The sequence below is a fragment of the Ahaetulla prasina genome, chromosome 10, assembly GCF_028640845.1.
Source record: "Ahaetulla prasina isolate Xishuangbanna chromosome 10, ASM2864084v1, whole genome shotgun sequence".
Classification (NCBI taxonomy): Eukaryota; Metazoa; Chordata; class Lepidosauria; order Squamata; family Colubridae; genus Ahaetulla; species Ahaetulla prasina.
The window spans coordinates 2,690,764-2,833,149 of record NC_080548.1 but is presented as its reverse complement, the minus strand read 5'-3'; the positions used below and the strand labels follow the sequence as shown (position 1 = coordinate 2,833,149).

The 142,386-nt window shown below is 46.8% G+C and overlaps 4 protein-coding genes across 5 annotated transcripts; 1 reads left to right on the top strand and 3 right to left on the bottom strand.

Moving 5' to 3' along the window:
- Nucleotides 1–38,763: 38,763 nt before the first annotated feature.
- Nucleotides 38,764–54,364, bottom strand: LOC131204750 (microtubule-actin cross-linking factor 1-like). The gene is made up of 3 exons (XM_058196292.1): nucleotides 54,038–54,364; nucleotides 49,351–49,632; nucleotides 38,764–39,944 (listed from the first exon to the last, which is right to left on the bottom strand). The coding sequence occupies exons 2-3, from the start codon at nucleotides 49,568–49,570 to the stop codon at nucleotides 39,868–39,870; spliced, it is 297 nt and encodes a 98-aa protein (XP_058052275.1). The 5' UTR covers nucleotides 49,571–49,632; nucleotides 54,038–54,364; the 3' UTR covers nucleotides 38,764–39,867.
- A 21,281-nt stretch (nucleotides 54,365–75,645) lies between these two features.
- Nucleotides 75,646–82,284, bottom strand: NDUFS5 (NADH:ubiquinone oxidoreductase subunit S5). Its single transcript, XM_058196302.1, has 3 exons — nucleotides 82,131–82,284; nucleotides 79,836–80,053; nucleotides 75,646–75,899 (listed from the first exon to the last, which is right to left on the bottom strand). The coding sequence occupies exons 1-3, from the start codon at nucleotides 82,276–82,278 to the stop codon at nucleotides 75,813–75,815; spliced, it is 453 nt and encodes a 150-aa protein (XP_058052285.1). The 5' UTR covers nucleotides 82,279–82,284; the 3' UTR covers nucleotides 75,646–75,812.
- Nucleotides 82,285–87,800: 5,516 nt separating this feature from the next.
- Nucleotides 87,801–109,684, bottom strand: AZIN2 (antizyme inhibitor 2). Its single transcript, XM_058195670.1, has 11 exons — nucleotides 109,581–109,684; nucleotides 109,358–109,474; nucleotides 105,875–106,047; nucleotides 105,262–105,435; nucleotides 103,069–103,241; nucleotides 94,983–95,117; nucleotides 94,335–94,500; nucleotides 92,647–92,809; nucleotides 91,347–91,459; nucleotides 89,116–89,330; nucleotides 87,801–87,945 (listed from the first exon to the last, which is right to left on the bottom strand). The coding sequence occupies exons 3-11, from the start codon at nucleotides 105,971–105,973 to the stop codon at nucleotides 87,801–87,803; spliced, it is 1,383 nt and encodes a 460-aa protein (XP_058051653.1). The 5' UTR covers nucleotides 105,974–106,047; nucleotides 109,358–109,474; nucleotides 109,581–109,684.
- A 14,131-nt stretch (nucleotides 109,685–123,815) lies between these two features.
- AK2 (adenylate kinase 2) lies at nucleotides 123,816–138,048 on the top strand. Of its 2 annotated transcripts, XM_058195771.1 has the most exons (7): nucleotides 123,816–123,973; nucleotides 128,021–128,146; nucleotides 129,734–129,844; nucleotides 130,103–130,197; nucleotides 130,699–130,771; nucleotides 134,104–134,299; nucleotides 137,119–138,048. In XM_058195771.1, exons 1-7 carry the CDS (start codon nucleotides 123,869–123,871, stop codon nucleotides 137,124–137,126), a joined length of 714 nt encoding a protein of 237 aa, XP_058051754.1. In that variant the 5' UTR covers nucleotides 123,816–123,868; the 3' UTR covers nucleotides 137,127–138,048. The 2 variants fall into 2 exon arrangements, with proteins under 2 accessions (XP_058051754.1, XP_058051753.1); XM_058195770.1 differs by lacking the exon at nucleotides 137,119–138,048 and having other exon boundaries at nucleotides 134,104–134,457.
- Nucleotides 138,049–142,386: the final 4,338 nt, after the last annotated feature.

The window sequence follows — 142,386 nt, the reverse complement described above, 5'->3', positions numbered from 1 at the left end:
TAGTCCCGGCTTAGGCACAAAAACCAGCCGGGTGACCTTGGGCCTGTCCCTCAGCCCCAGGAAGGAGGAAGCAAGGACAAACCCCTTTCAGAAATGTTGCCAAGAAAACTGCAGGAACTGGTCCAGGTAGTCACCAGGACTCAATAAGGACTCAAAAATTACAAAAAGACAGACAGACAGATGTATTCTCGTGTAGCTCTGAGTGAAGTATAAATATGAGGAACCATGGCCAGCAGGGTACAAATCATAATGTGAAATTATAAACGACAATAAATTCTGTCTGCACTATTAAAAGTCTACTATCATTTAGAAGTCCTATAAAAATAAAACACAGATCATACACGACCAAAAGTTGAAGGTAGTAGATATTCATGTACCAAACTGTAGTCTGTAATGTGGTAAGCCAGCCAACAACATGGGTGACTCTATAAATTCAGTAATAGATAAAAGTTGAAGCAAACTGCTTATAGGAAGCTAAAGCCTAGACGAGAGTCACCAGAGAAGACCGGGGTGGTTGGAAACCTCAAAGTAAATTAAGAAGACAAAGGAGCTAGGTATTATAGTATCACTGATGGCATCAGCCTCGTTTTACAAGGATTAGGTAGTTATGGATGCCGTTTCAGCAAAGCAGTGTTCATCAGGTCACAAAGTACCAGAAGTGATTAAACAATAACCGGACTAGAGGAATAAGATGGACATAATAAAAGTTCTTGGCAATGCTACAGATGATTCTGTGTGCCACGTTCAGATTGTGTATGGCTCTTGGAACAGTATTCTAGCAATTTCCATGACTCCACAAGGGATCTGGGTGCACACCTTTTGGAAGGAAACAATGCCTCAGTTAAGTCTTGAGCAGAGCCAGGCCTGTGGCTCCTACAGATTTCAATATGGGAGCAGCAGCACCAGCAGCTCTTCACACTCCTGTTTCATGACAACTCACAAATTTCACTTATTTTTTTGAAGGCCCTTCAAGTTGACAAAGTGGGAGGACAACACGAGAGGATAGGCACCGAGCCTGAGCGGGCACACTCAAGGTTGAACTCTCACCCTTGCCAGTAAGAGAATCACCCTGCCTATAACCCAGAAACTGCTTGCCAATCAGCAAACTAGGATTTGTGTGGTAATTTACTGTTAGATTTTTGGAGAGGAGAGGAGAGGAAAAAGGGGAAAGGGAGAGGGAAAGGGAAAGGAGGGAGAAGGGGAGAAATGTAATATAATGAAATAATTTCTGATTTTCTTTTACAAGAGTTATAGAAATTAAATTAAACTCTTACTCTATGGCGAAATATAATTTTTTTCTATCATCTACTATTTCTTCTAATCATCAAACCCATATCAAAGTTCCACTATTTTTCTTTTCCAACTTTTTATCAATCCCAAAAGAAACTCCTCTGACTTCAGTTGTATATTAATTTTTTAAATCTTCTGAATTAATGTATGTATTTTGATCCAATTCTTTTTAGCTTTTTTTACATGTTCACCAAACGTGATTTAAAAAGTCCCCTCTTGTTCATATTTCTAGCATAAATTTGAAGTACCTTTATATGTTTTAGGCAATTTTTCCTGTGAGAAATATCAACAATACGTCATTTTATAAAATCCTCTTTAAGATTGTAACAGAATATAATTCAGTCGGTTCATCCATATATTCTCCATTTGTTCCATATATTCTCCATCTGTTACAACCAAAGTTTTTAGCCCATTCTGCTGAAAATTTCAATAAGCATTTTAACTTTAGCAACAACTTTAGCAACAACTTTAGCAACAACCTTGATGAAGGTATCTTTTCTTTTATGTACACTGAGAGCAGATGCACCAAGACAAATTCCTTGTGTGTCCAATCACACTTGGCCAATAAAAAAAAAAATTCTAACGTCATTCATTATTTGCTCACAAAATGGTTTGAAATTCAGTCTTAGTGATCAGAATCAAAAATCTTTTTCTCTACTTCAAATCTTCTTAGCAATTGTACACAGGGAAACCAAAGGCACAAACTGCCTTGATTTCGGAACTCTAAATGTCACCATAAATTAGTCACCTGGGCTTAGTTGTCCCTTCCCTTCTCTAACTTGCTTCTTGAGCCACCAAGACATTTGCAGACACCGCCTGGGTTCACTTCTGTTCCACCCAAAGTAAGACCTAGAGCTCTGATATAACAAAGCTACACGTTGAGGTTCCCTTGATTCAGTTTCCCAAAATTGCTCAAGGGCCAAAATGCAGCCCTTCAACTGCCAGAACTGCTGGTTCTGCATGTCTGCCCCGCGTCAGAGACCTGGATGACCCATTCTTTGTGCTACTAGCTATTGGGGGGGGGAAGAACCCCAGGCACCTCAGAAACATCATAAAGCTTAGACTCTACCCAAACATAACCCTACTACTAGAGCCCCCACAGCAAAGTGGGGGGGAAGCAGAGGGTTTTTGGGTTTTTGTCATTTGGCTCCTCTCTAACTATTACATTATCCCATTCTAAGCAAGATGGTGCCTCAAAGAAAAAGCCTTCCTAAAATATTAATCAAAAGGGCATTTAATACCTCTCTAAACTGAGCTGATTATTGGAGGAAGGGTGTTCTGAAACTCCTACTAATGTAATTTTATCTTCTTAATTTCTAGAAGTACACAAAAGGAAAGCAGGTGAGAACCAGCAGAAAGGAACAGAGAACAGACTTGGGTTTATTCTCCCAAGGTCAAGAGCTCAGTGGTGGTGCTTGACAAGCAACGCTCTCTTTCACGGTCATCAGAAAACTCTCCAAGAATTTTGAGTAAAGAGTAGCAGAAAAAGGCAGGGCTGCAGAGGGTTCAGTAAACAGAGTGTTTGAATGGCCACATATTCCATGACCACCAAGAAGACGACAATTCCACACAAAAGATCCCAACCTTCTCTGGAGAAGAGCTAGGCCTGGAGCTCTTTCTGCAAAGGGACTATACTTTCTGCAAAGGGACTATACTGATTTGATGGATCATTTCAGGATGGTCCCGCACAGGATGGAACTAGTTATCATGGATGACTTTGAAAATTTAGACTGCATCTACTGGGGTTCCAGAGAAATGCTATCCACCCTCCCGCCAAATCTGCCTTCTATTATAAGAGTGTTTTGTGCTGAAACTCTTTTCTCAACAGTTGTTTTGTAGGGTAAAAAGGCTCTCATTATGCCAGGCAGGTTCACCACCCCAAACATGTTGGGTATCTTTGACCTAATCATAAGTCTCAGAGAAGCATTTGCACAATCCGTTAACTAGAACTGTAACAAAAACGGGAGTTGCTTTTGCAAAACTTGCTCAGTATGAAGAAGCCAAGCATTGCTGAAACAAGGTTCAGAATAAACAAACAAATATAATGGGTTTATTAATAGACCAGGGAGTGGTGGAAATATTAACATGCAAATGAAAAAAGACATGGCTCATAATAGGTGGTAAATATGCTTATATTTGGAGGGACCTCAACTATTGGGTCTGGAATCTTCCAAAATCAGGGAACGAAAGAAATCCCCCCAAGATAAACAGTATTTACCATCCAAGAAAAGCAATGAATCTGACAACTGCAGATATCTATGAACAGTTTTTCAAGCATGCGTGTAACTTTTATAATGGAATTAGAAAGAAAAGAAGAGAGAGGGAAATTCCAGATTATTTGGCTCCTGCCACATTACTAGAACTCCAGCAAGTAACGGGCAGGGGCCAACAAGCTCTGTTTCACCAAGATGCCACCTGCACCCCCACCCCCCCAGAAATTCAAACTATTCACTGGGGCAAGGATATGGGAAAGAATCTGCACGAGATCAAGATTTATGGATCAGTTTTCCCCAGATTTTTTCTTCTATAAGACACCAATGCAGCCACTTTTCTATTACTCAAATTGGTGTGAGGGTCTTGTATATATTACAAAGAAGAAAGAAATGTACGGAGAAAAGCTATCTATGGTGGTTGTTAAGAGTAGACACTAACTTGATGGCATGTAATCAGTTGTGGCAGAGTGAAAATTGATGGGGGAGAATGGCTCAAAAAACTCAAAAGGAGGATACAGGGAAATGCCTCAGAGCAAGTGATGGATGGAGGGAGTATCAAGGCCAATTTTGGATCATGCCCAAGGTGGCCCAAAAACTTCCTTTGCCCAGGAACGACAATTTTATGCCATCTGCCCTTAAAAGTTTCTAAAGCTAGGAATGAATCAAATGCCATATAGGGCTCCTAGAATTCCATCTATAAAAACAGCACCAATTCAAATGTTTAAAAGCTACATTCTGGTTCTCCAACATATTGATGCCTTGGATCAGGACTGTTTCCTGGAGGTTTGTCACCATATCGGAGATTGGAACTGTGCCACTCTGGGAAGTTGGGAGTTTGGAGTTTGGAGTTTGGGGGTGGGGGTTTGGGGGGGGATGGTGCAGGATTCAGGATAATTTTGATTGCCTCAAAGGCAATCGGGAAGGCTAGAGATGACGCCAGCCTGTGGCCCTGGCCATCAGAGGACCATAGCTGGACCTCCTCTGGAGTAGCCATTATATAATGGTCTATGCCTGCTTCAAACATCTTTCTTCCTGCCTTGACTCAAGGCCCTTGTCTGGGAAGGAAAACGTCCAGCCCAGAATGGATCTGACCACCTGAAGCCACTGGACAGGTTCTGCTCCTTTTATAGGACTTTATTTTCTTTCTAAACCAAACTGAGGAAGAGCCACAAAGAATTAGTGAAATTATATGTTTGTAATTGCATGATTATAAACAATCACCTCAATTATTAGCATGACAGTGGCTAAATTCTGCTCTGGTGTTGTCTTTGTCCAAAGTCAATGATTAAATATGCTTTAGTGTCCTTTTGTAATCTTGACTATTTGCCAATGCTACTCTATTAGTGGTCAATATTATTTTAAATCATGTTAGGCTGGACTTTGATTTCTTTTAGCCCTTTAGCTAGGATGACCAATAAATGCTGCATCCATAGATTAGCTCTTTAAAAGGCCTCCTACCTTCGAAGATCTCCCCAGTTCCCTGCTCTCATAAAGAAAAGTTTCCTTTCCCACATCCATCACCAACCCCTGCTAGCCTTCATTACAAAATCTGCTCATTGAAAAATGATCTGGGCATCCCCACCAAATCATTTGGCTCTGGGATTCACGAACTAAATTGCTGTGGGCTAGAAGAAGATATTGTAGCTGGAGTGGAAGACAGAAAGAAAACTGTACTGTGAGCAACTTCAGTCCCTGTCTTCCTTTGTAATTTAGTGGCAGACTCCAAAGGTTTCTCAACAGGATGCAAGCTCTGTGCTGTGGGAAAACAGGAAACAGAAACTGGAAGAACACATTTCATTTGCAGAAAGTGTAAATAAATAATGTCCCTAAAGTGTCACAGCTCAGCAGCCTGAAACAGGCCTGTCCAGATCTCCAGCAAATAAACAGAAGCTGCGTGGAAGGGAGGAGAAGTTTGGCTCAGCTGAGCACAGTTCTGGACTTGGGTGACAATGGAGCAGTCAATTCTCCAGCAGATGTGCCGAATCCCTCAAGGGTACTCTTGCCCCCATCGCTGGGAAGAGTCCTTAGGGTGGCTTGCATCATTTACCGAATTATCTGGTTGGTAAACTCTCCAAACTGTGCAGAGCAAAACTAGCAAGAAACACCGTCAGGTGACACATCCATAGGCCTCCAGCACTGTTTAAATCACTTCCAGTGAGGACAAGATGAAATAGAGTTGGAGAAAGTCAATATTCTTTGTCCAGCAAACCTACATCTCACGAAAACCAACCAGGTGCCTGTCAGAAGCTCAAAACTAAGTAGGAGGGCAAAAGGCCTTTCCTTCTGTGCCCCAAACACTTGCCTGGGTCCTCTGGATTGGCCCATTTTCATAAATAAAATCTCCAGTTACAGGTCCACCTAATTTTTGTTCCAAACACTCTTCAGCAGACAGCAATTTTTTTCTCACTGCCTACTTCAGCGGGACCGAATAAACACATCCTTGAGGGCTGTGGTCCAGAGGCAAAGAAGAAGCAATGGGCCAACTGACTGGACATACCTCTCTAATGTGTACATGCATGTTTGTGTCAGAGAGAGAGAAATGGAGCTCTCAGCCAGAACTTTTCTTGAAAGGAACACTTACAGGAGGCAGATACTTTTCACACCAACTGCATTGTTATCTCTGGCAACCAGGATTGCAAGTCTCTAACCACAAAGCCTAGAGCTCACCTGTTCATCTTACGAGATGGATTGGGTGCACATTTTAACAGTTCCATGGAAAAAAATAGATCTTGCCCAAGTGCACCACTGCTACAGTATTGATTAAAGCAGCCACATCTGTCTTCAAGTTTCCTCTCAAGCTTGAAAAGAGATGCAGCTGTTTTAAAAGGTTTTTTAACCATTCAGCTTTTTAAAACAACTGCATCTTCTTTCAGGTTTATCTATAAACCTAAAAATCTGCAGCTACTTTCATCAAAAGCAGAGAAGTGCTCATTTTCAGAATCCAAGAAACTTCTTCCAAATCATTTAAGAAGCATGCACAACCACATAACTTGGGATGAAAAGGGAAAACAGTTTCCATCAGTCTAAGAAAATAGTTTTCTGCATCCAGCTGCCCAGAAAGTAGTTATGGAGAGAAGAATCTTGCATTGTGTTTAGTTTTGGAAGCCCTGGTCCCATTTCACACTCCATTAGACACCAAACAGGCAATGCAGGATTTATTTATTTATTATTTATTTATTTATTATTCATATTTATATACCGCCCTATCTCCCAAAGGACTCAGGGCGGTTTACAGGCATTTAAAAACAGATAAATACAGTCTAAAAACAATTAAAAAACTTATTCTAAAAGCCTAATAATTAAAAATATAAGAATAAAACCCAATTTAAAACCCGTAAATTAAAATCTAGCTCAGTCCTGCGCAATTAAATACGTATGTTTTAAGCTCGCGGCGGAAGGTCCGAAGGTCCGGAAGCTGACAAAGTCCTGGGGGCAGTTCGTTCCAGAGGGTGGGAGCCCCCACAGAGAAGGCCCTTCCCCTGGGCGTCGCCAGACGACATTGCCTCGCTGACGGCACCCTGAGGAGTCCCTCTCTATGAGAGCGCACGGGTCAGTGAGAGGTATTCGGTAGCAGTAGGCAGTCCCGTAGATAACCCGGCCCTATGCCATGGAGCGCTTTAAAGGTGGTCACCAAAACCTTGAAGCGCACCCGGAAGGCCACAGGTAGCCAGTGCAGTCTGCGCAGGATAGGTGTTATGCGGGAGCCACGAGGGCTCCCTCTATCACCAGCGCAGCCGCATTCTGGACTAACTGTAGCCTCGGATGCCCTTCAAGGGAGCCCCATGTAGAGAGCATTGCAGTAATCCAGGCGAGGCGTCACGAGTGCGTGGTGACCGTGCATAGGGCATCCCGGTCCAGAAAGGCGCAACTGGCGCACCAGGCGAACCTGGTAGAACGCTCTCCTGGAGGCGGCCGTCAAATGATCTTCTAGAGACAGCCGTTCATCCAGGAGGGCGCCTAAGTTGCGCACCCCTCCATCGGGGCCAATGACTCGCCACCGATGGTCAGCCGCGGTTAGCTGACTGTACCGGGATGCCGGCATCCACAGCCACTCTGTCTTGGAGGATTGAGCTTGAGCCTGTTTCTCCCCATCCAGACCCGTCGGCCTCCAGACACCGGGACAGCACTTGATAACCGTTGGGGTGGTCCGGCGTGAAAAGTACAGCTGGGTGTCATCCGCATACAGCTGGTACCTCACGCGAAACCACTGATGATCTCACCCAGCGGCTTCATGTAGATGTTGAACAGAAGGCGAGAGGATCGACCCTGCGGCACCCACAAGTGAGGCGCCTCGGGCCCGACCTCTGCCCCCCTGTCAACACCGACTGCGACCGGTCGGAGAGATAGGAGGAGAACCACCGATAGACGGTGCCTCCCACTCCCAATCCCTCCAGCCGGCGCAGCAGGATACCATGGTCGATGGTATCGAAAGCCGCTGAGAGGTCTAATAGGACCAGGGCAGAGGAACAACCCCTATCCCTGGCCCTCCAGAGATCATCCACCAACGCGACCAAAGCCGTCTCCGTGCTGTAACCGGGCCGAAACCGGACTGGAGCAGGCCTAGATAGACGGTTCCCTCCAGGTGTAGGGGAAACTGATATGCCACCATACTCTCTACAACCTTCGCCGCGAAGCGAAGGTTGGAGACTGGACGATAATTACCTAAAACAGCCGGGTCCAGGGAAGGCTTCTTAAGGAGGGGCCTCACCACCGCCTCTTTCAAGGCGGCCGGAAAGACACCCTCCACCAAAGAAGCGATCGTAATCGCCTGGAGCCAGCCTCGTGTCACCTCCTGGGTCCAGTAAACACGTGGTGGCATTCAACCTACCCAACAACCTGTCCATGTCCTCGGGAGCCACAGGGTCAAACTCATCCCAGACAATGTCACCAAGACCACCCTCGGGCGCCTCACCTGAGTCACCGCAATTTTGGTCCAACCCGTCCCGAAGCTGAACGATTTTATCGTATAGATAACCGTTAAACTCCTCAGCATGTCCCTGCAGCGGGTCATCCCGCTCCCCCTGGTGAAGGAGGGAACGAGTCACCCGAAACAGGGCGGCTGGGCGGTTATCTGCCGACGCAATGAGGGAGGAGGCGTAGCAACGCCTCACTTCCCTCAATGCCACTAGGTAAGTCCTAGTATAGGACTTCACTAGTGTCCGATCAGCCTCTGAACGGCTAGACCTCCAGGAGCTCTCTAGGCGTCTTCTCCGGCACTTCATCCCCCTCAGCTCCTCGGAGAACCAAGGAGCCAGTTGGGACCTGCGCCGGGTCAGAGGCCGCAAAGGCACGACACGATCTAAGGCCCCCGCCGCGGCCAGTTCCCAGGCCGCAACAAGTTCCTCAGACGTGCCGTGAGCCAGACCCTCAGGAAATGGCCCAAGCTCCATCCGGAACCTCTCTGGGTCCATCAGGCGCCTGGGACGGAACCAACGCATCGGCTCCGTCTCCCTGCGGTGTTGGATGGCGGTCAGAAAGTCCAGGCGAAGGAGAGAGTGATCTGACCATGACAAAGGTTCGATGACTATTTCCTTTAAGTCCAGATCTCTCGACCACTGACCAGAGACAAAAATCAGATCGAGTGTACCATCCCCAGTGTGGGTAGGGCCATCAACTACTTGAGTCAGGTCCAAGGCCGTCATGGAAGCCGTGAACTCCCGAGCTGCTGTCGATGACGAGCCGGAAGATGGCAGTTAAAGTCCCCCATGACTAGAAGTCTGGGGGTCTCAACTGCCACCCCAGCAAGCACCTCCAGGAGCTCAGGCAGGGCAGCTGTCACGTAGCAAGGAGCCAGGTACGCGACCAGCAAGCCCATCTGACATCTATGGCCCCACTTCACAAGGAGGATTCACACCGCAATCTGAGGTACAGTGGTCTCCCTCGGCTCCAGACTCTCTCTAATCACAACCCCCACCCCCCCACCCCTAGCCTGGGCTCTCGGCTGATGGAATGCACGGAAACCTGGTGGGCACATCTGTACCAGGGGCACGCCCCCTTCTGCGCCCAACCAGGTCTCCGTAATGCCTATAAAGTCCGGCACCCCTGAATAAGATCGTGAATTAGGGGGCCTTATTGGCCACGGACCGTGCATTACACAACATCAGCCAAGGCCCAGGCTCTGAGGGTCTTGACTATCCGGGAACGGAGAAGTCTGGGGCTCGGGCGCGATCGCCTGCAAGCATCGGCGCGCCCCTTAACACGATCCGAGCCCCGCTTCCGCCAAATCTGCCCCTCCCCATACCGTGCAAATAGCACCACCTCCACCAGTGGAACCTGAACTCCCCATAACCTCGGACCTATTAACTCACCGCCACGAGCATGCGCAGGAACTGATACCCCACCCGGCGGGTTTCCCCCAACACCCGCCCTACCCCTCCCACCCCTTAAAAATGCCCTATCTAAAAAACCCCAAAGGCTCTTCCTCTTCGCATGCCACCTCTGTGGATCCCAAGATCCGTCATTGAGGCCGGCCCTTGGTAATAAAACGGGCCATTCCTGCGAGGCGGGGGCACCTCGCAGGCGCAAGAGTTCCTGTACCGAATAGCATAGGCGAATCGTGAAAATAATACTTCGCTAGGGGATAACAGTCGCCGGGAGATGATCATTGTCCGGGATGGCAGGGTATTAGTCCATAGTTCTTCGCATGGATACCCATCGTCCGATGGTGGCTGATAATGTTGATAGATAGGCTAAAGATGGAAAGATGGAGAAAATAGCCCAGTCCTAAAATCCATGGGGGAAAAACGAGGTGGGTGGGTAGGTCTTCTACCACCCTCGGCAATGTCTACAGCTGTTCTTGGGTACGTCCTCCGGCAGATCTCAAATCGGTCTCCAAGTCTCTTCCACCATAGTTCCAAAGAACAGTCCTGGCCAAAGATCCCAAAAGGCCATATAAGTGCAGATGACAGTGCACAAATAATAGTGGAAGAAACGGGCCCCCAAAGGCCGGGACACCTCCAATAATCACCACGCCAATTCCCTCCGTTAAGATGGTTCAAAGATAAAGATCCTCCAGGCAAGCCCCAGGCGAGCCCCACATTCAAAGTTAATCCAAAGGCCTGGCCACTCCTCAGATCCAGGGCCTTTCCCAGAAACCGGGCCAGGCACCTCTGAGGAAGGCCGGTAAGATGTGATAGGCCGTAGATCCCAAATACGGCAGAAGTGGGGTAAAACGTCCTCAGAGCACCTCCATGCAGGGAAGGCAGTGGAAAAGCCGGTAAGCTCTCAACCCCCTTCGTCCCGAGAAAACCAGGCTGGGTTTTCTTCCCCCATCTCTCCTCTGTCTCTCACAAACACACATGCACAAACACACACACAGAGAAACACACAGACACACATACATAAAGAGAGAGAGAGATGTTCTAGAACATTGTGAAAAGGGTCTAGCTATGTTCTTTAGGTAGGTATGGAATCACAGATAGAGCTATCAGGTAACTTACTAAGACATGAAGGTTAGCCAAGTGACATTCCCTTACTCCCAAATGAAGCAGCCAACAAAAATACCAGCCTATTATTTTGCGTTTCATTTCTAACATTTCCTAATGGCTCAAGAGAGTATATGTGGGGGACTCCTCTCAATTTATCTGAACAGCAGATTTGTGGGGCAAATGTATGGTGACCACATTTCCTTGGAAAAAATAAAGATCAAACCTGAAAAGCGAGCAAAAGTGGGTCAAAAGAATAAAACAAAATGTTTGTTTTTTATAGCTTTGTTTTACCAAGAAAAATTCAAAAGCAAAACCAAGAGAAACTTGGTTTTCGTAAAGCCAAAAATATCCAAAGCAAAACAATATGTAAATTTATTTTAAAAAGACAAATTAATTTGCATAATTTTCACACAAATGTGAAAGGCCATGCATTAAATGATACTATTTCTATGGTAAAACAAAGGACAAAACTGAGTTTTATGAAAAATAAGGGGCAGTTTTCTGAAATAAAGGGCTGGGCTTATGGTCACTGAGTGGGACTGAGAGAAAGTGGCCGTTCAGAGGCATCCAGGAAGCTCCTTGGTGAACTGGAGTCCCGAACCTCACATCCTGCAGTCAAGGGCCCACCATCCTCATCATCATCTGGGCTGCGCCACAGTGTCATTTATTTGGGTTTGGGTTGGCATGTTCTGCAACCCATTGTAGTAAACAAACCAAGGTTTAAGGCACACCATGTTCCAGTCAATGGTAGCTAGCTATTCAACGAATCATGTTTAAGAAACCACGGCTTAATGCAGAGTTAATGAGTCTAATCACAATATTGCTTTAAGGCAGGAAGGCAGCCTTGTCCAGATGAAGGAGGCTGGGACCTGTTGATTTTGAAGGAGAAAGCAAAGACCTTGAAGGCAGATCAGGTCAGGAAATGGAGCCACAGGGGCGCACTATTTTACTAAGATGGAGTATAATCATGAAAGCCTGGCAGAGATCCTCTCTTCCTTCTTATACCAAAGTGAATCCAGGTGGGCAGTCTTGAGTTTCTTCCTCACCCTCTCCTGTCCCATCCAGGCAAAGCTGATGCTTATTTAATGTTGACGAATTCTTTCTTCAAGGTAATCTCTATATTGCTCTAAACCAGGAGTCTCCAACCTTGGTCCCTTTAAGACTTGTGGACTTCAATTCCCAGAGTCCCTCAGCAGCGGCAGTCATTTAAGGCTGTTTGCAGCTATATCACCACCGAGAGCTTCAGGGACAGAGAAGAGGAATTAGCGAGGCATGGGCGGTGGGGGGGGGCAGGGATTTTTGCTACCGGTTCTCCGAACTACCTGCCCCCATCGCTACCGGGTCACACGATCCGGTTCGAACTGGGAGCATTTCACCTGTGATTCCGAGCCTTCAGTGTTGCAATCCTGGGATACGCTGAAGGCTCAGAATGCCTCTGCTTCAGCGCAGGATGACTCTTGCCCATCTCTTTCTGGGCACAGCACTTCTGCCTGTTGGGCCCAAAGATGGCAGCTCTGCAGGCAGCCGCTTTGCTTTTTCCCACTTTTTCCTCAAGGGAGGCTTGTGTGGTGGCACCAGCAGAAGGTGGAGGCAAAGGCAATCCCAATGCACCGGCCTCTTTGTCCCACTGTCTCTTGGATTGCCTGCCTCCTTCATGCCGCTGCGCAAGCTTCCCGAGAGCCTCCCAAAAAGAGGGAAAAAGCAAAGCAGCTGCTGTCTTCAGGGAAGCGGCCCAACAAGCAGAAGTGTTGTGCCCAGAAAGAGAAGGGCAAAAGTGGTATTTGTGCTGCCCCAAGGGGCCGGGGGCTGCAGAGGCGAAGGTGAGCTCTGGGGTGGCAGCAGTGCTCCGGGAGGGAGGGCGGATGTCCCGGGGCTGCTCATGTGGTGCCACGGCCCCTCTTGGCCCAAGTGCAGCGGCTGCATCTCCCCCAAGGACTGGCTGCCAACCCACTGGCCGACCCAGAAGCAGCATATCTCCCATCAGTGGATGTGGGACCGGACCTCAGAAGGCAAGCAGGCATGGAGGACTGCCGGGAAGGCCGCACGGAAGGCAGGCAAGCATGGCAGGGCCGCGGGGAAGGGAGTTGGTTGGTAGCTCCCTTCTCTGCGGCCGGGCGGCCCCATCATGCGTGCTTGCCTGCCTTCCACACGGCCTTCCTGGCGGTTCCGTGGCCAGCTTGCAAAGGCAGGCAAGCACCCAGGTGAGTGGACGGGCGGAGGCAGGGCCAACCAGGGGTGGTTTTTACCAGTTCATCAAACCATTTAAAATCTGGTACGTGTGATCCGGTCCAAACCAGTCAAATTTCACCCCTGCTGAAACCGTCATCAATATATGCAGTTGCCAGGCACCCAAATTTGCATCACATGACTGTGGGGAAGTTGTGATGGTGGTAAGTGTGAAGACAGATGCAAGACACGTTTTTCAGTGCTATTGTAAAGGAACTTCAGTCACTATATGAATGGTTACAGACACATACATACACACATGCACATGCACACATATAAATGAGTGTGAGCACACAGAGTTCCATCATTTTTACATATACTACAATACAATGGTGGGTTACTCCTGGCTCGGTCCGGTTCTTGCGACTGGCAGTTAATAGCAGTGGGAGGCTCCGCCCACCAGCCCCGACATCATCACTGATGATCTGCGCATGTGTAGAAGCGCGCGCGCATGAGCGAAGCCAGTGCTCCCATTGCGAACCAGTAGTAAAGGTAGGAGATCATTTTCTCCTTCGCCTAGACTTTCGGACCGCCGCCCACCACCGCAGGGAGATGGAGCCAATACGTTGGTTCCGTCCCAGGCGCCTGATGGACCCTGAGAGGTTCCTGACGGAGCTTGGGCCGTTTCCTGAGGACCTTGCCCACGGCACGACTGAAGAACTGGTTGCGGCCTGAGAACAGGCTGCGGCTGGGGCTTTGGACCGTGTCGTGCCTTTGCGGCCTCTGACCCGGCGTAGATCTCAATTGGCTCCCTGGTTTTCCGAGGAGCTGAGAGAGATGAAACGCCGGAGAAGACGCCTAGAGAGTATTTGGAGGTCTAGCCGTTCCGAGGCTGATCGGACACTAGTGAGGTCTTTTACTAAGACCTACCTAGTGGCATTGACGGAGGCGAAACGTTCTTACGTTTCCACCCTCATTGCATCAGCAGATAACCGCCCGGTCGCCCTGTTTCGGGTGACCCGTTCCCTCCTTCATCAGGAGGGACGGGATGACCCTTTACAGGGACGAGCTGAGGAGTTTAACGCTTATCTATACAATAAAATTGTTCAGCTTCGGGATAGCTTGGACCAAGATTGTGATGATCCGACTGAGATGACTGAGACGCGTCTTGTTGAGGTTATTTGGGATGAGTTTGATTCTGTGGCTCCCGAGGACGTGGACAGGTTGCTGGGGAGGTTACATGCAACTACATGTTTACTGGACCCGTGTCCTTCCTGGCTAGTGCTGGCTGCTCAGGAAGTGACACGAGGCTGGCTCCAGGGGATTATAAATGCTTCTTTGGTGGAAGGGGTTTTCCCCGCCGCCTTGAAAGAGGCGGTGGTGAGACCTCTCCTTAAGAAGCCTTCCCTGGACCCAGCTATTTTGGGGAATTACCGTCCAGTCTCCAACCTTCGCTTTGTGGCGAAGGTTGTAGAGAGTGTGGTTGCATGGCAGCTTCCCCGGCACCTGGATGAAGCTGTCTATCTAGACCCGTTCCAGTCCGGCTTCTGACCCGGTTATAGCACGGAGACGGCTTTGGTCGCGTTGGTGGATGACCTCTGGAGGGCCAGGGATAGGGGTTGTTCCTCTGCCCTGGTCCTATTAGATCTCTCAGCGGCTTTTGATACCATCGACCATGGTATCCTGCTGCACCGGTTGGAGGGATTGGGAGTGGGAGGCACCGTTTATCGGTGGTTCTCCTCCTATCTCTCTGACCGGTTGCAGACAGTGTTGACAGGGGGGCAGAGGTCGTCCGCGAGGCGCCTCACTTGTGGGGTGCCTCAGGGGTCGATTCTCTCGCCTACCCTGTTCAACATCTATATGAAGCCGCTGGGTGAGGTCATCAGTGGTTTCGGGGTGAGTTATCATCTGTACGCTGATGATACTCAGCTGTACTTCTCCACCCCGGACCACCCCAACGAAGCGGTCGAAGTGCTGTCCCGGTGCCTGGAAGCCGTACGGGTCTGGATGGGGAGAAACAGACTCAGGCTCAATCCCTCCAAGACGGAGTGGCTGTGGATGCCGGCACCCCGGTACAGTCAGCTGCAGCCGCAGCTGACTGTTGGGGGCGAGTTAGTGGCCCCAAAGGAGGTGGTTCGCAACTTGGGTGTCCTCCTGGATGGACGGCTGTCCTTTGATGAACATCTGGCGGCCGTCTCCAGGAGGGCTTTTTACCAAGTTCGCTTGGTTCGCCAGTTGCGTCCCTTCCTTGACCGGGATGCCTTATGCACAGTCACTCACGCTCTGGTCACGTCTCGGTTGGATTACTGCAATGCTCTCTACATGGGGCTGCCCTTGAGGTGCACCCGGAGGCTACAGTTGGTCCAGAATGCGGCTGCGCGAGTAGTAACGGGAGCCGCTCGCGGCTCCCATGTAACATCACTGCTGCGTAGTCTGCACTGGCTTCCTGTGGTCTTTCGGGTGCGCTTCAAGATTTTGGTTACTACCTTCAAAGTGCTCCATGGCTTAGAACCCAGGTACTTACGAGACCGCCTGCTGTTACCCTATGCCTCCCACCGACCCGTATGCTCTCACAGAGAAGGTCTCCTCAGGGTGCCGTCCGCCAAACAGTGTCGGCTGGCGGCCCCCAAGAGTAGGGCCTTCTCTGTTGGAGCATCAACGCTCTGGAATGAACTTCCTCCTGGCCTACGTCAAGTGCCTGATCTTCGGACCTTCCGTCGTGAGCTAAAAACATATTTATTTATTCAAGCGGGACTGGCATAATGGTTTTATAGTTATAATCTTAAATTGGGGTTTTTATTGGGTTTTTTAAATTTTTTATAATTTAAAATTTAAACTTTTAATTATCAGCCTTTTGAAATTTGCTAGGTTTTAATTGTTGGTTTTAATTGTATATGTATTGTGTTTTATCTTTGGCTGTACACCGCCCTCAGTCCTTCGGGAGAAGGGCGATATAAAAATTTAATAAATAAATAAATAAATAAATAAATAAATAGAACCCACCCCTGCTACAATCCATACGAAAGGGGGCAGGCTGTGAAGCAAAGAGATGTGGCCGCCATTTTGACTTTTTTGATACTATTTTGCAGCCCACCCACCGCAGGCCTGGATTCTTCAAAGTGATTCTCAGCTGTGACCCCTGTCAACCCGTCCTTGCTTGCCTGAAAGTCAAGAGCTGTGCTGAGGACCTGTCTACTACAGGGATTCTGAACATTCACAAGCCCCCGTCCATGTCCCACCCCAATTATTTCCAATAATAGCTGTGGGATTGTCAGCATAATTTGTTCCAGTGCGAGGGCAGCTACAGGCCCCACTGAGAATCCAGAGTTATGGGTACCCTCATTTTCACAGAGCCCTAGGAAAATAATAAGAGTTACTAACTCTCTCTGATAAAACCATGAACTTTTTTTTTTAAATGGGATATATGTAGAAGCTCAGCTGAACAATTACATTCCTGGAATCAATTTGCTGGAATTCATCTTGCACGTGTAAAATTATTTAGCACCCAGCTCCATCGATTCCGCTCTGAGGAGTCCACGGAAGCCCTGCATTCACTGAATTCACTCGTTTTTTTCTCTTCTTTTCTTTTAAAGGCAAAGGCAAGGATACAGGCTGGTCATCTGGAAAAGCAAGTCTGAAACTATCTAACCAGATCAGTGGCTGCATGATGCATTTCTTTTCTTTTGCTATCATCATCAGTCAACATTTAAAACGTCTGGATTTTCAAGATAATCTTGTTTTCCTGCTTATTTTTAAGGAATAATCAGAACTTCAGTTCTGTTTCTATCTGCCAGCCATGGAACAGGAAAGAGAATTTCAGTGGGAAATTGACACGTAACACCACACCTGTGCAAAGCCTTTAGCCTCATACCTGGGAAGGCTGGGGCTGGGGACCTGTGGGTGGGAAGAGCGCTTAAGGACTGGGTGTGGGGATACCAAGCATTGCCTCACCAGCCGCTCGCGGGCACAAAACAGCCCAAGCAGAAGTAATAACCCACACAAACCAGGCCCACAGCTTGCCAAAACAAAAGTCTAGCAAAGAGATGGCAAAGCTCTTAGGAAGTGCTGAAGCCAAAGCCGCCTTCAAAGAGAGGTTCGCAAAAGAAGTTGGGCCTTCTGTCAAAACAGCCCAGCCGATGCAGGACTCTCTAAACCAGCGCTTGTGTCTCCATTCCCCACCCAGCAAGGTTGGGGAACTCTTGCTGCCCAACTTTTCCAAGGGGGGAAAAAAAGGCTGGGATTAGGGTTTGCTGCTCTTTAAATCCAGCACAAAATATCACACAGATGGCATTCCTGGGCATGGCCCCGATCAAATGCAAGACCCAAATGAGCAAGAACTATTTATTGCAAGGAGCGTTTTTGCCCTGTGCGCCTCTCTTACTCCTAATCTTCTGTCCCTTCCCTTGTTCATTGTCAGACATGACTTTGGGCTAGAATTGATGGTGCGGCTGTGTGGCGAGAACTCAGCGGGCACTTTTTATGCTTACATAAAAAATGCTTGGATTCCCCTGGCAACCAAGCAGGAGATTAAGAATCATCCATTGAAAGGGGTCGAGCACCATCTGGTTACCCCGCAGGGCCACCCACCCATCCAGCTCCCACCCGCATAAACCACAATGTAGAGGCTGTACATACACAGCATGTGAAGTTGTGGTTTGTATTAACAAATGTATTACAAAGCTACAACCTGTTTTGCAACATGTTAAGCCTTCAACCTTGATTTACAAGCAATAGCAGCATCAATATCCAGGTTACCACAATACAGTAACCTCAAACCAAAGAAACCACATTGTGACTTAATGTGGAGGTGTGACTATGATCAGTAGGAGACCAGGACTTGAGCAACTGGCACAGCTACATTCGCTATGTGGTTCTTAGAAGGCTTGTGCTGCACAGAAAGGAATGGAAAGAACATTCCTCTTCTTCATCCCAGCCTTCTGGACTGAAGCTCAGGTATCTTCATGGCTCCATCAGCAACCTCTGTGCAAGCAGCCAGGCTTCTCTTGTGTCATTTAAAAGATTTAAGTTTACAGGCTTTAAGCCGGTATGGCAACAGTGATAGATTTGAGGCCCAAAGGCCAGTGATATTTCCAAAGCCGATGGAGTTCCCAAATTAAGACTTAGGAAAGGTCTTAGGATGCCATCTAAAGCCCCTTCCCCTATTCCATATCAAGCAGAAGATAAATTATGCCAAAGGCTGAAAACTGCAAAAGCACCCAAAAAATCCCCCAAAGCAAAGCCGGAACAAAATTTTGTTTCTCTTCCAAATAATGTTATTTACATGATCCCAACTCTTCCTTCCAGTAGGACCCTCTCCCTCCTCCTCTTCCTCTCAGCTGCCATGCTAACAGTCAACGCAACTCCGAGAATTGTAATCCCTTACTGGAGCAACTAGCTTTAATGGAACAACTAAGCCTCACTGCTTTGGGGTTGGGGCTATCCATTAAATCTCCCGGGAAGAGAATATCAAAGACCTCATTAAACAGCAGCCCTGGAGACACACCCTTCCTCCCTCCCAGAGAAAGCCACTCCAAGAATGTTTGAGTAGAAATGCAGGCAGCCCCAAAGAAAGGAACAGACCCAAGTCTACAAGGAGGGTGTTGTGTCTCGTCCGATCTCACCACAGCCGGGGCCTTCTTATCTGCTTCCGAACACGGAGGAATGTCCTAGTATGCCTCCCGGCCCCAGCCCTGGCTCCATGCCCAGACAGGCTGAAGAGGAGGAAGTATCTCCAGCCCCCAGCTCTGGCTCCATGCCCAGGCAAACAGAGAACTAGACCCCTCCCCCTCCTCCACAGCATGTGAGCCTGAGGGAGGTCAATTGCCCACAGCTGCAGACTGGAGTGACCCTCGCGTCAGAAGACTTGATAGACGGAGGTAACAGAAGGAAGGGAGGGGCAGGCCTGGATAAGTGCTGAGTCATGGAGCCACACCCCATGGCCTATATAAAGGACCTGCTTTCTGGCATTCTCTGAGTCAAGCAAAGTCTAAACATATCTTGCTGAAGTCACTTTCTGGTCTCCTGCCTGCCCTGAGGACTTTGCTAGGACTTTGGCAGAGCTGCAGAGGCTCGCCTGATTCGGATTTCCCTGACCCGGCCGTCAGCGGAGGAGTGGGACACGACAGAGGGACGCAGCATGCTCTTCTTCAAAAACACCCACAGTCTTGTCCAGCTAGCAACATTCCTCTGGCTTTTGGGCTCACTGGGAAGGCTCTACCTGGGGGGTTTCAAGCAAAGGAATTATAATCTGGGAATTCTTGCCTACAGCATGGGATGGACTAGAAGAACTCTAAGATACTTTCCAGTCTAAAGAAGAAACCTTCCAGATTCTAAGGAGGCACAACAGGCATCTCTGAAAGCAGAGTTGAGGGAGAGGATCCAGCTCTCAGTCCCTACAAAGGAAGGAAGGAAAGAGTCCAAATTCTGTTCTCCATTCTTAAGTGGTGCTGCTGCACCTTTGAAGCCTGGACTTTGAAGGCCAATCCCAACATCTCTTGAGGGCACAAGGTGGAGAAGAGGGCTTCACAGTACTTAGCCCTCTACCAGGACCCCAGCAAGCAGCAAAGAGGCCCCTTAGCGCACTTTTCTGACTTCTTCAGCAGAGACTTCTCTGGCAACTTTCTCTCCACCTCCATGGCCACCCAAGAAGCTTCACTGCGCTTGGTTTTTGCAATATCAAATCCAATTGGGGGGAGGGGTGTTTGCAAATATCCTTAATAATCCCTCCCCGAAAGCCAAGCCAGAATTCCTTCCTCCCAAATGAAGGTCATTCAACTGGAAAGACAACTAGAACCTAGCGAGGAGAAGCAGGGCGGATCCCAGCAAGGAGGAGAGCTGGAACGGCCGTTTCCTCCACTATATATCAAAGATATCCTTCAACAATGTCCTCCAATCCCTATTTCAGATAAAAGTGGGTCACAGGAACTTGGCTGCTTCCAGCAACAGGTTTCTGGGCAACCAGTCCTCCTCCTCCTCCTCCTCCTCCTCCTCCTCCTCCTCCTCCTCCTCCTCCTCCTCCTCCTCCTCCTCCTCCTCTTCCTCACAATCGTTGAGCTAAAGTAACATTCTCAATGCAAATAGTGGAAAAACTGTTCAGTGTGATGATCTTGCAAAGAGAGAGAGGGAGGGAGGGAGAGAGAGAGGGGGAGGAGAGCAATAAAAACTATTTTGCCCAATTATTCTGATTAGTTCCAAAAAGTCTCACTTTACAATTTACTCCAACAGGAAAACCTCTTACATTTCCCCACTTCTTTCTTTCCTGATCGCCAGTGACTGAATTCCCACATTCCTCTATAAGAAGGTTTGCTGTAAGTCTTACAGGAGTCTGATTCATATGGAATGAGCAAGCAAAACAAGAAGCGCTACCGTAGGTTCACACATCAAGCTAAGTCAAAACAAACCATGAGCTAGTGAGAAGCTTTCAGGAGGAATGACCCAGGTCTAGTTTCCTGCTCTGCCACCCGTACTAACAGTGGTCGCAGCTTGTTTGCATCCTCGGTCACAAGGAAATTCTCAGAGACTGAGCATGATACAAGAGGGAGACCCAGCCGGTGTAAGACGCTGAGCCACAGACTCTCTTTGGGTGGGGAAACCCGGCCGCAGCCCCCGGCCTTTTCCTGTCTTCCTGCTTACTTGCTCTTTCTCGAGACACCACCTGCCAAACTGGGCCAGGACAAGGCATTTCCAGGATTCCAACGTGACTGAGAACCTGCAAGCCACCAGCATGAAGGACACTGTTTTTCAGCTAAAAGAAATTCTACCACGTGCCCAGGAGCCAGGACTTGAAATGCCCCCATGGACTCAGAGAAAGGAGGAGGCCTCTGTTCCTGTTTCAGCAGCCACACCACCCTGGACAGGGCAAGGAGGCTCTGCCTTGCCACGAAAGCAAGAAAATGTACATCTTTAGCCAAAGCAAAGGTAAGCATCCAAGCGCTCAGCACACACCAGCCTTGTTCTTCCATTACAACCACAGTTGTGGGCTTCCCTTTGCAGGTAAAGGCAGAGGACAAAGGCTGGGGGGAAACAACTAGCCGCTGAAGCTGAGTCTGGAGACTTTCCTTGGGACCTGGCCCAGCTGCCCAGCACCCCTGGAGCTTGTCCTCCTCTCCTCAAATAATGCCAGGAGGCCATTTACTGAACTGCTGCATCAGACCCCCTTCTGCTGTAAAGGGCAACAACCACCACAGGCCATGTGACACCGGCATCCGTCACCAGAGCCGGATTGGCAAAGAGAGCTTCTAAGGAATCACAGATGAGACACGGAGACCTTTGCCATCGATTTCCACCTGGTCACTGGCTCAGCCCTTCGGGTGGAAAAAGAGGGGCCCCGCGGGCTTTTGTGCAACAACCAACGTGAACAGCTTAGCTGGCTTGGGCTAACCCTACGAAAGGACACTACCCTGCCTGGCTGTAAAGTAGTTCAGCAGGGAGGGTAGTTGCATCCGGTCCTTTACCTCAAGAACCTTCACCTTGGCAGCTAATCTGTCTATCAAACGGGTACTAATTAAACCATTCTGATTGGCTTTCATCTGATTTCTGGCAGGCTCAACTGGGGCAGCAGGATGCAAGGGAGAACATGGCTGCAACAGACTTTCCTTCTATCAGCAGAAAGCAAGACAAAACTTTACAGTTGTCTAGACCAGGGGTCTCCAACCTTGGTCCCTTTAAGACTAGTGGACTTCAGCTTTGCTGGCTGAGGAACTCTGGGAGTTGAAGTCCACAAGTCTTAAAGGGACCAAAGTTGGAGACCCCTGGTCTAGGAACTCTGCTTGACTAGCTTCTCCCCTCCTCCCCCAGCAGCATCTGCATGCAAACAAACGTTCACCCTGGAAGAGGCAAGGCTCAAGGGAGATGCTGCACCTCGTCCAGGTGTTGGTGCTGCTCGATCTTTGGGTCTCTGCTATTGGGTGCAGGAAACGGTGGTCTTTGACCTCCTGGAGACAGGCACTGGGGGATGAGGGGCATAGCAGAAGAGCTGCAAGAGGTCACAGCTAAGAAAAGACCTTTCTTGTAAGCAGTAAGATCTGCCCTCTTGAAAAAGGTTCTTCCTGTACCTTCTCTGGTGTCCTAGGGGGCCAAGTGTTTTCCCCAAGGGAGTTAGGCCTAAAGCACCCAAAGTTCTTGATGTGTAAATCAGAGCATCGGGTTTGGATCAGCAAAGCCTTTCCTTTCCTTTCCCTGCCTTTGTAAAGGATGCCCGGAAAGCCTTCAATAGAAATGCTCCAAAGGGTTGGTTGGAGGTCAAGTCAGGTCAAGGATACAAGGACCCGTGTAATTAAAAAATCCTCTGCGGGAACATTTGGTGCATTCCAAGGAGAGGACCAACCCTCCTCCCAACAGAACAGAAATGTCTCTTTGCTGCTTTACCTGCTGAAGCTTGTCTCTTAATTTACAAAACTCGTCAGCACTGTAAAAAATGCCTCTGGCTCAGATGCTCTTGGAGGTTCCTTACGGTTTGGCTGTTTTCATGAAAGCTGCGAAGGGAAGAAATGCACGCAGAGTAGCAGAAGCGCTAATGCAAGGAGGCCCTGTTGAAGAAATGCTGGTCTGGCTTTCATGACCGGCTCGTTAATGAAAACCAGTCGGTGCAATGAAGCTGACGAGGGACTCAGCCCAGCAGAGAATAAACTTGTTTACAAGGCCTGCCAAGCAAAGCAAAGTGAAGGTTGAAGTTGCAAACTATTATTATTATTATTATTTGTTACATATATTTGCCACCCATCTTGCCATGGGGCTACTCTAGACAGCTTACAATAATTTCTATTCTGTTTTTGCCCCTCAGTATGATTCTGTGCAGGGGTCACCAACCTTTTGAACCTCAGAGACCACTAAATTCATAATTTTAAATCCCACGGACCACTAATATGATCAGCCTAATGACCAACTGGGTAGGCGTGGCTAGGTGGTCATGTGACTGGGTGGGCATGGCCAACTCCTTGCCTCCCCACCCAGGCTCCTTAAGGCCCCAACAGGAAGCAGTTGTTGGAGCTAAGCAGCCACCACGAGAAAGAGTTGGCAAAACAGCTGGCTCAGTTCAAATTGGATCTGACCGAGAAGGAGGCTCAGCAGAAGCACCTCACTGAGGACTAGGAGCATAGGCTTTCCAAGCAGAGGGAAGACCTGTGGGAGTGCAAGGCCAAGTACTGGTGCCTGGAGGCTCAGCGGGCTGAGTTGGTCAGCCAGTTCCAGGCCATGAGGCAGTCCCACTGGAACAAGGCCCTCCTGCTCTTTGCCACCAGCCGCTCTTCCCTCCAGCCTTCATCCAAAGCCCCAAAGGAGGGTGAGCAGACCCCAAGTTGGAATTTCTGCCCCCCTGACCCACACAAAAAAACCCCAAAGGAGGAGACTCTCTGCAGCAACACAACTGTTTATTACATGTATCCAGCAGAGGGGCTACAGTTTGAGGACCCCTGATATAGTGCAATATAAAAAATGCAAATAATTTTTCTGCGGACCACCAAAATTTTCTCATGGACCACCAATTGGTGACCCCTGTTCTATTCAACCTTTGCTCTAGAATAATCTACAAAGTGAGGAGAAGTCTAATTTGTTAAGTTACCACAAAAAGATTTGCTCATAAAATGTTCCTACGTTGCCAGTAATAAGTAGAAGTTTGTTCTGTCTAGAATACGTCTGCCATCCACTTCCTTCCCTAACCTTCAAGCCACAGGCATTTCTGTCAAACACAAGCATGTGAAAAATTGTTTTGCCTAACTTGGCCTGTCAGTAAGAGCTGGTGGTCTCTCTAAACTCCTTTACGCAGCTTCTTGGTCCCATAGGCATGAGCTGCGCAAGTTGTCCACTAGCAACCCCCATACAAATAGAGCGAACCGCCTTCTTGAGGTCTGTTCCCAGATTCTGGTATTTAGAAGTATACCAATACTAAACATGGAATGGGGGAGGGGAGGAAAAAGAGAGGCTTCTATCCTCCAGATGTGTTAGAATACAGATCCCAAGATCAGAGTCAATGTGAGATTGATGGAGGATGTGGCCGAACATAGCTTGGGCCCCAGAGGTTAGAGAATTTTTTACTCCTAGCACCCAGAGCGATTTGTTGATAATACCAAGTAAAATATAAACTATGGTGTTAGAAAAGAAACTCTCTCTGTTTTTGAGTGTTCTTTAAAACTTGTAGTGCTTTATGGCAGACGAAGCCAGACTTTTGCTCCCAGGACCACACAAACTAGGTTTGGGTGGCAGAGTTGCGGGAGAAAACCCTGTGAGTGGAGTTGGAGATGCAGCTCCTACTCCTCCCTCGGTGTCAGAAATGCAGCCTGGCTCAGCCCATCCTACTTCACACCGGTTCTCCACGTCAGGAGGAAAATGGAAGAAGTCCCTGGACAAAATCTGAGAAATAAATACACCTCCCCTTGGGAGGACAGTGCAGGAAAATAGTCATCGATGGGATTGAGATGCAGTCTAAAATGCTTCAATTCCAGGCCTGCAGTTTGAGAAGTGCGGAAGGGGTCAGTGGGGAAAACCCTTCCACAAAAACCAACTGAGTCTCCTCGTCCAGCAGACTCTATCCCAGATGCGCCTCAAGGGCACCAGAAGCTACAGAGACGCAGCCAAGAAGTTTCCTTGTCACCCTGAACGTGAAGTTCCAAGTTAGTAACATTTTGTAACCAAGGCAAGATATTGTTTCCCCCGTTTTCTTTCTAATCCAATGTCACAGCAGCCAGTTCTAGTCTGGGCAGCTTTGGAGCTGGGGGAAGTTTACACTCGAGGTTTCACTTGAAAGTGACTTTGAAGGAGGCTGCAGGAGCAGCTAAAACAGCCAGAACATCAAGACTGAAAGCCACGTGTATCTCAGGCTGGCCAGAAAGTACTTGATTCCCCAGCAGGCCTCTCCCTATCAGATAAGCATGTTTAATTTCTCATCTCTGGATGATGATGTGATCTGAGCGTTAGATCCAGGCAGCTTCCCAGCCCTTCTGCGGATCAAAGTAATTTAAGCAAGGAAATGCACTACAGCTCTTGGCTACCAACTCCCGCAACCCTCCCGAAACTGTGCTTGCTACGGCAAACTCCCCCAATTTCACAGGGGAACTTCTTGGCCTGGATGCTGGCTCTAAAGGCCGCTCCTGCAGAAGCCGCCCCCCCCACCCCCCACCCCCCACGGCCGCCCTCCCTGCCTCCCTCGAGCCGAGACCTTCTCAGAGCAGGAGGGATGGATTGGGGCCTCGGATCCCAGGCCGATTGGGGATGATGGGCAACGTGGCAAGAAAGAGCCCGGAGTCCCCGAGGCGTCTTCCCGGCTCTGGCGGCGGTTCTCGGGCGCCCAAAACTGCACACGCATCGCCCGCCCCGCACCTGGCGCGACTGCGGCGTTTCCCCGGCCGGCTCCGTCGCGGAAAAGGGCGGCCGGGCGGGCGGCGGAGCGCGGCGGGGTCAGACGGACAACCGCAGCTCCCTCCGCCCGCCGGCCTCGGAACAAAGGAGCGCCGCCGCGACCCCGGCTGGACGCCGCCGACGCCGCGAGCGACTCTCCGGCCTCCTCCCGACAGGGAGCAGCCGGCGACCCGGGAGACGGAGGCGGCCCAGAGTCGGAGCCCCAGGAGGCCGGGACCGTCCCGCCAAGCGCCTGGCCGCCATCAGGCGGAAGCGGCCGGAGGGGCGGCGGGGCTCCTCCCGCCGGTCCCGCTGCCCGCAGCCATGACAGCCCGGTCGGCCGGCCCGAGAAGGCGGGGCCGCCCCGCTGGCTTCCCGGCTGCCGCCGCTGCCCCCCCCCGCACCCCGGCCACGCGGGAGATGCCGCCGCCGCCGCCGCCTCACCTTTGTAGCGCTCCAGCACGTCCTCGTAGGCCTGCACGAACTCCTTCTCCTGGCTGCGGTTGAGCGGCAGCTGGCCCGGCACGTAGCCGGCCATGGCGCTTCCCGGGAAGACGGGCCGGCCGGCGGCCGATGCCCAGTGCGGAGCCCGCGGGCAGAGGCGGCAGGAAGACGGGCAGAGGCGGCGGAAGCGGTCCGGGTCAGCCACTGGAGCCCAACGCGGCGTCGCGCCTCCCCGCCGGCTCCGCGACCGGCTCGTCTCGGCCTCCCAGCTGTGTGGCTCCACCCGCCGCTGTCAGGAAGGCCCCGGCCGGCCCCCGCTTGGCTGCTCGCCTCGCCCGGCCCGCCCCCCCCCCGACCCGCGAAGTGGCGGGGACGCCCGGCGGCCGGCTGGGGAACTGCGGGGCAGACGGCGCCCAGCCCCGCGAGGCCGGCGGAGCGGAGCAGCCGCGGTGGAGAGGCAGGCAGAGGCCGGGCCGAAGGCGGAGGAAGCCTCGCTGCTGCACCGGGGAGGCCCGCATTCTGCACGAAGAAGCGGAGAGGTGGGAGAGCAGGGCGGGCGGGCGGGGGGCAACTGATGCTACTCCCTGATTTTAGCCATGGTTTGGGGTGCAAACCCAAAGTCCGGGGCTTAGTTCGCACATCCCGGGGCCAGCAGCAAAGGGAAAGGATGTCCCAAAGCAGCTTTTCAGCATTATCCTGGTTGGGGACAAACACCTCAGCTCTAACATTTGGTTTACAACTACAGTTGGCAGGTTCACACGTGATACCGTCAGAATCAAATCAAGCACTTTATGACCAAAAAGCACATATAAAGCTAGTTCCCCCCCCCCACACACACACACACTGGGGACTTATAAGCCCCCCCTTTGTAGACAAAGAACCACCCAGTTGGCTAACCTTTCCAGTTGCCAAACTGCTCACCTGTCCACCCATGGGAGCCCTTCCCCTGCCTTCCTCCCAGACGTTCCCATCTGCCCAATATTGGCTTGTCTTTTCAGCCTTTGGGGCAGCAGGCACAGCGCCTTTGATCGTGCCTGGCCTTCATCTGCCCGGATGCAAAATGGAGGAGCAAGAGCAGAGTTGCCAGCCAAGACTGCCTGCCTGTTTGGGCCACCAAAAGGATTACAGGCTTCACGTATTAATAGCATGGCTCATTTTATTCTTTGCTTAAGAAACATAACTGATGAACCAAGGCTGCTTTCCCAAACCACAATTCAACCACACCATTGCCAGGTATAATATATACAGGCATGAATTCTTTTCCTCCACACTTCATCCATCTAATGATTCTTCTGGTCAAACTCCAAGAATCCAAACACCCACATTTTGCTATAACTGTAAAAGTGGAAAGTGGTAAAAGTGGAAAGAAAAGTGGTGCATAGAAAAGGGGTCGTTTCATTTCACCACAAGTTTGAAATTTGTGCCTATGTTTTCCTAGACATTTGGACCTTCTTAGCAAGAATAGGTTTGATGCAGAAAAAAAATTGCAAGAGGCTGCAACTCGCAAAAGTAGAAAGGAGTTTGGGCGGCATCTGGTGGAGAAAATGGAGCAGTGCAAGGATTTTTTTTTATTTTAAAAAGAAAAGCACTCTTTAAAGTTTGAGAAATGGGTGGGTATTCCCAAAACAGGCAAAGAATTAGGGTCAAAGAAATGGGGGCGGGTCTGTTTCAGATGAAAATAGTTGGGAATTAAAACAGAGTTTAAGAAGTGACACATGCTTGTTCAGCCCAGCATTTCTATCCACAAAGGAAAAACATATGTCTCAATAAAAAAGAATATCTTGTAGTTCAAGGTTGGCATGAGGGGTCCTGGCTGGTTGTTATCTTGCCTATGTTTCATTGCCCACTCTAGATAACATCTAGCACTGACATTACCCAGTTTGAGTAATGAAACATCTGCAAAAAATAATCAAACTCAGAGAGCACCAAGGACCCTCAAGGATCTGTCCTTTTTCTCCAGCTGTGACCTGAAACACGCTTAGCCAGTCATAACCCTAACATCTACTGTCACACAACACTAAGAAAACCCTGAATAAGATTTTTTAAAAGCTTGGTTTAATTTTTGTGCGCTCTCCCGAAAAAGGCTTATACAGTAACAGTTAAGACTTCGTTCAAACCTTTGTTTAATTCTTTCATGGAGGAATTATATTGTGGCAATTCCTTAAACCCATAAAAGGTGATCTAATTAAAAACAAAGGGGGCATTTTAGCCCCAAATGGGCTCATCGCGATGAAAGCTCAACCAGGCCCCCCTCCCTTCCCGAACAGACAGACGGTGAAGCTACAGTGGAGTCAAAATGACTGGCATAGAGATGGCATAAAGATCCACAGAAACTAAGGAAGGAAAGGATGGGAGGGGTGGAGTCTACTCACAACAGTTCTGGTGGGACAACTGATGAAAAGGTAGGAAATGAGCCCTTTGGTGTCATGGGCTACCCAGACAAAGGGGAGGCCCTCTGGCCAGGCCACTCCTGCTCCTCTTTCATCACAGATCCTTCAGAGGGAAAGTCTGGCATTTCTTTCCAGGCCTTAGAATGGCCACACATTCTGAGAGTGACACAGATTTGCGAGGCGGGAGAGACAGAGAGAGATTGGAAAGCCCAGGTGACTTATTTGACCCACAGTCAATCTGTCTTCCTGTTCTGGATTGGCAGACAAAATCTGGTTAGCCAACTCCGGCTGGCTTGGCATAATGCAGCAAATCACGAGCAGCTGACCCCTTGGTTTGGATTCACAGGACTTAGATTTGGCCCGGGCATTGCTTGGAGGGGCACCTTGGCCTCATCAGCCTTGACCACCAAAGCATCTCGAGGCAGCTCCACGCTTTCCCAGGATCAATGGGCAGTTTGCACCTACCAATTGCTGCGGGTGGCATTTCTCAGGTTTGTAAGAATGACTTGCAATTAAGATCTCAGCTCAGCAATGACATTGTTATCAGTCTTTTGCCCAGCTGAGATTTTCAGAAACCCTTGAATATTGTTCCATGGGGATCAGTCCCTTTCTGAGGGTCTTGTGCATTCTGTTTGGGAGGGGGACAGGCAGCATGGAGAGAAAGCACATGCATGCGCGCGCACACACACACCGACACATATATATGCACACCCTGCCTGTTACCACAGCAACTAGCAGAATGATTACTCAGCCATCCGTGTTACCCTGGCAACCTGCAAAGCACCTTCTTTTCTCACAATTTCTCTCTGTCAAGCTGGCTCCTTCCATTTTTTATGGTGCCCTCCACAAGACCATCATACATGCAGCCCGAGACCCACTGGCGCTCCTGCAGGGAAAGACCCAAGTGTTTCTGTCCCTCTGGGTCTCTCAAATAATTAACCCACATTAGGAGAATAAGGGACTTTTAAAAAGTGGCTGAACCAGAGGCATCTACATGGCGGCACAGGGGCATCACAGCCCAAACTCTGACCCCTACATGCCTCTATGTAATGAGGTCATAATGGAAGGACAATAGGGCGGGGCTTGGGTTATGATCAGGGCTGGTATTCACTTACCTTCACTACCAGTTCACAAATGTGAGTGCATGCGCTGCCTTCGCACATGTGCAGGACCTTCTGCGCATGCGCAGAGCATCAAAAACGACGTGATGACGTCCGGGCGGAGCTTCCCGAAGCCGCAGCTACCAGTTCACCCAAACCGGATAGAATCGGCTGAATACCATGATATCCCAAGACTCATTTTGTCATTTTCATGGTCAGAAACAGATGGCTGCAGATGAGATAATGGCCAAGCAAACTCTCTTCCTCACAGATTGCATTGGTATGGAGAAGTTGTACACTATACAATACTTTTGTTTATTGTATAACTTTTTTTTAAATTAAGCTGCATAAAAGCTGTTATAGTTTGCAGCAATCCAACTAGCACACAAGTAAATAATTCAGCAGGATTCTTGTACAAAAGAAACCTCTTTATATACAGTCATATAAAGCATAATGCATGTATACAATACCCATGCAGCAGAAGCCAGAACCAGAACTCAGAATCCAGAAGTACAGAATCAATATAACCACAGAAGCAATAATGCAAGGACAAACCAACTCTTTTATACATAACGTTCAAGCTAAGCCATGCCCAGGCTCCAAACTGTCTTGAGTCACCAAACAGTCCCCATTAGCTGATCTATTGCCATGTCTATTCCAATTCATGAACTCTTATACACTGACAAAAGCCCTTGTAATAAATAAGAAATGGCTAAAACGATCTAAGATATGAATATTGTCTTCAAGTGTCTTGAGAAAGGATAAAATTGTTTGGACTGGTTTTAAAAAAAGAAGACAGAAATGAAAGGTTGGAAGTTGATCCTGGTTAGATACCAAGAAGAATCTCCTAATTACAGGAGTTAATTCAACACCATCTCAGGAGGTGGTGGGCTCGCCTTTGAATAAGGTGTTGAAAGAGGGGCCAGAGAGTCATCTTGAGGACAAGGGCTTGCCCTGGACCAGTGTTCCTCAACCTCTGTAGGGCTGTCTGAGTAATTTTGGGAGATGGTCCACACATCTTAAAGTTGATAAAGCTGAGAAACACTGATGGCCATCAAGATCCCTTCAGCTCTTGCATTTTAGGGTTCTATAATAACAAACCAATTCTTGTGAACTCAGTGTGGATTTAAACTAAAATTGGGCAGGTTCACAGATAATACGGTCCCTTAAACCAGGGGTCACCAACCTTTCGGACCTCAGGGACCACTAAATTCATAATTTTAAATCCTGTGGACCACTAATATGATTTGCCTAATGACCGGCTGGGTGGGCGTGGATAGGTGGTCATGAGACTGGATGGGCGTGGCCAACTTGATGTCACTCATGTCGAGGGTCATCTCGCCGGCCTCAACTTACCCCTCCCCTCCCAGCCACTCCTTGCCTGCCCGCCTGGGCTTCTTAGAGCCCCAACAGGAAGCAGTTGTTGGATCTAAGCAGCCATCACGAGAAAGAGTTGGCAAAACAGCTCAGTTCAAATTGGATCTGACCAAGAAGGAGGCTCAGCAGAAGCACCTCACTGGGGACTAGGAGCATAGGCTTTCCAAGCAGAGGGAAGACTTGCAGGAGTGCAAGGCCAGGTACTGGCACCTCGAGGCTCAGCGGGCTGAGATGGTCAGCCAGTTCCAGGCCATGATACAGTCCGAGTGGAATAAGGCTCTCCGGCTCTTCGTCACTTTCCCCCAGCCTTCGCCCAAAGTCTCACACCAGGAGGCTGAAGAAGACTGCAAATCGGAATTTCTGCCCCCCTCTGACCCGCACAAAAAGATCCCGAAGGGGGAGACTCTCTGTGCAATAACACAAGCGTTCATTGCACGCATCCGGCCCAGGGGCCGTAGTTTGAAGACCCCGATTTAGTGCAATATAAAAAATGCAAATAATTTTTCTGCGGACCACCAAAATTTTCTCACGGACCACCAGTGGTCCACGGACCACCAGTTGGTGACCAATGCCTTAAACCACGGGATGAATGACATAATTTGGGTTCACACAACTGAATCAAAATCAAATGAGGTATAGTACAGATAATCCCTGCCTTACAACTGGTTGCTTTGCAACCATTCGAAGTTATGACCGACTTGAAAATGGTGGCTTACGACCCACAAACTGGATTTGAATTTCTAATTGTGAGCTCCCCGCCCCGCCCCCATGATCACATGACCAAACTTCAGGCACTCAGAAGCATGGCTGCATTTACGGCTGTTTGTACATCCTGCTGTCACATGACCACAGTTTATGATAGTTTTGCTAAAAATCAGCACTAATTTCTAGTTGTCAGCAAAACTGCATCCAGAGGAAACCATTGGTTTGTTTAATAACCGTGGTACTTGATTAATGACCATAGTGTTCACTTAATGACTGCAATTTTTTTAAAAATGGGCTCCATGACAGTCATATGCAAGATGCCAAGTCAGGCCCACATGCCCATCACTTTGCAGGGTGGTTGATTCTCCTTTGGGAGCTGCTGTGTGGCCACACACCTGATATTTTGCTCAAAATGGAGCCCCTCGTGGCTCCCGTATAACACCCATCCTGCGCAGGCTGCACTGGCTACCTGTGGCTTTCTGGGTGCGCTTCAAGGTTCTGGTGACCACCTTTAAAGCGCTCCATGGCATTGGGCCGGGTTACTTACGGGACCGCCTACTGCTACCGAATATCTCTCACCGACCCGTGCGCTCTCACAGAGAGGGTCTCCTCAGGGTGCCGTCAGCGCGGCAATGTCGTCTGGCGACACCCAGGGGAAGGGCCTTCTCTGTGGGGGCCCCCACCCTCTGGAATGAACTACCCCCCGGACTTCGTCAGCTTTCGGACCTCCGGACCTTCCGCCGCGGGCTTAAAACATATTTATTTAACTGTGCAGGACTGAGCTAGATTTTAAATTATCGGTTTTAAATTGGGTTTTATTCTATATTTTTAATTCTAAATTAACGGGCTTTTTAGAATAAGTTTTTAAATTGTTTTTTATATTGTATTTATGTGTTTTTAAATGCCTGTACACCGCCCTGAGTCCTTCGGGAGATAGGGCGGTATATAAATTTGATTAAATAAATAAATAAATAAATAAATAAATAAATAAATAAATAAATAAATAAAAGTGTCACACAGTATTCAGCAGAGCTGGCCAATTCAGTTGCTCCCGGATTAGCTGATTCCCTCCAAACGCCACGTCCACACGGCAGTCAATATGCCCTTCATACCGTTTTCTGACAAGGCTGTTCAGCCTCTCTGGATCTATCTATGGTTCCGAAAGGCACTTCAGTGCATCGTGGGAGAAGACACAGCTGCTTTAAGGAGTGCAAACCGTTGTTCTACTGGTGCCTTAAGCCCAGCTCTACTTTCTCTGCTGCCCTAACTGAAGCAAAAGAAGAGATCACATCTGATCCATGTTTTTCAAGAAAAAAAAAATCCTCCATGACCTATCAGAGGCAGCTCCACTAGGACATAGTTTCCTCCTATGTTCCAAGCCATGCGTGGTAAGTGGGAGGGAAGAATACTATTAAAATGAGCAATAAGCTATACATCCTCATAGCTGCCCTCTTTTGCCAGATCTTGTAATTATTGGAAAAAGCATTTATGTTCACATTTTAAAGTTCCATAAAAAGGTTACAAATACCTTAACACATGGATTTGGAAAATATATTTTGGATTAAGAGCTACTGTGCCACCAAGAGTCATGCTAGTCCGGTGTTGCAGGCAAACTCTGCCCACAGCCAGTTTGATCCTGACCGATTCAAGACTGACTCAGCCTTCCATCCTTCTGAGGTCGGTAAAATGAGGACCCAGATTGTTGGAGGCAATATGCTCTCTGTAAATTGCTTAGAGAGGTCTATAAAGCACTGTGAAATGGTGTATATAAGTCTAAGCGCTATTGCTAACAGCTAATGCTCTTAAATGAGAGAGTCCAATATCATCCTATGAAAAATCCCAAATTCCACTCACTAGGCTATTTGGTCATAAAGTGCAACGTTATATGACTGCTGCCTTGCCATAGAAATTCCAGCACTTACAGTAACCATTATTAAGCAAACCACCATTGGTTGTTAAGCGAGGATGGTCACCATTTGCAACCTCCTGTCCGCTTCCCCATGATCTTTGCTTGTAGGAAGCCAGCAAAGAACCTCACAAATGATGATCATATGACCCAGGTATGTACAAGGACCCGCCATAAACACCACTTGTTCAGTACCGTTATCAAATTCAAACACTTGCTGAAGGAGTGGTCATTAAATAAGGATGACCTGTAAGCGGAAGGAACTATCTCGGACTCAATCCTACCAAGATCAAGCAGATGTGGATATTAGGGCCTCCTGGACCTGGTGATAGTCCGTTTTAACCTTAGGTGGTGTAATGGGCAGCAAGACTAACCTTGAGGACCTGGGAAAGGAGCTTCCATGAAGGCAGCGGTCAGGCCAAAGAAAGTCCAGGGCAGAACTGTATTCTGAGAAAGCATCTCAGACACAGCCCTCACTAGTTTTCATAAAGATGAGGGGAAGGAATGGGGAAGAGCATTCAGACTTGCAAGTTTGATGTCAGCCCTTCAGAGTTATGAATGCCAGTGTTGCTTTTATTATAAAAGCATTAATGGTTTTGAAGTTGAATGTTGGCGAAGACACTTGAGAATACCACGGATAGCTGGTAAGACAAGCAAGTGGATCACTGAATAAATGAGCTAGAGCAGGGGTCTCCAACCTTGGTCCCTTTAAGACTTGTGGACTTCAACTCTCAGAGTTCTGCAGCCAGCTTTGCTGGCTGAGGGACTCTGGGAGTTGAAGTCCACAAGTCTTAAAGGGACCAAGGTTGGAGACCCCTGAGCTAGAGGTCTCACTCAAGGCACAAACAATCTGGCTCAAATTATTCTAGTTTGGACACATTATATGAAGACTCGGCTCCCTAGAGAAAGCGTCAATGCCTGGGAAAATGCTGGGAAAGGTGGAAGAAGAGAAGAGAAGAGAAGAGAAGAGGGACACCAACAGCAGGAAGGGGGATTTGATTAAAACAGCAGTAAGTGCTGCTGTTCCCCACCTCTAAACCCCTACATGGCAAAGGGCCAGCATATGTGTGGGACATCCTTGTCTCCCCTTATCTCTGCTTGCCCCATGGATCGAGCAGGGAAGGGATACTCGGGATCCCTTCTATCGGGCAACGCCATCCTGCGGGACCCAGAAGTCCTGCCTTCTTTGATGCAGCTCCTCTGTGGAACAGACACCCCACCCCCCACCCCACCCCACCCTGGTTAGCCTTTCTAATTCCCAGGCATTTGGGTGAAAACATTAACAAGCTCTGCTAAGTGATTGCTTGGCCAATTTGCTTTGGCACAGTGGGAGTTTTTCTCGTGAACCTGGACTGTGGTTGTGTGGATCACTATTGACTGTAATTTGCTTGTGGAGGCATTGTTGAGATATGCAACCATACATGAGTAGTCCTCCAGTTACAACCTAAATTGATCCCTGCAATTACGGTCCTAAATCATGATAGTTATAAAGCAGGTCATCATATGACCAAGCCCAATTTTATAAGCTTTTTTTGCAGTGGTCGTTAAGCAAACATGGCAGCCATAAAGTGAACCCACTGAGGAATCCTTGGTGCTTCTTGCAGATGTTTCATTACCAAATTAACTAACATCATCAGTGCTAGAAGGGAGTGGATTTGCTCTTATTTTTATCTACTAGTGGCTTGTCCTGTCAGTCGAACCCATTGCTTGCTATGAGGCAGTTTTTACTAGAAACTAGAAGTAAATGATAGCCCCCTGCCTGTGGGATGCTGCAAGGAATTAGGGTGACATGATAGCAGGATCCCAGTATTTGAGGGGCTGCCACAAAGAAGGCAGGGGGCTGGACTAGAAGACCTCCAAGGTCCATTCCAGCTCTATTCTAGACTATAATTCTATAGAGAGAGATACAGGCAGTTATATAGATGACCCTACACAGAAAGTTTTGACCTTTCTCACCAGCAGTGGTTAACTCTAAACAGGATCCATACCCAACGTGGTGTCTACCAGGACTCTTTGTATAAGTGGGGTCTTGTTTCTACCCTTCAGTGTGACTGTGGTGCTCCTTGACAAAATATCCATCACATTGTGTCCGAATGTCCATCAAGAGCCTACATCAGCCCAGTGTCTGATTTTTTTCAACATAGACCACCCTGTCCTTGAATGGCTGGATGGACTGGACGCTAACATTTGAACCACTATAAGCTCATGTATTTGCTAAATAAATAAATAAAATTCTATATATAACCTTAAATGTGGGTCAGTTGCCGAACCCCCCAAATGCAGCCACATGACTGGGTGGATGCCAGAAATTTGAGTCCAGATAGTTTGGATGCGGGGGGGGGCATAATAACTTCAAACAGACACCTTGTACCATATTCTATGTAAATAAATTTTGCCGTTGAAAGTTCTAAAAGGCTAGGCAGAGGCTGGTTTATCCTGAAGGCTACCCACAGTTTACTTCTGTGGTTCATTAAAATATAATTGGCTTGATTTAACATTCAGCATGTTGCATGAATACCACTGTGTTCATAAATCATCATTTATGGCTTAACATACTGTGAGATTCTAGCAATTGTGGTTTATTCAATAAATAATTGAATAAACCACAATTAAACCTTACATTTACACGGTGTGAATGCAGTAACTGAATAAAGGACACAAGGCCCACAGAATACAAAAGAGCACCACTTTCATTACTTCTCTGTTTGAGGTAAACATGTCTGTTTCCCAAAGCTTAAGAAGCACATTTTATTTTCAAAAGCAGTTCTTACCACAGATTATCACTTCCCAGAAAACTAAACAGGGTTTCCTTTATTTTAGAACAATCCGCTCCACACATTCCAGCTGCCGACTCAAACCAAGGCCTCGTTCCCCCTGCTTTCACTGTCACACCATCAGCCAAGCTAAGTCTCGGACAGCTAACAAGACTGACTGAGCTGCAGTTTCCAGGTGTCTCCATCTTAACTTGGCCTCAATGCTAGTTGATGACCACTGTTACCATTAAGCATTGTGACAGGCAAACTTCTCTCTTCCCTCTTAATCCCGTGTAGCCAAAAACACTCCATGAGGTTGATGATAAAAGTTGTTGGCAATGTTGACCTTGCAGCTAAAGTGGCTATACCGGCCGAGGAGCTCTCACAAAATGGATCGGAAACAGGCAACGTGGCCCAAGAACGCAATGGCCCCAATTCGATACGGGAAAAGAGAAATGCAATGAAATGATAAAATGAATAAAATTAATCTCCCCAGTTCTTAAAACTCTATCCTGGACTTATGACCACAATTGAGCCCAAAATTTCTGTTGCTAAGTGAGACAATTGTTAAGTGGATTTTGCCCCGTCTTCTTGCCACAGTTGTTAAGTGAACCACTGCAGTTGTTGAGTGAACCTGGTTTCCCCGTGGTCTTTGCTGGTCAGATGGTCGCAAAAGGGGATCATGTGACTCCAGGACACTGCAACCGTCGTAAACATAAATCAGTTGCCAAGCAGCTGAATTCTGATCATGTGACCATACTGGTGCTGCAACGGTGGTAAGTGTGAAAACGGGTCATGTCACTTTTTTCAGCGTCATTATAACTTTGGTCACTAAATGAATGCAGGTGGAGGACTATGCTAGGGATGATACTTGCTTGGATTCAGCTGAGCAGAGCTATGGAGGTTTCCTAATTAGGATTTGTTTAACATGCCATACAACCCTAGCCAACTGTGGTTAATTCAGTAAAATATGATTAAGCAAACCACAGTCGAGTACATTGTTTGAACTGAGGTGGCGACTGTATGGTTAATAAACTGTATCTTAACCTAAGCCAATGTTTCAAGTTCCCACAACAACACACTGAACCACAAACTAACCAGCAGGATGCAGTTTTCACTGCATATTCAATTCACTTGGGAGCGTTCATCGGTTGTCATTGGAATTCCAGAAACAGATTAATTGATTCAGCCTTCAACTAATTTCACAGGAGCCAGATTTAGCTCTAAGCAGACCCAGTGTTACATAAAGTAGCTCTCCCTGTCTGCTGTATGATGGATACCGCTGACAATGGGTGGTCCTCCCAGTTGTGAAAGCAGGACTTCTCTAAGCAGCCCTTCTGTGTGGCTATTTTCTAAACAAGCAGAAATGGGTGGGAGATGGATAATTCCCACCCACCCACCCCCCGGAATCTGGCTGCGGTGACATCATCCCCCCCCACACACATGCTACAGCATATGAGGGTGGATTAAGTGACCAGAAAGGAGGCGGCTGGGTCACTGGAGACATGGGAACAGCCTGGCTGCATTCCCACAGCAAACGGCCAACCACATTTTTGACTGCTGTGTTATACAAACCCAGCCAGTTTGTACAGAGGTGGCCTTTATCTGACATGATGATGTCTGTTTTGCCTGAATAAACAGTTGGTCCATCTGGGCCGTGTGAGAAATCGCTCGCATCGTTTCTACACATCATTAGACAGGTTTTGCTGGAACAAAGCTATAGGAAGCCTCCATCTTCTGAGCCAGATTTTGGCTTCCCCCACACATTGGGCCCCCAAAGAGGCCGCCATTTGCTCAGGTCCCCGAGAAGAATCTATTTTGGAAACTCAGCAACCAGCCTTCATTTGCAGCTGCGGTCAGGTGGTTGCAATTTATGATGGTTTTGCCAAAAACAGTCTTCCCTTCTCATAATTATTATTATTGTTGTTGTTGTTGTTGTTGTTGTTATTGTTATTTATAATTATATAATATAATTATTATAATTATAATTATTATAATTATATATAATTATATATAATTATATATATTATAATTATTATAATTATATTTATATTATTAATATATTAATATTATAATTATATTAATATATTATTATTATTATTATTATTGATTATTGATTATTATTATTGATTATTATTAATTATGTTCTCATAAGGAACAATGGATTTCTTAACAACAGTGGCATTTGCTTAATGATCCCAAGGTTCACTTTATAACCACTGTAAAAGAAGTCATAAAATTGGGTCCACTTATGTGCTGATTGTTTTATGACAGTCATGACTTACGATTGATCATAATTACAGGGCTTGGTCATGGTTGTAATTTGAGGACTACGGGTACCCAATATTAGCCCCTTCCTTCACACCTCCTCTTCCCACTAGCCCAGGCAACTGAAAGCTCCTGGGGCAGGGACCCGATTCTCCTTGTTGTTGTGACCCAGAGTCGAGCAGGTAGCAACAAACGCAGTCCTTAATGAAAATAAACTTTATTCAAGCAGCTGGGAATTGACTCATTCCCAGCGTCCTGAAACTCAAAAGAAAGCAAAGGCTTCTCACACAAAACAGCCTGTCATTATTTCCAACCTGGTCCAATTTAGATAATTGCCAAAGTCCTTTGCAGATAAGCGTCTCGAGCAGAGAATGGGGAGCTGCCAAGGTCTTCTCAGAGAAACATCCAGAGCAGAGAATGGGACGAGCGCAGCTCCAACGTTGTTTTCCGGCAAACTGAGACACCGATGCCGGTCTCCTTTTAAACCTTATGGGAGGAGACAATTATCTCTTGGCCCTGCCCCCGAGGGCAGCTCTTGGCAGCTCTTCTCATTCGGGCATTAGGGACAGGCTCTCCCAGCTTCTCCTCCTCCTCGCTACTCTCGGCCTCTAGAGACTCTGGAGTTTGCACCTCACTCTCACTACTTTCAGACCCTGGAGGCTCTGGAGTCCACACCCCATTTCTCGATGGCCCTGGCCTCGCCTCCGCCTCATCACTGTCAAGTTCCGCCACCAGCACCGTAGGCGGCTGATGGACCACAACACTTGTGGGGGGGGGTCTTTCTGGGGCAGGGGAGCCTGTCAGGGTTTCCTAGAAGCCCAAGCTCATCGCTGCAAAATTGCTAAAGCAGCAATGTCTCTGTTGTGTCTCGTCCGATCTCACCTCAGCCGGGGTCTTCTTATCTGCTTCCGAACACGGAGGAATGTTCTAGTATGCCTCCCGGCCCCAGCCCTGGCTCCATGCCCAGACAGGCTGAAGAGGAAGAAATACCTCCAGCCCCCAGCTCTGGCTCCATGCCCAGGCAAACGGAGCAACTAGACCCCTCCCCCTCCTCCACAGCATGTGAGCCTGAGGGAGGTCAATTACCAACAGCTGCCGACTGGAGTGACCCTCGCGTCAGAAGACTTGATAGGTGGAGGCAACAGAAGGAAGGGAGGGGCAGGCCTGGATAAGTGCTGAGTCATGGAGCCACATCCCATGGCCTATATAAACGATCTGCTTTCTGGCATTCTCTGAGTCAGGCAAAGTCTAAACATATCTTGCTGAAGTCACTTTCTGGTCTCCTGCCTGCCCTGAGGACTTTGCTAGGACTTTGGCAGAGCTGCAGAGGCACACCTGATTCGGATTTCCCTGACCCGGCCGTCAGCGGAGGAGTGGGACACGACAGTCTCCTCCTGGGATGCAGGTGGGAGTGTATTCCCTCCCTGGTGTCAGAAGCTCTCCATCAGGGTCTCCCTTTCAAACCTGCATCACTGCGCAATCTGAGAACGTCCACTGTTCAGATTTGCTCGTGGATCCATGAAGAAATGCACGGACTGTGCCAGGCGCAGGAAATGCAGAAAGGCATTGTTGCTCCTTTCAAGAATCAGAAGAACGAGATTAAATTCCCAGGGATGGATGTTACTTTGCTCCAAAGCTCTTTACTTGGTGGGAAAATGTCTTTCTCCAATCTGGCAAAATGGATCTCCTTCATTTTACAGGGATCAGCCCTCTTTTGGATCTACTCTAACCCTTTTGGATCTACTCTATGTCCAGGCCTAACACTCTAGTCCAGGGGTCTCCAACCTTGGCAACTTTAAGCCTGGTGGACTTCAACTCCCAGAATACCCCAGGATTCTGGGAGTTGAAGTCCACCAGGCTTAAAGTTGCCAAGGTTGGGGAGCCCTGCTCTAGTCTTCCCCAGACCATTACCATTTCCATGTGCTTCCAGCACTGCTGATGGGAGTTGTGGTCCCACCACCCTGAGAAGGGTGACTGGAGCAGTCCATAGCCCCCCTCCTTTCAAATATTGGCATATTTATACTTTTTCCCTTCCAAAGCATGGAGAAAAGCTATCAATGGGTTTGCTAAGAATCTACTGTGATTTGATGACACATAATCAATCAATCCCTTTCAAAGACATGTCGGTTTGAGCCATGATCTCGGCAGAAATGCTTCAGAAATAATCCACCCTGGAGGCAGCCCCCACCCACACTTTCCTTTATGGAAATCTCTCCTTGGGGGAAATGCGGGGGAGTGTTGAAAAGCAAAGATCGTGACTATGAGGGGAGTAAGTTGTTACATTATGGGTATGCCCCCCCCCACATCCCTCCACTGACTGCCAGGCTAGCATGGAGAGGGAAGCAATCTCTGTTGAGGGAATCCATAGAAATCCAGTCCTTGTTGTGTCTGCGCCCCCCCTGCGCCCCCCTGCCAGAAAGTGACTTGGAAAGTGAGGGGGAAGGGCCGTCAGGACTTACCTCGGGAGCACCGGCTTCCCTGGCTCCAGGAGCCAGAGGCAGGCCAGGTGGAGGAGATAATGAGGCCTCCGTCCCCTGGCTCTTTCGCCCCCCCAGGCCACGCTTCCAGACCGGCTGATGGCAATCAGGCCTGGCTGGATCCTAGGTTTCGTAGGCAGGAGAGGTGGGAACAACAGAAGCAGGGGTGGGGCAGGCCTAAGAAGTGCTGAGTCATGGAGCCACACCCCACAGGATATAAAGGCAGCAAGAGCTGCTGTGCCTCTTCGTAGCAGGCAAATTAACTGCTTAACAAAGAGCTGAAGTGTTTGTTCCTGGGTGACTCATCGGCATTGAGGGAGATAACAGAGACACTTGGCAGACGTTCGCTAGTTTGCTGCCAGAGCTGATAGTGCCAGCTAATTAAGCCATCACTCGGACAGAGGCGAGGGGAGACAGAACAGTCCTAGGAAATGCAGAAGAGGCCAATCTGTTGCTCTCGTTCGTTGGGACATTGTGGTAAAAGGCTACTTGATGGTGCCCAGACTCTTTCTCTGCCTCTCTGCACAGATAACACCAGGGCCTGTTGCAGCAGCCTCTTCAGGCCGGGGCGGAGGGAGGGGGATGAGTGGCCTCCTTTCCCACCTTAGGAAGGAAGCAATGGGAAGGAGCAAGACAGGCAAAAGTTCAATAGAGTCTGTACAATGTTCTGATAAAGGTACTGATCTGGAAACCAGGAGATGGTGAGTTCTAGGTCCGGCTTAACCATGAAAGCCAAATGGGCGATTTTGGGTCAGTTCTTCTCTCTCAGCCCAACCCACCACACAGGACTGTTGTGGTGAGGAAAATAGGAGGAGGAAGGTGTGTTAGGAGTATTTGCCCAGAATAAAAACCTAATAAATAAATAAAATAAGAGACACCCATTTCACCCCTTAACCCAATACTTAACATCTTTCAGAAACATCCATAAATGCACCTCTGGCCATATTCTCTCAAAAGCCAAATTATTATGGCTATTATAGAGCCACTCCTGAAGAATATTCAGCAATGCTGGTCAGGTCAACTGTTATCCCAAGGCCTAATTATTATCCAAATACCATAGAAAAACCTGTTGCCAGTTTATTCCACAATCTCTGCATTTCAGTATGACATTTTACCATATTTTCCACTTCTTGTGTCTGTTAGATATGAATATTCTAAACTGGAATAGATCAGCCAATGAATGAGCATAGCAACTAAGTCAGTCAATTGGAAGCTGAGACAGACTGGAGCCAGGGCGTGTCTTAGTCTGCAGCTTCCAAGTCTGTGCAGAGAAATGAAACTAAAACCAGAATGTGAATTTATGTGCTGTCTGCTCCACTGAAATGAAACTAACTGTTCTCTCCTGCCTTGTGTTTTGCTTGTATGAAGAATCTATATTGGTATTGTATATATATTCTTGTATATAAAGAAGTTAATTAATCCAGCTGAATCAGTTATCTGTTTGTGCTTCTGGATTTTAATTTTGCAAGAAACTCTTGTCAGTGTCAGTGGAATTGCCACATTTAAATTTTGCTTTTCTCCAACTATTGTGTTGTCTGCATGTTGCATTCCAGAAGTCAGTCTGTTTGAACTTGGAAATTCCAAATAACAATTTGGAAAACAAAATAATCATGTTATTACTTTAAAGCTGGAAGAAAATTGCTCAGCCAGACTGGGGGAGTGAGGATCCTTTGTTTGTTAAACATTGCCATATATGACAGCTGAATGCATGAGTAAAGCTGTCCCTGCCTTACTGAAACCCCACCAGGAAAAACACTGGAGCCTGATAAAAGTGCTTTCCTGCAGCAAACAAGGATCCAGGGGTCCAGCAACAACTTGGGGCAGTGGACCAGGATCAACTGATGGTGTCTTTGTGCCCAAGCTCCTCCCTCCCCCCCACTGGCTGAAGCAGAGTGCTAGAGCCGCAAGGCAGCACAAAGATTGCTTGCAAGGGAGGGTGGGATTTCAAGCCCAGCCATTTCAGACCACGGAATAAATCAGAAGAAGAAAAGTTGAGGCACTAATCTGGGACAGAGATGGATTCAGCTGAGAAAGAAAAGGGGGAGGGAGGGTCGTACCAGGGAAATGGAAGGTTCAGGAGAAAGGACGAGACAAATGCCGTATTCATGCCAGTTCTTTGCTTCTCCTGTCTGGCCCTGGCACTGGGCTGGAGGGGAAATTTACGGCTTCGAAGAGGCTCCACTTTTCCGACTCCCAGGGTTGCGATTCCTTCCTTGACTCAGAACTCAGCCCTTTTAAGCTGGCCCAGGAGACGTCCCAGGATATGGATAGGATGGCGTCTCAATGGGCAGAGATTCTGCTCCACCTCAGGCCTCGCATCTCCTGTCCCAGCCGAGTGTGGAAGCCCGTTTGCATCCAGGTCACAATACAAGGAAACAGGTGGATTGGTGAACTGGAAGCTCTGCTCACTGGCTGCTCTTAGATGGACACATCTGGATGGTGTGCGCACTTCCAATTAAAAGACTGTCAAATTCGTACAATCTTTTTTAGTACTTCTTTTTAGATGTGAACCTTAAGAAAAATTAAAGGGGCTCCTTGCTCTCTGATTATTCTCATCTCAAATTCTTCTTCTCCTCACCCTTTCTCAGTTTAACTAGAAAAGTGTAGCTCTCCTCCTTACGATCCTCTTTGATTCTCTCGCCTCGGTGCTATTTTATTTTAAACCGCCTTCCCCAAATTTAATCATTTCCTTTTATTAAAGTGATAACTATGACTAAACCATTCAGTTTAGAGGGAACCCCCCTCGCAGCACAATTCAATTCAGGTGAGATGAAATGTAGCAAATTTCCAAAGAGAAACACTTGACCAGAGGCCAATGGACCCAAAAGTGCTTCTTGGAAGAGGATGTTAACAGCTAAAACTTCTTGTCCAACTGAACCCTGGAGAGTGAGAGAAAAACCAGCAAAGAAGACCAGGCGCTCCAGATGCTGGGAGTTGCAAGCACCTGGCAAAAGAGCAGCCTGCTCCTTATCGCATCGGTTCAGATGGATCTGTTCAAAAATGCTTCCCTTGCTGGAGAACTGTGCTAATTATTTGATGCTCTAAATGTTGATCGATTATGTGCCATCAAATCACTGCTGACTTGTAGCATCCAAATACATGTAGATAGATTTTTCTCATCAACCAGCCCTTCCGATGGGGCTCTCGTTGCCACTGCTGGTTGCCCTTCTCTTTCTTCCCTTCCATCTTTCCCAGCATTAGAGCCTTTTCCAAGAGAGCTAAGTCTTCATATTGAATCACTATGTGCTATCAGGTTGGTGATGACTCTTAGCAACCAGGTAGGTAGATTTTCTCCAGGATGATCTGTCCCCAACCAAGTCCTTCAGATCTTCCAATGGTGTCCCCATTGTCAGTTTTGGAAGGCAATTTTCTTTTTGCTTCTTAACTGCCACATATTTTAGCTGGGGAAGTTCGGAGGGGGTTGTTGTTGGAGCAGTAGAAAGTTAGTCATAACAACATTCCGTATTCAAGGACTTTTGCCTGCATCTGATGTAGACTGCCTGAAGATTGCATCCAGTTGAGTGTGAAGAGTTGATTGGACAATGTGATGAACTTGTGGGTGTGGGGCAGGGCTGTGAACTGTCAACTGGGTGTGGAAAACCTGGAAGCTTTCAGTTTTGGCTTTTCCCAGCTGTGCCAACATGACATCTCTAATAAATTGGAACTTTGAGGAACCTCAAGCCTCAGAGCTTTATTTCGTTGGGGGTGTTCCTTGGAACCCTGACACCCATGGCCACTTTAATTGAGTCCATCTGCCTTCCTGCTGATCATCCACTTCTTATCTCTCCTTCCCCTTTTCCCAGCCTTCCTTAGAGAGCGGAGTCTTCACACAATCTGTCCAAAGTAGGAGCACTTCAAGGAACCTTACAGCAGACTAAAACTTCACCATTTTTAAAATGATTTTCTCCCTGTAGTTTGTGTTTAGGTGAACAGACAGAAGCTCTTTTTGCCTCAGATAATGCTTTAGAGATAAATAAAACTATGCATGTCTGGTAACAAAAGACTCTGAAAGGAAGTTTCATATACTTTTAAAAAGCTCTAAATAAACTGTTGAGTAAATGGTTTAACCAAAGCAGAGAAAGTTGAGCTCTGAATACCAAGCAATCACTGGCAGGGCAGGCTCCTCCGTGGAATTCAATTCCTGGCCACTTAGACAATAGACAGCAAACAGATAAATAAATCTCTTCAGGCAGAAAGCTGGCGAGAATCTTTCCCCCCCTCCATACCACAGGGATACCACGGTCAGCCCACGGCTTCTTTTAGTATGAGGAGCTGATCAGTCCTGTACAACCCATTGAATACTGGGGGGCTGCAGTGCTCATATTGGGTGGCATCTCCTGGCTTCCAAAGTAAAAGGAATCATAATCGGCTACAGGAAGCCAAATAGCTCATAACATCTTTGCATAAACAAGATTGGTTTTTTAAACATTATCCCACCTTTATTACTGTTATAAATATCTCAAGGCACCTGTAATACTGTTCTCCTTCCCCCTCCAATTTTCCCCATAACAATCCCCTCAGCACCCAGCCACCTTTCCTGCCTTTTAGGAGATTTCAGTGGTTTTTACATGAAAAAAAGTACACACACGTACACACAGGCGTTAATACATATTTTAAGCTTTTCTGACCACTGCAAGATCACACCAAAACTTTCACAGTCACTGCTTTTCTGACCTGTCAGGGACCCTGCCCTGGCCCAGACCTACCCACCAAACCAGAAAGGGAAGAGAAGGGCTTGGCAAGAGGGCAAGGATAGCACAGGCCCCACACTAGTCTGGCCCTTTTCCCTCCTCCTCACAGAAGATAGCAGAATCAAGTAGGGTTTCAGAGCAGCCTGAGAAACCCATGGAAGGCTCTGCCATTATGCATGCACACATTACATACATACATATATACATCTGGAACAGGGGAATTTGGTTAGGGCTGAGATGGGTAGGCAGGTAGGAAAGTATTCCGAGAGTTGTCTCCCCTTCAAAGTTCCCTTCCACAATAACGTGTTGCACCAACTCTAATCTTAATAAGATTCATCCTAGAAATAAGATGGAGAGATCCTTTCCCCAGTTCGTTCATTTTCTCAAAGTATTTTAAGTCAATGTCACTTTTTAATCCAATTTTCAACATTCTTTATGCCAGGACTGCCCCCTCCCAACTCCCCTCCAGGAAGTCACAACGGCCTTTTGCAGCTTCTGAAATTTGAATGCAACCAACCAAATTATGGAGGATTTTCACCCTTTTAACAAGCAAGCAGTAAAACAAAACAACTCTCAAGTATTTAAGAAAAAAATACCCACAGGGCTCCCTTCACCTGTGCACCCTTTGTGATTGGTGGAGGCCAAAATAGTCCTTTGCTCAACAAGGGACCTCAAAATCATATCTCTACATATAAAAACAATTTAATAGCAGCAATATATTCAAGAAAGTATCGATAAAATTTCCAAACAGCAGAGAAAAAAGATTTTAATACAGAACTATAAAAAATAATTTAGATTGACAATAAAAACAAAGGAAATCTCTTCTAAAAGGGAATATTTTATGCTATGAGACCACTGAAAAAGGACCATGTTTTATAGCAGGTTATTAGAAGGAACGGTGAAGAAAATGAGTTCAGATCCAGGGAGCAACCACTGAGAAGGCTCTATTCCTAGTCTTGGAGACCAGTTTTTTGGGATAGGCTGACACACAGAGCAGCTTCTGGGCAACAAAAACCCAGGTCAGGTTCACATGGTATAAGGTGGGCTTTCCAAACCTGATGCTCTGCTCTAAAGACCATCTCTATTCTTTGGAACTCAGCCCTAAATGAAATGTGCCTCATGCAAATACTATAAAGCAGAAGGTACGAAGTACTGCTTCAACAGTTGATCAACTTCATGAACTCACACATCTAGCTTTATTGACAACAATTAAGAATCAATAAAGCTACATGTGTGAGTTCATTGCCAGCTTTCAAAGTGCTTTTTCAGCTTCCCTATCAAGCTTCCAGTCCTAGGATTCTCTTAAGATGTACTATCCAAAAACTATCCAAGCCCAACCATGCTCAGCATCTGCGTACAAAGATCTTCTTTTCATCAATCAAACTCTGGGGGCCAAAGGTTGGTCTATGCCCAAAATGTGGAGCATAAAACATTTCATACTTACCTTTTCTGGGGGAAATAAACCAACTCCTGATCTTGGCTTATATTAATTTTGGTTGGCTTGCTGGGCTTTTTCATTTACTTCTCCTTTACTTTTCACGATTGGGTGTTGAAACTTCATGCAACGAAACTGGTAGTTTGCAAAACCTTCTCAAGGTTTTAGCAACTACATTTCATTCATGAATTAAGCTGCTGTCAATCAATCAAAACCCAATCAATCAGTCCAGTTTCCGGCCCGGCTACAGCACAGAGACGGCTTTGGTCGCGTTGGTGGATGATCTCTGGAGGGCCAGGGATAGGGGCTGTTCCTCTGCCCTGGTCCTATTAGACCTCTCAGCGGCTTTCGATACCATCGACCATGGTATCCTGCTGCGCCGGCTGGAGGGATTGGGAGTGGGAGTGTGCTGTCCCGGTGTCTGGAGGCCGTACGGGTCTGGATGGGGAGAAACAGGCTCAAGCTCAATCCCTCCAAGACAGAGTGGCTGTGGATGCCGGCATCCCGGTACAGTCAGCTAAATCCGCGGCTGACCATCGGTGGCGAGTCATTGGCCCCGATGGAGGGGGTGCGCAACTTAGGCGTCCTCCTGGACGAACGGCTGTCTTTGGAAGATCATCTGACGGCCGTCTCCAGGAGAGCGTTCTACCAGGTTCGCCTGGTGCGCCAGTTGCGCCCCTTTCTGGACCGGGATGCCCTGTGCACAGTCACTCACGCACTCGTGACGTCTCGCCTGGATTACTGCAATGCTCTCTACATGGGGCTCCCCTTGAAGGGCATCCGGAGGCTGCAGTTAGTCCAGAATGCGGCTGCGCGGGTGATAGAGGGTGCCCCTCGTGGCTCCCGCATAACACCCATCCTGCGCAGACTGCACTGGCTACCTGTGGCCTTCCGGGTGCGCTTCAAGGTTTTGGTGACCACCTTTAAAGCGCTCCATGGCATAGGGCCGGGTTATCTACGGGACCGCCTACTGCTACCGAATACCTCTCACCGACCCGTGCGCTCTCATAGAGAGGGACTCCTCAGGGTGCCGTCAGCGAGGCAATGTCGTCTGGCGACGCCCAGGGGAAGGGCCTTCTCTGTGGGGGCTCCCACCCTCTGGAATGAACTGCCCCCAGGACTTCGTCAGCTTCCGGACCTTCCGCCGCGAGCTTAAAACATACTTATTTAATTGCGCAGGACTGAGCTAGATTTTAATTTATGGGTTTTAACTTGGGTTTTATTTTTTATATTTTTAATTATTAGGCTTTGAATAAGTTTTTTAATTGTTTTTAGATTGTATTTATTTGCTTTTAAATGCCTGTAAACCGCCCTGAGTCCTTTGGGAGATAGGGCGGTATATAAATATAAACAATAAATAAATAAATAAATAAATAAATTCCTCAAGGGATCTCAGTTTATATTCACAATGGTCAGGGAATATAGAGGCAGCATAGATTTGTCCTAGAAAAGATTGCAGAGCCTAGACTGAAATATGCAAGGGGATTAAACCAGCCAAAATGATGGCTGTGATTACACTTTGTACCTGCATCCCTTCCAAAGCACCATAAGAAATGGCAGAGCTCCATTCCTGCAGTCATGGCCATGCTCTGATCACACACCCCGCCCCAGCAGCCACCTCGCAAAACTGGAAAGAAAACAATTCCTGAGCAGCAATAAACAAGGAAATCTGCACACGTGTAAAATTGAAAGTACTGACACCAAGATATATGCTTTCCCTTATTTTTAGATAAGACAAGCAGGTTGCAGCTAGCTGCATCTATCTTATAAGAAGAAAGAAAATCAGTATATCATACAAATGACCCAAACCATAAACCGTACATCTTTCGCACCATACAATGTGTCTAACACACTGTTTGTGTCTCACGTGGGACAATGTCATGACCCAACTGACATCATGGCTTCCAGAAATTGCCTATGGAGAGAGAGAGACGCATATGGAGTTCCTCACCTGAAGGATTTTCTAAGTATCCAAAGCCCGCCATATTGGATGGCAAAATGACATTTTTTGTGGTAGGCAGAGCACTCTTATTGTGAGTAGAACCAAAGGTAACTTAACCAATACACACATACACCCGAAGACACCTAGGGTATCCATCCCTGACTCTCTCTCAGGCCCTTGGGTGAAAGCAGTTTTTTCCTCCTGCTCATGCTTTCCCTTCCTCTCTTCTTGGACATCCTTAAGACTCGACTGACATTCAAACAACCTTCCAGTTTCTGAACTTCTGTTCTGAGTATTTGTGGGACCCACTCCAGAAACGATGATGCAGCCAAATTTGAAGGACTGGAGAAACCATCCAGAGGAACCCTACTGCCTGTAGATCTCTCATCTTCTGAAATCACCTGCTTAAATTCGGGGAGAGAACTATTTTTCTTACCAGCTACTCTGACCACAGCTCTCTCTGCTGGATCCAGAACGGAGTCTTGACTCTTCCGCTTCTTCTGCTCATGGAGAGGTAAGTTCCAGGGCAAAGTGTCCCCTGGCGGGCAAGGAGAGAGACTGCCAGACCGCTCACTGCGGTAGGACCGTTCGCTCTTGCAGGAACGCTCACTGCGGTAGGACCTCTCGCTGAGCGTCTCTTCATCGGAGGAAGACATGGCCCCAGGGAAGAAGACCCTGGCAGGCCCACAGATGCTGCTGAACCTTGGAAACCACCAACCTATGAAGAGACAGAATGGTCAGAAGGCTGAAAAGGGGAAGACAAATATTGTTTGCCATCCAAGCAGCTGCTACACCCTTTGCAATGCTGGCGGTGGTGGCAGGAGCTATCTAAAGCAACCATTTGTTTATTTGTTTAAATGATTTATATAGGTGCCAATCTCACAACAGTGTCTCTAGTCAATGAACAGAAGGTTAAGAACCACAAGACAACATAATTCAATTTAATGCAAAATAAGTAAATAAAATTCACAAAGAGCCAAGGTCCAAGAACATGCCATCTTCACAATCTATGATAAAACAACCGACCAACCAATCAAATGAAGGGCCCTCCTCATCTGGGGGATGGGAAGGGTGTTCCACTGGACAGGAGTTGGGCAGAGAAGACCACAACTCCTGGGTGTCAGGCAAGAAGAATCAGGATCACACATGCTCCAGCTCAGAAGACTTGTTGCTCAAACTCATACACAAGAATGTGGTCAACTAATGGCCAGGACTAAACTGGTGCTAGATAAGAGTTCAAGTGGGGAGGGAGGAATGTGGAACATTTGTGAACATGTAAGGATTCTAGGCTGAGCCCCCTTTTAATTCTGCCCTCAGGTTCTGCCTGCTCTTCTCCTACCTTGGGTCCCATAAGATGAATACAGGGGACCCAGAGCAAAGCCACTTTTGCCTTTGGGGCAGATGTCGGCATGTGAACTGGCCTGCAAATTGTCATGATGCACTTTTGCCATTGTGGCACACTTCTCAGTTGACCCTTCCAAGGCAACCCAAGACCCAAAGGAAAGCTCTAATGCCTGTCACCTTCTAACTCAAGTAGCGCTAGCCTCTTTTCCACACAGTGCCTTGTAAGGGAGGGAATGCCAAGGATCGGCCTTCTCAGCAGGGATGAACCATCAAACTGACCTCCAGACTGCACCCAGAAGACAGCATTCTGGCTGGATTCATTTCACAGCCCTAATTAAGTTAAATTAAACTGCTACTATCTGATTCTCATTGCTCTTAGTTGGTGTTAACTTTGTTTGGTGTGTATACGTGTAGTTTAGCATGCCTTCTGGATCCAGGCCATTTGGCTGTTTCAAGTTTGGTTGTATTATGTAAAGCCCACAAATTTAGCAAGCTAAGTGTGTTGCTTGAACATAGCCTCTCTGTGTAAAAACAAAAGGCCTTAAGGCTCTTAAAGACACTGCTCCAATTATTGTGCTAATTAATGACCTTGTGTATTTAGCATCTTTCTCACTCAGGCTGCCTTGATCCATTATCCAGGGATGATGGGGGATTGAGCAAATTTATTCCAACTATAAAGGGTTCAAAGGTAATAATTTTGTCTAGGCAGGAGGTGAAGCTTAATCCGAAGAGAATTTTTCCTCCCCTCCCCCTTATTACTTGAATTTGGGATTGCTGAATGATGGAGATTTCCCCTAGTTCAGTTTAATTCAGAAAATGAAGGATTCCAAAGAAAACTTCTTCAGGATGCATTTTAGAGATGACCTGCTCTCTCTCTCAGGAGGCTTGGACTGCAGATGACAAATTAATGCAACTGGTGGAACCATCGTAAGGGCCCAGCAATTCAGAGGCGGTGCTTGTGAAAAGTTCCCTGCTGTTGGATCAATCCAATTTTCTTCAGCAGCAATTGAAAATGGTTTGCCACAGCTGTCTTCTATTTTTCCCCCCCAATCGTCTATCTAGATTTTCTGGTGATCCCTGAACCCCACTTAATTTCCAAGATGGGAGAAGGATGGCTTAGATTTGCCACTATCCCAGAATCTCAATACAACAAACAGATTTAATGCATCTTCCATGCTCTCCTGGTATGGAATCAAAACAAAAAAAAAACAAGGGGGAGGGGTGATAAATAACCTGTTATTAGGTGAGCCTACAGGAGGGAGGGGCAATTTACAGACTGGAAATGCTTTCTGGAGACTGAGATAGATGCCAGATAGGTGACATTCACAAAATTATATTAAATAAAGCAGAAAAATGCTTCTTCCTTAATAGGCAGAGGCTGTCTTAAAAACAGGCTTCTGTAAAGTGGGCTGATTTTTATCCTGCAAGCTCACTAAAGCAGGGGTCTCCAACCTTGGTCCCTTTAAGACTTGTGGACTTCAACTCCCAGAGTTGGACTCTGGGAGTTGAAGTCCACAAGTCTTAAAGGGACCAAGGTTGGAGACCCCTGCACTAAAGGGTGCATTGAATGCCCTGCAAAGCCAGTGACTGGAATCTCTTCCAGGCAGATCCTCTCCACCCTATGAGGTCCTTTCATTCACTTTCCTTCCCGACAGTTCAAGCCCTCATGTTGCCCATGGAACCCAAGTGGGCCAGGAAGCCATAGTTTTCATTTCAGGAGTCGCATCCCAGACTCACATTGGGGTATAGCAGTGTGTGCAGGAAGACCACTCATCCAAAAGGACTCACCCACTGAGCCACTCTTTAAGGGTTATGAGACACCAAACCAGGTCAATGCAGATCCAAGGGCTGCTTTGCCCCAAGTGCTAAACGTGACTAGATTTTTAATCATTGCTATTATTTTGATTTAGCCTGTGTGGGAACACAGCCCCCAGAAAATAATTAATTCAGGAACCAAATCCATGCTCAGAGTCACTTGTTGGGATGGCCAGCCATATAAATTGGATAAATAAATGAATATGTTGTGGAAATGAGCCACTGAGAGTGGCTGATTTGGTTTTATCTTCTTTCTGTAGCCTTTACAAGGAGATCAAGAAATCAGGCATGGCGCCAGTGGCACCGATTCATTAGGACTCACCTCCCCGCTTCCCCCCAAAATAAGCAGGAAATAAGGAACCATCAGGAGGAGAATTCTTGCTCTGAAATAGGCTTTTAGAGGCTTCCTAATTTAGTGTCAGCTCTGCCTCTTTTCGGGACTGTCTCCAGTAACGGTACAGCTTTGTTCTAAGGCAAATGGGGGCAAGAGGGGGGGGCAGAGCTGGGTCAGGAGGGATTCTTACATCCTTAGAACAAGGCAAGGCATGCCCAGCTCTCTTTCCTAGCTAGGCCACTTGCCTCGGGTGGTGCAACTAAAGGGGGACGGGGATACACCAGTCCCAACAAGACACCTGCCTCCATAGGCTACAATGCAGAGGGGATGCAGCTCCCAGCATTTCACAGATCAAGTGCGATGGGCTCCCGGCCTGACACACACAAAGAAGCTACTGCTGGATCTCTTGACTGGATCCCTCATGCCAGAAAGTCTGGGCAGAGAGGCACTCTGCACGTTCTCTGTTGTTCTCTCATAAGCCTTCTACAAGTAAAAATGTGGCCCAAAAGCAAATCCCAGAACAAAGACCCAGAAAGCCCAAATTAAGCCCTGTATGATTCTTACAGATCTGGGCAGCTTAGCCGTTTTGGAAAACAAAGCCAGCCTTGTCCTTAACGTTTTTCTCCCAGGTGCCCCCTCCTTCCAATACAATACTTCCTCTCCTATATCCCTCACAACGCAGGTTTTTCCTTGCAGGAAGATGGAGCTCCTTTATGTGCCACCATTACGCCGAGGATAGCTTCTCTTTCTTTCTTACACCTCTGCTCCACAGCCTGAGAGGGGGAGAGCCTGAATAGGAACCCCGTTTATTATCCAAGATGCTCAGTGAGAAAAGGATGGGAAGGAAGGAAGGGAGGGGGGGGCGGGGAGGAAGGAGCATCCCTCATTTTGGGCAGGAGAAACGCTATGATACTGAGATACTATTCCCCCCCCCACCAGAGCTGCTCAGCTTGGCCTCAAGCGAACACATCTGCCTCTTTGATTCCCCCCCTTTTAATTAATCAAGTCGAGGGTGTTGAAAGATGTCGCCCTCCCACCCCGGTCCCCCAACCGCTGGAGCCAAATTGGGGAGATCCTCTTTTCTATAGCCCATTTGTTCGGAAACATACAAACGATCATAAATGGTGGATGTTTTAAATCCCCCCTGCAATCAGATTAATCACATTTAAACCAACCCAGGATTTCATACGGCAGGACCATCGGGAACAAAACAGCATTAAAACGGGATGGAGGAACCACAATAGGACCAACATTACAAACTGCTCCCTCCAGAAGTGGCGTCTCTATATAGAACATTTGAACCTTAAGATTAGGGAGGGTGGCGGGGCCGCTTCCCGGTGATGGGGATCATTAAAAGGCCGGAATGAAGAACCAGAGGAAGACGCTGCGTTAGGAAAGAAGGAATTTAATACGGGGAACGGGGGAGAACAAAGAGCCCCGCACATTTCCAAGCTTTCATCCCAAAAGGCGGGGGGGGGGAGGCCGATACCCTTTTGGCATCTAATTCTCACGCGGGTCCGGATGAAATGACCGGCAGCGGAGGAAGCGCTTGGAGCGCAACCGGCGTGTAAGAAGGGCTCCCCCCCCCCCACTTCTTTGCGAGAGCTGCCCTGATTTCCCGGGAACACACCCACTCCAGGAGCGCCGGGAAGGCGGCGCTGGTCGCGGCGGGCACCCGCGGGCGCTCCATCGCGGCGACGGAGCCTTCCCGGGCGGAGATGCCCAGAGACCTCCGAGCGCCCCGCCAGCCCGTCCGATCCGGGGCTGCAGCGCGAGCAGCAGGTGGCGAAGGGCTGGGCTTCCTCGCTGCCGGCCGGCTCCTCCCGCGGAGTTCCCCCCTCTCCCGGCCGGAGGGGCTGCCGCGCCTCCCGCAGCCTCCGCTCGCAGGGCGCGCCAAGCCTCCGCCGCCCCGGCTCGGCTCGGCTCGGCTGCCGCGGTGGGTGGAGGGACCGCCGCCCAGCTTACCGAGGCGCTGCCCTGGACACCGCTCCGCGCTCTCCCGACGGCCGAGCGACACCCGGGAGCCCAACCAGCCAGCGAGTCAGCCGGCAAGAGCCCAGCCCGCCTGCCGGCCGCCTCCCTCCTCTTGCCGCTGCCGCACAAGCGCCGCCCCCGCCGCTGCCTCGGGCCCGCCCCGCGACGCCTCCGCCGAACCGAGGCTGGGCGCGGACTCCGCACTGGGCGCAGGGAGGGCGGCCCTCCCCGGAGACCCCTCCCCCTCCGAGGCAGCCGGCGCCCCAGGGCCCCCCCCGCCGGTAGCGCTGCCCAGAGGAGCCCACCCGCCCCGCCCGTCGATGCCCGGGGAGTCCGCGGGAGGGGGGGGGACTCCGAGCATGCGCCCAGGCGCCCAGCCCCTCCGCCCGGGATGCGCCTGCTGGGCGCTGGAGCGGCTGCCGGGAGGGAGGGAGGGAGGGAGGGAGGGCCGCCTCTCCCGCCGAGCGGCTTCCCCGGTCCAGCGAGGGGGCCGAGGGGGAAAACGGCCCGCTTCCCCGGGGACTAAATCCCGCAAACGCCCCCGCCCCGCCAGTCCGGAGCCGCCCCGCCTGCTCGAGAGCTTGGGAAGCCCGAAAGACGGTGCGGAATTGAGCCGGAGAGTCCGGCGCCTCCGGATGGTGCTGAGCCCCAACTCCTCCGCTGCCTGCTCGGACCGCTGAGGGATGCTGGGTACTGTAGTTCAGTTTCCTCTGGCGAGCCCCCCCTCCATTCCAGCAATAGCCGGCCTTCCAGCCACAGCGGCCCCCATCTCCCTTGGAAATTATATCCCCTTCCCGGCTCCCCCAAAACGGAGCCCAAATGTATCAGTCTAAATTGCCCCATCTGCCCCCCCCCCCCCACATTCCTTGAGCCAGGAGGAGGAAAAGGACATCTGGGCCAGCTTGGAGCAAGAGCCCACCTGGGCCAACAGCTCCTCTTCTTCAGGAGCCAACCAGATACCTGTCTGGAAGCCGAGAGGGGCCCCCAGCAATTGACCTGGGGAATTGTTTCCACAGGAGGCAGGATCTGGTTGACCTTCTCTGGGCTCTAAATTAAAGCAGGCCAGGTCAGATTGCTCCCTGGATGGGAGACCACCAGGAAATAACAGGTTTGTCAGCCAAAGCAGAAAAGAAAGATTCCCAGGAGAAAGCAACACCAGACTACTACTTCTTTGTTGCCAAGCAAACTTCAAGAGTTGAGCCTGACTTAAATTTGGGACCCCAGAATCCTAGAGTTGGAGGGGATTGGAGAGGTCATCAAGTCCAACCCCCTTCACACTGCCAGGTTCACTATTCCATCTCATATAAATGTCTGAAAACTTCCAGTGAAGGGGAAGAAGCCACTCTATGCAGTAACCTAGTCAGTTGCTTGAGAGCTCTTTCTATCAGAAATTCTTCTTTGTGTTTCTACACCCTTGAAGCTTCATCCGTGAATTCTAATCTTACCCTCTAAGTCCAAACCCTCCAGAGGGTGACTGCCCTTTGGGTATTCATTTGAAGACAGCTGTCGTGCTCCCTGGCAGCCTTCTGCTTGGTGTTCCCCCAAGAAGTCACGGTCCTTCTTTGAAACTACCTCACCCTATTGAGACACAGACTGAACTTGTGATCTGCTAGTCTAGTGCAGCGATCACCAACTGGTGTTCCGTGGACCACTGGTGGTCCGTGAGAAAATTTTGGTGGTCTGCAGAAAAATTGTTTGCATTCCCCGTTGGATTATTCTGCAGTCTTCACCTGCTTTTAGCCTGCTCCGTCCTTCCCCTGGTCTTTTTCGGAGTGGATGGAGTGGTACGGGAGTGAAGGGCTGTGAATGGATCCCTTAGGGGCCTCTCTGTTTGAGACTCCTGGCCAAGTTAGAGGTTCAGCTCCTTGCCGCGGTGAGATCGGCGGCATTTTTATATCATGCAGGCGTGCAGGCCCTCTTTGGAGGTGCTGGGCCCAGCTCTCTGGAAAGGTCTAGCCCTGGGGAGTGGGCAGACCTTGGACAGGATTTGGAGCCTCAGGAGCGGATAGCTGGTCTGAAGAGGTTCCTTAGCTTTTGGACTATTCTGGCTGAACATTGGACTTTTGGGATTACTCTGGCTGAAAAGCAGTGGCGTGGTGGGTGTGGAGGCCCCCCGGCCTAGTTTGGCCGGCTTCTTCCTTGATTACATCGTTTGCATTGTCATCTGCATGGCTTGGCCGTTATGGGATCTTCTGGCCATGAGTGTTCTTTTGGAACTGTTATGGAAGATGTTGTAAACCAGCTTGTGACCTGCTGGGAGGCCTACCTACCTACCTATTTGGAAAGACCTACTTGGAAAGATCTATTTGGAAAGACCTACTTGGAAATATTGTGGGCACCGCTGGCGGTGATAGAAGTGCCACCTCTTTTACCTTATGGATTTTAGGACTGAGCTTTGGGCGGAATAGCAATACCTTTGTTATCATGGATGCCATCTGCCTGTTTTTATACCATCTTCCATCTCTAAGCCAGCCACCATTTGAAGTGTCACCAGATAATGGTTATCCATCTGATGAATTTTATGTAATATGCTGCCATCCTGGGACAATATCACCTCTCGTCGACTTCTTTCTTCATTTTATCTATGCGATATTCGGTACCGGAACTCTTGCACCTGCGAGGTGCCCCCGCCTCGCAGGAATGGCCCACTTCATGGCACCAAGGGTCAGCCTCAATGACGGGTCTTGGGACCCACAGAGGTGGCATGCGAAGAGAAAGAGCCTTTGGGGTTTTTTAGATAGGGCATTTTTAAGGGGTGGGAGGGTAAGGGCGGGTGTTGGGGGTAGCCCGTCGGGAGGGGGTCCAGTTCCTGCGTGTGCTCGCGGCTGTAAGTTAATAGGTTCGAAGATTACGGGGGGGGATTGCGTTCCGTTTGTTGAGGGTGGTCCTATTTGTACGGTAAGTGGGAGGGGCAGATATGGCGGAAGTGGGGGCTCATATCACTCTATGGGGGCGCATGCTCGATGTTTGCAGGCGATCGCGCGCCCCGGGCCCTCTGACTTTTCCCGTTTCCCGGATGGTCAAGACCCTCAGAGCCCGGGCCTTCGGCTGATGCTGTGCAACGCACGGTCAGTGGTCAATAAGGCCCCCCTAATATACAATCTTATCCAGGGGGGTGCCACGGACCTTATGGGCGTTACGGAGACCTGGTTGGGCACCGAAGGGGGCGTGCCCCTTGTTGAAATGTGCCCACCGGGCTTCCAAGCATTCCATCAGCCGAGGGCCCGGGGTAGGGGTGGCGGGGTGGTGGTTGTTATTAGAGAGAGTCTAGAGCTGAGGGAGACCACTGTACCTCAGATTGCCGGGTGTGAATCCCTCTTTGTGAGGTGGGGTCATAGATGTCAGATGGGCTTGTTTGTCACGTACCTGGCTCCTTGCGGCGTGACAGCAGCCCTGCCCGAGCTCCTGGAGGTGCTTGCTGGAGTGGCGGTGGAGACCCCCAGACTTATAGTCATGGGGGACTTTAACTTGCCATCGACCGGCATGTCATCGACAGTTGCTCGGGAGTTCACGGCTTCCATGACGGCCTTGGACCTGACTCAAGTAGTTGATGGCCCTACTCACAGTGGGGGAGGCACACTGGATTTGATTTTCATCTCTGGTCAGTGGTTGAAGGATCTGGACTTGAGGGATTTAGTCATCGAACCTTTGTCATGGTCAGATCACTTCCTCCTTCGCCTGGACTTTCTGACCGCCACTCAACACCGTAGGGAGACGGAGCCAATACGTTGGTTCCGTCCCAGGCGCCTGATGGACCCGGAGAGGTTCCAGACGGAGCTTGGGCCGTTTCCTGAGGGTCTGGCTCACGACACGGCCGAGGAACTTGTCGCGGCCTGGGAACGGGCCGCGGCGGGGGCCTTAGACCGTGTCGTGCCTTTGCGGCCTCTGACCCGGCTTAGGTCTCAACCAGCTCCCTGGTTTTCTGAGGAGCTGAGGGGGATGAAACGCCGGAGAAGACGCCTAGAGAGTTCTTGGAGGTCCAGTCGTTCGGAGGCTGATCGGACACTAGTGAGGTCCTATACTAGGGCCTACCTAGTGGCAATGAGGGAAGCGAGACGCTGCTACGTCTCCTCCCTCATTGCGTCGGCAGATAACCGCCCGGCCGCCCTGTTTCGGGTGACTCGCTCTCTCCTTCAACAGGGGGAGCGGGATGACCCGTTGCAGGGACGCGCCGAGGAGTTTAGTGGTTATCTATACGACAAATCGTTCAGCTTCGGGATGGCTTGGACCAAAATTGGGTAGATCCAGGCGAGATGTCAGAGAGCCGTCTTGTTGAGATTGTTTGGGATGAGTTTGACCCTGTGGCTCCCGAGGACATGGACAGGTTGCTGGGTAGGTTGAACGCCACCACATGTTTACTGGACCCGTATCCCTCCTGGTTGGTGCTGGCCGCACAGGAGGTGACACAAGGCTGGCTCCAGGGGATTACGAATGCTTCTTTGGTGGAGGGGATCTTTCCGGCCGCCTTGAAAGAGGCGGTGGTGAGGCCCCTCCTCAAGAAGCCTTCCCTGGACCCAGCTGTTTTAGCTAATTTTCTTCCGGTCTCCAACCTTCGCTTCGCGGCGAAGGTTGTAGAGAGTGTGATGGCATGTCAATTACCCCGGTACCTGGAGGAAACCGTCTATCTAGACCCGTTCCAGTCCGGCTTTCGGCCCGGATACAGCACTGAGACGGCTTTGGTCGCGTTGGTGGATGATCTCTGGAGGGCCAGGGATAGGGGTTATTCCTCTGCCTTGGTCCTATTAGACCTCTCAGCGGCTTTTGATACCATCGACCATGGTATCCTGCTGCACCGGTTGGAGGGATTGGGAGTGGGAGGCACCGTTTATCGGTGGTTCTCCTCCTATCTCTCCGATCGGTCGCAGACGGTGTTGACGGGGAGGCAGAGGTCGGCCCCGAGACGCCTCACTTGTGGGGTGCCTCAGGGGTCGATTCTCTCACCCCTGTTGTTCAACATCTATATGAAGCCGCTGGGTGAGATCATCAGTGGTTTCGGTGTGAGGTACCAGCTGTACGCTGATGATACTCAGCTGTACTTTTCCACACCGGACCACCCCAACGAAGCTATCAAAGTGCTGTCCCGGTGTTTGGAAGCCGTATGGGTCTGGATGGGGAGAAACAGGCTCAAGCTCAATCCCTCCAAGACGGAGTGGCTGTGGATGCCGGCATCCCAGTACAGTCAGCTGCAGCCGCGGCTGACTGTTGGGGGCGAATCACTGGCCCCAATGGAGAGGGTGCGCAACTTGGGCGTTCTCCTGGATGGACGGCTGTCTTTTGAAGACCATTTGATGGCTGTCTCCAGGAGAGCCTTTTACCAGGTTCGCCTGGTCCGCCAGTTGCGCCCCTTTCTAGACCGGGATGCCCTATGCACGGTCACTCACGCTCTCGTGACATCTCGTCTGGATTACTGCAATGCTCTCTACATGGGGCTCCCTTTGAGGAGCACCCGGAGACTCCAGGTAGTTCAGAATGCGGCTGCGCGGGTGATAGAGGGAGCCCCTCGTGGCTCCCACGTAACACCTCTCCTGCGCAGACTGCACTGGCTGCCTGTGGTTTTCCGGGTGCACTTCAAGGTTTTGGTAATGATCTTCAAAGCGCTCCATGGCATAGGACCGGGCTACTTACGGGACCGTCTGCTGCCACCGATTGCCTCTCACCGACCCGTGCGCTCTCATAGGGAGGGACTCCTCAGGGTGCCGTCGGCTAGGCAGTGCCGACTGGCGACACCCAGGGGAAGGGGGTTTCTGTGGGGGCTCCCACCCTCTGGAACGAGCTTCCCCCAGGACTTCGTCAACTTCCTGACCTTCGAACCTTCCGCCGCGAGCTTAAGACACATCTATTTATTTGCGCAGGACTGGACTAGAATTTTTTAAATTTTTAAACGTTTAAATTTTAAATCTGGTTTTAATGGGGTTTTATTGTTTATATTCCTATTTTAATATTTGGCCTTGTGTAATAAGTTTTTTAATTTACTGTTTTATTTTGTATATATTTATATTTTTATATGGCTGTAAACCGCCCTGAGTCCCTAGGGAGATAGGGCGGTATAAAAGTCTGAACAAATAAAATAAATAAATAATTTTTTTTATATTGCGCTAAATCAGGTCCCTGGGATGGATACATGCAATGAACATACTACGGTCAAACTACGGTCCCTGGGATGGATACATGCAATGAACATTTGTGTTGCTGCAGAGAGTCTCCCCCTTCGGGGTCTTTTTGTGTGGATTGGAGGGGGGCAGAAATTCCAACTTGGAGTCTGCTTCAGCCTCCTGGTGCGGGGCTTTGGGTGAAGGCTGGAGGGAAGTTCTGCTGGTGGTGACGAGCTGGAGGGCCTTGTTCCAGTGGGACTGCCTCATGGCCTGGAACTGGCTGACCAACTCAGTCCGCTGAGCCTCCAGGCACCAGTACTTGGCCTTGCACTCCCACAGGTCTTCCCTCTGCTTGGAACTGCAATGTGTCCTGATGATCTCCCATCCAAACTTAACCAGGCCTGACCTTGCTTAGCTTCCAAAACATTAGACTGGCCCAGTGCTGTTGCCTGCTGACATCCAAGGCAGAAGCCGTCCAAACTCCCTTGGTGTCAGCTGGAACTGGCAGGCTGATGTTCTGGGGAAAACATTACAGTAGCTACTGCCTGTAATGGTAGTGTGTCTCTGTAGCAAAAGAGAGGCATTGTGTCTGCTATTCAGAAGCAGGCAAGACTGGAAAAAGCCAGGTGCCTGGGCAAAGAGGCTGACTCAGCATAGCTGAAGATGCTCCCGCTCTCAGTGGGAGGGAACTCTCCCTGGGGTGCCCCCACCCCATTTTTCAACCGGTCTTTCCTTCAAGATCAAGTGCATAGAATTGCACAGGTTTAGGAACAGACTGGATGCCTGGGAGAAGCCAAGGAAGGCTCGCCAACCCTGCCTCTGTCTCTCCTCTTGCGAGTGCTGGATCAATGTCGACAGGGCAGGGCAGGGCAGGGCAGGGCAGGGCAATCTCTTGGTCTCTTCTGCAACCGCTGCTGGGTAGCATGGGCTGGCCATCCAACTCAAGGTGAGATTCTCCTACCCAGAAAGCCATGAAAAGGCTGAGAAACCCCATCTGGCTACTTCCCTCAGCCTGGGACCAGAGGAAAGGTGCACAAAAATGAATGAAGGCTTTTCTGCCCGAGGGTACATGATAGGTTTTCCTAACACTAGCTTTCTTGGTTGAATTAAAGGGAGCCACCACCACCCATTCCCCTTCTTCTGGCCCCTGCGGGCTCTCAGTCACAGCCACTGCCCCCCTGATGTGTCTGAGCAGCTCTTCTCCTTCCAGCTGCTAATTTGGCAGACAACTGTGGAGGTTTTGCTGGTGGGCAGATACAGGGTCTCATCAAGGAAAGTCAGAGTCTATCAATGACCCCCAAAGTAAGAAGTTTTGTAAGATTTGCTTTGAACAAAGAGAGCTACAGACTTGCAAGTCAGGACAAGTTCAGGCATGGGCATTTATCATTTGGAGTATCAGGAATGGTGTGTTGCTCACATGCCTTTTTAGAAGATTAGAAGCCTTTTTAACTTTTGTAAATTTCTAAATTACAAGAAATTTACAAACTGCAAGCCTTTGCAGATCTGGTTTTTATCCGTGAGGAACCACTACAATTAAGCATGAAGCTTATGGAAATATTAAAAGAATACGGAGATGGAGCCGGACTGAAAATTAACGAGGACAAAACTAAAATAATAGTCAAAAATATGACACACAAACAGAAAGAGGAGTTGACCAAGAGAACAAATATACAGATAGTGAAGAAAATGAAATATTTAGGAATTTATATAAACCGCAAGATGCACTTCAATCAAAGAAGATAATTATGCCAAACTAATGAATCACATAAAAGAAGAGTTGGAGAGATGGAGAAATGTGAGGCTATCTTTAATGGGAAGAATAGCGGTGATCAAGATGAACATCCTACCAAAATTACTCTTCTTGTTTCAGAATATTCCTATAAAATTAGATAAAAAGTATTTTGGAAAACTGAATAAAATGACATCAGACTACATTTGGCAAGGGAAGAAACCAAGGATTAAACTTTTACAAGAAAGTAAAGAAAGAGGAGGGTTTGGTGTACCAGATTGGAAGTTATATCATCAAGCAGCAATGCTCACCTGGGTAACAGAATGGATAAATCTGAAAAATAGAAGATTGTTAGTGTTAGAGGGCCATGACTTACATGTAGGATGGCATAAATTTTTGTGGTACAGGAAACAAGTAGCACACTAATATTTTCAAAGACATTTTATAAGACAGGCATTATTGGAGATATGGAATAAATTTAAGCAACAGAACTACAGGAAGGTTCCGAGTTGGTTATCCACATTAGAAGCGTTAGTACACCCAAATCTTATCAATCTTATCACCTATAAGGATATAATAAATGAAGAAGGGGGACTGAAATCGCAAGAATTAAAAGAACAAGGGGTAGATTTGGAGTGGTGGTCCTATTTACAAATCCAATCACGTTACTTGAAAGAGATGAAAGAGTGGGGTATTAATAGGGAATCAATGACAATAGATAAGATCTTTCGGGGACAAATGATAAATTGGTAAAGAAAATTTATAAATTCTTATTGGACTATAAGATGGAGGAGGAACAAGTCAAGGAAATGATGGTGGCATGGGCAATAAATTTTGGGTACAATATACAGTTGGAAAAATGGGAAGAATTATGGGGAAAAAAATAGGAAGATAACATTGGCTATACCGTATAAAGAAAATTTATATAAAATGTTCTACAGGCGGCATCTTCCGCCAGTGAGATTGGCAAAATTGTTTACAAATTTATCACCAAAATGTTGGAAATGCAACCACGAATCAGGCACATACTACCATATATGGTGGTCATGTAAAAAAGGCAGAAAATTCATTTATCATTGGCAGAATTAACCGGAGAAGAACTAGAATATAAACCAGAACTACTCCTTTTGGGAATTATAAATGGGAAATATAGTAAAGGGGTAATTTACTTAATAATACATATTATAACAGCAGCAAGAATGAGCTTTGCCCAAAATTGGAAAAAAATATATATATATATTTTTAAAAAGAAGCCTTTTTAACTTTTATTTTAGAAAACACGCAGTTCACATGCAGCAGACTGTATTTTATTGCACAAAGCAATTTGCAACATTGAGACACAATTCCTCTTGTAATTTGTTGCAGGTTACAAACAGATGTTTGAACTCGAGTTATGCAAGAGAATGCTTATTTTATTTTCATAAACCAGGGTTTGTTTTCACATATGAATTGGACCATATCTAATATAATTAACCAAGAATTGGTTGATACTACATTCTTCTATAAATGGTTGCAACATTAAGGACAATGTGCATCTCTGAACAAGTTCTTATAACCCAGCTTACATTTTTTAATATTTACAAACTATTTTCTATATTTGTTTTATAGGTAGTCCTCAACTTACAACAGTTCATTTAGTGACCATTTGAAGTTACAATACTGGAAAGAGTGACCGTCTTTCACACTTATGATCGTTACAGCATCCTGAGGGTCATAGGATCGAAATTCTCATGGGGATGACGGTTGCAGAGTCCCAGAGTCCCACATGATTCCTTTTTGTGTCCTTCTGACAAACGAAGTCAATGGGGAAGCCAGATTCATTTAACAACCGTGTTGCTAATTTAACAACTACAGTGATTCATTTAACGAATGTGGTAAGAAAAGTCATAAAATGAGACAAAACTCACTTAACAAATGTCTTGCTTAACAATAGAAATTTTGGGCTCAATTGTGGTTGCAAGTCAAAAACTACCTGTACTGTTGTCGTCAAAAGTTCAAATACCTCTTGGAAAATTTATAAATAATCTTGTTCCTGCACAATTGAATGTTTGGGCTGATAATACAGTTTACACTCAAGTTGACACACCGATTGGGATGGCCACACCTTCTTTCAGTGTAATTATTGTCTGTGAATAATTGGAGAATGAATTTCTTTGCTCCTGGAAAAGTCTTGTGTGTTTTTCATCCAGGACTGTGCCAACTTTGTGGCTTAGAGAAAGCAGGGAGAAAGCAAAAGGATTTGTGAGGAGAGGCAGCTCCGCTTCATAGTCAGGAAAAGGAACTAAAAAGAGATCCAAAGATTTGAAAATGCCCATCGGTGCTCTCAAACTCTCTGAGCCAGAAATGGGAAACGAGGGGCTCTGCTAATACTGAGCCGGGTAGGTCAAGAAAGATGTCAGATGAAACTGCTGGAAGGAAAAACCCAGAAGTGGTTTCCATGGGCACACGGGCTTCTTGGAGGCCGCGTGGTGCAGGCGCAAGGAGCTCCTGGAACAAAAATGGGACGCGGGCAGAGTTGCCATCGCTGCACCAACGCCCAAAGCGGCTCACTTGCAATATGCCAGACGGCACCTGGAGGAGCCTTCAAACCTCCGGAACCAAATCTGGGCCGATGAGACCAAAATTGAACATTATAGCCACAAATGGACACAAACGCTTGCGGAGGCAGAACCATCCCACCCAGGAAGCCTGGAGGTGGTTCTCCGCTGCTTTGGGGTGGGGAGATTCGGCAGCAGCCCAAATCGATGGCAAGAGGAACATAGCATCTCATCAGAAAATATGGGAGGACAATTTGCAGTCATCAGCACAGAAGCTGCACATGGGCACCACCTGGACCTCCCAACACGACAATGGCCTCCCAAAACAGAAAGCCTTGGTGAGTTATAGCAGGAGTTCTAGAGTGGCTGTCACAGTCCTCAATGCCACTGAGCCACTTTGGGGAGACCTCAAACATGCAGCTCATGCTCAACAACCAAAGAGTATAGAGGACCTGGAGCCTTTTGCCCACAATGAGAAAATAAATGTGTGATGTTAAGAGCTAAGGGTATGCATGTCATTATTTCCTCTGTCACTATGGTTTATTTAATGACTGTGCTGTTCTCTGGTACCTAGTAGATTATTTTGAATCACTTCAAATACAAGAATGTCTTGTCTGATTGCTCATGTTTACTTACAAAATGGTCTACATCTTACAAATTCTGCAAATGATATATAAACTTAAAAGCACAATAGAATATATGCTTGTTTGTCAATTTAAAACAGTCATGTGGCTGCTCTACTCAACCCAGGTGAGTTTGTTCAGCTTACAAAAGAAAGTGCAACAAAACCTGATTTTCACTGTTTTGTGTAATTTCTACGTTTACTCCATGTTCCATTAATTCTCTTGGGAGATTAATACTTTTACGCGTATGGTGTCAAGCACCATGGAAATCTGGAGATTCAGGCAGTTCAAATGACATATCTCTTGCAGGCGCACAGTGATTTGTGACTTATGACGCATTTGACCCCTCCCTCAGGCTCAGCATGTTCATCTCCTACATATGGTTCATAATTTGTCTTGCTGCAACCGTTGTTTTCATGCTGCTTTTTAAAAATGTCCTCCTACTCTCCCAACCTCTACTCTTGACGTACCAAGAAATGGTCTGTCTGCATCCAGAACCTCTCACTATCTGGGATCCTTCACTCTCAATCTTTCATCATAAAGAAATTCATCATTCTTAACATTTATATGCATTTATTTTGCCCTCTGCATAGATGAAGGTGCTTATGCTTAAACCACATATTTTAAATAAACAGAGCTTCTAGCTAAAAGAGCCGGAATCTTCACTTGTTCTTCAGTCTCTGAATTACCCAGTTACTTTTTTCTGTATTTTGTTATCCATTCAAGTCACTAAGCAGAACATTTTCTCCCATGGATTCATTCAGAATGTTGCGTAATTTTCATTTGTCTTCAACTTAATAAATGCTATTTATTCTGGTTAGGCAATTTTCCCCAAAACCTATTTCTGGTTCCATTATTATCACCCAGAGCCTAACTCACCAACCTCTGAATTTATTTATTTATATCCCACCTTTCTAATTTTTATAAATAATTCAAGGCATACTGATATTCCTTATTTCCTCTTATATTCCCCACAACAGCAACCCTATGAGGTGGGTTGGACTGAGAGAGTGACTGGCCCAAAGTCATCCAGCTTTCATGCCTAAGGTTTTTTTTTTGGTTTTTTTTTTTGAGGGGGGGAATATTGAGTTAGCCTAATAAAAGTCTTGTGGATTTTGGAATTTTTCTTACAGCCAGTAACTTGAGGGGTGGAATGGTATGTTGACAGGTTCTCCCTTCCAGGAGAATATCTCTGCTATTCCAGTTTCTCAACCTCAAGAAGAGCCTGGCTGGCTGGGGAATTCTGTGAGTTGAAGTCCCGCCTGTTAAAGTTTCTGAGGTTAAGAACTACTGGTCTATTCCATCCCCTTCTCTTGTTTCATCAACCAAAATTTGCCCCTCTCCCCCCCCCCCAGCAGGAACCCCCTGACTGCTACAGTGCCACTGTGATGCCTCCAGGTGCGCTGGGCAAGAGATCCCATCCCGACTAGCAATGGGAGCATTGGTTGTGATAGGTGCAGGTGATGACCCTCCAGAATCCCCAAAAGGCACCATCTGTACAACATGGGACAGGTCTCTTGCTGAAGATTTCAGCCGGACCCAGAACTTACTGATTTATCAAGACTTCAGCATTTCCACTTCAGATTGTTCTAAAGCAGGGTCCACAAGTCTTAAAGGGACCAAGGTTGGAGACCCCTGTTCTAAAGTGTCTCTTGGGAAGCAAAAGCTTTTCAGGATATTTAAACACTTCCTCTGACAACTTGATCCTGCTTGATTGGATGACTCATGCCAGAAATGATACCAGCACAAGAGAAGATGATTTTGCTTTGTTCAAGATTTGTTTTGCCATATTCTCACTGTCTCTTTTAAATGCAGCTGTTTCCTCACTTTCTGTTCTTGCAAACTAGCAATTATCATGGCAGAATCAGGCACGGAAAGCAGCCCCCCTGAAGCTCTCTTTGCAATTATATTTTAGTCACTGGTTTCAAAGAGATTTCAAAATCTTCCTAGCAAATGATACTGCACAGAGATTACACATCCAGGCCTCCATTTTCAAGGCAAGTGGGACACCACCCTCTCTGCTAAAAAATAAAATACTTAACTCTGGAAATTGGAACCGAACGTTATTTACCAAAACTGCATGCCATTAACTTCATTCAGACTTATGGTGGCTGCCCTGTGGTGAGGGAAATGCACCCTTCCCGTGCCCCAATGCACCTTCACCATTTTTCTTCTGCTCTTCTATGTGTCAGGTCTCCTCTTTATTTCTGGGGCGCCATTCAAGCACTGATGATTCTGTTACAGAAGTCGTATTTTCTGCAATCTAAATTAAAGCGGTTAACATTAAGCGGTTAACATTAACATCTATTGGTTGCTCTTGTATTATTGCAATTCTTTAACAGGAAGGACATTACAATAGATGATTCTATGAGTTAAACTTAGGTCTTGTCGGAGTCAGCGGAGTTCCAAGTTTTCTAAGCCTAGGATTTCAAGTCTGGTGGGATAAGGTATTTTGTTGTTTTCAGAGGAATGGAGAACTCTTCTTGTAAAATATTTCTGGACACGTTCAATTGTATTGATGTCAGAGATGTGGTGAGGGTTCCAGATAGGTGAGCTGTATTCTAGAATTGGCCTAGCAAATGTTTTATATGCTCTGGTTAGTAGTGTAGTGTTTTTGGAAAAGAAGCTACGCAAGATTAGGTTTACAGCTCTTAGAGCCTTTTTTGCTATGTAGTTGCAGTGGGCTTTGGCACTTAGATCATTTGATATGAAAACTTCAAGGTCTTTTACAGGATGGGGGTCATCTGTAAGGTAATGTCCATCAAGTATGTACTTAGTGTTTGGGTTCTTTTTTCCAATATGTAAGACTGAGCATTTGCTGGTTGAGATTTGGAGTTGCCAAGTTTTAGACCAAGCGGTTAGATGATCAAGGTCTTTTTGAATGGTAGATGTATTGTCAGTGGTGTTAAATAGTTAGACATCATTAGCAAAGAGAACACAATTACTTGAGATATGGTCACAAAGATCATTTATGTATAGTATGAAGAGTGTTGGTCCAAGAACGCTGCCTTGAGGAACACCACTCTTGACAAGAACGGTATTTGATAGAGCATTGCCAATTTTGACCACTTGTTGTCTGTTAGACAGAAAAGCAGATATTCATTTGTGAAGGGGTCCTGAAATGCCATAGGATTTTAGTTTTAGGAGAAGTTTATCATGTACTACTGAGTCAAAAGTCTATGTAGATCGCATCTATTGCTTTGCCTTGATCAAGATTTGTAGTCCATATGTCTTTACAGTGGAGAAGTTGTAAGTTACATGATAATTTTTTTCTCAAACCAAATTGTTTATTAGAGAGTAGGTTGTTTGTTTCTAAGTGGAAGGTAATGGATTGGTTGATGATTGATTCCATAACTTTGCAGGTGACGCAGCACAGAGAGATGGTCTTCCTTCCTTACAGGAACTGGGAGCTGGAGTTGCTTGTACAGGGTTTTTTGAGAGGCATCTGGCAGATGTGGGCCAATGGTTATTTATGGTTGTCCTTCCTGTTGAAGACTACTTCAGCTTCAGTCACAACAATACAAGAGCAAACAATAGATTTAAACCTAATGTGAACCACTCTAATCTTGATTGCAGAAAATATGACTTCAGAAACAGAGTTGTTAATGCCTGGGATACACTACCGGACTCTGTGGTCTCTTCCCAAAATCCCCAAAGCTTTAACCAGAAACTATCTACTATTGACCTCACCCCATTCCTAAGAGGTCTGTAAGGGGCGTGCATAAGAGCACAAATGTGCCTACTGTTCATGTCCTATTGTTTCCTTTCATTATATCCAATTAATATAGTTATTACATACTTATGAATATTTATGCTTATAGTTATTTCATGCTTAAGCTTATATATACTGTTGTGAGAAATAAATAAATAAATAAATAAAAATATCATGCACCAACTTCACCAACCATCAGCAGGCTGCCGTGCTTCTCTTTCCCTGTGGGACTCTGGCCACTTTCCCCCTCCGCAAATGCATTGCAACTTTTAAATCCCCTTCTGACAAAGCAGGTTACCCTCACTGACCAAAACTGGGGAGAGGGCTTAGGAGAAGAAAATGTGACAGTTCTGATTTATAGGCGGGATTCATAGACAACAATGAAACAAGACAGAATTTGATCATGTTTGACAACTTTGTAACTTGTGCAAAGATGGCCTTTTCAGGTAGGTGGGCAATCCTTGCTGGATGTTGTGCCTCGCCCGCCCTCCTCTCCGCAGCCGGGCCCCTCCCATCTCCTGCTATCTCAGCCAGAGACTGATAGTGAAGAAGATGCTGGAGCACAGGGGAGATCCTGGAGCACAGGGGAGCTGCCAGAGGACTGGAAAAGAGCTGATGTAGTTCCCATCTTCAAAAAAGGAAAAAAAAACAGATCCAGGAAACTACAGACCTATCAGCCTGACCTCAATACCGGGGAAGATTCTGGAAAAGATAATCAAGCAACGAATCACCGAACACCTAGAAGCAAACAAAGTAATAACCAAAAGCCAACATGGGTTTGTCAAAAACAGATCATGCCAGACTAATCTTATCGCATTCTTTGACAAAATGACAAAATTAGTAGACCAGAGGAATGCTGTCAATATAATTTACTTGGACTTCAGTAAAGCATTTGATAAAGTAGACCATAACCTACTACTAGATAAAGTAGAAAAATGTGGGTTAGACAGCACCACCACCAGATGGATTCGTAACTGGCTGACCAACCGCACTCAACGTGTAGTCCTCAACGGAACTACATCCACATGGAGGGAAGTATGCAGCAGAGTACCCCAAGGCTCTGTTTTAGGCCCAGTACTCTTCAACATCTTCATCAATGACTTGGACGAGGGGATAGATCGGGAACTCATCAAATTTGCAGATGACACCAAGCTGGCAGGAATAGCCAACACTCCAGAAGATAGGCTCAAGTTACAGAAAGATCTTGACAGACTTGAACATTGGGCACTATCTAACAAAATGAAATTCAACAGTGAAAAAAGCAAGGTTCTACTTTTAGGCCAAAAAAACAAAATGCACAGGTACCGTATATGTGGTACCTTGCTCAATAGTAGTACCTGTGAGAGGGATCTTGGAGTCCTAGTGGATAACCATTTAGATATGAGCCAGCAGTGTGCAGCAGCTGCGAAAAAAGCCAACACAGTTCTGGGCTGCATAAACAGAGGGATAGAATCAAGATCACGTGTTAGTGCCACTTTATAATGCCTTGGTAAGGCCACACTTGGAATACTGCATTCAGTTTTGGTCGCCACGATGTAAAAAAGATGTTGAGACTCTAGAAAGAGTGCAGAGAAGAGCAACAAAGATGATTAGGGGACTGGAGGCTAAAACATATGAAGAACAGTTGCAGGAACTGGGTATGTCTAGTTTAATAAAAAGAAGGACTAGGGGAGACATGATAGCAGTGTTCCAATATTTCAGGGGTTGCCACAAAAAAGAGGGAGTTGGGCTGTTCTCCAAAGCATCTGAGGGTAGAACAAGAAGCAATGGGTGGAAACTGATCAAAGAAAGAAGCAACTTAGAACTAAGGAGAAATTTCCTGACAGTTAGAACAATTAACCAGTGGAACGACTTGCCTGCAGAAGTTGTGAATGCTCCAACACTGGAAATTTTTAAGAAAATGTTGGATAACCATCTGACTGAGATGGTGTAGGTTTTCCTGCCTGGGCAGGGGGTTGGACTATAAGGCCTCCAAGGTCCCTTCCAACTCTGTTGTTATGTTAAGAATGGCCTGGCATGCCTCCAGCCCCCAGCCCTGGCACCATGCCCGGACAGACTGAGCAAACAAACCTCCCTCCTATAGCATGTGAGCATGAAGCCAGCGACGAGCTAGAATTGCCGGCAGCTGAGCAGGAAGACGAAAAGTGGGCAGATCCCCGCTTCCGGAGAATGGAGAGGCGACGTCAGCAAAAGGAAGGGAGGGGCAGGCCTGGATAAGTGCTGAGTCATGGAGCCACACCCCATGGCCTATATAAAGAATCTGCTTTTTGGCATTCCTTGAGTCAGGCAAAGTCTCATCTGGTTGCTGAAGTCACACCTTGGATTCCTGCCTGCCCTGAGAACTCTGACAGGAATTTGGCAAAGCTGCAGAGGCTTCGTGGCCACGCTTGATACAGACTTCCCAGATCTGGCCGTCAGAGGAGGAGTGGGACACGACCCTGAAATTTGAGCAGTGACCAAGTAAGATTTCCTGTGATGAGAAATGGAAGGAGCAGTGATTGTACTAGTTTATAGCCATATCAAAAAAAGTCATCCTGAACACATTTGAGTGTTTGAAACATTCTCGTGGGGTTGGATGGACTGGTTCAACATTTAATAACAAGTTCAGAATTCGTTTCCAAACTGAAATCTAGAAAAGAAGATTTTGGGAACTTGAGCTCTGAAACAAAGAGGACCAGGGGACCCTGGAGAGCATCCTTCATACGGATGAGGGACTGTAGCTGAGAACAGAGCAAAAGGCTGGTCCCTCATCTCTTGGCCATCTCTTTGCTCTGGAGATGGCAAGTCACCCCTTTCTTCAGACTTCCTTCCCGAGAAGGTTTTTTTTTGCCACTCTGCTGGGCATTTGCGTGAAGCTTGCAAATGTGCCCCTCAGGAGCTGACTTTCCCCTTCTGCTGAGGGGGGGGGGGTCTCCTGTTCATCGGTCCCAGCAGGGGAAAGGACATCTTTGTGTCGCCCCCAAAAGAACGAGGCACACCTGGATCAACATCTTGAAGCAAGGACTCATCTGTACCACATTAATGAATCCACCCAGGAAGCCCCTGGCCAAAGGGAGGAACTTCCAAGGAACTCAGGGGCAGGTGGGGGGGGGGGAAACGTCATGGGGAAATGAAACAAGCACAATGGACTTACACAGCAGCATTTTAATTGCAAGCACACTTCACAAATTGCCATTTCCAAGACCTTTGAATATAGAAGCAGGGAGAAGCGGGCCAGATCCAGAGAAAACATGGATCAGTTCACAGCCTATAGGCAAAAAAGTCAGTTCAGGAGAGGCTGTTCCCTCTGGGAGCCCAGTCACAGCAGATGGGCCACTTCCACTTTTCAACCCTTGAGGCAAACAGGGTTGCTATAACCAGGAAATATTTATCTTTTAGGATTTAAAATGTTTTAATGCTATCAGCCCCCAAGTTGTTTGGACACTAGATTCATTCACTTATTCATAACTTTATTGTCCTTGTATGAATGTACACAGTATACCCATACAACGAAATTCACATAACATCCAGAGACCAGGCCCAACACACATAACAATCCCCAAACATACACCCCGCCACAAATTCCCCACCCCTCAACCACCCAAACATCCACACAACAGACCAAGTAATGCTGTCCAAGAGCTCACTAATGGTGGCCCTTTAGTTCATTGTTGAGTGCAATTATAGCTCTGGGATAAAAGCTATTCAGAAGACGGGTGGCAAATAAATTTAATAAATGAAATAAAATAAATCCCAAAATTCCATCCCAGGCCTTTGCACAATAAGGAGGCACCATGGCTGCAGAACCCTCCTTCAGCTCAGCCTGGCTTTTCTTTCACAGTCCGCTCCTCTTAGGACCCCCAAAAGAAAATTGGGTGGGTCATTTTTTTAGATCCCAAATGATTCAAACAAATGGAAGGCAGCTTTCTTTGCAGCCAAGCATTGCTCCCCACCCCAGCTGCACGTCTTCCAAGTGCCCTTTGATCTCACAGGCATTTCTGGAAAACAAAGATGGCCAATACTCATAGAAAGCACCTCTTGAAGTGGTTCCAGAGGGCACTTGGGACTTTCCCCGAGAATCTGCTGGGCAGTTTGGCTGAGGTAAGTCAGCGGGTGACTGAGGCATAGGACTTCTCCCAATGGACCGATCACAGAGTACAACTTGGTCTACCAAGGAATTCTAGGAGATGAAACACCAAGAAACACCTTGAAGAAAGACCTCAGGTAAGTTTGACTGAACACAGCTAAGAGCCCATATTTGGAATTATCACATGGCAATAAGAGCAGAAAAATGTCATATTTTTTTTCTCTGCCTCCATTGCATCCACCAAAAGCTGCCCAGTGGTCCTGTGTAGGATGCTTCCTGTTGGGGAGGAACAAGTCCTGGGAACATCTATTGAGTTGCAGTATGGAGGATTCATGCAATGTGGTAGATACCTTGCTTGGATTCCCTTGGAGTTGGGCGTGTCCATGGGAGTTCCCTGTGGCAGGTCTGGTGATGTGGGCCGATTCTGTTATTTCCAGTCTTCTCAATGGTGGTTTCAGCCACCTGTGCATTAGATCCTGAGCTGTCAAGGTACATTTGTTGTTGACCTTTGATGGGAGCTGGAATGGGTGGTGAATCTGTCCTGGTAGTCCTCGATTATAGTTCTTAATAGTATTGATCACGGTATCCTTTTGAACTGGGTTTTGGGGTGGGTGGCACCATCCTAAAGCGATTCTCCTCTTTTTGTGCAATTCCAAACCGTTATTGGAGTGGGGGGAGAGGTCACTCTGGGCAGCAAAAGCAAAGAGGCTGGGCTACTCCAACTGCACACCTTGACCCACCTCCCAGCAGCAATCCCAGCCTCTGGCCCCATATCATGGAGGCAGCTGTGGGAAAAGAGATTTTCCCCTGGGCAGCTGGAGGACTGCTTGTCCCTTGCCAGAGGCATGGAGTATTCTGGCCAGGTTCAGAGGGCCAATCCTCCTGCTCAACATCTTGGCCCAGGTGCCAGTACAACAGAACACACTTTGAAAATTAGCTTGGCAGATGAGGTCTCATTGCAGGCTCCAGAAAAGCCCTAGGACATAACTATCTAATGATTCAGGTATTGGAGCATATCTCAAGTATGAAAATATGCCAACATTTTATTTAGAATGACATTTATTCTATGATGTTTCCTATCCCACCAGGATCTTGGAAATGGGATATGCAGGTTTTTTGTTTTGTTTTGTTGGGAAAAAAAAGATCACATCACATGCAGTGTTCTTAATGAGAAAACACACCTGGAGTTTTTGCCCTGCCTTTCTGTTTGCCGCCCTAACCCTTGAATTACAGAAGAGGCTGCAGAACCAGGTTTGGTGCCTAAGAGCCCCAAGAGTTCCCCTGGCAGGAAACGGTGTGGCCCAATTGGCTGGATCCCCAGCCTCCCTCCCCATTTCTTTGGAAGTCTCTGCAGGAGGGACCCTGCCTGTCCTACCTAGAGCACACCTGTTCCCCCAGAGGAAGCACCAGCCATGTCAGGTGCTATGGAGCACCAGTGGCTGAACTCTGGCGAAGGAACCTTGCCAGAAGCCTCATCCCCCTTCAGAGCCCCAAAACTCAAGCAAAAGTATGCCTCCATTTTTTCTTTCCCAAGCAATTACAATGCAAGGAGACGCAGCATCATTTTCTGGATCAACAAAAGTGCCAAGGACAAGCAAGGGGCTGAAATCCACCCACACTAACTGCCTCTAAGTAAGGAGGGCCCACCCCCACCGCTTTCATATTTCTAAAATCCTTCTTCATAACCACAATGAGTTGCAAGAACTAGCAGCAGGTACACTTTGAAATACATTTTTAAAAATGTTGAAATTTCTCCTTTTAAATTGCCCCAACCTGCAATCACTGTTGTGAGGTTTGCTGGTCAGTTGAATAGAATGCAGAACTGGAGTTTCAGAAGTTACAGGCCTCACGTTGGGAATCAGCAAGAGGGGAAAATGCTACAAACTGAGGGCTTGTGGGGGAGGAGAGTCTCAGACTGCATGCAGCACAAGGATGATGTGCCTCTGCCCCATTTGCGCAGGCCTTGGTCTCTGGAAGCTCAACGTTCCCAGGAGAGAATGAAAAGTATTGGTCGTGCCAACAACAGAAAGCAGAAAGTGGAGGCTTAGGCTAGAAACAGGGGAAAACCCGTATCGTATCCTCCAGTCCTGTATGGCTCTGAGTCACAGGCATTCTGTAAATGTGGGGGTGGGCGAGAGAATGTACAGGATCCTGAAGTCATGAGTAAACAAGGAAGCTTATCCAAACCGTAAGAAAAATCCCCCCCCACACAGCTGCCTCATAGAGCCATGGTTAGAATGCCATATTACAGGGGTTCAATCCTGACGGGCTCCAGGTTGTCTCAGCTTTCCACCCTTCAAGGCTGGTAAAATGAGAAGCCAGATTGTTGGGGGCAAGAGGCTGACTCTGTGAACCGCTTAGAGCACTGTGAGGCAGCACGTAAGGCTAAGTCCTATTGCTATTTACATTATACAGCCAGATTTTCTAGTAGTGGTCTAAATTCATCTTGCAAGGGGCGATTTATACTTTTGACATCACACAGGCAGAGCATCTGAACCAGTAACATTCCAGGCTCCACAGAAGAATTTTATTCATGGGCAGGACTAGAAACCAAGAGAGAGAAACGAAAAGGCTCCGACTAAACCATTCTTTAACAACGTATTAAGAGCAGAGCTCTTTGGCTCCTGGGGAGCAAAGGAGGTTTTTCTCCCTGGGGGATTACAGCCAAACTCTCAGTCATTCTGGTAGGTGGGTGGCGTGTACTTCCCCTCCTTAATCATTAAGTCCCTTTGCTTCAAGATGGCTCGGACACGCTGCATCTGCCAAAGGAAAGAAGCAGAAAAGACCAGTTAAGAACGAAATTACAGGCCTCGCCTGCCCATCCCAAAATGGAAAGGGTAACGTGTACAAAAATCACTTATTCCTATCACACACACACACACACACAAAGATTTCTGGTTTCTCTTCAGTTCATATAAATGTTTCACTTTTCACAGCTGTCACTGCAATTTAATATCACCCCCCCCAAACACACACTTTTTGCTCTTATTGGTAATAATAATAACTATGGCCTTGGCAAGGGATATGCCCCAGTGATGTCATCAGGAAGAATCTTTTTTTAAAAAAAATAATTTTTATTAAACGGGGTTTTTTTGAAAACAAAAAACCAAAAAAAAATCTTTTACAATTTTCTTCTTTTCAACAATTTTGCATTGGTAAATATTTCTTACATATTCATTTTTCCTCCCTTATTTCAATTTATCCTTTATACATATAGTTCTATAATTTTTGTATTAATTTGGGTCCTGTCTGTATTGGTTGCTCTAAAATAAATACTAGGTCATCAGCAAAGGCTTGAATTTAATATTCTTTTTTTTTTATTTTCAAGCCTTTTATTTCATTTTCACCTCTAATTTTGATTAACAATACTTCTAATGTTAGTATAAATAATATGGGCGAAAGGGGACATCCTTGTCTCACTCCTTTTGCTATAGTGAATTTTTCGGTGGTGTCGCCATTATTATTTTTGCCATTTATACTGAATATATTTTTTCTACCATTTTTATGAATTTCTCTCCGAATATCATGTTTTCTAATTGCAAAATAATTGCACTGACTTCCAGTGGTGACGTCAGCATGAATGGAGCGAGGGAACGCGGCTCCGTTCCCGAACCCGACTTTCTCAGTCAGGAAGCCTAAAAAGGCACTATCAATCCCGGAGAGATTGAAAGAAAAAAAGGGCAATCTTTGAGGACCTTGGGGGTAAAAGGCAATTCCCCCAAAGGTTCAGGAGAACCCTCTTGATTCTGGCAGGGAAGAAACCAGCCATTTTGACTGGCCCAAAGCACTGACAGCCACGGAGTAGGAAGCGAAGATTGAGAAAGCAACAAGAACGGCATCGGTAGGAGAGAAACACCCAAAAAGGAGGTACAATTATACTGTCGAATGGTGGAGCTGAAATATTGAGACTCTAAGACTTGAGGCAGGAACACTGCCAAATAGACGCGGCGATTAGGAGGATGGAGAGGAGTGAAGGAAATAAACTGACAAGCGGTGACAGCGCAAAGGGGCGAAGTAGTAGATGAAAAGAGGAAAGAAACTCCGATTGGATACGTCTTGAGACTGAGTGGATTGGTGACTATAAACTCCACTTATCCATTTCTTTATTATTAATAAGACTGTAAAATTTACTGAAGATCTTAAGGATTGAAAGGGTTGATATAGTTAATTGTGTAAATTGAGTGGTGACTCAGGATGCGGTGGGTTTATTGGCTATCTAGAAGGAACAGAAACAGAAAACAACAAGATTGGTGATTAAAGCTGTCACAATCAAATAATTTGAAGAAAGATAAAAACTTTATAATTGGAGAGAACTGAAGAACTGCTATAACTTTATAAATTGGAATAATAAAAGAACATTGGTGCTGAGCAAAGAAGAAGAAGAAAAAAAAAAAGAAAATGCCATCTGGAGGCTAAAGGACTGACAGAAAAAAAGAAGCAGGACATATAAAGAATGATGCAAGACTGAGTGGAGATTGTACAGACTTACTAAAACAATATAAAGACATAAGCGTGTGGAAGAATACTGGACTTGAGGATAATTGAGTAAGTAAGGAAAATAAAAGATAAATATAAATAAACAAAAATACAAATAAAATAACAAATTAAGAAATAGACTCATTTGTGACAGATGAAATAACTGTCCAATTGAAAATAGTTAAGATAAGATTATGGAATATTTAAACTAAAATGTCTATAAAGTTTTGTATATTTAAGCAATTATAGAGATATATTTGAATGTTCACATCTGAAAATTAATTTTGGGTATTTTAGATTAGCTTTAAGTAATAAAAAAATAAGGTATATAAATTTGTATTTATATTTGTATTTGTATTTATATATATAGCTATTCAAACTAAGGAGTATTCATAGTAAAATACATATTTCTATATAATAATATATTTACAGCTATACATATATCTATATTCATTACGTTATTTAATATGTTAAACTTTAAGTAATAAGTGTATACATTTTTCATATCATTATATACAAATAAAGCTATACATAGACTTAAATAAATATATAGAGTATAGAGAATAAGGATTTTAGAACTATAGTAAAATAGATATACTTCTATATCTACATACTTATAGCTATACCTGTATTGATACTTATATCTATATTTAGAAAATATTATCATTGTATAAATTAAGTTTAAAAAATATATAACAGTGGAGATTTAAAAGAAAAAAACATTTTTATAGCTAATATCTCTAGAACTAATTAATACATTATATGACATTCTGGAAAAATCTGCTTCGGACAGGAAAAATGACAAGCACAAGCATAACAACGATAACCAAAATAAGTAAGAAAATGGCCCCAAACCCCACATCTACTACATCTTCACCAGCACATCAACATTCCATAGAAAGCATGCTTGGGACAGAAAAAGCAGGCTCAACATCAAATATCCAAAGTATCCAAACCACGTTATTAATGATACAGAGGCAATGACTAAAACACAGGAAGCTATTGCAAACAACCACAAAGAGACAAAAAAGAATCATGAAGAACTTAAAAGTGATATGGGAGAAATGAAAGAAGATATTTTAAAAATGGATGACAAAATAGGAAATATCCAGCAAAATATCTTCAAAAACGAACAAAGAATTAAAACAGTGGAGACAAAAATGGAGCAAACAGATAAAAAAATGGAAACAATGGAACAAAAATAAATGATAGCTAACAGGGACTTAGAAGAATCAATAGTGTTTTTGGAGATGGAGAAAGCGTCCTCTTATCTCAGATTTCAAAACATTACAGAAAATAAAGAAGAAAAGTTAGGGGAGATCATGTCAGAAATTCTAGCGGAGGCAGTACAAAGAGACAAACAAGACATACGGAGAAATATTGATGAAGTGTACAGAGTACACACGAATTATGCATGCAGACACAAACTGCCAAAAGAAGTACACGCAAGATTTACCAAAAAAGCGATAAAGGATGAAATATATAAAAAATGAGGGAAGAATCGGTATTATACAAAGGAAAGGAAATAATAACTCTTAAACGAATTCCAAGACAAGTGAGAGATCAAAGAAGAAACTATCAATTTCTAACATCACAACTAAATAAATATAATGTTCTGATCGTTAGTACCAGAAAGTATTCTGATCTCCTGGCAGGATAAAAAATTCAAAATAGATACATTAGATAAGGCACAATAATTTTTCGAACACTACTTTGCAGGAAGAATCTAATTCTAACATGTCTTGTAAAGGGAAGAAAAAATAACAACACTGGAAATCAGCTATTTGCCCATCATATTCCAGTTGTGGCGAAGAGGGAGTGGGGGTAGATGCAGCTCTTGGCTTTCCCATTTCTAGCCTTGCTCATCATCCCCCACTGGTGGTTCTGGATCACACATAGCGCCTGGATGAGGTAAACTTTTTAGAGGACTGTTTCTTACAAAAACTGCAATTTGTTTGCTGCCAAAATATTTAAAAAAAATAGGTTTAAAACTGTAGTTGCTACGCACTCCAATCAATCCCTTTTTTGGCTTAGTGCAATGGGTGAACCAGTCAAAATGAAGTGGGAAGCAGACCACAGCGACATGCCTGTCTGGGGAAAGAACTACCCCAAAAGGATTTTCTGCTGCCCGCCCTGCTTGCCACTGGCACGCTGCATTCCCTGAGAATGATTCAGGAATTCCCAAGAGGCGCTGTGCATCCCAGCAATGCTCCTCTCACCATCTTGCGCTTGGTCATGCACTCCTCCAGATCTTCAGCCTCCAGCCGGCACTCCTCCTTGGCCCGGGTCAGCCCAATGCCTTCCGAACACTCCAGCCACTCCTTCTCGAACGTGTGGCACACGCTGGGCTGCTGAAAGGGCTGCTTGCTACTCATGCGGAGCATCCATCTGTCTAGGTTAATGCCCAGCTGGTTTTGGACATCAAGAAGTGGCATGGCTGAAAGGCAGAAGGGATAGATAAGGGGAAGGTAAGAAGGAATTAAGTCCCTGGCCAGGAACAGGGGATGGGCTGGAGTTGGGAGGAGTTTCTGGCGTGGAAGGCTCCGTCCAAGGAACAGAAGGGGAGGTTTTCAAGGGCCTCATTTTCGTATGCAGCGATGAATGATCAGAGGCACTGGAGGAATGAAAATCTACTTTCTCACAATTTTATTTACTCTCCTCCAAACATTGAAAACCCCACTCATGAGTTCTAATAGCTGCTCATGACAGCTTGCATCCAGGTAAAATCATGGGAGACATTTAACCACTTGAAAAAAGTACAAGTATATATCTATACTACTCCAACTTATCAAATGCCAAACCAATTATGCACCATCAGCTCTTAGTAATCGAATAGATCTGCCCCTAAGTAGGTCCTCCAGGTCTTCCAAAGGTACACACATCTCCACCGTAATGGAGTCCCTCTGGCTTGCTAATTATTCTCATTCTTTTTCCTTCCACCTTTCCTAACGTTAGAGCTTTTCCAGACAATTGAGTCTCCGTGTGTCTGAAATAGGGCCATTTGAGCCTTGAGTGAGAACTCTGGCTTCATTTGTTCCAAGGTGCACTGATTGCTTTTCTTCACTGTTCATGACATTATCAGGTGTCTTCTGCAACACCAAAGTTCAAAGGTATCAATACTCTTTCTATTCTGCTTCAAATCCCAACTTCTGCTTTCATAGATTATTACAGGGAACGCCTCCCTGTGCACAATTCTGATTTTTTTAGAGCTAGATACGGCATAGCACCTGAATCTCTTTTCCGAGGCCTTCACTATTACTCCAACCTAGACTATGGTGTATTTCTTGACTACGATGATTGATCCTACGAGCCAGAAGCTCTCCACTTCCATATATTCCCTGCCAGTTCTAAGGCAGGTTGTTCTACTGATGCCATGAGATTGGTCTTCTTTATACTTAATTTTAGGCCAAAGCTGCCGAACCTTTGCATTTTCAACTATCAGGCTACCAGTATAGTGCACATGATTTGTGTCTTCCTCCTATTTTAAAAACATGCTCATCCTCTTCCACAATTATGGAATAGCTGCCATAAAGTGAATACCATGGTTCACTGATTAATATATATTTTGGCCTAAAAACTGAGTAAGTAAAGGGAGAGGATTAATCCTTGAAAAAGTTGTATTTATTCAAGCAAGTTGAGTCTGCTTCAATAATGGGCAGACCTTGTTTTTTTCCGGAAGGTCCATTTTTATAGCAAAATTATAGGGAACCCAGCACCTCCACTTTCCTCACTTGCACACACAGAGGACACCACATATCCAAGGGCACAACAGGCACACCAGGATCCAGCTGAATAAGCTATCCCCAGAATGCATTTTTTAAATTGCTGTTGTTGTTGTTGTTGTTGTTATTGTGGATTGTAGTCAGCCAGATGTTTGGACAGGATTTGGCATTCCTAAGAATCTGAGGCATTGATGATGTTCTCTCCAGGCAATACTTGACTGTTCCAACATAAATTGCCTTTTGCAACCGACGGTGTTCAAGTGGTGCTCCAGATCAGGGGTCTCCCAACCTTGGTCCCTTTAAGACTGGTGGACTTCAACTCCCAGAGTTCCTCAGCCTGCTTTGCTTAAAGCTTTGCTGGCTGGGGAATTCTGGGAGTTGAAGTCCACCAGTCTTAAAGGGACCAAGGTTGGAGACCCCTGCTCCAGAGGAAGGGAAGAGGACGTGGGGGAGGACTTAAGGCAATCCAGTAATCAAACCTGCAGATGGCCAGAGGGCTTGCTGGCTGAGGCATTCTGGGAGTTGAAGTCCACAAGCCTTAAAGGGACCGAGGTTGGAGACCCCTGGTCCAGACTCTTTTGCTTTCCTGATCGGCAAGCGTTGAGTGACAGGTGCCAGCCATTATGACTGCTAAAGCCCCCGCCGACGACCGTCTCTCTTGCGGGCCACCGGCACTGCCACCGCTTCTCCTCCTCCTCCTCCCCCACTTTCCATGCCGCCTCTCGTCTTCCCTGGAGCCCCTCCCCCCACCTGAGGGGCAGCCCCGGCTGGGAGCGCTCCCCCCCCCCGCACCTGTCCTCGGGCTGCGGCACCGTCGCTTCCTCCCTCGCCGCCGTCCTTGCGGGGCTTTTACGTCACCGCGGCCGTCGCGCAACACTCGCGTTTCGCGACACACGCGCCGGGCCGTGAAGCGCGCGTGCGCCATAGAGGGGCGAAACATCAGAGGCGTCTATCCCTTCGTTTTGACAGGCAGCTTCCGGAACGAAACTACAGGGACTTGCGCAACGTGCTCTAAGTGCTCCTGCGCAGGAGTCTCCAACCTCGGTCCCTTTAAGACTTGTGGACTTCAAGTCCCAGAGTCCCTCAGCCAGCTTTGCTCTATTATTTGGCAGCTTTGCTGGCTGAGGGATTCTGGGAGTTGAAGTCCACAAGTCTTAAAGGGACCGAGATTGGAGACTCCTGCTCCTGCGGATATTTTGCGGCCCCAAACGGTGCAAAGCAAGGCGGGAGGCTCCTAACGCCCCTGCAGAGGAGCTCCTCCATCCCCAACCCTGGAATTCCCATATTTCCACCACCGCCGCAGCCCCCCTCCTCCCCCTCCATGATGGCTCTTGCATTTGGGGGTCTTCCAGTCCAGGGGTCTCCAACCTTGGTCCCTTTAAGACTTGTGGACTTCAACTCCCTAGTTGGTCCCTTTAAGACTTGTGGTATTTTCAAATAGTTTTTTCCTTAATTTTTGGCCATACTGAAAACAGAGCATTTCTAATACAGTGTTCTTGAAAATATTTCTGTATTCTATTTTTCCCATAGAAAGGCGTGCCACCCCAGTTGCAAATCGTCTCCCTCCAAAGTTAATAATCATCTGTGTCTCAAAGTTATCCCTTCTTTTGGCCACATAAGTGCAGATGCCTGGTAGTATAACTCCCAATCTGGCAACCCAAAGCCTCCTCTGTTATTAGAGTCTTGTAACAGTTTCAGAGTTATTCTTGCTTTTTTACCTTGCCAGATAAATTTTGATACTAATCTGTTTAATTCCTCGAAATACCATATTTTTCAGAGTATAAGATGCCCTCCCCCCCCCAAAAAAAGAGGGTGAAAATTTGGGTGTGTCTTATACACCGAATGTGGCCCCGGCCACCCACCGGCCCCCACCCTTTTGAAGCTCTTGGAAACGGAAAGCATCTCAAGCAGATTTTTTTTTCCTTATTTTTCTCCCCCCAAAATAAGAATCTCGGTAGAGTATTAATTTTAATTGTGACTATTCCTATTAGCGATAGCTGCAAATTTTTCCATTTTTCCAAGTTAAATTTAATTTTCTGTATCAGTTTAACGTAATTATCTTCTTTTATAGTTGCACATCTCACTGATAAATGAATACCCAAATATTTTACTTTCTTAAATCTTTTTTCTGTTTATCTGTGAGGTTTTTGACTAAAATTTTAGTTTTATCTTTATTTATTTTTAATCCTGCAGCTTCTTCATAGTTGTCTATTTTCTTCATCAATTTGGGTCCAGTTTCTTGCGGTTCCTCTATGATGAATACCAGTCATCTGCAAGTGCCTGTAGTTTGTATTTTTCTTTTTTATCTCCATCCCTTTTATTTCTGTGTCGTGCTGAATATTTCTATTTAGCACTTCCAATGTCAAAATAAATAGTAAAGGAGACAATGGACATCCCTGGCTAGTGCCTTGTTTGATGTTAACATGTTAATAGTCTGCCTTTTTAATATTTCCCAAAATATTTCATTCTTTGGGGGGAGGTGTAAGTGCTGACTTTCTACCACACTAAACTGGCAGGAATCGCCAAGACAAACTCAGGATCCAAAAAGAAATGGCAAATTTGAACAATGGTCCCTATCCAACAAAATGAATTTTAATGGAGAAAAGCAAAGTTTTACATCTAGGCAGGAAAAATCAAAGGTACAGATTAGGCGGGACCTGGCTCAAAAACAGTAACTGCGAGAGGGACCTTGGAGTCCTAGTTGATGATCGCTTGAATATGAGCCAGCAGCCAAAAAAGCTAGTACAATCCTTGGTAGTATAAACAGAGGCATAGAATCAAAATCATGTGAAGTATTAGTACCGCTTTATAAAGCCTTAGTAAGGCCACACCTGGAATGTGGAGTCCAGTTTTGGTCATCACGTTACAAAAAAGATGTTGACACTTTGGAAAAAGTGCAAAGAAGTGCAACAAAGATGATTAAAGACTAAAACATATGAAGAACAATTGCAGGATTTGGGTTTGGCTAGTCTAGAGACAACAGAGATGGTGGGGGCATAATGCAGTATTCCAGTATTTGAGGGGCTACCACAAAGAGCAGGGGGTCAACTTATTTTCCAAATCACCAGGACAAGAAACAATGCACTAATCAAGGAGAGAAGCAACCTGGAATTAAGGAGAAACTTCCTAGCAGTGAGAACAATTAACCAGTGGAACAGTTTGCCTCCAGAAGTCTTTAAGAAGAGACTGGACAGTCACTTCTCTGAAATGGTATAGACATACCCAATTCCTGCAACCGTTCTTCATATGTTTAAGCCTCCAGACCCCTAATCATCTTTGTTGCTCTTCTCTGCACTCTTTCCAGAGTCTCAACATCTTCTTTACATCTGTTGGTGACCAAAATCAGATGCAGTGTTCCAAGTGAGATCTTACCAAGGCCTTATAAAGCAGTACTAACGCTTCATGTGATCTTGATTCTATCCCTCTGTTCATGCAGCGTAGCTTTTTTTGCATTGGCTTTTTTGGCGGCTGCAGCACTGTTAGCTTATATTTAAATGGTTGTCTGCTAGGACTCCAAGACCCATCTGGCAATTACTACTATTGAGTCAGATACAACCTATTCTATACTTGTACGTTTGTTTTTTCTCGCCTAAGTGTAAAATCTTTTTTTTCTCATCACTGAATTGCATTTTGTTGGATAGGGTCCAGTATTCAAATCTATTCAAGTCTATTAAGATCCTTCTGGATCTTGAGCCTAAAGTGTCTGTTTTCCTCTTAGCTTGGTGTCATATGCAAATTTGATGAGTTCCCCTTCTATCCCTTCATCCAAATTGTTTATCAAAATGTTGAAGAGTATTGGGCCTAAGACAGAACCCCACAGCTTCATATAGATGTACCGGTAGTTCCATTGAGAACTAAGCTTTGAGTGTGGTTGGTCAATCAGTTACAAATCCATTTGGTGGTGCTGCAGTCTATCCCATGTTTTTCTAGCTTACCAAGAAGTAGTTTGTCAGGTATTTGGTCAAATGTCTTACTGATGTCCAGGTATATTATGTCCACTGCATTTCACTGGTTTATTAATTTAGTTTTTTTGTCAAAAAATGCAATAAGATTTGTGTTTTTTAGTAGTATGAGTGTTTTTGACAAACTCATGTTGCTTCTACTGATAGTAATAACTTTGCTTGTTTCTAGGAGATTGCAAATCCGTTATTTATTTTTCCAGGATCTTCCCTGGTACTGATGTCAAGCTAATTGGGCTGTAGTTTCCTGGATCCACACACCCCCACCCCCGTTTTTTGAAGATTATAACCACATCGGCAATTTTCTAGTCTTCTGGTAGATATGGTTTCATATTCTTCAGAGACATTCATCAAGGAAACCTGCTGAAGCCTCATCAGCAATGTCCAAGCCCAAATAAAGTCACTCTTTTTTGCCCGTTTGGGAGGAGACAGCGCTGGTCTGCAGAAGAAATAAAGTGTGCCTACCGTTCCTGTCCTATTGTTTCCTTTCGTTATATCCAATTAATATAGTTATTAATTGGATATAATGCTTATATATTGTGCTTATATACTGCTTATATATTGTATAGTTATTTCATGCTTATGCTTATATATACACACTGTGTGACAAAATAAATAAATAAATGTTCTACAAAGCTGCTCTCTACAGACGGAAGATCCAACTGCCTCATTGTCACCGCCCTCTGGTGGCCATGGATGGGAAATGCTATCACAGCTCAGCTGTTTTGAACTTCCCCTGCTGCATAAAGACCAATTTAGTGTTGACTGTGATTACACATACTGTAGGTGTCCCTGCATAAGGATAGGTAAGCGCAGGTTGCAGATGCCTGCAGACAGGCCGACATGCACATCTCATCCCAACTTCCTGGTAGAGGTCCAAGGCAGTCTTGTGTGCTGATTGGCTGAGCCGACTTCCTGTTCTGTGCTTTCCTCTTTGCGGGCCCTCTAGGCAGAATGTTACATTTGCAGAAATATAAATGGGATCCCAGTGCACCATCTCTGAAGGACGCACCCTGATGTGCAGTGCAGGAGATGTCTGCTTGACTCTTTAGCTGGGGGTGGGGGTGGGGCGGAGGGCTAAAGCCCCAAAGAAGCAACTGATGTTTTTTGTAACTTGGAAGAGAGCCAGCTGCAGTCCGTCTCTGGAAAAGAGACAGTGCACCTTTTCCCTTTGCCTAACTTTCTGGATTCTTCCCAAAATCTAATCACAAATGTGTTCTCGGTTGCATTCCAGTGTCTCTGCGGCTTCACATTCTCTGAAAGTCCAGTGCACCTGTTGAACCAAACAGGGTTCTGCTGCAGCGAAAGTAAACCTTAAGAGTTTGCAAGTCTTTCTTCTAAGACAGGATGCGCCTTCTTGTCCCCATCATATACAATGAGAGAAAGCCATTAAAATGGCACATCTTTTGTGAGCAGCAAGCCCGCCTCTTTGTTACAGCTTGTGAACGCTGGACAGCCAGATGAAAACAAAGAACTGAGATTCAATTTGACATAAATGATATTAACTAAATATAGTGGATAAGATGGCTCTCTAGTCACATGACTTCCCACACATTAAAAATGTCCTTTTGGTATTAGCTTTTGTGGGGTGAGGGCTAGGCCAAAGTGTTCAGGATTCCTTGAACCTGCGTAGATTCCGCCTTGCTCTTTTAAATGCCTTGGCACATCAGAAGTAAGTCTTCCTGAAGATCAGACTCTGTCCAGTAGATCCTTCAGTGGCAGACGAAGCAGCCACTGATGTATCTGACTCGGAAGCAAGTAGGACGATGGGCTGCTGTGGCCACCCTTCCTGTTATGTATTGAATACATATCCTGTGTCTCCCTGAAAATAAGAACCTGTCTTATATTTTTTGAACCCTGAAAAAAGCACTTTGTCTTATTGCTAAGCGCTCAAAAGCCCAATTGGGCTTATTATCAGGGGATGTCTTATTTTGGGGGAAACAGGGTAGTTGTGTTAAGCTCTGCTAAAGTGAAACTAACCTTTAGATGACCTTAACTGTTAACTTCAAACTGTTTTGGAGGGAAACTTAGAACATCCATATGCAGGGGGGGGGGCTTTTTCAAGTATTGTGATTGGTTGAGGCCCTGTGGGCCCAGAGTATAAATTACAGGAATTTTCCTTTTGTTCAGCAGTTCCAGTTGAGTCAATAAATGCTGTTGTATCTATGTTGTCTGTTCTTGCCTACCGCAGCCCACAACATAATACTTCCCACCTTGCGTGGCTGCAGGGGGCCTCAAATCCCTCTGCCAGCTTTGCCCCCAATATGCCCCTAAGAACACCAAGACCAGGCTAGGAGGAACAGGATTTATGTTGCATACTTAAAAACCACACTGCTTGGAAAGGAAGAAGAAGAAGGAGGAGAAACCAGACTTCAGGGCAGAATATGCAAGAGGCAGGCCGGCCATTGACAAAAAGGAGGAAGAGGTGAGGCAGGAGAGGACAAGGCAGGGCTCTGCTGGGAGGGGTCTCCCCCCCCCCCCTGTGATGAAGGACTGGCACAGCTTACATGATGCTTGCTGGAGTGAAGACGGGGGCAACACACAGAGTGTCCGTGATCTCCCAGCCACAGGAGAGGGGGGCACACGTGCTCTCCCGCTCCTCTTCTTCTGGATTCAGTGATTTCCCCTGGAGGAGCTGGACGGCTTCCCTGCAGGAGAAAGGAGCCAGCAGGGGTGAGGGGGCTGAGCTTAGAGACCCTGCTCTGCGGAAAGTGGCAGAGGGCTGTCCTCTCCTTGAAGCCTTAGATGACCCCTCCCAAAGGGGTGCAGACAGGCAGGTGAGATTCTTGTAACAGAGGTGACAAAGAAGAAAGCTTTTGCTCGAGACTGTTCACAAAAGCCTTTCTAGTTGCTTGCACCTGACATCAGCTCAGCACCTGGAACTGGGCCAAGGGGTCACGCGGCCAGGGGACCCTTCCCACTCTGGGACTCGACAGGCATTTAAAATACCGGGTTGCAGCAGCCTCAGCCTAAGAGGTGCACCAGATCAGAAACGGACTCCATTAGACGACTAGAGCTCCATTTTACTGGGACAGGAACAGAACCTTGCTGGTGGTTTTTGTTTGTTTGTTTCCCCCTCCTCTCCTCCCCTCCCCCTGAGCCTCTTCCCAATGCTTCCTCTCCTGTTGGACTCCATGCAGGCTTCTGCGCCTGTTGTGTACACGGCTTCCCTATCTAGTTTCTCCCAATCATCTCTTGGGCTCCCTGCAAGTAGCCTGTAATTCTTCTGTATTTTTTAAACAACAGGGGAGTGATTCTAGTATTGCAAGAATGCTCTCATTAGTTCAGCATTCTGTGTGATCTCCCTGTAACAAAAGTGGCTCTAGCAATTTCAGGGCCAGGGTTTTCTGGTCCCTGGAGGCTTTTTACGCCACAACTCTGCTAAACAAATAATTCCCTCAACACTCTCAATCTAGTTACTAAATCTGCACTACTATTAATCTTCTCGTTGTTCCCATCACCAATCTCTTTCCACTTATGACTGTATGACTGTAACTTTGTTGCTTGTATCCTTACGATTCATACTGATATTGTTTCCTGATTGCTTATTTGTAGCCTATGACTATCATTAAGTGTTGTATCATTAAGTGTTAAATTTGTACCTATGACCATCAATTGTGTTGTAAATGTTGCACCTTGATGAAGGTATCTTTCCTTTTATGTACACTGAGAGCATATGCACCAAGACAAATTCCTTGTGTGTCCAATCACACTTGGCCAATAAAAAAAAATTCTACTCTATTTCATAATTGATAGCTTTGTGGGGTGGAAATGCAGATACTCCTCCCCCTTTCCTTCCACTCTGAAAACCATCTTACCAGGCCACTCTGGACATCGCGTAGTAAATTGGGGTTGACGGAGATCCCTGGAAAGAGGAGGGAGCCAGCACACTGTGGGCCCCCATGTTCTCAAAGATCAGCCAGTCCCCGACCTGCAGCTCAGGCAGTTCCAGGCCATCTGCAATTCGGTCCAACCCATCACCAGTTGGTCCCCAGAAGCTGCTGTTGTGCAAAGGGAGATCTGGTGGGGGTTTCTGCAAAGACAAGAAAAGAACTGTAACCAGCCAGATCTTCTGGGATCTACAGTTCAAGGCAGTGGTGGGATTCAAGTAATTTAACAACCGGTTCTCTGCCCTAATGATTTCTTCCAACAACCAGTTCACCAAAGTGCTCAGAAAGTTAACAACCGGTTCTCCCGAAGTGGTGCGAACTGGCTGAATCCCACCACTGGTTCAAGCTGATCTTTAAGCTGACTTTCTCAAGACTGTATAGCAGTGGTGGTGAACTGAGTGATAACTTGTACACGCTTCGCGCACGTGCTATCTGTGCTAATGCACAACTCCTCCCCTGTGTGCTGCATGTGCAATCACACAGTATTGTGCAGCTCCTCCATGCACTGCGCACACAATCACACCATCTGTGCAAGTGCATGGTTTTTCAAGTGCATGCGCATGAATGCCATCTACGCATGTGTGCACTGCATGCAAGTATTCACACACATGTGCAAATGCACGCACATGCGCAGGAGAGCTCCGAAGACCAGTTGGGTCCCTTGAATTGTGCATATGCGCACTGGAGGCCTGAACACTAGCTGGGGCACAAACGCATGCGCAGCTGCAGGTGAGTTGGGTGACAGCTCGCATGCCTGGAAAGATGACTCTGCGAGCCACCTCGGGCACACGTGTCATAGGTTCGCCATCACGGCTGTATAGCAATGATCTATAGATAGTCCTCGATTTACGACCACAACTGACTCCAACATTTCCACTGCTGAGCAAGTTAATTGTTAAGTAAGCTTTGTACCATCTTTCTTGCCACAGTTATGACGTGAATCACCGCATCTCTTGTTAAGTGAATCCGGCTTCTCCCATTGCCTTTGCTTGTCAAAAGGGGATCACGTGACCCCAGGACACTGCAACCGTCATAAATAGGAGTCAGTTGTCAAAGGTCTGAATTGTGATCACGTGATCAGGTGCTGCAATGGTTGTAAGTGTGGAAAACAGTCATGTCACTGTTTTCAGTGCCATTGTAACTTTGAATGGTTACTGCATGAATGTTCGTAAGTCAAGAACTATTGTTGACGTCTGAGACGTTCTATAAATTCTCAGAATCCTAAATCCAATTTGCAGAAATTTTATATATTCTTAGATATTCCGAATGTCTACGGCAGACAATTTCCAGTGTTGTAATGTTAGCGACTATCCTTTGGATGCTTAGGTGGCTCTGCTGGAAAACCGCTGCCAATCAAGGCAGAGCCTGCCAAGTGAACAGCTCCAAGAAAGAGTGCAGATTCCACAGGGATCCCCACTCATTTGATCCCCACAAGCGCAACTTGAAGAAAGAGAGAGGGTCCAAAGTCACCCACTGATTTCCATGGTTGTGGGTGGAAATGAACCGACGCCCCTTTGATCCTAGCCCCACGTCCTCCCCAGAACACCATGCTGGCCAGCGGTGAAATCCTCTACTGATCGCCACCGGTTCGCTGCTCGCGCAAGTGTGGTGCGTGCCAGATGTGTGCCATGCATGCAGATGTGCAGTGCATCCCGGATGCAGACTGCACACATGCACAGTCCGCACCAAACACGCACTTTTGGATTTGCTGCTTTTTGTTTTTTTACCTTTTAAAGCATTTTTAACTACCGGTTCTCTGGAACCGGTAGTGAAAAATGCTTTAAAAAGGAAAAAAAAAAGTTCCGAAGATCAGCTGAGCGACATGTGATTGCTGGAACTTTTTTTTTTTTTTTTACTTTTTAAACATTTTTTTTACTACCAGTTCAGGCAAACCAGTAGCATTTCACCCCTGATACTGGCCTTCCTTATGTGACCTGCACTGTACCGAAAGCACAGTCAGAACGAAACGGGTGTCACTCAAAGCCCAGAAGGGGGAAGCCACCACCGCCACTGGCGGAAGCAGGACACAGGGAGGGAGAGCATCCAAGCGGGAGGGAACTGGACTTCAGGTCCTTCTCTGGCGCTTTGGCACTCGGGCTCCCCTTCGTTGAGAAGAGAAGAGACTTCTGTCCCTTGCTGAGTCATGGACCTCTTCTTACCTTAGGCAGGATGGGGACGGGGCAGATGTTGCTGAAGATGACCGAGCCAAGAGAGCCATAGACGCCATCGTTAATATGGTAGACAAAGCTCTTCTTGCCCTCGGCGTCTTCCTCTGAGGAGACCAAACGGCAGGCACAGTCAGGGAGGCCTTGGGAGACGGAGGATGGGAAGGCCCCGGCCAGGTTTGTTCTGCAAGGTTGGTGGGTGGCTTCGTCTCGAGTTGCAGGCCCTCCCACTTGTGGGAACCTGGACACCCAGCCCTCCCACCCTGTGGGGAGGAGGATTGAATCTCAGGGTGCAAATTCAGAATTGCACTTCCCTGCCCAGCCAGAACTGGGCAATCGTTTAGGTGGATGTGGGGAGGTTGCTATGCTCCAAAGGAGAGAAGCAGCAGCCCCTCCATTACAAGGCAAGCTGGTGGAAAGGAATTGGGGAAACACAGGCGTATGAGGAAGATCTTGCACAAATGCCTTTTTGGTATCAATGGCACCTTTCTGTCCCCACTGGGATTATTGTTCTCTACCTGGAACTGACTTGGAAGCTGAAGCTGGTCCAAAATGTAGTTGAGCTGGTAGTTACAGACATGCAAAAGTGCCCATGTAGGGCCTGGCTTTAGCCTAAGCCAGGTCAAGTGGGCACTGAGCTAGGGTGCCAATTTGCCCCCTCCTTCCCAACACAACACTCCCTCCTGTCAAGCCGGGCCATCCAACAGGAGCCACGGAGCGTGGCACCTCTGTCACGGTGCCTGGTCAGTGAAGGAGCTTACGCCCCACATTTGGACAATCCCCGTCCTGTTGTCCCTTTCGAAAGGCCGTGGGCATTGTTGGGCCAGGGCGCTCAGCGACAGTCAAGAGGTGTTTTGGGGAAATGAACTCAATTGCTTCGTTCTGTTCTGAGGTTGATGGTTTCATGATTTTTAAACTTGACTTGTTTTGAATTGGGCCATTTAGTAAATTGAATAAATAAATAAAATATACTCTAGGTTTGCAAAGGGCTGAGTTTTCATTGGGTTTAGAATGGGATGGATAGACAGGAAAGGTTGGCTTCTTGATTCCCAGCTGGTCATTTCCAGCCAGGCTCCAAGAGAGGCAAAGCCAGCACTGGCCCTCCAAGGAAAGACAGGTGTGGCCTCAAGTCAAATTAGGGGCAGCATGTTTGGAGGGATTCACACACCGTGTCCATCCAGGATGTGGCTTGTTTCTCCTAGCCTTGGGTATTCTATGCCCCCAGTTGCTGGCTGTAAACCAGGATGGAGGGTCCCTGGGAGGGAGAAAGCCCACCTGGGCACGCTGAACCTACCGTCTGAGCCCAGCTGGTCGAGAGGAACTTCTTTCTTGGCAATGATGTTAACCACCAAGGTAAAGGCCGAATGCACGTAATAGCGCCCCAGCTCAGCAAGGATCTCGACCCCACAGCCTTCAGGGAAGTAGAGGTCCAAGGCAGAGTTGATCACAGCTGCTGTCTGAAAGAGTCCGGTGTGGGGGAGGGAGAAGAGAGGACACCTCACCATTATACACACAGCCACCAAAAGTCCTGCCTGGACTTTGCAGCTGTTGGGGAAAGAGGCAGCTGCAGACAGTCAGACACCTTTCGGTTGGTTGGTTTTCATAGCAGCAGATAGCAAGTAAGTTGGGAGGAGGTCCTAAGTAGGATGTCAGTCTGTCACAAAGCATGGAAGCCCTTCCATGCACTGCAAGGACCTAGTGACTATTCCTTCCTTCCTTCCTTCCTTCCTTCCTTCCTTCCTTCCTTCCTTCCTTCCTTCCTTCTTTCTTTTTTTTCTTTCCCTTCCTTCTTTCCTTCCTTCCTCTACCCACCCACCCACACTATCTATCTATCTATCTATCTATCTATCTATCTATCTATCTATCTATCTATCTATCTATCTATCTATCTATCTATCATCTATCTCTGATCTAATCTTGCCCTCTCCCAGCCCACTGTTGATTCTTAAAGAGAAACATTCACCCAATAATTCTGCAAAGATCCTTTGAGGATCTCATCCCATTTCAAAGAGTCCTGATCATGGCTGAGAGTCTTAGCATGACAGGAACTGGGCATGGCTAGTCTAGTGAAGAGAAGGACCAGGGGAGACATGATAATAGTCTTCCAATATTTGAGAGGCTGCCACAGAAAGGAGGGGGTCCAACTCTTTCATTTCCATATTTCAAGGCACCTGAAGACCAGACAAGGAATAATGGATGGAAACTGACCAAGGAGAGATTCAACCTAGAAATGAGGAGGAACTTCCTGACAGTGAGAAAAATGAACCTATGGAAAAAAAGTTGGCTTTGGAAGTTGTGGGAGCTTCATCACTGGGAGCTTTCAAGAAAAGATTGGACTGCCATTTGTCAGAAATGGTGTAGGGTCTCCTGCTTGGGCGGGGGGTTGGACTAGATGACCTACAAGGTCCCTTCCAACTCTGTTAATCTGTATTTATATCTCTATCTGTATTTAGTTATAACTTGACCCAAGCCTGGAGGCTGAGCAGCACAGCAGAAAACCCCATGAAAGTAAGAGAGTCACTGGAGATCCTTATAGAACCCTGGTTGTGCAGGAACACGGAGCCACCTATGGGATATGTTCAGTGCCTGAAACAACATCAACCACCTGCAAGGCAGAAAACTGATGCAGAGCAAATCTGGGCCTCTTGGAAGAATTGTGTCAGTGCTGGGTATGAATGATTGTAGAATTGCTGGAAGGTTCTCAAATCTCTGGACTGCAAAGAGGAAGTGAGAGGCAACAAGCAGGACACAAAACACAGATATGTGACTGTGCCACCTACTTGAGCCACACCCTTTCATTCTTCAGCGAATATTTTGATTTTTTTCCACACACCATTCAATTCTTGGCTCAACAGAAATTAGAGTGTGCCTCCCGCTCCCATCAAGGGCCCGGGTACTCCTGGCCAGCTGAGAGGTCTGGCCAGGAGTGCTCCCGAAGCTGCCAAAGCTCCCAAAGCAAGATTCAAACATGAGGACTCCTACCTCTTCGAAGTGCCTCCTAGACTCTTCAGCACTAGGAAGTCCTCCTCCAATGTCCAGGAGATGTATCTTGTAGCCTAGCTCTGCACCCATTTCCACGACCAGGCGAGCGTCTGCTATGGATTGGGTGAAGATCTGAGGGTCAATGCAGCTGCTTCCAATGTGAAAGCTAGAAAGGAAAGCAGATGACTTACCTGTGAACACTTATATCTAGAAGACTTACTCAGTGAAATTGTGGGGCGCACTGCTAATATTGCCCTCTGCCTGACTGGGTGGCAGCTTCTATGGGTCACCGCCCAGATATTGCTTGCTCCCAGGTAATTGGGGTCCCCACCCCAGGCACGTCCATGGTTTTCTTTCTTTGGTCAGAGAAAAGCACTATGGGACACTGTTCTCCCATGTCTCCTCCTGAGTATTCCACTCCGCATGCCCCCTTCAACAGAAAGGCTTCACGGTGGGTGCTGCCAGGTGTTTCTGGGTGTGCCCTGTGCTCAGTCTTTTAACCAGGTATTGCTAGCCCGACGATCAAAGGCACCGAGACCTCCAGCACAAGGGGAAGGAAGAGGGGCCATTGGAAGAAAGAACTTAGTGCACAGAGGAGGGACCAGAGAGAGTCGGCAACTGGCATGAGAAAAGGATCTCTGCCCCTACCTGATGCCCACCACCTCAATGTTCATCTGTTTGGCAATCTCGAGGAGATGTCGGCAGGTTTTAAGGGTGGCACCAAACTTCACACTCAGATGATTGGCACACCTGGAGTCATCAGTGGCCAGCTGCAGAATCATTCTGGGGCGTGGGAAGAACAGGCTTCTTTGGTTACAGTTAACAGCTGTGCTTTACCTTCTATTTTCATCCTCAGGTCATTGTAAATGTATGCAAATGAAATGGATCAGGTCATTTTTAAATGATGCACACGAGATAACTCTCTCTCTCTCCTCTCTCTCCCCCCTTTCTCTCTCCTCTCTCTTTCCTCTCCCTCCCTCTCCCCCTCTCTCTCTTCTCTCTCCTGTCTCTCTCTCTCTCCTCTCTCTCTTTCTCATACAAACAAATAAACAGCACTGTCAGCCCTCCAATGCAATCAAACTAGGAAACCAAAGTCATGCAAGCTGACATTACCTTTATTATCAGGTTATAGTCACAGAATCTTACAAGTCTAAATGTGCTCTTCCTCCTCCTTATCTTTGTGAGATGCTATCTCAGGCTACAATTCTGCCCTGGACTCAGATGTCTTTTATCTGACTGTTGTCTTGGTTGCACCTCTTCCTCCTGTCTTGCAAGGTCATTCCTCCTGCCCATCACACACATAACTTTTGTTCAACTACTGTTTATTGCAAAAGAATCTAACTGTTGGCTGGATTTGCAGAACGCACTAAAACCAGGGCAGGCCTGGTGGGAACATTCAATATTTTAAGAGCAAGAAAATGGTTGCTGTGGAACCAATCAGGATGTCTTTTGTTTATTGAAGAGCAGTAAAAGTGGTGAGGTTGCTTCTACTCATGAATGAACAGATTCCTAAGATAGCCTGTTCCACTGCTTCCTCTTAGGAGAATTCCCCCCATGGTCCAACTGAAATTTCTTTCCTTGTAATTTGAGACATTGTTTTTTGTCTTCTCCAGCAACTCTGAAAATTCAGAGATCAGGCAGGAGAAGTTGCTGCAGGTCTGGCAGGACTCTGGAAGGGGGCTTTTTCTCCTGTACCTCCCCCCCCCACCCTCTGGACCCTCATTACACACACACTAACACAAGATCTTTTGCCATCAAGCCTGGAGCCCTAATGGTGTGGATAAACCTGTTTATCAGTTACCTTAATTAGGATGATTATTAGTGCTGTTGTGGGTTGGTTTTTCAACCGCTATCTATGTTATTTATTTTGTTATTCGTTGTTTAAATTCTGTTTTTCATGGCCCAAAGTCATGTACTCGAGATGGGCAGCCGTATCAATTTAAACAATAAATAAAATTCTTCCTTTATTTTTTATTTATTTATTTATTTATTTTATTTGTCACAACAGTATATATAAGCATAAGCATGAAATAACTATACGATGTATCAGCATATATATAAGCATAAGTATGTAATAACTATATGAAATTGGATACAATCAAAGGGAACATTAGGACAGGAACAGTAGGCACGTTGGTACTCTTAGGACAATTTGACAATTGTTAAGATTGTTAATATTGTTAATTGTTAATATTATTAATTGTTAAGATTGTTAATTGTTAATATTGTTAATTGTTAATATTATTAATTGTTAAGATTGTTAATTGTTGGTGCTCTTATGACAAATTGTCACAATTCGTTGTGACAATTTGTCAAAAATTTGAAGGCAGATATCATATCTATTTCCAAATGTGCTTTTTCAAGAGGAAAGTGGACTTTCTGGTTTTTCTTTGAAGACGTTTCGCTTCTCATCCAAGAAGCTTCTTCAACCCTAGCTGGATGGTGGGGAATGGAAGGATTTATACTTCCATTATGCTTCTATAGCAGTGATGGCAAACTTTTTCAGCCCAAACTGGAACGCATGTCGGTCAGCTGGTCTTCAGGTTTCCGGCGCATGTGAAGATCGGCTAGTGCGCTGGAAACCAGAAGAGCGCCTGACGACAGCACGCGTGCCCAGAGAGAGGGCATAGGTTCACCATCACGATTCTATAGTATAAACCCTTTCATTCCGCACCATCCAGTCAAAGCTTTTAAGCTGATCCTAAAAATTGTCTTTACTTTGGCTGTAAACCGCCCTGAGTCCTTTGGGAGAAGGGCGGTATAGAAATTGAAACAATAAATAAATAAATAAAAGCTGAAGAAGCTTCTTGGGTGAGAAGCGAAACGTCTTCAAAGAAAAACCAGAAAGTCCAGTTGCCTCTTGAAAAAAGCACCTTTGGGACAATCATGAGCTGGATGACCGAGAACCTCCATAGACATACCTACTTCCATGTTTTTTCTCTAAGCTAACCATGCCTCTTTTCTCCAATCGCTCCTGCTAGTTCCTTTATCACCTTGGTTGTTTAACCCAAAAAACGAATCCAGTCAACTGAAGTTCCTAGTAACAACCATCTCCAGATGGACACTGAAATTTTATTATCATAACACACTTCCCCGAAACTTAGCTGTTTAAAGAAGCTACATTCACATCATAATGTTAATTCTGATTAGTTTTAATGTTGCTTAGTATTTTTCTGTTTTAGTGTGTTTTGCAAATCCAGCTTTAGTTTACTGTTGACGGAAAGCATGTGTGAACCTTGAAAATGGGTAATTCAGTAATGAAGTTACACATGTGCAAATCCAGCCAGAAAATCTCTCTTCTGATTTAATTCTGAATTTTATTCACTGATTTAATTTGCTGATGAATGTGCACCTTTCCAAGTTGTGCTGAGGTGACCTGCTGGTCCATCAGTTGGTCAACCACATTTAATGTTGTGTGAACTCAGCCCAAATTATGGTGATTTAGTGCATGATGCTGCCCACAGGCTGAGCTACCCCTGGCCTGGACCCTGGAAAGCCAGTTTGCAAAAGTAGAATCTTCCCAGCGCATCCTCATCGGCCCCACCTTGAGCAGGAGACAATGGGATTCCAGACAGGAAACAAGTAAGGGGAAGAATGAATCGCTACATATTTGTAATTGTTCACACTATATCAAAAGACAGAGGAAGGAAATTGAGTTTGTACTGTGAGAATTTCAAAATATGGTATGAGTTCTCCTGCTTGAGCAGGGGGCTGGACTAGAAGACCTCCAAGGTCCCTTCCAGCTCTATTCTAATCTAATCAAATGCCTGATTGTGTTGACACATCATCATTCCCCGTGGCTACATAAACCCTGGTTTAGTTAATTAATCCAATTGCCTGTATGCTGAACCATTCAGTGGCAAAAATGGCCTAATGCCCTAAGATGGTAACTAGTGTTTCCATTTGGGGCTCCTGGCTCTATCTCATTCACGGTATCTTTTCCACTGCTTTTCCTTGAACTGAGCAGAAAATGTGTTTATTTGAAGAGACTATTTGTAGAACGCTCCCAGCTTCTTTAAAGCTAACCAGGAGGAATAAAGCCTCTTCTCTCCTAACAGAAACGCTTTCTAGGAGGCCAACAGCTCTTGAGGTCTTCTTGTTTGTGTTATGTATCTTTAAATGGTTTTGGCGGGAAACAAGCACGTTGCTGATTGGTTAAAGCCGCCGGTATATAAGGAGAGGTTTTTCCCCAGCCTGGTTGCTGGGTTCACCATATATTAAAGAGCTGTTGTCACTACCCTGGTCTCCAGCCTCGTTACTTCCCGAACATAACACTGGCGACGAAGGTGGGATATCGAGGCTAAAGAGCACCAGAATGAGCTGAACGCACGGAAGAACCGAACCCAGCAAACTCAGGGCAGAAACGTGGAGATGGCCAGCTACACTCCGCCCGCGCCGTTTGACCCAGCCAGGGAGAAATGGGGAACGTACATGACCCGTTTCGAAAGCTTCCTAGAGGCAAACGAACTGCAAGGAGTTCCAGACAACCGCAAACGGGCATATTTCCTGAGCCACTGCGGTCCCGAGGTCATCGACATCGCGGAAGCCCTGGCAGAGCCAACGCCGGTACAATCGGTATCGTGGCAAACTCTGCAAAATCTATTAAAGAACCATTTCGCACCTACACCGTCCAAGTACGTACGGCGTTTTGAATTTGGAGAGCGCAGACAGCAAGAGGGCGAATCCATCAGCGAGTACATGGCCGCCCTGAGGAAAGCCTCCAAAGATTGTGGGTACCGAGACTTGGACGAGGAGCTGTTAGAGCAACTCATTCGTGGGGTCAGAGACATGCGTTTGCGGAGGCGGCTGCTATCAAAAAGCAATCTAACGCTGGCAAACACTCTGGACGAAGCCAGAGCTCATGAGATGTCCACCCAAGCGGCGGAAACCCTACAAAAGCCACTCAAGCCAACGGCGAGCGCGAAACCAGCCCCGGTCCACAACGAAGAAATCCAGACCGAATCAGACAGTGAGGATGAGGAAGGAGTTTGCCTCACCGAGAGAAGGGGCAAAGAAGACCGGGATGAATGCGGAAGTTGCGGAGGGCAACACCAGCGTCAACGATGCAAGTTCAAGGACGCTACATGTCGGCGGTGCGAGAAGAAGGGGCACCTGGCTCAAGTCTGTCGAGCACCCCAACCTTCCCGCCGAAAATTCAAACCGACCAATCAGAGCGCAGGATCGGCAAGGCGATCCGCGATTGGTCAAAACAAAAAGGGCGCGAATTCAAATCGAACGACCGTGATCATAGGCCGTGCAGCAACCCGCGTCGAGAAGAAAATCTTCACTAAACCCAAGATTGAAGGAGTGCCGTGCCGACTAGAAGTGGACACAGGGTCAGCGATCACAATCATGTCCTGGGACACTTTTGCGAAAGCTTTGCCGAGAATCGCCAAACGCAAACTGCAAACACAACGGTTACGAGTGCACGACTACCAAGGGAATCGCATCCCTGTTCGAGGGACCACCTCCGTCCGCGTCGAGTACGGACCACACAAGAAGACCCTGCCCATCACGATAGTTGAAGGAACCCTGCCAAGTCTGTTGGGACTAGACTGGTTCCGTGCATTGGGCATGGGAGTGACTGGCATCTACAGAAGTGACTTTAATCTAAAAGACACACTCATGAACGAGTTCGAAGATGTCTTCAAGGACTGCCTGGGCAAGTACAAGGGGACCCCTATTTCCTTCAATTTAGACCCCCAGGTAGCCCCCATTAGGTTAAAGGCAAGGAGAGTCCCTTTTGCCCTTAAACCCAAGATTGACAAGGAGTTAGACAAGCTCATCAGTCAGGGGATTCTGGTGCCAGTCGATCATGCAAAGTGGGAGACGCCAATCGTCACCCCAGTAAAACCAGATGGGTCAGTTAGAATCTGCGCTGACTACAAGGCGACGTTAAACAAAGCCTTGCAGAAAAGCGCTTACCCGGTCCCCGTGGTGCAACACTTGCTGCACTCACTGGGGCAAGGGAACGTTTTTGCCAAGTTAGATTTGGCTCAAGCCTATCAACAACTGCCCGTAGACGCCAACACAGCCGAAGCCCAAACGATTGTGACCCACCGAGGTGCTTTCAAGTGTACCTGGTTACAGTTTGGGGTGAGTGTGGCACCTGGTCTATTCCAAAATTTAATGGAGCGACTTCTGCAAGGGCTCCCGGGGGTAGTCCCCTATTTCGATGATGTATTGATATCAGCCGAAAATTTAGAAGAATTGGGGGAGCGTTTAAAAAAAGTTCTGGGCATTTTCCGGTCAGCCGGTCTAAAGGTTAAAGTGAACAAATGCCAGATAGGGGTAGAATCCGTAGAGTTCTTGGGCTACAGAATAGACAAGGAGGGAATTCACCCCACTGAAAGCAAGGTCAAGGCAATACGAAAGGCTCCAGCGCCCAAAAACAAAACAGAGCTACAGGCATTCCTGGGTCTAGTGAATTTTTACGCGGTCTTTTTAAAGAATAAGGCGACCGTTGCCGAGCCGCTACATAAGCTACTGGGAAAGAATACTGTTTGGTCTTGGGGAAAGTCGGAAGCTAGGGCTTTCGAAGCAGTAAAAAACCTACTCTCGAGCGATAGCTTACTGATTCAGTATCATAGCTCATTGCCATTATTATTGGTTTGCGATGCTTCCCCTTACGGGGTGGGGGCTGTGCTCAGCCACAGACTTCCAAATGGCACAGAAGCCCCAATAGCCTTTTACTCCAGAACGATGTCCTCGACAGAGAGGAACTATAGCCAGTTGGATAAGGAAGCTAGCCATTGTGTCAGGGGTAAAAAAGTTTCACGAATACGTTTTTGGTAGAAACTTTGAAATTGTTACAGACCATAGACCACTGTTAGGGATACTGGCTGGCGACCGCCCAACGCCTGTGGCACTTTCGCCACGATTGACCCGATGGACTATCTTCTTAGCCGCCTATTCCTACAAACTGCAGCATCGGCCCGGAAAAGAGTTGGGGCATGCGGACGCTTTAAGCAGATGCCCACTACCAGGGGCGATCGAAGACCCCACTCCGGGGATGCCCATCCTGCTAATTGACTCTCTGGACTCTGGCCCAGTCACATCTAAGGAGGTGGCTCGGCCATACCGACATTACTTTGAGAACTGTACTCGGTTGGGTACAAGAGGGTGGCCGCTGCGCGGGCGGCGTTTTAAAGAATTTGTAAAAAAACGTGGGGAACTTTCGGCTCAAGGGGGGTGCCTGCTATGGGGGGATAGAGTGGTGATCCCAGAAAAATTGAGGAAAAGGGTGTTGGATCTCCTCCACGAGGGTCACCCAGGGATCGTTAGGATGAAGGGCCTAGAGAGAAGCTATGTCTGGTGGCCCTTAATGGACTCAGAAATTGCTGAAAGGGTAGGGAAATGCCAGGCCTGCCAGGAGTCCAGACCGCTACCCCCAACGGCCCCGGTTCGGGAATGGGAGAAACCCCAGGGCCCCTGGTCTAGAATACACATTGATTTTGCCGGCCCCTTCCACGGCCAAACCTTCCTGGTCGTAGTAGATGCCTACTCCAAATGGCTGGAAATCATTCTCATGAGATCCATGACAGCCGAGGCCGTGATCTCAGTCCTACGGCACCTATTTGTAACCCATGGGTTGCCCGACACGCTAGTGTCCGATAACGGCCCGCAATTCACGGCAACCCAATTCGAGGAGTACTTGGCAGAAGAGGGCATCCGACATGCCCTCTCGGCGCCTTTCCACCCTGCGACGAATGGCCTTGCAGAGCGTTCCGTCCGGAGCGCAAAAGAGGCATTGTCCAGACTTAAGCCAGGCGACTGGCAAACAAAAATCGATGTTTTCCTGGCCGTCCAACACAGAACCCCCTGTGTCACAACCGGCAGAAGCCCAGCCGAGTTATTAATGGGCCGAAAGCTCAGGTGCCCCCTAGACCGTCTAAATCCAAACTATACGCCGGAGGGTTACAAGGGGGAAATAGGAAAAACAAGAGAAATGGACATAGGCGACCGAGTGTGGGCACACAACTATGGTGAAGGCCCAACCTGGATAGCAGGACAAATCCTAAACAGAACAGGTCCAAAGTCATACTTGGTGGAGTTAAAGGACGGCCGAGTATGGAGGCGCCACATAGACCAAATACGGAAACGAATAGCCGAACAATCTGAATTAATAGAAACGGGCCCTGACTACACAATGTTTGATTCCACAGCTGACTCAAACCCGGAGAACTCGCAGGACTTATCTGACATTCCGGAGGTCCAGCGACGCCCACAGGTTCCAGTAGAAAACAGCAGGGACGACTCTGCTAATAATCCAGGGCCGGATGGCCTAGAGAAGGAGCTGAGAGGAGCAAACAGCCCCTCCGGTCAGCTCGACCCACTCCCAGGGAATGTACTGCGCAGGTCCGAGAGAGTCAGGAGACGCCCAGTCTATTTGCGTGATTACGTTGAAAAATAGTATGCAAATATAATGTAAATATGGGTAAAGTGTTTTCTGGGGGAAAGGAGTGTTATGTATCTTTAAATGGTTTTGGCGGGAAACAAGCACGTTGCTGATTGGTTAAAGCTGCCGGTTGAACTGTATATAAGGAGAGGTTTTTCCCCAGCCTGGTTGCTGGGTTCACCATATATTAAAGAGCTGTTGTCACTACCCTGGTCTCCAGCCTCGTTACTTCCCGAACATAACAGTTTGGTTACCCAGTTATGACCCACAAGATTTCTCCCCCATTTTTTGCAGCTGCCTCTTCCTGAACAATGTGCACAGACGCTGCTGGCCTACCTGGCGGATGGGTACCTCCGTGCTACTTTCCCGAGCTCCACTTCATTGTCAAAAGTCATCAGCTGCACCCCTTGGCTGGCCGCATATCGGATCAGGGAGACCTGCTTGCAGGCACTGGCGCAGATGACCCTCTCCGGTGGAACTCCCATACTCTTCACCAGGGCCATCTCTGTCTGGGGGGTGACAACCAGAGAAGGTAAAGGGACTTGGTCATCTGAACTTGGGGCTGGGGCTGATGGGGCCATACTAAGACCAGGCACTGACCCCCCAAACTCCTGCCTCCTGTGAATCCCCACTGGAGAGAGAGGCAATTGTCAAGGATCCAAGTCACCCTGAAATGCTAACCTTAAGGGGCCAATGATCCAGAAAGCCAAGGGTGGGCTTGAGAGCCAAATGCCCATGGAACTTTGTTTTTCTTTCCCGTTGTTCTCACCGCACGTGTTTCCTTGTGGGAAGTCCCTTGGCTTGCTCAGCTCTATTGTCCACCCAAATGGGGCTAGCGTGGGCACTTAATAAATGGGGCAGCTGTTACTCACTTAACTACCATGACAAAAAAGGTCAAAAAACCAGGCACGGCCCACTTAAAACCACCACCTTGCTTACCAATGGAAAGTCTGATCCCAGTTGCGGTCATAATTCGAGGAATACCTGTAATGCCTTCCAGTCAGGGTCGCTTTGCAGGTAGCAACTGGTCCCTCCTTGCTTATGATGAGCCTCTTCCCCAATCAGCAGATCTGATAATACTAATTGAATTGATTGAATTCTGTCTGTCTAATATCTATGTACATTTACCTAGGCAGTAGGGCTGAAATGTTATTGTTTATCCTTATCCTCTCTATTCCTTCTCTTATTGGTATTATGATTATGATTATTCTGCTGCTTTGCATGTACATTAAGAGCTTCTGCACCAGAGACAAATTGCTTGTGTGTGTAATCACACTTGGCCAATTCAATTCAGCTTCCATCTTAATTCCCATCAGGTTTTTGGGGTTTTTTTGCCTTCTGAGGCCTTTCTTGGCACACTGGTGTTTCAACCCTTTAAAAAAAAATCACATACATCCCACTGATGCATATTGATCCTGAACCTTTTCTTAAAGGAAACATTTTAGGAATAGTTTGCAAAACCTTTGGGGAGGTGATGTCTGGAGGGTTTGCAGTCCACAGCCACTTGACCTTGCAAACTTGCAGAGAACTCTTGTGGCTATGAGCTGCCATTATTAGATCCCACAATGCAGAACTGCTTCATTCTTAAAACACACAATGTGCATTCTAGGCATTTATCTGGGCTCTCTTAAAAGCCCTTTCTCCCCCCCCACCTTTTATCCCAGGTTATTGAAGTGCCTAAATCCAGGTGTTTCCAGACCGGAGGTTCTCCAGCTGTAGTATTATCAGATCTGCTTTCAAGACGGTGACGGGGAAGAGGCTCATCAAAAACACCATAAGAGGGACCAGTTTTCTACCTGCAATGTGACCCTGACTGGAAGGCCCTGACTTATGGGCACAACTGGGATCAGACTTCCCATTGCTGAGCAAGGTGGTGGTTTTTCTGGATTTTTCAAGGCAGATAAGCAAATTGCTGCCATTAAGTGAATCCCATGAATCCATCTGCCCCATTTACTTTGTGACAAATGGTAATCGGGATCCTGGGGCACTGCGACCATCAGAAATACATGCTGGCTGCCAAGCACCCAATTTTTGACCTTGTGACTGTGAGGATGCTGTGAGAATGGTAAGTATGAGGACTGGGACTAGTCTATACCTTACATTTTTCAGTGCTGTTGTAATCTCAAACAGTTGCTAAATGAATGCCGAGGACTGGCAGCAGCCAGACTGTCTTATCAAGATTCCTGGAAGGACTAACGTTCTCATCTGCTTTGCTTTCCGTCTACGTAAGCATCGATCCGCTGCAGGAGAGCTCCACAATTCCGGGGGAGTGGGGGTGGGTCCTGCCTGGGCTGGAAAGGGTAACGGCACCCAGAGGATGTCCCAAAGGGGCTTCTTTGGAAAAGGCAACTGGACTTCCTTCATTTTTCCTTGAAGACATTTCTCTTCTCAACCAGGAAGCTTCTTCCGTCAGGGTTTCTGGGTTCGTGTGTTCAGTGTGACTGCAAGGCTGCCTCTGGGCCTTTTTGCCTGCACCCCGCAGAGCCCCCACCCCCCGCCCCCATGTCTCCAGGGACCATCCCACCCCACCTTATTGGTGCAGCTGAATCCGGCCCCCAGCCCTGCCAGCATCTGCACCACGCCCCTGCTGCTGTTGCACTTCAAGGGGTAGACGGGCTTGACCCGTGGCAGGGCCTTGAGGAGGCGCACGTGTTTCTTCACCACATCCTCGAGATTTGCCACAAAAAAGGCTTCTCGGCTACCCTGGAGAGGAAAAATCACAATCAGCACCGACGCAAACTTCTCTGTTTTGCACCCGGCTCCCCAGGGGCCTCCCCACCTCCTGTAAAGATTGGAGTCGCGGAACTTCCCTTCAGACGTCATATCCCCATGTCCCCAGCCAGCTGCAGATGGGTGTTAGTTTGGTCGTCATGGCCTGTCTTAGGAGTCTCACAAGTTAGTTGCAAACACCAAGCAGGAGGCTGTCCTTCCACTTTTGGGAGGTGGGGGTTTCATTAACTTTGGCTACACAAATTTTACAATGGAAGAGCTGAATTGTGTGCACATTGTGGAGTCTTATTCTTTATCCCAAATGGCTCAGGCACACTTGCCAATGGGCAGTCCACACCCTGGGATGATACACACACACACACACACTCCCTCCGTCCTCAGTGCCTGGAAAGCCAACTGCCTTGGTCCTCACCGTCTGGGCAACCTTGAGGAGGAGGCTCTCCAGGAGATCCCTAGTGGTGAAGCCCTCCTCCACCATCATGACATCCGATTCATCCAGGTACCTGGTCATTGTTACCACCAAAGGAGGCTCTTTCTTTGAAAGCCTCAGTCAGTAGAGGGGATAGTTTTTAAGTATGCAACACACTGTGGAGGGAAAGAGACAACATCAGGAAGCTCCTTCTCAACCATCTGAGATGGCAAACAGCTACTTCACAGCAGTGGCTCTTCCGCCAGGTGCTGGATGGTTTTAAGCAGGAAGATTAGAAAAGGTTCCCCTTCGTGAACCTGGCAGGAGATCACTAAGGCTCCTGGATCTCTTTCTCCAACCTACCTGATGCACAGGATGGCCAAATATTTCAGGTTGGAAAAGGTGTCCAGAAAGTCTGAAGATCTGTTGGCCAACTGTTATGATGAGGGTTTTTGAAAGCTTATACCTTTTAATAAAATTAGTTACTGGTAGTTGGAAAAGGTGCTACCAGGCTCCCAATCAACATATCTACATGTACAGGTAAGGACCTTTCAGTGACTACTATGGTGCCTGGGTGCAGATTGTGATTTTACAAGCATAGCAGATGAGGCTGACCTGAAACTAGGTCAGTGTACTTGCAATATCTGTTCTGCTTTTACTTCCTCTGATCAAGTCCAGAGGGTGACAACTTTGTCTTGCTTGCTGAAATGCAAAATGCCAGCGTGCTGCTTTCTCCCACACCTATACAGAGGATAAATGTGGCCGAACGCTTTGCACATCACCTGCCCTTTTGTTTACCAGAGCTTTCTTAAATTGGATGGCAGGGCCCACAATGAGCCCCCTTGACCCACTAAAGTCAGCCACTTGGCTCCAAAAGCTTCTTAGAAGAAGATAATGGGGTGGGGGAAAGATTGTAATTGCAGACAAAAGGAGGGATTTTGCAGAAAGCAGCACCCCAGGTTTGTCCTCAGATATAAGTGCTTCATCCCTAACCCTTTGCCCTCTGGCAGCCATTGGAAAATGCACAGCCCTTCCCATGGCACCCAACTGCCATCAAAATTCACTTGTGGCTTTTGGGACACAGTAATTGCCGATTAGCAGCCTTCTCTTGTTTCTGATCAATGTGTGTAAAATAAAGGGTTGTGGAGAAACTTGCATTGAGGCAGAACTCTTTGTGAAGTGATAAATTGCACGTGGTCTTCCGCGTGCAATTCAAGGTGTTGGTGATCACCTTTAAAGCGCTCCATGGCATAGGACCAGGTTACTTACGGGACCGCCTACTGCCGCCAATAGCCTCCCATCGACCTGTGCGCTCCCACAGGGAGGGTCTCCTCGGGGTGCCGTCAGCTAAACAATGTCGGCTGGCGGCCCCCAGGGGAAGAGCCTTCTCTGTGGGGGCACCTACCCTATGGAACGAACTGCCTCTGGGGCTACGCCTTCTTCCCGACCTCCGGGCCTTTAAGCGCGAGCTCAAGACTTTTTTGTTTCAACGAGCAGGGTTGGCCTAAGAGTAATTTTTAATTGAGTGGTTTTATTTCTTGTTATTTTAATATTCGGCCTTATGGTTTCAGATTTTTAAATTTCAAATATTGTGTTTTAATTTTTGTATATGTCTTTTTAACTTGGCTGTAAACCGCCCTGAGTCTTCGGAGAAGGGCGGTATAGAAATGTAAATAATAAATAAATAAATAAATAAATAAATAAATAAATAAATAAATAAATAAATAAATAAATAAATAAATAAATTGTGTGGGTAACTTAGAATGTGACTTGGAGTAAGAATGCCCATGCTCCTGGCATCCGGCGTGTGTGTGTGTCCCTATTCTTACTGATGAACTATTGGAGAGGAATAGGTCTGCCTTAATCATGAAGGCCAGCTGGGTGACTTTGGGCCAGTCTCTCGCTCTCACCCCAATCTACCTCACAGGGTTGTTGTTGTGGGGAAAGTGGGAGGAGGAAGGAGTGTTGGCTATGTTTGCGTTCTTGACTTATTTGTAAAAAATAATAAAGATGGGATGCAAATAAAATAAAATAAAAAATAGAAATAAGTGGTCACCCAAGTGAGGGATTAGAAAACCTTCTGGACGTTGATTCTGACTTTCTGGTTTTTGCTCCAGCAGATACAAAGAGGGAGAAAGGAAGATCGGTGCCCTGCTTGTCTCCTGCCTTGGGGGGCATCAAAGGAACCCCTGGCAGGGAGAGGAGCTGCATAAGTTGAGGGCAGAATTTGGGATTGCATGGCCAGGAAGGGATTCGCAGAGAGAAAGGACCTCTGAGACGGAGCATCATCTCATCAAGCCTCAGTTCATTCAGAGGACAAATCCTCTTCCCAGACCTGCCCTGAGTCACTTGGGGAAATTCCCATCCCATCCGCCCATCCGCCCTCCCACCCAGACCAAGCCTGGAAGAAGAAAACTTACTATGGATTTCAATGGGAAAACAAATGGGATAAAATTTGGATCTGGATTACTGCAACGCTCTCTACATGGGGCTTCCCTTGAAGGGCATCTGGAGGCTGCAGTTAGTCCAGAATGCGGCTGCGCGGGTGATAGAGGGAGCCCCTCGTGGCTCCCGCATAACACCCATCCTGCGCAGGCTGCACTGGCTACCTGTGGCCTTCCGGGTGCGCTTCAAGGTTTTGGTGACCACCTTTAAAGCGCTCCATGGCATAGGGCCGGGTTATCTACGGGACCGCCTACTGCGACCAGATACCTCTCACCGACCCGTGCGCTCTCACAGAGAGGGACTCCTCAGGGTGCCGTCAGCTAGGCAGTGTCGTTTGGCGACGCCCAGGGGAAGGGCCTTCTCTGTGGGGGCTCCCACCCTCTGGAACGAACTCCCCCCAGGACTCCGTCAACTTCCAGACCTCCGAACCTTCCGTCGCGAGCTCAAGACACATTTATTCATCTGTGCAGGACTGGCTTAGATTTTAAATTTAGAGGGGTTTTAAATTGATTTTAATATTTATATTTTATATTTTATTTTTAATAATTTGGGCGTTAGAATAAGTTTTTTAAGGATTATTTTAATTTGTATATTGATGTTTTATATGCCTGTGAACCGGCCTGAGTCCTTTGGGAGATAGGGCGGTATATAAATTTGAATAATAAATAAATAATAAATAAATAAATAAATAAAAGTTATCTGGAAAAGTGCACGTTGATATTTGTTTGTGTGCATCTCTACTGCCCTTTAAATACCGATGATATTTCTTTTCAAAAAGTGAGCTGTTGTGAGATTCTCTGCAGCGCAGGCCTCAATTGGCCTCCCTGGCCAGTCTCTCTTGCGTACCTCCCCCCTCCCCACATGTCAGACAGAGAAGGGTGGGGGTGTTAAACCATATTAAAGCATTTAATGGGTCAGGGAAGAGGGAGCAGATCTCTGCTGCTCCTGGTCTCTTTCCATGCTGGGGGAGGGTAGGATGCTTCCCCTTCCCCTCCCTGCCCCCCCCCAGTCCTTGCCCGGGATGGGGAGGGGGGGCCTCACCGTCCCGAAGCCTTCCTCCTTCCCAGGTGGCTAGGTGTAATGCCAGGGGGGTTCTCCGGTGAACTCTGAGCTTCTGCAACACCCCGAGGCGCAGTTGCTGCTGGGGATCCGAGGTCTCTGCAGAGGGGCAGACGGGAGACGGGCAGGAGGATCAGAACTCTGCAAGTTCCCTCTCCCCTCATCCACAGCACAAGCCCTCCCTCAGGCCTACTACTCGACCCACCTTAAAAAGCATTTAAACGGATTTTGCCCATGGGTCTCCCAAGAGTAAATATAGGCTTCGGCAGTGGCTCCTCCTCCTCCTCCTCCTCCAAAGCCTACACCATGCAAAGCAGCACCAGCTAATCTTCAGCTCTGGGTAGATGCTGGTCCCTTATACATTGCCGCCCCCCCCCCCGCATCTCTGCTCACAAGAGTCGCCATGGTGACCAAGCCCAGCAATCCAATTGGCTAAGGCGGAAGAAACAAAGCACGAGTGATGGAGGGATGGTCCAGGGGCTGGAAAGGGAGAGGCCACAGTGGCTTCCGGCTGATGGGGGGAGGATTTTCCTTGGGGGTGGAAGTGGGTCACCAAATGTGTTGCCCTCTGCCAGGAGAAGCAGTTGCAGATCAGGGGTCTCCCCGAGGAAGGGTGCTAAGGGTGCTGAGGATCAATCCCTCAGCAAGAGGACTTATTTACAGTCAGCTGGACAACTGCCACCCTCCTGGCACAGGATATGCCCAGACAAAGAGTATAAAGGCTTTTTATACATAGCTGCATTCCGTTACGCGGGCACATTACGTGGACTTTATATGGTTACTTTCTCTTTCTAACTGCTTATATGCCTTCTTCGCCTTCACCTACAGTTATGTCAGGTTCTGCACCAGCATGTTTTCAAAAGGGAAAAGCCATTGTTATGTAAGGTTGTTGAGTGCAGCTCGGAATCTAATAAATCCCAATGAGACTCTGAACACGAGATCCCTGATATTCAGCTTTATTATTGATCAAGATTAAAGCCAGGCATTTTCTTTTAATCACCCGCTCTTTTAAACAGAGCAGGCGGAGAGAAAAAGCCGAAGCCGAAGCCGCCGCGTGCAGTAACTTTCTTGCACTTCTTATAGTTTACACAGCTTGCACTGATCATCATATTGTTAGAAACATAATTTCAAAGCCACCTCATGCAGACCTCATCATTTTCTCAGCCCTCTGAAACAAAGGACCTCAGAAAGGAGGAAAAGAATAGGGTTTTTCGCCTATAGGGCACAGCTTTGTTACGGGATGCTATCTCACATTAGGTTGCTGAGAATACACATTTTAAGTTACTTTGCTAGGCTACTTGGCCGTTAGACTGGCGGCTTTATCTTTGAAGTTGGCACATTAGGTTACAATGGAGTTCCCTCAGCAGCAATAACAAAAGCCAAATTAGGTTACACTCTGTATATGCTCTAATCCTTTCATTTAAAAGAGAAAAAAGCAACAAAACCTAAAAGCTTTGCTTTCGCTTCAGAAGCACCCAGGCTAGCAATACAGTGGAAAAGAGGAATTTTACAAACTGTTCTTCCTAAACCAGTTGTCAACACAAAAAGACAGAACCCTTCACCTAGACGCAGACCCACACCCATTTCCACAACTGGATTCTGCTGGGCAGAGGCCCCTGTGATTAAGGAGTCGCCCACAGCTGGCCTTCCTCTCCCCAGGCACTCTGGACATCCTCAGAAGCAACCTTGCCAAGAGTAGCGAGGCAGGTGGCTAAAAGGATGAGGGGTGGGCCTGGCTCATGGAGATGCAAAGATTTACTTAAGGTTTGGGGATCCCTTCAGAAGCAGATTTCCCCATTAGGCTCTTTTACTACCAGGAAAAACCGCCATGCTTCTCCCCGATATGTCTGTCATTTTGATTTATATATAGTGAGAGTGATATCACTGGACAACAAAAAATTTGCTTCCTGAACAGTTTTGTGTGTGTGCTATTGATTTTTGGCTGCTAATCATGAAAATGACCTGCAATTATAACCTGTATCTCTAGGTGAGACAGTGTTGTGTCTTCGGCTCCCGAGCCTGGCCTCTTGGCAGAGAGTGACTCAGAGAGTGAGGGGGAAGAGCCGACAGGGCTTCTCTCTGCAGGACCTTCCTCTGTGGCTCCGCTCCAGGTTCCAGAGGCAGGCCAGGTGGAGGAGATGACGAGGACTCTTTCTCCTGCACCTTCCCCCTCCCAGGCAATGCCTTAAGACCCAGCTGCTGACAATCAGTCCTGGTTAAATCCCAGGCATCGCAGAAAGGAGAGGCGGGAACAACAAAAGAAGGGGTGGGGCAGGCCTAGAGAGTGCTGAGTCACAGAGCCAGACCCCGCAGGGTATAAAAGCAGGAGGAGCTGCTCTATAGCTTCTTGTGACGGACAAAAACTGACTCTTGGAAACTTTGGTTGCAATATTTCGAGACTAAGAATTTAGCTTCTGGATTTCTGTTTATTTCTGAACTCTTGGTTGCTCCAGCAACGAACTGCAGTTATGCTGGCTTCTGAGGAGATAAGAGAACTTGGCAGGCAATCGCAGGTTCGTTACCAGAACTGATATCTGTCGTAGGAATAAATTGCTAGCAGATATAGTCAGCTCGCATGTCTTCTTGGTTGTGGTTATGGGGGTGGGGGGAACAGAACAGACAGCTTCCTAGGAGAAAGGCCCGGCAGCCCCCTGCAAGCCAAATGTTTGGGGGATTGAGAGGAGGTTTTGGCACCGAGGGCAAGTGCCACCTGTTCTGGGGAGATAAAAATAAAATAAAATAAATCTTGGCTGCTCGTATGCATTTTATGCGTCTCTTCAGTTCTACTGCATTTCGCCCAGAACGTCTGTCAACCCTGAAGCTGGCCTAACTGTAGCCATTTTCTTTTCTGTAGCTTTCCTCTAAGGAGGTTTCTCTGCGCATAGCTTTAGGGCTGACACAGCCTGGAGCTAAAGGGCAGGGAGGGGGTATAGATAACTGGGGTCTGGTAACCAAAATAACATTCTTTCCCCTGGGAACCAAAGATGTTCATGCAGGTGTTTGAGAGGTGGAGACTGATGTCACCTAGCAATTGGACTATATGCTGATTGGACCGTCAGTTGGAGCCTGATTCCAAAAGCGGCCTGGAGAAACGCGGAGGTCGGGACTCGGTTGGTGAGGCAGGCACTGTGCAGGAGGTGTAAGACAAGGCGCTGCCACCCGAAAACACCATTGCTGCGATCTCCGCCGCCTGGAACTGCCCAAAAACGCAATGTTTTTTTTTGCCTCCGCCCCAGTGGTGAAAACTAAAATTTTTCCTGACTGGTTCTGTGGGTGTGGCTTGGTGGGCGTGGCTTGGTGGGCATGTGACTGGTGGACATGGCCAACTCAATGTCATTCACGTCAAGGGGTACCTCGCCTGGCCCCTCCCCTCCCAGCCATTCCTTGTCACACCCAGCCTCAACAAATCTATAGTTCTGTAAAAATGTTGTTCACCTTTTTTCAACTTCATTATCTACATACTATAGATGTACTTTCATGGACCACTGAAAGAAGGAAACGGTTCACGTGCTTTGCCCAAGAGTGTGGTAGGCAACAAGCTTTTAAGGGGCTGCCAGAAAGAAGGGGGGGGGCAATGTATTTTCCAAAGAAGCAGAAGGCAAAACAAGAAGCAATGGATGGAAACTGAACAAAGAGAGAAGCAACCTAAAACTAAGGAGAAATGTCCTGACAGTGAGAACAATTAACCAGTGGGACTGCTTCACTAGAAAGGGCTTTCTTTTGCTCCAGGAGAAAATCAAAATAAAGAACTGGAAAAGCTTTCACAGGAAAAGGCTTTTTTGTTCTGCTGTGGAAGAAAAACAGAAGACACAGAGAAATCTTCCCTGAGGCTCTGCGAATTGCATTGCGGAATCGGGGAGGAAAACGCCGGAAAACATGATGCGTGGAGGCGATGCTCTTTTTCCTCTGATTCCCCAATGCAATTCACAGAGCCATGCGCCCTCCTCCTCCTTTTCTGCAAACTCACTTTCTCTTTTCTCCTGGCCAGATCCTTCTCCCGGGCCAAGAGCAGAAGCCGACCATCCTCCACCTGGGTTGTCTGAAGAAGGGGCAGGCCAGGTGGCGAGCCACCTTGCCTTACATCTCTCGTGCCGAAGCTCCCAATTCACAAGAGCATCGCCTCCATGCATCGCGTTTTCTGGCGTTTTCCTCTGATTCCCCAGTGCAATTCGCAGAGCCGTGAGTATTCATGAAAATGCAGTGGCAGCGGTTTTCGGCTGGTTCCAAGCAGCACCCTAATCACTTTCACTGCCCATCTCCTGGCGTGCAGAAACCAAAGATGTGATGCTCATTTTTGGCAATCCCCGTCACCTGGAATTGCCCAAAAACCGCCGTTCCAGGTGACAGAGATTGCCAAAAACAAGCAACGCATATTTGGTCTTCACATGCTGGGAGATGGGTGGCAGAAGCGGTTAGGGTGCTGCTTGGAATCGGCTGAAAACCACTGCTGCCATGTTTTCATGAGGGTTTGTGGCTCTGCGAATTGCATATGGGAATCAGGGAGGAAAACGCTGGAAAACGCAATGCATGGAGGCGATGCCCTTTTTCCTCCCCGACGCAATTCACAGAGCCTTGTCTTATGCCCCCTGCACTGATGCCCAAAAACACTTTCCTCCCCGATTCCAAAAATGGGGTATGTGGAGGCAAAAAAAAAAAGAGCATTGCATTTTCGGGTGGTTCCAGGTGGTGGAGATAGCAGCAATAGTGTTTTTGGATGGCAGCGCCTTGCCTTACACCTCCTGTGCAGTGCCCGCTTCGCCAACCAAGTCCCAACCTCTGCGCTTCCCCGGGCTACTTTTGGAATCAGGCTCTGACTGAGGCAGCAAAGGCACAGGGGGTTGCCGGGAAGCCTGGCACCATGTTTAAGAGATGGCAGAAGGAGGACTGAGTGCTGCGTCTCTATCGGGCCTTGCTGTGAGAAATCCAGGCTTCCAACGCCTACGGCTGTAGGTAGGAAGAGGGGGTCGTCTCAAGAGTGGAGCCTTTGGTGCCCTCTTCTGCTGCCATGAAAATCATTCCACACCCCACCCACTCCAGTTAAATGTGCATTAGAGTGGTAGGGTTTGTTTTAAATGGATAAAACAATCTGTGTGACTTGTTATCAAAGTCTGAGTGGGAGTGAGGGCGCTGATCCTGATGCTGGTAGGCAGAGGCAGAATTCTTGTTTTCTTGTTTTCCTCCCCAAAAATTAAGGTGCGTCTTATACTCCGAAAAATACGGTATTATTTGGAATCTTGACAACTTCTTTATGGGGGGGGGGGGCTTGGTTTATCCCACCATTTTTCCCAGGTGCTAAACACTGCACTCTTTTCTCCAATTTTTCCCAGGCAGCAATTCTGCAAAGAGGAACCGAGCGGCCGAAGTCGGGGGTGGGGGAGGGATTTAGACCCTCCCCTTCCCCCATTCCTTAACCAGCACATCAAAGGACTCTCAGGGACTGATTTCATTGGAACCATTGTCTGCTATGGCGAAGTCTAAGGAGATGGAAACGGGAGTTGCTCCCTGAGGCTCAGCTACAGGGTGGCTGTTTTGCACCCTCAGCCGCCTCCTCCTCCTCTCTCCCAGGCTGGATACCTGGTGGATTGTTCAACCTCCTGTTATTTTATTGCTAGGAAATCAGGTGGCTGAATAAAAAGCGCACCTGCCAGGACAGACTGGCTCTAAGGCAGCAGTTCTCAAACTCTAGCAATGACCCCCAAAGGGGAAATAGCACATAGCCTTTATTGTCATTGTACATCATGTATACAACAAAATTGGTTTTAGCCTCACTGGTGCAATCCATGACAAAAAATACAAACAACATAAATAGTATAAAGAATAATCCCTATACAAGGGGGAAAAAAGGGGAAACAAAGAAAAACTAGTCATACATTTCCGCATATGTGTGGAATGATTGTGGTTGTGTTTAAGAGTCTGACAGCCCAAGGATAGAAACTATTTTTAGACCAGACCTATTTGTTTGGCTGGCTGTGCTTTGATGTCTTCTGCCCAATGGTAGAAGTGCAAAGAGACACTGACCAGGATGTGAATCATCTCTGAGTATCTTCCTTAGTCTGCTGAAACAGCGAGACCTGGCAATGTCATCCAGTGGCGTTAGAGGGCAACCAATGGTTTCTTGTGCCGAATTGATCATTCTCTGTAGTGCCTTCCTGTCCGCAGCAGTTAAACCAGCGTACCATATAGTAATGCAGTATGTGAGGACACTTTCTATCGTGGACCAATAGAAAGAGGTCACCAGCCGTTGTTCCACCTGATTTTTTCGCAGGACTCTAAGGAAATGAAGTCTCTGTCGGGCCTTGCCAATCACCAGGGACGTGTTGTTTTTCCAGGTGAGATCTTAACTAATAAGCACTCCCAAGTATTTAAAAGAGGAAACCCTCTCCAGACAGCCCCCATCGATGTATAGTGGGGCAGGTTCCTCTCTGTGCTTTTGGAAATCTAGCACCATCTCCATTGTCTTACTAGAATTTAGATGTAAGTTGTTTTTTGAGCACCATGCGGATACCTTCTGGACTTCTTCCCTGTATAATCATCATCATCATCATCATCATCATCGTATTTTAATTTGTATACCGCCCTTCTCCCGAAGGACTCAGGGCAGTGAACAGCCAAATAAAAACAGTTATGAGACCCAGCACCGTTGTGTCGTCTGCAAACTTTATTATGATGTTGGATGGATCAGAGGATATGCAGTCATGTGTACACAGCGAGTACAGGTAGGGGCTGAGCACACAGCCCTGAGGGGAGCCTGTGCTGAGCTTCAGGGTGAGGAAGATGTAAAGGAACCAACCTTTACTGTTTGTGGACGTCAGGAAGTCTTTGATCCAGTCACAAGTGAGGGGAGGGAAATTCAGGTCAGTTTTTCAATGAGAATGAATGGTAAAATGATATTATAGGCTGAGCTATAATCCTTAAAAAGCATTCAGGCATAATTTCCAGATTTCTCAAGGTGGCTCAGTGCAATATGTAGAGCAGTGGCGATGACATCCCCGGTTGACCCGTTGCTTCTATAAGCAAACTGGTGTTGATCGAAATCTGGTGGAAGATAGGACCTGAGGTGTTGTAGGACCAGTCTCACAAAGCACTTCATCACTATAGATGTCAGTGCAATGGGTCTATAATCATTCAGGCTGTTTATGGCTGCTTTCTTCTGAACTGGGATAATTGTGGCTGCTTTCAAGCATGATGGGACTCTAGCCTGTTGCAGGGAGATGTTAAAAATCCTTGTCAGGACCCTTGTTAATTGGACAGCACAGGTTTTTACAACTTTCCCCAGCACCCCGTCTGGACCTGCAGTTTTGTTGGGATTTACAGCCTTCAGCACAGTTCTCACTTCATGTTCATCCAGGGTGAGTGGCTGGAGGTTAGAGGGCCTTTGGGCTAGAGCCACAGAGGCAGGTCTTTTGACCTCAAAGCGGGCAAAGAAGCAATTTAGCTCCTCCACCAGCAGGGCATCAACATTGGCTATTTTTTTCGTATTGCCCTTATAATTGGTTAAGTATTGTAGCCCTTGCCACACCTGTCTTGAGTTATTATCTTCCAAATGCTTCTCTACCTTTTGTTTGTATTTCTGTTTAGCCACCTTAATGTCTCTCCTCAAGTTTGCCCTGGTCTCATTGTATTTATCTTCAATTCCTGCTGCCGGAAGTCACTGAAGATCCAATCTTTAGTAACTCCCCGTGGGTATAGACTAGTTTTTGCCTACACACTCCACTGTGACACCAGGAGCTCAAAGCCGCAGTGTCTATGCGCACCACCATCTACGAATGTGGAAATCCGGACATATCCTGGGGGGGAGGCGATGGATCAGTTTGTAATGGCCTATTTGTGAGTTGAAGATCCAGTATGGGACTGTGGCAACACTAGTGGGTCTGATTGTGTGTGTGTGTGTGTGTGTGTGTTTGTGACATTATTCAAGACCAGGAAAAGGCATCACTGAGTTTTGTTCTAAGGTTGTTTCTAAGATTTTCCTCCCTCAGCAATTGGTGCTTCACAGACTCTCTTAAAGGTGTTTGGGTTGTTGGTGCCACACACCCCGAATGATTTTGCCTTTCAATCGAGTTACCCCATCCCTCAACCTAGGGATGAGAAAAGCTGCCTAAGATTCATCAGGGAATGGAGACTTTCTGATTGTATAAACAGAAAGCTTTTATAAACACAGAGCTTGGGAAGACTTGGGTCAAACGTTTTCCACAATTAGTATATCAAAAATATCTAGTCTCACCAACTTTAAGCTATGTAGAGGGCAACTGCCAGAATTGTGGGGAATCAATAATATTCTTGTAACAGTAACAGAGTTGGAAGGGACCTTGGAGGTCATCTAGTCCAACCCCCTGCTCACGCAGACCTGTACTAGGGATTTGAACCGCCGAACTGCCAACCTTTCTAATCGACAAGCTCAGCGTTTTAGCCACCAATCGCCATTTGCAAGCTTCCCAGCCACCTTCCAAGAAGCAGTGAATGGGGAAAGCTGGATTCGCATAATGACCACATCGAAAGGCACCACCTAACTTCCAGAAGAATGAAATATTTTGGGAAATATTAAAAAGGCAGAATATTATATTTCCCTAATGGAGAAACATGCTCTCAAAGACAGAAAGCAGACTCAGTCTTTCTTAATAGCCCCCAGCAGAGATTTTGTGCCCATTAAGAAAGACTGGGCCAGGCTATTCAGAAACCAGCCCCCAAGCAGAAACTTAGGTGGCCACTTTTTAGAAATGCAGATTAGGTCATCCAATCAGAAGGACTGGGTAAATAATAATAATAATAATAATAATAATAATAATAATAATAATAATAATAATAATAATAATAATAATAATAATAATATTTTAATTTGTATACCGCCTTTCTCCCGAAGGACTCAGGGCGGTGAACAGGCAGATAAAATACAAATACACACAATAATTAAAAACATCCCTTAAAAAACTAATTTAAATGCCCAAATGTTAAAATAACATACTCCCCCATAAAATCACAAAACTTTAAAAACCCATCAAATAAAGATAAAAATCAGGCTAGTCCAGCCATACGAAATAAATAAGTTTTAAGTTCGCGGCGAAAGGTCCTAAGGTCAGGTAATTGTCGAAGTCCGAGGGGAAGTTCGTTCCACAGGGTTGGAGCCCCCACAGAGAAGGCCCTCCCCCTGGGGGCCGCCAGTTGACACTGTTTGGCTGACGGCACCCTGAGGAGTCCCTCTCTGTGGGAACGTACCGGACGATGGGAGATAGAGGCCGGCAGTAGACGGTCCCGTAGATAGCCCGGTCCTAAGCCATGACAGACAGCAACAAACAAACGGTTTTCAAAATTAGCTCAAACACCTAGGATTTGCATTTCCTCTTTTGCCTATAGAGCCAGCTCTATAGGCAAAAGACCCCTACACAAGACCTATACGACCCCCCCTAGGAAGCTGACAACAGCCAATAGAATATTAAAGGACATGTTCTTGCACAGGAACAGGAAGCTCAAACACGAAGCCCAAAGACGGTATAAAAAACACCTCCCTCAACTCCATTTTGTCAGCTGCAGCAGAATCACAAACACTGGTAGTTCTCTTCAACATGAACCATCTTTCCAATCAGCCTCCATGTTCCAGTGTCTTTCTCCCAGCTTGGAACTGAACCAGATGGATTTTCCTCCCAACAACCACATGATTCACTTAGCAACTGCAGGTGATTTGCTGAACAACTATTTTAATTTTCTGACAGAACCATTAACCAAAGGAACATCTTGCATTCAGAAGTTGGGAGAGCTTCATCACTGGAAGCTTTCAAGGAGAGACTGGATTGCCATCTGTCAGAAATGGTGCAGGGTCTCCTGCGTGGGCAGGGGTTGGACCAGGGGTGAAATGCTCCCGGTTTGGATCATTTGTAGTAGTGATGGCAGGTGGTTCGGAGAACTGATAGCAAAAATCCCTGCCCCCCCCCCCCGCCCACCCCCACCCAATCGCCCGGTCGCCACTTGCTCCTTCTTATGTGCTCGCTTGGTTTTCCCACCCAAATGATAGGAATAGGTTGTAAAAAATACTTTTAAAAGTTAAAAAAAGGCTCTGAGGATCACAGCTGAGCTGAGTGATGTCAGAGCCTTTTTTTTACTTTTAAAAGCATGTTTTTTACAATATATTTGGGCGAATAGATTGTAAAAAAATGCTTTTAAAAGTAAAAAAAAGATCACACACACAGTTGATCATCCCCCCCCCCCCCGGCTGCGCGCTGTTCTACTTACCCCAGGCCTCCTTTCGGTGTGCACTGTGCCTGCGCACCTCACATTTGGTGCATGGTGCGCACTGTGCATGCGCACGCACAGTGTGCAGCCAGCAAACTGGTAGTAAACTGGTTCAGATTTCACTACTGGGTTGGGCTAGATGACCTACAAGGTCCCTTCCAACTTCGGGCGTGACTCATTTCATAACCTCCTTAACCACAGAAAGCTTAATTCCATAACTGGAGGATGACCTCTTATTTTGGGGTCTGATCCCTGGAGGGCACCAGCATAAATGTCCCCCCCACACACCTGGCCCATGGCTGCAGTCCAGAGGTGGCCGCTCGGGAACTGCTGTCCAAGAGCCAAACTGGGGGGCGGGGGGGGGGAACGTCTCCCATTCCAAAGAGCAATCCCTCCGCTCTGGATACAGGCAGGCTGATATTTTTTTTAAGATGCAATGAATAGACCAGGGGTCTCCAACCTTGGTCCCTTTAAGACTTGTGGACTTAGGCTTCCGGTTTGGCTCCGCTTCGTGAAGAAGCAGCTATGATTTAGCTGCTAACTCCCTAGTCTGTAAAGCTGTCAGGACATCGTAAATCTGGGTCCGACAGCTTGGAATTCTTTCCTTCGGGCAAAGAAGAAAAGATGAGCAATTAGGTTGAGGTTGAGATGCCCTAATAAGCTTTTAAAGCTTGTGGGAAGTTCTCCTTCTATAACCTGATAAGCTCCTGGCTGGGTGAGGCATTTGCCTTTATGGCAAACAAACGAAGCGTCCAATTTCCACGGCAGGAATTGATTTATGATGGATTGTAACGTGGACGGAGCAGAAACTGGAGTTCTAGCATTTGTTTGTAAGAAGACTGTAAGCCCCTGAGGATTTATTTGCTGCGAAGATAGGAGAGAAGAAAACAAATGGCGGTTTTGTGGAATGTGTGTACTGAAAACGAAAGTAGAAATGCTTACTAACGGCTAGTGTTGAAATAGAAGAAGATACATAGAAACATACTGACTAAACGGAAGACATGAGAATTTTATGATTTATATCTTTTCTTTTTCTTTGGGATTATAGTGATTTAGAAGAAAAGTTTTTTGAATTTTTTTTTTCTAAATATTTTTTTTTCTCTTGGTCTGTTATTAAGTTATTTTTTTTTTTTTAAAAAATGGCTTTTAAGCAAATAGTGCCAAAAGTGTGTCGAAATAGAAGATACATAGGAAGGGGCCGGTTTAGCTCTGCCTGGTAAGGCCTGTTATTAAGAACACAAAGCCTGCAATTACTGCAGGTTCGAGCCCGGCCCAAGGTTGACTCAGCCTTCCATCCTTTATAAGGTAGGTAAAATGAGGACCCAGATTGTTGGGGGGGCAATAAGTTGACTTTGTAAATATATACAAATAGAATGAGACTATTGCCCTATACATTGTAAGCCGCCCTGAGTCTTCGGAGAAGGGCGGGGTATAAATGTAAACAAAAAAAAAAAAAAAAAAAAAAAAGATACTGACTAAATGGAAGAAATGAGAATCTTATGATTTATATTTTTTCTTCTTCTTTGAGATTATAGTGATTTAGAAGATAAGTTTTTTTGAAACTTTCTTTTCTAATTTTTCTTTCTTTCTTTTTCTTGGTCTATTATTAAGTTATCCTTTTTTTTTTTTTAAATGGCTTTTAAGCAAATAGTGCCAAAAGTCATTAAAAACTTTGAAATTTCTTCAGCTCAGATTCAAAAATTAAAAGAAGAAATCAAAAAGGAAGTAAGAAATTCTTTACAGGAGTTTTTGGAGAGTCACTTTTTAGAAATAGATCAAAAATTTGACGAAATAGAGAAAGAGATGTTGGATTTCAAGGAAGTGGTGGAAGAGCAGAAGAGGGAAATGAAAATGGTAAAGGATGCAATTGCGCAAATATTAAGCTCTTGTATTCAGATGCAGGATGATCTTGCAGAAATTAATAAAGCTAATTTAAAGTTGCAAAGGAAAATAGAAGAAATTCAAAAAAATCAAAACAATTGGAACTTAGATAATCAGATGGAAGATATAAAGGCAAAGGTAGATAGGGCAGATGAAGAAAGAGTAATATTACAATATAGATTAATGGAATATGCTATAAGGGTGAGGGGGTTGAAACAAAATAGGAAGGAAAATTTAGAGATTTTTACGCAAGCCTTTGCTCAGATAAAGGGTATGGAGCCAGAAGATTTTGAGACTAATATTGAAAGAATTTATCATGTTAATTCTTGGTGGGCAAGACAAAATAGAGTACCTAGGGATGTGGTTATTTATTTTACAACTAAAAAGGTTAGGTATGAAATTTTGCAAGCCTTTTATAAAAATAAATTTCAGATATTGGGACAAGATATAAAAATGATGAAGGAAATTCCTCCTAAAATGTTAAGAAACAGAAGAGAATTTGCTTTTTTGTTGGATGAGTTTAAGAAATATCAGATATATTTTAGATGGGAAATATAGATGGGTTTGTCAGTGAATTTTAGAGGTAGAAAGTATTTTCTTAATTCAGTTATGAAAGCGAGACATTTTTATATTAATGTTTTAAAGAGTGGGAATCCTTTGTTTTTAGATGCTAAGTTAACTGGTTTGGAAATGATGGAAAATAGAATGGGAGAGGGGAGGAATGTTTAAGATATGAATAGGATGATTATGGTTAATTTTTGGAATTGATTTGTTTAGGATATAAATTATAGGATTTTTGTTATTTGCTATTTGTATGGTATAAATCTATGGGATGATATTACTCAATTGTGAAGGATGGAAAGTGAAATTTATGAATTTAGATAATGTGGATGTAATGATTTTAACTGTTTACTGTTATATTGTGGATGTAGTCTAAATGATTATTTGCTTGATATTTGATTGATGGAGTAGTATTGGAAGACTGAATATTAAATCTTATGACAATTGAAGAAATATATAAGTGATGAAAATTTGAATTTGAGAAGCTGGATTGTAATTTAAGAAATGGACTTATGAAATTTGAAGGAATATACAAGTGGCTGAAAAAAAATTGAACTTTAGAAGATGGACTAATTTTTAAAATGGACTGTAAGAAGAATGGACATTAAATGTTATGGCAATTGAAGAAATATATAAGTGATAAAATTTGAGTTCGAGAAGATGGACTGTAATTTGAGAAATGGACTTATGAAATTTGAAGTAATATACAAGTGGAAAAAAACTTGAATTTGAGAAGATGGATTAATTTTAAAAATGGACTGTAAGAAGAAATAATATGTGAAGTTGGTATTGTTTCTTTTCTTTTCTTTTTTTTATTATTCTTTCCTATCTTTTTATTTTTATTGTGAGGGGATCTATAGTTTTAAATTTTTTAAGGTGGGAGGTTATGTATATTTTGTATACTTTAGCTTGTGATTGTTGGTCATAATACCCTGTATTTGCTCTGGGAAGTCTGGGGGGGGAAGGGGGAGGAGGGGGGGAAAGGGGGGAAAATGAATCAACAAGTGATACATGGACTGATTATTAATGTACAGTAATTTTCGAAGATATGAAATTAAAAAATTTAAAATGATATTGGAGATGCTCGACTGCCATTTCAGGAAGAAAAAGAGAGAGGAGTAGAAGGAGGGAAGAAAGTAGGTAGGAAAGTGTAGAGAAGGAGGAGGGGAATAAGAGGGTTAGATAGGGTGGAAGAAGGGAGGAGTGGAGAAGGAGGAGAGGAAGTAGTAAAGTAAAGGGGATGAAGGATGGGAAAGTAGTAGAGGGTAGAGAGGGAGGTGTGAAGAAAGGAAGTGGCAATCGGGCAGGCCTGAATCAGTAATAAATAAAAATTAATGATTAATGATGGATAATAGTTTGTACATAAATATGATGTTGAAAAATGGAAATAAAAAATTATTTAAAAAAAAAAAAGACTTGTGGACTTCAACTCCCAGAGTTCCCCCCAAATGCTGCCTGAATCCGTTTCCGAGCCAACTAACCCCGCCCGGAGCGCCACCTTCCGATTATGGGGCGGGGTGGGGCGGGCCGAGTGTAAAATCTTCTACTCCCATTTCCGACATTATAATATTTGCATATATTTCCGTGGTCCAATCAGGCCAAGAATAGAAGCGCCCCTCCCCGCCGCGAAAAGGAGTGCGCAGGCGCAGCTCTACCCCGCCTGCTTTTGTGGACAAGACGCCCAATCAGAGGCAAGATCCCGCCGCCGTGGTAAGGTGATTGGGAGAAAGCCGGCCACGCCACGTGAGGGACAGCTTTCGGCCCAATGGCCAGGAGCGCGGCTGCTGGATCTGGCGCCGGCGCAGGAGGTGCCGGGCGAGCGGCACGATGGCTCCGAGCGCGGAAGGCGGGAGCGACACGCTGGGACGCGGGGCCCGCAAGGGCGTCCGGGCGGTGCTCCTGGGGCCGCCCGGTGCAGGGAAGGGCACTCAGGTGAGCGAGCCAGGCCGGCAGGGGGAAGCCTCGCGGCGCCTCTGCTGAAGCCCAGACGGAGCGGGCGGCCTTCCCCGACCCGCCGCCTCGGCGGACTCCCACAGCCCGGCTTGGAGGAGCGTCCTGCGTGGGAGGCGACCCTCTGCTCGGGCCGGCCGGGAGCTCTCGCAGCGCGCTCTCCACCTCAGGCCCAGCCGGTGTGAGATCGGTGGGCCGCCCGGCTGGTCTCTGCGGGTTTGCGTGTCTGGGAGGGGGGACGGGGAGGGGAGGGGAGGGGCGGGTGAGGAATGCCGCCTCGCGCCAGGCGGTGGGTCAGGAAAGTCCTTCCGGGGTGGGGGAGGGGCGGTTGGTTCTGGGCCTGCGCGGTGCGTTTCTCGTGCTGGGTGGGGGATTCTGGGAGTTGAAGTCCGCAGGTCTGAGAAAGCCTGGCCTGGCCTGGCCTAGAGCGGCCCCTCATTTTAAAACGCGGAATAAAAATGTTTTCTTCTTCCAACGTTCAGCGTCTTACAGCCCTGAGCTCAAGCCTGCAATGCCAAACCATCTTCGGGGCGGGGTTGCTCTTGGCGAATCCGGGCCCTTTCAGGCCTTTGCAGGGCTTCCTTTGCCCGTCTTCAGGCACCACAGAGGCCTTGAAACTTGGGCACGGTTGGCCTGTGCACCGCAAAAGAGGCACAGGCCTCGACCCTGAGATTTGGCCATCAGGCTCCCAGAGCCTGATCCTCCTGCCCCAGCCCAGCGTCAGATGCCCAGGGATCCCACACTCACTTGTATGGGCAAGATGTGCATAGCAAAAGAGGCGGCGTCTGATTTCCTTGCCCCCACCCCCGCCTGGGGGTGGGGGGGGGCAGGATACAGAACTGTTGTAATCCTCAAATTACAAGAGTTCCCTTAGCAGCCGTTCAAAGTTGTGACATAGCCCCCCTTCCCCCCAGTACTTACGACACAGTCCCGAGGTTACGAACATTGCAGCACCATGGCAGTTGTTCACCTTTCTACAACATTCAACCTGCCTGTTCCCCCTCTCCCAAACATCCCACACAGCCAGGTGTCCAAAACCACTGGGCCTGTGGAAACTCACTCACCTTGCAAAGATCTAGCGCGCTCTCCCCCTCTTAGCCTGCCTCTGTGCATTCGCAGAGAACAGGCCTAAAGCACTGCAAGGTCAGTAGCGTGAGATGTCGTGCTACTGATCTTATGTGATCTCGTATAACTTTAGGCCTCTGTTTTCTGCGAATGGAGGCCCGGGCTTCATTAATAATAATAATAACAACAGAGTTGGAAGGGACCTTGGAGGCCTTCTAGTCCAACCCCTTGCCCAGGCAGGAAACCCTGCACCATCTCAGACAGATGGTTATCCAACATTTTCTTAAAAATTTCCATTCTTGCCGACAAAGACGACAGGGATGCAAAAACTCCCTGTAGGCTTTGCTAAGCCTTTGCCGAAGTGTTTGCAAGCCAGTGGGACACTTTGAGGCAGTACGATTTTGCTGCCCCAAAGCCTTCCATCGGCTTGCAAACAGTTTGGCCACTGAGACTGGAAGCTTCTGGAGGCCATGATCTTGCCCGACTACAGGCACCCATCTGTTTTTGCAGAGAATGGGTGCCTGAAATCACGTGAGTCACGGCCCCCAGAAACTTCCAGTCTCACCAGCTAAACTGTTTGTAAGCCGATGGGATGCTTTGCGCTGCCTCAAACTTTCCTGTCGGCATGGAAACATTTTGCATGCCAAGACTGGAAGCTCCTGGGGGCTGTGATCTTGCGCAGCAGGGAGGCTGGAGAGGAGACAGCTTGCTAGTTCTTTGCAAGGTAAGTGGCCCGGAGCGACAAAATGAGGGGAAGCAATTGTGGGGAGCAGGGAAGGCCCTGGGTGATCTTAAGCAGGTGACCTGTTCCCTCACTAGGCCCCCCATGGCCTTCACCACCCTGAGATACCTCGTGTGCACTTAACGACCTGCGCATTCAATTAACGAACGCGTGGGCGAAAGGGAGCTTTCATGTTCATTTTATATGATTCTTTCCAACAAATCCTTGGGTTACAAATGTAATTTGAAGGCTCCATTGCATTTGTAACTTGAGGACTATCTGTTCTTTGTTGTCCTGACCTGCTAAGGACCAGGAAGTGAGGATAAATTTATCCCTCTGAGCTTTTTGAAGACTTCCAAAAGAATGCTGTTGGGAACAGGTTATTATTGACCCTCTTGGCTGACTGATCAAGCAAAGCTTTATATCTCCTTTGATATTTATTTTCTCAAAGGTTATCTATAGCCCATAAAAATGGAAATCTTTAGTGGAGAAGGAATAATGAAGTATCCCTTAATATTTTCTTTTTTTTAATTGTTAAGATGCAAAAGAAATTAATCTATTTCCTCATACTAAATCAAGAAGCCATGTTCTTTAGTTCAACAATTTATAGCTCCATTTGCACCAAAAAATAAAGCACAATAGAAGTACAGGTAGTTCTGACTTACAACGGATTGCTTAGTGACTCTTCAAAATTACGATAGACCTGAAAAAACTACTTTAAGACCCGGATTTGAACTTGCTCCATTCCCCCTGTCTCTGATCACATTACTGCATTTTAGGTAGCCAGCCTGAATTTACGGCTGTTCATAGCAAATCGCAGTCACAGAACTGTGATTTACAAGATTTTTGTGTAATTGGCTGACAAACCATGTTCAGTGTATAGTCCTTAATGGAACTACATCGACACGATGGGAAGAAAGCGGTGGTGAACCCCAAGGTTCCATCTTAGGCCCAGGACTCTTCATTATCTTCATCAATGACTTAGATGAAGGAATAGAAGGGGAACTCATCAAATTTGCAGATGGCATTAAACTGGCAGGAATAGCCAACACCCCAGAAGATAAGCTCAGGTTTCAAATGGATCTGGACAGACTTGAACAATGGGCCCTATCCAACAAAATGAAATTTAATCTGGAGAAAATAAAGGTTTTACACCTGGGCAGGAAAAAACAAAGGTACAGGTATAGAATAGGTGGCCCCTAGCTCAATAGCAGTAATTATGAGAGGGATATTGGAGTCTTATCATTTAAAGTCCTATCATTTAAATAACCATTTGTCTGACATGGTGTCGGGTTTCCTGCCTGGGCAGGGGGTTGGACTAGAAGACCTCCAAGGTCCCTTCCAACTCTGTTATTATGAAATATTAGCCAACAGTGTGTGGCAGCAGCGAAAAAAGGCAATATAGTCCTAGGCTGCATTAACAGAAAGATAGAATCACAATCACGTGAAGCATTAGGACCAGTCTTTGTAAGACCACACTTGTAACATTGCATCCAGTTTTGGTTGCCAGGATGTAAAAAAGATATTGAGGCTCTAGAAAGTACAGAGTAGAACAATACAGATGATTAGAGGACTGGAGGCTATGAAGAATGTTTTCAAGAATTGGGTATGTCTGTCTAGTCTAGAGAAAAGGACTAGGGGTAACGTAAGAGTATTCCAATATTTAAGGGGCTGCCACAAAGAAGAGGGGAGAGGTCAACTTATTTTCCAAAGCATCAGCGGACAAGACAAGAATAGAATAGAATTTATTGGCCAAGTGTGATTGGACACACAAGGAATTTGAAACAATGGATGGAAGCTAATCAAAGAGAGAAGCAAGCTGGAATTAAGGAAAAACTTCCTAACAGTGAGGACAATTCACCAGTGCAAGAGCTTGCTATCAGAGGCTAGGGGGGTGGGCTTGGGTTTAAGAAGAGACTGGACAGTCACTTGTCTGAAATGGTAAGGGATCTGCTTGAGCAGTGGGTTGGACTAGAAGACCTTCAAGGCCCCTTCCAACACTGTTTTATTCTGAGATTGGCATTCACTTCCTGTTTTCAGCAAAAACTGCCCCACAGTGAACAATGTGTTTGCTTAATAACCATGGTGTTTGCTTAATAATAAAGATTTTGAAATTGGGCACAATTATGTGGTAATCTATTCTATGATCATTGTGACTTATGACCAAAATTGCAAGCTCAGTTACAGTTGTATTACCTGTAGATAACCATCATGGGGGCTGCTGACTCTTCCTTCTTGTCCAGGCTCCTCGGCTGGCTGAAACGTACTGTGTTTGCCACCTGGCCACAGGAGACATGTTGAGGGCGATGGTGGCTTCAGGCTCAGAGCTGGGGAAGAGATTGAAGGAAACAATGGATGCTGGGAAGCTGGTGAGTGAGAAGCGTGGGTCCCTCTGAAGTAGTTTTTGGGCTGCGCTTTCCAAAAGTTCAAGAAGAAAAATCCTTTTGTCTGCTGAACGTTGAGATTCCCAGCAGTTGACTTAAACCAGACCCTCCTGTCCTGTCACATTCTTCCCCAAATAACAGGCCGCTGGGGACTTGCAGGGCAGGGAGAAGCATCATGATCTCATTGCATGGTGACATGATGCTTCCACAGGTGCCTCTGAATGGACAAGAGTCCCACCAGGTCCGACTCTGGGAAGGGCCAGGGCTTGGGAAGGCTGTGATGCTGGCTTGCTCTGTTCCCGTAGTATCCTTTGCTCTTTGAATTAAAGGCATTGGCAATCATCCCCCAGACAGGCAGGTTGAGCAAGGTTGTTGTAAATCAACTGTGGCCTTTCTCTGGAGAAGATCCAGTTCACTAATAAAATTCAATTAAGAAAATGGAGTGGAACTTGAAAACCCTAATTATACTGCTTTTCTATTTTTAGGGATGGGTGATTTATTTTATTTTTAGCAGTCCTAGTGCTGAAAATATAATATTATTTTCTTCATTTCCTTCTACATTTAGAGCTCAGATTTATAAAGGTCTGCAGTGCAGGTTATTTTTGTCTAATGACAGCATTTGGGGTGGGCAACCTTATGGCTAAGTCCAGCATTATGTGGCTGTGCCAAGTTAGGGCAGCCGCGGCGGCAGTTGTGGTTGGCATCCTTAGGCCTGTCATCATGGGATGCCATTTGCCATCTGAATTGACTTTGAGGGAAGCTGCCAATGGCAGGACGCTGCAGCCCTCATAATTGCGAGCTCCTGCCAAGCGTCCCTGTCACAATCTGACTATGAGGACACTGCAGCAGCTGCAATTGACAGGGACCAGTCCTCAGTCTCCCTGTTTAGTGCTGCTTGATTTCAGATGGTCGTTGAGTGAGTGGTTGCTAAATGAAGGCTAAGGAATAATCAGCAGGAGAGAGATCTGCTTCCATGCATCACCTGCGTCATAAATATTTCTTGCTTTTAAACCTGGCATTTCGCTTTTTGTCATTTGAAGGTATCCATGCAACATTTCTTACAGAGTTTTGCAGGGAGCCTGTAATGGCCGTTTCTTATTTATGGCCTTCATTTGGAAGTGTCATTAGAAAGTGTTGCTGACGTGGGTGGATGGACTAGATCAAGTTTGGGAGGCGAAGCTCCTTCCTCCTGGACAGCTTCTGAGGTGGGGCTGACCTGGGAGACACCTAAGAGTTAGAGGCCCCAGAGCCTCCTTTCTAGTAAAGGGTGGGGGGTGGGGGGCAGCATTTCTGCATTGGCTCAGTCCATGGGGAAGAATTACTCAGTCTTGAAGTCTGGGACAGAAACATACTGTATAGTCCTGACATGTAGAGGTTAATCAAAAATTGAGTGATTTGAACCTTGAAATTTGTTACCTTTGCAAAAGGCCAAGGGTGGAGAACAGAAACTGGCTACAAAGACCAATGGTGGCTGGGATCACTTCAAAAACACAATTTTCTAGTGGATTTGGGTGGATCCAGCTGCTGCTGCCGCTGCTGCATCCAGTGGGTTCCCCCTTCCTCTTTTATCAGGTGAGCGATGAAATGGTGGTGGAGCTGATTGAGAAGAACCTGGAGACCCCCCTCTGCAAAAATGGTTTCCTCTTGGATGGGTTCCCTCGCACTGTGCGACAAGCTGAGATGGTAAGTACTCTCCTTGGGCTCGGACATCACTTGTGCCCTATGCAAAGCGGACACCGTGTGCGTTGCCAGGACTTCAAGGAGGTACTTCCTGGGAGGGGGCCTTAGTTAGCCCTGTCAGAAGTGCCAGGAAGAGAACGTGCTCTGCCTTTGACACAGACTCTCTCACACACCCGTTGGCTGGCTGCACGTGTTTGCAGAGTCTGTGAGCCTCAGTGTCAATTAGCTCACTAGGCTTGCCTCCTTTTCACAATTTTACAGCTGGACGAGCTGATGGGGAAGAGGAAAGAGAAACTAGATTCGGTCATCGAATTCAGCATTGCTGACTCCTTGCTCATCCGGAGAATCACCGGACGGTAACACTCATTTTCCTTGAGGGATGTTGCTGTCTTAGGCAGCTTTGACAGCTATCCTACAAGGCTGGGGGCAGAGTGTGCAGGGGTTTCTTGTAAAGGAAAGTTTGCCTACTTAGAAGTATCTTTTATAGCACAAGGGGAGTGGATCATCCCGATGTAGTCAGAGACTAAATAGGAAATGCCTTGAATCCTACATAGGGAAACCTTTAGTTACGCTGCAAATGCAAGTCGTGTGTGTGTTTGCCTTGAGTATGTGCCAAAAGAAAATCTTCCATCCTCAGGGGCCTTGCATCACTGCCTGGATTTTACCAGTGCTGCAGTGATGTTCCCAACATATTCCCTCTTCACAGCCTTCTGTTCCTTTTCATTTTATGAAAAAATTCTTTCCTAACCCTTGCAATCCCGCAAAGTTTTTAAATTTTGGTGCTTGTAGATTAGCTTTGCCCCATGTCGTTGCTGCAGGTGGAAGATAGGTGAGGGTTTTCTGTGTTTCCCTTCCAGGCTAATCCACCCAGGAAGTGGCCGTTCCTACCACGAGGAATTCAACCCACCCAAGGTCGATATGAAGGATGATGTATGTGTCTCTCCCTTTGGGAGTTTGTATTGAAATGCTTCTAGTTGATCTTAAGCCACGGGTGTCAAACTCAAGGTCTGTGGGATGGAGCCGGCCCACAGGGTGCTTAGATGTGGCCCACAGGACCGCCCTGCAAACGGCGAAGGACTGCCTCTGCCAGGGAAAACGGGGCTCTGTTTCTGCTGGCAGAGGCCAGCAGGAGGCTGTCCAGGTTGAAAACTGGTCCGGGGGAGGCCACTTGCTGCTCCTCCAAGCTCTGTTTTTGCTGGCAGAGGACTAGCAAAAAAGCCTAAAATCAAAACAAAACAAAAGGAGAAATGTTCCCCCTTTTGAATTTGAGCATCCAAGAAGGGACGGAAAAGGAGAAAGGGAAAGAGGAAAGACAAAGAAAAAGAAAAAGAAGGAAAGATGGGAAGAGAGCAAGGAAGGAAGAAGAAGGAGAGAGGGGAAGGAAGAAGAAAGAATGAAGAGGGCAGGAAAAAGAAGAGAAGGAAGGAAGATTATAATGAGAGGGGTGGGGGGGTCTGAGGGTAGTCCTGCCTTAGCACATGGCCACCAGCAGCCCAGCTGCCCTTTTGCCATCCCCTTGTCTCCTCCTGACCTCTCCTGGTGGTCTCCCATCCTATCGCTGAGGATGCTTTGGTTACAAAGCCAGGTCTCCTCATAAGGAGATGGAGTGGGTCTCCCTCTGACCCGCACACTGTGCCCTCCTGCACACACCATGAGCAACCTGGCCAAGGAGAGTGAGCACAAAAGCAGCAACAGCCTCGAGGAGGAAAGCACAACTGGGTACCCCTGGGGAAAACAGGGCTGTGGGGTCCTGGTGCCCTGGGAGCTCAAGGGCTGGGCTGGGCGCTTGCCCCCCACTTCCTAGGGCTCTAGATAGCCGGTGCCACCATCCGGGGGTTGTGTGGCTTGAGAGGGATGGCGAGGCTCCTCTGGAGGACAAACGTTTGGCCCTCGCCCTGGTCTTGCCTTCCTTTGCTAGAGACGATGAATGATGTTGAGCTGAACACGCCACACACACCCCAGCCCCCCTCCCCCCCCGAGGTCAGACACAACTGTAATGTGGCCCTCAATAAAGTCAAGTTTGACACCCCTGCCTTAGGGTATCTTTGGGTGCTGGTGGGCTTCTAGAATTGGATTCTATATTTCTTTCTAGCTGCTTTGCTTAAGATTTCCATCTTGGTTGCTGTGAATGGATCATTCGAAACCGAGGGGCAATTCTCACAGGCTGATAGCTTTTGAATAGATTCTACAAATTGGGTGACTTATGCAGTACCATTAATTGGCACAAATGGTGCTTTTCAAACTGGGATAGTGATCAGTGTCAAAGGAGGGTCACTTCAACCTTTTCTTGCTGTGGGGAGGCAAACACGTGAGGTAACTGAATATTCTCTGGATGATTTTGAAGAAATCCTTGAAAATGCAGATGCTATGAAGTTTGGATTGCAGAAATTACAATAATGTACACTAAGTCCTGTGGCTGGACAATGCTGGGACTTGAAGTCCATAGATCGTAAAGTTACTAACTTTGAGAGACACTGATCTGGACTATTTGGTAATTTGTCATTACCTTTTGAGCTCCAATGATGATTAGCAAATTCAGGATAAATATTCAAAATAAATTGTTACTTCTGCAAAGCAAGATATAATTGATGTATGAGACAGATGTGATTTTTACATAGCTCAACTTTGTTGCAAGGTTTATTTGTATTTTTGGGTAAACTTAAACATTGTGCACAGAATTCTTCCCCTCCTGGTGTTGTGGGAGCAAGGCCCACAGCACCACACAAGTCTCCCACCCCCATCACCACACTTATCAGTTTCAGCAGGAAAGAAATAGCCTGAGTCTTTCCGGAGGATAATTTCTTACCATTTCCTAATTTCTCCTGACCTTATGTTTTGTTTTTTTTGTTTTTTTTTGTTTACATTTATACCCCGCCCTTCTCCGAAGACTCAGGGCGGCTTACAATGTATAAGGCAATTTCTTAGAAGCATCCTGTTTCCATGTCTTCTAAGGCTTGGGACAGGGTTACCTGAGAGTTTTTCCAAGAGTCTCTACCTATCCAACCTGATCCAGCAGATTGGGAAGGCTGCAGATCCCCTCAGCCGAAAAGTGGTGGCTGGCAGGAACTAGAAGATGTTCTTTTTCTGCAGTGACCCCTGCTCGGTGTTACATCCTCCCCTTGGAGACCAGAATGGCTCCAACCCTGTTAGTCTTTTGTAAGGCCCTAAAACCTGGCGGTGTACTTGAGCCTGGATGGCTGAATGTGCTAAGAGCCCAGTTTCCTTGCTGTCCTGCTAACTGGCTTTGGTGTATATTTATTTTGGATGTTTTTATTGTATTAAGATGTTCTTAGGTTTTTAATTTCAACGTACTTTTTGAATTGCAAACTCTCCAGAGTCATTGACTGAAATGGTGGCTATAGAAAATTCATTTAGGAACCAATGAATATGCCAGAGGTAGGAGGAAGATCAGCCCAGGAGCTGTCATTACCAGTCAGCTTCCAGCTGGCTCCCTTCTCTGGATGACCGTACTTACAAACCAGCTGTTGGGAGAGGGCCCAGTGGCTGTACAGGCAGGCCTTGGCACACCCACCTCACCGGGTGCTGCTGTGAGGACCCTCGTTGTAGAGAGTGGCCAGCTGGAGGTGAATGGTTCCAGTGGATTGGTCAAACAGTAATTGAGCCTGGCAATTACAGTTGTAAGTCATGACGGTCATAAAGAGGGTTGTCGTGTGATTGGACCCAATCGTACCATGTTTTAAGGGGCAGCCATTACATGAACGCTGCAGGCATTCAGCAAATGCCTCAGTTGTTAAGCGAGCCTATTGTTCATTATGGGCTGGTTTTATTGGAACCGGGAAGTAAATTCTGGTTCCTGGCAAAAGCATCGTGAATTGCAGTTAGGTGACCGTGGGCACTACAGCTGTAAATGAGGACCAGTTGCCCAGAATGCAGCCCTGTGACCACAGGTGTTGGGTGACATCAGAACTTTGAAACTGGGTCATAAAGTAGCTTTTCGGAGGTCTGTCATGATTTCAGATGGTCACTAAATGACTGGTAATGTGTCAAGGAGTACCTGCAAGAGTTGCCCAGTTCTCTGCCAGGCCGAGTCACTGACTCCAGTAGTGGCTTCAGGCTTGGCAGAACAAAGAGGCTGAGCACTTGGGAATCGTCTCACCAGTCTCAGCAACAGCTCCGTGGGGCTTTGTGCCTTCAGCTGCTTGGGGTGGCTTGACGTCCATGTTGCAAAGGGTCGGGTGCCAGGCGGTTGCTCAGGTGGGTCCTTGGCCGGTGCCCTCGCTGACAAATGGCTCCCTTTCCAGGTCACCGGGGAGTCTCTGATCCGTCGGTCAGATGACAACGAAGCAGCACTGAAAACACGCCTGAAGGCTTATCACACCCAGACCTCACCGCTGGTGGATTACTACTCCCGGCGTGGAATCCATACAGCTGTTGATGCTTCCCAGACTCCAGATGTGGTTTTTGCCAGCATCCTGGCAGCTTTCTCAAAAGCAACAAGTAAAGACCTGGTTATGTTCATATAAGGCTCTTCTCTTCCTTTCTTCTCCTTTCCTGTCCTCTGGGGTCAGCAAGAAAGAATGCCGCGGGAATAGGAGCAAAGCAGTTGTGGAGAAAGGCTGTACAAGCAGTCCATTAAACAAACGCGTGACTCTTCATTTGTAACGTATATTTCTTTTTTTAATATATGGGAACTCTCTTGGGCTGTGTGTATGCAGCTGGCCAGCAGGGGCCGCACTGCACTTCAGACCTGGAGCCTGGAAACCTATACAGTCAAAGGCAAGAAGGGCACTTGACATATCGGCAGAATTGGTTAAATCAGGAAATGGCTGCAGTTTCTGCTTTTCCGCCTACGGATCAACCTTTACAGCAGTCCTGAGAGTCCCACTTGAATAGCAGCGGGAAGGAAAGTGGCTGGCCACAAGTCCTGGCTCTAACTGCAAGCATGGAAGGCTGCCTCAGCTTAAGAGGGAGGCTACAGAAGCAGATGTGATTCAGAGGTTTGAATTATTCTCCTTTTCTGCCTGGGTCAAGTGGAACTAACTGGCACAGCATAAGATGCCCCAGGGCAGCGTTTGTCCCACGCAATCAGAAACCGGAGATGAAAGAAAAAGCTTTTGTAGGCAGCACACAATTCATAGGCTGCTTTATCTATTCCATTTTTTAAAAAAAATAAAAATTCATGTGATTATGGTTCTTTAGAAGAAGTGACTTGGAGATGGGAAGTGGGCGGTAACATTTCTAAGGGGTTGAAGAGTGGATATTTTAAGTAAAATGGGGAAGTTGGTACAAAACTGCCCACTCTGGACAGTTTCTTTAGAGGGTACAAAGTACAGATTTTTTTCATGTGGAATTCCAGTGAGGAGGAATAGTTTCTGAGGTCAATAATCGATCTGGGAGTTCCACATTGGTTATGTGATGATGTCATCACATAACCAATGCAAGAAAGCTGGCTCATGATTTCTGAGCTGCATCGAGGCCAAGTGGTCGTGCCATGGGGGTCAAAGCCACAGAACTGTCTGGCAGTTAAGAAGCAAAAAAGAATTTTTTTTCTTTTGGGGGTGTTCCTTGGAACCCTGATACTGTCCATTCTTCCTACTTGGGTCTTTGGTAAGCGTTGAGCATCCTGGTGTGTTACAATTTGCTCCTGGGACGGAGTGGTTGCTGGTCGTCTGCCTAATGCCCTTTTGTTGGGTGAGTCCAAGGGGCCCTTCCCCTTGTCTGTTTTTGCCTCTTGGGACTTTTGGCTAAGAGCCTCCGGCTGCCCTTGAGCCAGCCTGGGCTCTATTCTCAGTGGCCTCGAGATGTGCTGCAGTTCCTTCCTCATGGCCAACCCTGCAGCATCTGTCAACAAGCAGGGAGGGAGCTCCTGAACTTTGCCTCCCTCTTGGAGGCTGTTGGCCTGGTTTGGCGCAATGCTCCTTGACTTCCCTGCACTTCAGACCGAATGCAAAGACAGAAATGCTGCCTGAGAGGATTGTCAGTAGCCAGTTGGGTCAGAAGGGCAGCCAGGTTTTATTAGGATTGAGAAGCGGAAGAAGCACTTCTCTCTCGGCTGACCTTCGTTTTCCTTGTCTTCCTTTCTTTTTTCCTCCTGTGATTTATGTTTCTCTTCTTCTCAAAGAGCGAAGTTCTCCCTTTGAGGAATTCTCAGCAGCGAAAGCCTTCCCTTGCTGGGCAAGGAAGTGCAGCACTCCAAACATCATAGGTCACAGAGAGTTTTGCAGCCTTTAAAAAAAAAGGAAGGCAGTGAATAAACGTTTCTACTAGAAATTACTTGTTTTAGTGACATATTTGCAAATCGGTGATCATTCCCAACTTTAAAGATGCAAATGTGACTTGGATGGCCACATAAATTAATATAATAAATATATAATAAATAATAAATACCTTGTGGACCTTAAGGGTTCCAGCTCCCAGAGTAGTTAACTGGCAGCAATTCCCTTCCCCACAAAGGTTCAAGAAGACAAATGATTTGGGGACCAAAGGCAGCTGGTTAAGATAATCAAAACACTTCTGAATTTCTGCTCCAATTTTACTTTGGCTTTTCTCAGTGGTTTTAAAGAACATTTCCATGTCAGATGAGTAAGTAGCCTTTGAAGAAGAAGAGTCTTCAACCTTTTCAAGCAATCTGGTCCCCATTTCTGCAGATTTATTGGCAAGATGGGTTCTCTTTAAACCAGGATGTCTGTCTTGGGAACGGTTCTCCCACCCCCCAGGGAAAAGGAAGCCTATGTGATGCAATGAGCAAGTGCTGTCTTCTATTGGCCAGTACGGTCTTTGCCTTAGTCCCTGGGAGTGCAGGCAACGCATCTTGCAAGGAAGCCGATGCAATGAAGCAGAACTTGCAAGAGGAACTCTCCCCAGCTTGGGTCCCTTTGGAAGTTTTGAAACTCCTAGTCCTGGTGACCTTGGCAACACTGGGAATTCTGGGGATTGCAGTCCCAACATGCTGGCAGGCCATGTGAGATTAAAAGACTGTTTTTTTTCTGAGATGTCTGATTAGCATAAATGCCATTTTTTGGCCAAATAAGGGCTGTGCTATAATTAATGGCAAAGAGGGAGCTGGGGCTGTTCAGACAGATGGCAGATTAGTGACTCCCTGACATGCTTGCTGCAAATTGCTTTTGTGTGCATTACGAGATGCCCTGAGATAAATGCAACAAAAGGCAGGGCCTATTTGCTTCCGAAGAATAGAGCCGTTCAAGCGCCTGCTTTGCTTCTGAGCTGCACGTCTCTGCTGCCTGACTGCTATAAACTATGGTTTGTTACGAGTTTTTAAGGATTGTTTCTCTTCTTTATGTTTGTCTTCATTTCAGCCGCATGATTCCAGACAGCAGACAGCCCACGACTGCATCAAGCACCTCATGTTCAACAACTGCCCACCCCCCACCCCTCCAGCTTTGCTCTTGGAAGAAAGCAGGGGTGTGTGGGTGGGATGGAAGGCCTCATCAAAAGGGGGAAGGAAATTGCCAGAAGTTTGGGTTCTCTCCAAAATTGCACTAGGGGTGAATCCTGTTTTTTAAGAAAAGCAAATCAGGGAGACAAGAATAAAGTGTTGCTGCAGGCTTGAGGGGCAGAGTGCTTTAATTATGGAATCAATTATTTGCAATCTTTGAAAGGGGAATTTTTAGCATTTAGGAAAGCAGGATCTAGCAAGCTTGACTGCTGATAGTTCTTTTTCTCCTGACTATTTCCAAGGTTTTAGATAGCTGGCCTCTCTGGTTCTGTTCCCAACATGTGTTTGAGGCTGCCATGCATTGGAGCCTCCTTTGCCTCCTGACCAAGTGGCTTCTCTCGGCTGGAGAACCCTGGGTGGAAAGATCTCTTTCAGCCGCCACTCTGCAGAGGCTTCCAGTAGGCAAGTCCATACAGTGACTCTTCTAGGAAGCTGTCTTGGAACTCTTCTTGGGTCAAGTGAATCTCATCCTGGCCGCTTGGTGAGCTAAAATGGACTTCTAGCAGTCCACGAGGAACGGCATGTTTTAAGCTATTTGTAAGCAGGGAGCAAAGAAAGCAGCTTTTCTCAAAGTTTTTAATCACAGGCGTTTGAAGCCTTTGCCTTTCTGTGGCTAACATTTTTTTTTTTATTACATGGACACTTCCTCCCTCAAATATTGAAGGCACAAAGCCAAGAACCTCCTCCTATCTCGTCCCACCTCTCGCCCGGAGTGGTTGCCAATTTCTACTTGTTCCTTTTCCTTTCTCCTGGACTCTGCAGCCTCAATAAAGTAGCTGTCTATATTAGACCTGAACCCTTTGGTGACTTGATTTTGGGTGCGGGCTGGCAGAGAGATGTTCATAAGCTTAGATGGAAAGGGATAATCTTTTAAGTAGGAAGTTTAATTATGGATGAAAAACTAATTCCAAGCCTTTTGATTATGATTCTGACCAACAGAAAAGTTCCCAGTTGCTTGGCTCATGATTTGTAGAACACAGAATTATAAGAGTTGGAAGGGACCTTGGAGATCTTCTAGTCCAACCCCTTGCTCAAGCAGGAGACCCAATACCATTTCAGACAAATGGCTGCCCAGTCTCTTCTTAAGAGCCTCCAGCGATGAAGCACCCACAACTTCTGGGGTCAAGTAGTTCTACTGATTTCTGTCAGGAAATTTCTTCATTCCAGTTTATCTCCTTGGTTACTTCCCAATCACTGTTTCGTTTATTGCCTTTTGGTACTTTGGAATATAGTTTGTCCCCTATAGTAGCGTTTGCTGTTCTTTTTTTTTTCTTTTTTAACAACCCTGTAATCCTTTCCTCAGGGTGGAGTCAGGGCAACTGAATGGAGCTGAGCATTTACTGGCTGGATGCCCTTCCTGACGTCTTGGTGGTGGTCGCAGCAGATTTTTTTTTTTTTTTTTTTGCACCCAGAGAGAGAAATATCTGCTGCTACCTAGGATTGAACTCACAGCCTCTTGATTGTGAGGCGAGAGCTCCACTTCCAGGCCACTATGCTGCTCAAGTAACACGCTGTCCTTAATTTACTACAAGTTTTGCTTTGCTTAAATTCCAGAAGTGGTTTTGAGGGTTGGGGTTCAGCCATATGGCATGCATTGGAAGCATCTCTAAGCAAATGCAGAATACTTTCTATGTTGCGTCATCTGACAGTTAGAAACTTCTGCTCCTAAATGCTGGGAAAGCCTATCAAAAATCCACTCCGTCCTCCGTCCCCCCCCCCCGCCCATATTATTCTGTGGAGTCAACATGGTCAAGCTGTGAAACAAAAGACCTACCTCAAATTTTGTCTTGATGATCCATTTGCTGACTGAGAGGAAAAAAACTCTCCATCTCAGAGGGCCTGCTGGAAAGAAAGAGGAGGAGGAGGTTCTGTGCAGAGTCTCCTCATGGTTCTAGCAGCCTTCCCCAGCCTGGCTGTGTGGGATTACAACTCTCGGAATACCTAGCCAGCGCTTGGTCATGGCAGGCTCCCCCATTGTCATGTCCTCACAGGTTGCAGAGTGACAAAGTCAAGAAACTGGGATCTTTTCTGCCTCCTTTGGGTCCCATCTCCCCAAAACACTCTTCCCTCCAGCCCAGCTGTGCTCAAGGGGATAAGGAAGGGCTCAGAAATTGGAGCAGCCTTCAGCTTCCCGGCTTTTTCCATCCTCTTCCAAGATCTGTGCCTTATTTACTGGGTGTTTGGGTGACAAAGAAGAGAAAGAAAGATCTTCCTCCCGGGACCTTTCTCAGGTGGCAGAAAAACCTATTCCATTGATACAAGTACTCCTTCCCTTACAACCATTCATTTAATGACCATTTGAGATGATGACTTCAGTGAAAAATTGTAACTTATAACTTGACCTCACACTTATGACCATTGTGGACACATGATCAAAATTTGGTCACTTTGCAACCTTCATATATTTGTAATGATTGCAGGAGCCAGGGGTCATGATTGCTATTTGCAACCTTCCTGGGGGCTTCCAACAAATACAGTCAATGGGGGAAGCCATATTCAATTAATGCCCATGACAAAAAAAGTTACTGAAATCGGCCGCAGCTTGCTTAACAACTGCATCACTTAGTGACTGGCCACAATTATGGTTGTAATGTAAGTGAAGGATTACCTGCATTCATGCAGCTGTAAGCACATGCATATTCCCTGCTGGCATCTACAATTCAGGTTACCCTTAACAAACCCAGAGAGGGAATTTGCAACATGGCTGTGGCTGATAGACCCGCAGTCTTGCTTCCAGTAGCCAGGACTCCAGTCTGGCAGAATAGAGTAGCAGAGTGTAGCCACAGTCCTTTCATGAAGGCTTTAAGAAGCTCACAAGCTGCAGTTGCCAGAGGCGGTGATGATGCTGAGGTAAGAAGGACCAAAAGATGGAATTCCCCACTTGCGCTGCCATAGCAACTGTTTCCATGGGAAATGGCAAACATGCGGTAGGGAGTGTGATGAATGAAGGAGAGGGCACTATTGGCTGAGGAAGCAGCAGGAGCGGCTGGGGAGAAGGGATTGCTCTTGAGGAAAGCAAGAGCCATCAAGAGGGAGATATCTAAGCAGTGAGGAAAATCCTCCACCGTCTGTCCCAACTTGGTAGCAGGGTGGACTCCCTTCTTCCCTGAATTTTTCTAGGTGTGTTTATAACTTTCCCCGTCCTCAGCTTATTTATTTATTTATTAATCAAACTTATATACCGCACCATCTCCCGTAGGACTCGGGGCGGTTCATAGGCATATTAAAACAATATAATAAATAAACATTAAAAACCCAATTAAAACTAAATATTATGATAGCCAGATCACTAAAAACGGTAAAAAACCGGTTAAAAACCCATTAAAATTTAGCTAAAACATTTTATTCTTAGGCTAGTCCAGCACGCTGAAATAATAAAGTCTTCAGTTCACGTCTGAAGGTCCGGAGGTCGGGGAGTTGTCGTAATCCCGGAGGAAACTCGTTCCACAGGGCAGGTGCCGCCACAGAGAAGGCCCTCCCCCTGGGGGTCACCAACCTACATTGTTTGGTCGACGGCACCCTGAGGAGGCCCACTCTGTGGGAGCGCATGGGTCGTTGGGAGGCAATTGGCGGCAGGAGGCGGTCTCGAAGGTATCCCGGTCCTAAGCCATGGAGCGCTTTAAAGATGGTAACCAAAACCTTGAATTGCACCCGGAAGGCTACCGGTAGCCAGTGTAGACCGCGCAGGATGGGTGTTATATGGGAGCAACGCGGTGCTCCCTCTATCACCCATGCGGCCGCATTCTGGACTAACTGGAGCCTCCGGGTGCTCTTCAAGGTGCTCTTCTCCATGTAGAGAGCATTGCAATAGTCCAGGCGGGAAGTGACGAGGGTGTGAGTGACCGTGCGTAAGGCGTCCCGGTCAAGGAAGGGGTGCAACTGGCGAATCAGGTGAACCTGATAAAATGCTCCCCTGTCGACGGCTGTCAAGTGATCCTCCAAGGACAGCCGATCGTCCAGGAGAACGCCTAAGTTGCGCACTCCCTCCCTGGGGGTCAGTACTTCCTCCCCCACGGTGAGCAATGGTGTAAGCTGACTGTCCCGGGACGCCGGCACCCACAGCCACTCTGTCTTGGAAGGGTTGAGTCGGAGCCTGTTCCTCCCCATCCAGATCCGCACGGCCTCAAGACACCGGCCCATCACCTCAACGGCTTCATTGGGGTGGTTCGGGCCATATGAGTAGGGGAAAAGTTCATCCTGGAAGGCAGCAGGTTTATTTATTTATTATTTATTTTTGTCACAACAGTATGCATAAGCATCACACAAAATGATTATATAGTATATAAACATATATATGAGGAAATATAAGGAAGTATAAGCATATATATATAAGAAAAAAAAACCAATAGGACAGGAATGGTAGGCACATTTCTGTGCTTATGCACGCCCCTTATAGTCCTCTTAGGAATGGGGTGAGGTCAATAGTAGAGTTTTTGGTTAAAGCTTTTGGGATTATGGGAAGAGACCACAGAGTCAGGTAGTGTGTTCCAAGTATTAATAACTGTTACAGAAGTCATATTTTCTGCAATCAAGATTGAAACTGTTAACATTAAGTTTAAATCTACTGGTTGCTCTTGTATTATTGCAATTGAAGCTGAAGTAGTCTTTAACAGGAAGGACATTACAATAGATGATTCTATGAGTTAAACGTAGGTCTTGTCGAAGGTGGCAGAGTTCTAAGTTTTCTAAACCTAGGACTTCAAGTCTGGTGGGATAAGGTATTTTGTTGTTTTCAGAGGAGTGGAGAACTCTTCTTGTAAAATATTTCTGGACACGTTCAATTGTATTGATGTTAGAAATGTGGTGTGGGTTCCAGACCGGCGAGCTGTATTCAAGAATTGGCCTAGCAAATGTTTTATATGCTCTGAAAAATTTATGAAAAAAATTATGAAAAAACTGAAAAATGTATGTGTTATCCAAGTTGCTGTTATCCATCAGTGCTCTTCCAACATTGCAAAATTCTCCTGTTTGTGGAGAGAACATTGTGATTAACAGGTTAGTGAAGTTGGGTGACATGCTTGTTACACAATTGTACGAAGCCCTCAAAACTGGACTCAGGAAACAGTTAATCAGTCCTTCCTCAGGAAACGAAGGAATACAATACTGAGTGGGATGTTATATTGTTTCC

What these genes read in the sequence shown, in the direction of transcription:
- LOC131204750 (XM_058196292.1), bottom strand. Translation starts at nt 49,570, where the DNA reads ATGTCTTCCTCCGATGAAGAGACGCTCAGCGAGAGGTCCTACCGCAGT. An exon ending in AGCTGTGGTCAGAGTAGCTG is followed by an intron (nt 39,945 to 49,350) that starts GTAAGAAAAATA and finishes GATTCTTGAAAG; the next exon opens with GAGCAACAATGCCTTTCTGC.
- AZIN2 (XM_058195670.1), bottom strand. Translation starts at nt 105,973, where the DNA reads ATGACCAGGTACCTGGATGAATCGGATGTCATGATGGTGGAGGAGGGC. An exon ending in GATTCAGCTGCACCAATAAG is followed by an intron (nt 103,242 to 105,261) that starts GTGGGGTGGGAT and finishes GTCACCCCCCAG; the next exon opens with ACAGAGATGGCCCTGGTGAA. An exon ending in CCGTCCCCATCCTGCCTAAG is followed by an intron (nt 89,331 to 91,346) that starts GTAAGAAGAGGT and finishes TTGTCTTTGCAG; the next exon opens with AAACCCCCACCAGATCTCCC.
- AK2 (XM_058195770.1), top strand. Translation starts at nt 123,869, where the DNA reads ATGGCTCCGAGCGCGGAAGGCGGGAGCGACACGCTGGGACGCGGGGCC. An exon ending in CTGTGCGACAAGCTGAGATG is followed by an intron (nt 129,845 to 130,102) that starts GTAAGTACTCTC and finishes ACAATTTTACAG; the next exon opens with CTGGACGAGCTGATGGGGAA. An exon ending in AGGTCGATATGAAGGATGAT is followed by an intron (nt 130,772 to 134,103) that starts GTATGTGTCTCT and finishes CTCCCTTTCCAG; the next exon opens with GTCACCGGGGAGTCTCTGAT.
- NDUFS5 (XM_058196302.1), bottom strand. Translation starts at nt 82,278, where the DNA reads ATGTTTCGCCCCTCTATGGCGCACGCGCGCTTCACGGCCCGGCGCGTG. An exon ending in GTGCCGCAGCCCGAGGACAG is followed by an intron (nt 80,054 to 82,130) that starts GTGCGGGGGGGG and finishes TCTGCCTTTCAG; the next exon opens with CCATGCCACTTCTTGATGTC. An exon ending in GCATGACCAAGCGCAAGATG is followed by an intron (nt 75,900 to 79,835) that starts GTGAGAGGAGCA and finishes TTCCTTTGGCAG; the next exon opens with ATGCAGCGTGTCCGAGCCAT.